Source organism: Fusarium falciforme, chromosome 13 (genome assembly GCF_026873545.1).
Source record: "Fusarium falciforme chromosome 13, complete sequence".
Taxonomy (NCBI): Eukaryota; Fungi; Ascomycota; class Sordariomycetes; order Hypocreales; family Nectriaceae; genus Fusarium; species Fusarium falciforme.
Window position 1 is genome coordinate 1 of NC_070556.1, and position 120,890 is coordinate 120,890.

The 120,890-nt window shown below is 51.8% G+C and overlaps 23 protein-coding genes and 2 pseudogenes across 25 annotated transcripts, besides 2 other annotated features; 13 read left to right on the plus strand and 12 right to left on the minus strand.

Moving 5' to 3' along the window:
- Positions 1–2,057: 2,057 nt before the first annotated feature.
- NCS54_01461600 (Hypothetical protein) lies at positions 2,058–6,571 on the minus strand (the record flags this gene model as incomplete). Its single annotated transcript, XM_053159756.1, has 3 exons — positions 2,058–2,819; positions 2,875–3,054; positions 3,212–6,571. The coding sequence occupies 3 exons, from the start codon at positions 6,569–6,571 to the stop codon at positions 2,058–2,060; spliced, it is 4,302 nt and encodes a 1,433-aa protein (XP_053015731.1).
- Positions 6,572–12,953: 6,382 nt separating this feature from the next.
- On the minus strand, positions 12,954–14,649 carry NCS54_01461700 (Hypothetical protein; the record flags this gene model as incomplete). The annotated part of the gene is made up of 2 exons (XM_053159757.1): positions 12,954–14,417; positions 14,467–14,649. 2 exons carry the CDS (start codon positions 14,647–14,649, stop codon positions 12,954–12,956), a joined length of 1,647 nt encoding a protein of 548 aa, XP_053015732.1.
- A 356-nt stretch (positions 14,650–15,005) lies between these two features.
- NCS54_01461800 (Hypothetical protein) lies at positions 15,006–16,876 on the plus strand (the record flags this gene model as incomplete). The annotated part of the gene is made up of 5 exons (XM_053159758.1): positions 15,006–15,206; positions 15,253–15,350; positions 15,407–15,607; positions 15,665–16,187; positions 16,238–16,876. The coding sequence occupies 5 exons, from the start codon at positions 15,006–15,008 to the stop codon at positions 16,874–16,876; spliced, it is 1,662 nt and encodes a 553-aa protein (XP_053015733.1).
- A 1,317-nt stretch (positions 16,877–18,193) lies between these two features.
- NCS54_01461900 (Hypothetical protein) lies at positions 18,194–19,194 on the plus strand (the record flags this gene model as incomplete). Its single annotated transcript, XM_053159759.1, has 4 exons — positions 18,194–18,249; positions 18,303–18,468; positions 18,536–18,799; positions 18,853–19,194. 4 exons carry the CDS (start codon positions 18,194–18,196, stop codon positions 19,192–19,194), a joined length of 828 nt encoding a protein of 275 aa, XP_053015734.1.
- Positions 19,195–19,503: 309 nt separating this feature from the next.
- NCS54_01462000 (Homeobox and c2h2 transcription) lies at positions 19,504–21,420 on the minus strand (the record flags this gene model as incomplete). Its single annotated transcript, XM_053159760.1, has 1 exon — positions 19,504–21,420. One exon carries the CDS (start codon positions 21,418–21,420, stop codon positions 19,504–19,506), a length of 1,917 nt encoding a protein of 638 aa, XP_053015735.1.
- A 4,823-nt stretch (positions 21,421–26,243) lies between these two features.
- NCS54_01462100 (2OG-FeII-Oxy-3 domain-containing protein) lies at positions 26,244–29,602 on the plus strand (the record flags this gene model as incomplete). Its single annotated transcript, XM_053159761.1, has 5 exons — positions 26,244–26,767; positions 26,830–27,598; positions 27,682–27,714; positions 27,774–28,486; positions 28,546–29,602. 5 exons carry the CDS (start codon positions 26,244–26,246, stop codon positions 29,600–29,602), a joined length of 3,096 nt encoding a protein of 1,031 aa, XP_053015736.1.
- Positions 29,603–31,124: 1,522 nt separating this feature from the next.
- NCS54_01462200 (Zn(2)-C6 fungal-type domain-containing protein) lies at positions 31,125–34,880 on the plus strand (the record flags this gene model as incomplete). The annotated part of the gene is made up of 7 exons (XM_053159762.1): positions 31,125–32,285; positions 32,347–33,271; positions 33,331–33,524; positions 33,568–33,809; positions 33,881–34,230; positions 34,311–34,359; positions 34,400–34,880. The coding sequence occupies exons 1-7, from the start codon at positions 31,518–31,520 to the stop codon at positions 34,878–34,880; spliced, it is 3,009 nt and encodes a 1,002-aa protein (XP_053015737.1). The 5' UTR covers positions 31,125–31,517.
- Positions 34,881–37,247: 2,367 nt separating this feature from the next.
- NCS54_01462300 (MHYT domain-containing protein) lies at positions 37,248–40,065 on the plus strand (the record flags this gene model as incomplete). The annotated part of the gene is made up of 5 exons (XM_053159763.1): positions 37,248–37,408; positions 37,479–37,533; positions 37,602–38,108; positions 38,162–38,347; positions 38,401–40,065. The coding sequence occupies 5 exons, from the start codon at positions 37,248–37,250 to the stop codon at positions 40,063–40,065; spliced, it is 2,574 nt and encodes an 857-aa protein (XP_053015738.1).
- Positions 40,066–40,265: 200 nt separating this feature from the next.
- Positions 40,266–42,026, minus strand: NCS54_01462400 (annotated as a pseudogene). The gene is made up of 3 exons: positions 41,895–42,026; positions 41,153–41,818; positions 40,266–41,081 (listed from the first exon to the last, which is right to left on the minus strand).
- Positions 40,266–42,026: a sequence feature.
- Positions 42,027–43,065: 1,039 nt separating this feature from the next.
- NCS54_01462500 (Hypothetical protein) lies at positions 43,066–44,466 on the minus strand (the record flags this gene model as incomplete). Its single annotated transcript, XM_053159764.1, has 4 exons — positions 43,066–43,603; positions 43,681–44,048; positions 44,115–44,219; positions 44,296–44,466. The coding sequence occupies 4 exons, from the start codon at positions 44,464–44,466 to the stop codon at positions 43,066–43,068; spliced, it is 1,182 nt and encodes a 393-aa protein (XP_053015739.1).
- Positions 44,467–46,248: 1,782 nt separating this feature from the next.
- Positions 46,249–47,642, plus strand: NCS54_01462600 (Glucanase; the record flags this gene model as incomplete). Its single annotated transcript, XM_053159765.1, has 2 exons — positions 46,249–46,830; positions 46,902–47,642. 2 exons carry the CDS (start codon positions 46,249–46,251, stop codon positions 47,640–47,642), a joined length of 1,323 nt encoding a protein of 440 aa, XP_053015740.1.
- A 3,869-nt stretch (positions 47,643–51,511) lies between these two features.
- Positions 51,512–53,383, plus strand: NCS54_01462700 (Hypothetical protein; the record flags this gene model as incomplete). Its single annotated transcript, XM_053159766.1, has 1 exon — positions 51,512–53,383. The coding sequence occupies one exon, from the start codon at positions 51,512–51,514 to the stop codon at positions 53,381–53,383; it is 1,872 nt and encodes a 623-aa protein (XP_053015741.1).
- A 2,507-nt stretch (positions 53,384–55,890) lies between these two features.
- On the plus strand, positions 55,891–56,637 carry NCS54_01462800 (Hypothetical protein; the record flags this gene model as incomplete). Its single annotated transcript, XM_053159767.1, has 1 exon — positions 55,891–56,637. One exon carries the CDS (start codon positions 55,891–55,893, stop codon positions 56,635–56,637), a length of 747 nt encoding a protein of 248 aa, XP_053015742.1.
- A 2,662-nt stretch (positions 56,638–59,299) lies between these two features.
- On the plus strand, positions 59,300–60,203 carry NCS54_01462900 (Opy2 domain-containing protein; the record flags this gene model as incomplete). The annotated part of the gene is made up of 2 exons (XM_053159768.1): positions 59,300–59,351; positions 59,413–60,203. The coding sequence occupies 2 exons, from the start codon at positions 59,300–59,302 to the stop codon at positions 60,201–60,203; spliced, it is 843 nt and encodes a 280-aa protein (XP_053015743.1).
- An 8,808-nt stretch (positions 60,204–69,011) lies between these two features.
- On the plus strand, positions 69,012–69,879 carry NCS54_01463000 (annotated as a pseudogene). The gene is made up of 2 exons: positions 69,012–69,524; positions 69,604–69,879.
- Positions 69,012–69,879: a sequence feature.
- A 3,304-nt stretch (positions 69,880–73,183) lies between these two features.
- NCS54_01463100 (Calpain catalytic domain-containing protein) lies at positions 73,184–74,761 on the minus strand (the record flags this gene model as incomplete). Its single annotated transcript, XM_053159769.1, has 1 exon — positions 73,184–74,761. The coding sequence occupies one exon, from the start codon at positions 74,759–74,761 to the stop codon at positions 73,184–73,186; it is 1,578 nt and encodes a 525-aa protein (XP_053015744.1).
- Positions 74,762–77,775: 3,014 nt separating this feature from the next.
- Positions 77,776–80,871, minus strand: NCS54_01463200 (Phosphoinositide phospholipase C; the record flags this gene model as incomplete). The annotated part of the gene is made up of 1 exon (XM_053159770.1): positions 77,776–80,871. One exon carries the CDS (start codon positions 80,869–80,871, stop codon positions 77,776–77,778), a length of 3,096 nt encoding a protein of 1,031 aa, XP_053015745.1.
- A 6,846-nt stretch (positions 80,872–87,717) lies between these two features.
- On the minus strand, positions 87,718–88,410 carry NCS54_01463300 (Hypothetical protein; the record flags this gene model as incomplete). The annotated part of the gene is made up of 1 exon (XM_053159771.1): positions 87,718–88,410. One exon carries the CDS (start codon positions 88,408–88,410, stop codon positions 87,718–87,720), a length of 693 nt encoding a protein of 230 aa, XP_053015746.1.
- Positions 88,411–89,160: 750 nt separating this feature from the next.
- On the minus strand, positions 89,161–91,976 carry NCS54_01463400 (Hypothetical protein; the record flags this gene model as incomplete). The annotated part of the gene is made up of 2 exons (XM_053159772.1): positions 89,161–91,465; positions 91,747–91,976. The coding sequence occupies 2 exons, from the start codon at positions 91,974–91,976 to the stop codon at positions 89,161–89,163; spliced, it is 2,535 nt and encodes an 844-aa protein (XP_053015747.1).
- Positions 91,977–99,921: 7,945 nt separating this feature from the next.
- On the minus strand, positions 99,922–100,328 carry NCS54_01463500 (Hypothetical protein; the record flags this gene model as incomplete). The annotated part of the gene is made up of 2 exons (XM_053159773.1): positions 99,922–100,132; positions 100,204–100,328. The coding sequence occupies 2 exons, from the start codon at positions 100,326–100,328 to the stop codon at positions 99,922–99,924; spliced, it is 336 nt and encodes a 111-aa protein (XP_053015748.1).
- A 700-nt stretch (positions 100,329–101,028) lies between these two features.
- NCS54_01463600 (SHSP domain-containing protein) lies at positions 101,029–101,643 on the plus strand (the record flags this gene model as incomplete). Its single annotated transcript, XM_053159774.1, has 1 exon — positions 101,029–101,643. One exon carries the CDS (start codon positions 101,029–101,031, stop codon positions 101,641–101,643), a length of 615 nt encoding a protein of 204 aa, XP_053015749.1.
- Positions 101,644–102,919: 1,276 nt separating this feature from the next.
- Positions 102,920–104,399, plus strand: NCS54_01463700 (Mitogen-activated protein kinase; the record flags this gene model as incomplete). The annotated part of the gene is made up of 7 exons (XM_053159775.1): positions 102,920–102,975; positions 103,027–103,074; positions 103,147–103,276; positions 103,502–103,522; positions 103,585–104,071; positions 104,125–104,308; positions 104,363–104,399. The coding sequence occupies 7 exons, from the start codon at positions 102,920–102,922 to the stop codon at positions 104,397–104,399; spliced, it is 963 nt and encodes a 320-aa protein (XP_053015750.1).
- A 5,691-nt stretch (positions 104,400–110,090) lies between these two features.
- NCS54_01463800 (Hypothetical protein) lies at positions 110,091–110,963 on the minus strand (the record flags this gene model as incomplete). The annotated part of the gene is made up of 1 exon (XM_053159776.1): positions 110,091–110,963. The coding sequence occupies one exon, from the start codon at positions 110,961–110,963 to the stop codon at positions 110,091–110,093; it is 873 nt and encodes a 290-aa protein (XP_053015751.1).
- A 3,654-nt stretch (positions 110,964–114,617) lies between these two features.
- Positions 114,618–115,343, plus strand: NCS54_01463900 (Hypothetical protein; the record flags this gene model as incomplete). The annotated part of the gene is made up of 2 exons (XM_053159777.1): positions 114,618–114,675; positions 114,730–115,343. The coding sequence occupies 2 exons, from the start codon at positions 114,618–114,620 to the stop codon at positions 115,341–115,343; spliced, it is 672 nt and encodes a 223-aa protein (XP_053015752.1).
- A 3,863-nt stretch (positions 115,344–119,206) lies between these two features.
- Positions 119,207–120,430, minus strand: NCS54_01464000 (APH domain-containing protein; the record flags this gene model as incomplete). The annotated part of the gene is made up of 1 exon (XM_053159778.1): positions 119,207–120,430. The coding sequence occupies one exon, from the start codon at positions 120,428–120,430 to the stop codon at positions 119,207–119,209; it is 1,224 nt and encodes a 407-aa protein (XP_053015753.1).
- Positions 120,431–120,890: the final 460 nt, after the last annotated feature.

The window sequence follows — 120,890 nt, forward strand, 5'->3', positions numbered from 1 at the left end:
CCCTAACCCTAACCCTAACCCTAACCCTAACCCTAACCCTAACCCTAACCCTAACCCTAACCCTAACCCTAACCCTAACCCTAACCCTAACCCTAACCCTAACCCTAACCCTAACCCTAACCCTAACCCTAACCCTAGCGACGCCGCCAGCGCTTGACCCCGTCAGCGTTTACCTCCAGCCCTGCTCAGCGTTTAACCCCGTCAGCGTTTAGCCCCGTCAGCGCTTACCTCCCGCACTGTTTAGCCCCTGACCCCAGTAGCGCTTGCTCTTGTCTTTCTTTCTTACTTACTTAACTAACCACTTACACTAGCGGTTCGCCTCCGCCTGCCTTACACCAACCCTTACGTCAGTGGTTAGCCCCTTCCTTCCCTCTCCCACAGCACTTTTGTCTTCACTCCTTATTTTGTCTTCACTCCTTAACTCCTCTCTTACCCCAGATCTTACCTTACTTCTCTCCCGCCCACTGGCGGTTACTTTTACCTTCCTAACCCTCGCCTCACACCCTCTGTCCTTTTCTCTCCTTACCTACTTAACTAGAACTTACTAGCACTTAGCTTTACCTCTCTAACTCTTCTCTCCTGGACAGTAGCGGTTACCTTCACCTTCCCAACTCTCCTCTCCTAGACAGCAGCGGTTAGTTTTTACTTTCCAACTCTTCCCCCCCGGACAGCAGCGGTTAGTCTTGCTTCTTTAACTCCTTTACCTCGTACCTTCTCACACCCTCTCTTTGTTTCTTTTCCTACTTGTGCTAGACGTCAGGGCCTTTACAACACTAACCTCCTTACCCGTTCTAACCCTAACTCTCCTTTTCCCCCTAACCCTAGCCCGACATTGGGGTAGGGTTAGGGTTAGGGTTAGACTTAGGGTTAAGGCTAGGGCCAAGCTTGGGGTAACGGCTAAGCAGTCCTTGTCTCTCTTTGGTCTAACCCTCTGAAACACCCGCTAGGCTCTTACCTTCCCCGATTAAATGAAAATTTAACGTTTTGCTTTAGGGTTAGGGTTAGGGTTAGGGCTAAATACCCCCTCTAGTCTCTTTCAGCCAATACTTCCTAGGGGCTACCCTAGGGTTAGGCCTAAGTTGGGGGTTTTTTTTTTTTCTTTCTTAACTAACCCCTTAAAGCCAACTTTTCTAATTACTTCCTAGCTTAAAGCAAAACTAAGGGTTAGGGTTATATACTTTTCCTTAATTTCTCTCATTTTTAACCCTAGGGTTAGGGTTATATACTCTTCCTTATTTTTCTTTTCTTTTATTCTCCGGCTAGGCCTATATACTTCCCCTTTTTTTCTTACCTTAAGGTTAGGGTTATATATATATATATCTTCTATTATCCTAGGGTTATCCTAAGAAGATTTCTTTTTTATTATTAAGACTTTTTATCTTTTTTTCCTTTCTTTTATTTAAATATCTAATACTATTTTACTAATAATAACTAACCTCTTTTTATATTACCCTCCCTTTATCTTATTCTCCCCTCGGTAGTTGCCATTATGGCTGCCTGCTGTGCCGCGTTGACCTGGTCACCTTGCCGTCGTCTTCGTGATACCCTCATGTGCCAGCCCCATCTCGACCTTAGTAACTTTGAGAGCGAAAAGGCGCTTCAGCTTAGTGGTCAGAGCGATCCCTCTGACTAAGGGACAGACCCGGGTTCGAGTCTCGGAAGCGTCTAGCCAGCCTCAAAGAGCTTTTTTTGCTGATTAGAATGATATTATTTTTGCCTACCCTGGACTACTATATCTTTCTCTTTTTCGTCTTTCTTCTACTTCTTTTATTTTTACCTCCTCTTATATTATTTATACCATCTCCTATAAGCATTCTAATTATATAGTTAAAGCCAGCTATTATCACCAAGTCCTATTCGTATGTATAGTTACCGTTAAGTATTATGTGGGTAGTATACCTACTGTGGGAGCCCCCCCTTCTCTCTCTCTCTCTCTCTCATATACTCCTTTGTTTTTTTATTTTTATTTTCCCTTCCTATTATTGCCTATCACATCACATTATATATCATTATATATAACTAGTCAAACGTATTACACTATGCGTAAAACATAGTAATTAACTAAGCTCTTGAGTTTGTCTCCACTTGAGCACTAGATCAAAGACGGCCATAGCATTGGTCATCTCTCGCCCGCATACCAACTTGCTATGCTTACGGCCCAGCCAGTCAGCATAGTCATCCCGACCTTTGAAGTCTCGACCGGCAGCCTCCTGGACTTGCGACCATATATCTGCCTCCGTCACGGCGGCCAACGCCATAGGGACTACAGCATGCTTCCACCGACATGATGCTCCTTTGGTCTCGTAACCGTCCCGACAGAGCTCCTGCGATACGTGACAGTAGAAGCAGCTCAAGAAACGTGCCTGTGGATCCTTCTTGTAGTTGACCAGACCCTGAAAGATCATGCAGCTGGAGAAGGACAGATCCTTCTCTGCTGTGGCACCACAGGTACCCCACTGGTGCCCGGCCTCCTTGACGCCATCGAACATCCAGCAGATGCGGCAGCCCATCTTGCCAAGCTCCTCTATCTCCTCCAAGGCGGCCTCGAAACGTTCTAGAGCGAGGGCATCGCGCCTGCCGCGGGCATGTGATGCTATGATACCCTGCGAGGATAGCTCACTCTTCCACAACAGCTCATCGCGGCGGCAATTATCGCATCGGACGGCATCGAGATCTCCACAGTCCCGTAGGTCACCGTCCAAGCATTGGCCAAGGAGGCGGCGACGGCAACCTTGTGTCCGGATCAGACTGCGTACCTCGCGCGTGCTCAAGTCTAGGTAGCTGTCGCGGATATGGTCCTCAACCGGCCAGTCCTTCTCCTCGACGACTATCTCTGCGGTGACGGGCTCCCCAGCTCGCCCGCCCCGCCCCCGCCTCCTGGGCGTAGTCGATGATGCTGAATGGGGCCTCGAGATGGATGACATGGACGATGCCTGCAACATCAAGGCCCGTGCCTAGAGCCGCGGTAGCCACGATGTAGGGTGTTTCGCCGTTGACCCATGCCTGGAAGCCCTGCTCGCGCTGGGCAAGGAACTGCGCATCGCTATCATCGCGCTGAGCGTGATAGTAATGGCAACCAAGCTGCCGGGCAAGCGCTCTACACTTCGCGTGGCTGGTGCAGTATATGACCCCCTTCTCCCCCGGTGCTAGACGTGGGAGCCGGGCGTCCACCAGCCTCTTCACCTCCATGACGCCCCCGTCCGTTACGGACGCGAAGGACGGAGTACCGCACGTTCAGCCGATGGCTCGAAGCCCGTATGTAGAGCGGAGCCTGGAGCTGCATGGCTTCTTCGAAGTCGCGTTGACGGAGCGGCGGCAGGGTCCCAGTGAGGAATACGAAGGGACACCCCAAGCTCCGCAGGAGAACGAGGCACCGGAGCTTCGCGCGGTAGGTTTCGGCGGCAGTGAATGACAGATGGCACTCGTCAATGACCACTCGGTCCAGCCTTCCCCTGACACTCAGATCAGCGGCCCACTGCAGGAAGTCATCGGTGACAGCCGCCTCGGCCGAGACCAGCGTAACCCTGGGCCAAGATTCACGCGCCTCGGGCCAGGACTTGCAGTCTAGGCCGGCATCGACGCAGCGTGTGACTAGCTGCCTCTTCAACTCGGCGAACGGAGCCACCACGATGGTCACGCCTGCACCTGCCAGCATAGCCGGGACCATGAAGACCAAGCTCTTCCCGCCGCCCGTTGGCAGCACGGCAACCAGCGGGCTCTGCTTCGCCGCGGCCAACCTGACGGCCTCTTCTTGCTGGGGTGACCGAAACTGGGCAGCGTCATCACGCAGGACAGCCCGGAGTGCCCGCAGGATCATGTCGTCCTTCTTCTTGTCCCCCACTGCTGCTGTCATACCTGCCCTTAGCTTCTCGAGCGAGGCGATCTTGGCCCGCTTCCGGGGAGGGTGGCACTTCTTCTCCTCGCCGCCAGACTCGGCCGCACCCTTGCGCTTCGAGGACGAAGTTGACGGCGGCGGCTCCAAGGCCGATTGCTGCTGCGCGTCGCAGCCGAGGAACTTGTGCCAACGACGGCTCACCTGCCCGAATATGTCCAGAGACTCGGCCGTCAAGCGCTTCAGCACATCGATCGTGACACCGTAGTTGGCGGCTGTCTGGCCGGTGTGACAGGCAGCCAGATCGTCCGGCGCCTCGTACTGCTCCGACTCGTCATCGTCGTCGCCGTCCTCAAAGTCTGCCCGAGCGGCCCCCCGGTCGCGAGCGTGCTTCTTGCTGATGGCGATGGCGATGTGGCGCCAGTCTTGGAGCGTGATCCTGCGGCCGATATAGTGGGAGGTCCACTTCCCCATGGCCCCAGACATACGACTGCTCTCCCATGGCCCCGTCTCGTTATGCCAGATGAAGTCGCTCGGCGGTGCCATCTTGCCATATAGCTCCCATCTGTCCGCCTCCCAGCGATCCGTCAGCGGTCGGATGTAGACCATGTACATCACGAGCAGCTGCCCGATCCTCTCCGGCAGGAAGCGGGGGATCACCTTCGGCGAGTCGAAGTGGGCCAGAGACTTGTGGTACTGGGTGACGAGCACAACATCGCCGTCGATGACAAAGACGTTGCGGTCCCTGTTGATGCCGTTGACCAGGCGCAGGCCCGTGATCTCTTCCCCTCGGCTGGGCTGGCCGCCGGTGATGTGGGAGAGGAGCAGCAGAAACTCCTCGAACTTCTTCACCAGCTTCAGGTACTTCCTGATGCCCGCCCACTTCCACTCGCCCGCTCGATCTAGGAACTCTGTCTTCCGCGAGCCCATGACGAGGTCCTCGAGCATCTCGACCTCCTTGCCAGCGAGGTCGTTGGTATGGATGAAGGACCGGCCTCGTCTTGTATGGGTGAGGTCATCCTCAATGCCGGCCAGAGGAAGGATGAAACGCTCGTCGTCGCCCTCCTTGAACATCAACTGACCCCACAGCAGGTCCTCGGCGTCTTTCGTCATCCTAGCCACCATGTGACGAATCTTCTCCATCAGGATCGGCTTGCCCATGAAGTACATCATCTCGCCGTCCTTGCTCCAGGACACCATCAGCCGGCTACCAGTCTCCTGCGCGATCTTCCTTCCGTATAACAGCAAGCTGAGCGTATAGCCCATGGGAGAGTATGTCGCCTTGCAAAGCCAGGCGTCTCGAACCTGGGCGAACCGTTGCGCGAGGTCCGTCATCCCGGCCCGCTCCCGGGTGGGTATAGCCCACTCTCCCAGCAGCGCCCGCCCCGTGAAGACGAGTCCCGCAAGCACGTAGGTGAATAGGTGGGCAGGTCGGAGCTGCCCCGTCTCGCCGTCGATTCCCAGCACCCCGACGAAGTGCCACAGCGGGCTCGCAAAAGGGTCCCCGTCGAGCCGCTGCATCCAGAAGTCCGCCAGAATCTGCAATATCTCTTCCTGCAGCCCCTCGCCCGACTGTTCCTCGTCCTGCAGATGCGCCCAGAGCAGCTCGAGGCTGGCCCTCTGTGCAGGCGTGAAGCGAAAGCCGTGTTCGGCAAACAGCGCATCCTCCTCCAGCGACAGCACGTTGAGGCAATAGCATAAGAACCGCTTCACATATACCAGGTAGCGATCCATGCTGGTCTTCTCCTGCAGCGGCCCAAACGGTCGGCTGTGGGCATCGTGAGGGTGGGGGCTGGCCAGGAGCAGGCGGGTCATCAGGGGCATGCTCTTTAACCCGCCGATGCAGCGGTCGAAGAATAGACGATCTAGAGCCGTGGCCATCCGTCGCAGCTCGTCGTCGTCACAGCCGGGCATCCTGCTGCAGGCTTGGATATCCACCAGATTCCTCCCGGCGAAGTGGGCTGACCAGCCGGTCCTCTTCAGCCAGTTCGTCGTCTCGTGCCTCAGGATCCCCTCCTCCATGACCTTCTGCATCTTCTCCTGCTCCTCCTGCTGCAGTGACCACCCTTGGGTGATGTCGGCGATCATCGTCTGATCTTCCGGGTGCGTCTGCTGCCTGTCTGCCATCGTCGCTCTTCTCCCCCTGCCGACCGGCGTCGGAGGATCTCCTGCTGCCGAGACAGCATCATCGTTACCGCTGGTCGAGATTCTTACGCAGAAGTAGTAAATCGCCCTCTTTGGACCTGTAAAGAAGGTTTGCAGATAGACGCCGGTCCAGAGGCCCGCCTGCGCCTTGGCTCCCTTTATGTTGTGCTCGCCGTTGAGGTGAACCCGCAGGCACTTCCAGCTCGGCGTGAGGTGCCTGCAACCCGGCCAGGTGCAAGCGAAGCCCCGGTGAACGACGAGACCCTTGACGGCCCGGGTCGGGTTTGACGCACCGTGCTGGACGAGCTGCTCCAATGCCGGCCCTTGCAGCTGTAGACCCTTATGGCGGTGGATGATATCGCTGCGGGCCCGATGGTCGATGTCTGGGTGACGGTCCCTCAAGTGACCCTCGAGGCTGCAGACCGCATAGCCGTGAAAGGCGCAGATCAACGACCGGTATTCGCCATTATATATAAGCCACCCTTCTCCCGGTTTGGTGGCTTCTGCATGAACACAGCTGGCGGACTCTCCTGTATCTTCTTGCCGCTCCGGTTCGTTGCCGCCGGGCGAGTCTGTGGGACGCCCTCGGGCCATGGCTGCGATCTGGACTATGTCGAGCCCTTCCCTACCTCCCTCTGGTTCCTCCTCTTAGGATACTGTACGTGCAGTCCTTGTTTCCCTTCTTTCTTTCTTTTCTTGATAGTCTCTCCCTCGAATGATTGCCGCTTGCTGGGAAACTGCTCGGTCGTCCTTAGTTGCGCTCATTTTATAGACTCATGTCCATATGAAAAGGATATCCCTCGTTCACCCGGTCGGTCGCGAGAAGGCTGGCCTTGGGAGACGCGTTCTGTTGTATTTCCCTCCTTTGCTTGCTTTTTCCTTAACCCTGAAGTTGCCCTTCCCTTTATCCTGATTGGCTGCAGCATGAAATGGTAGTTTGGGACTGGTAGTTTGGCCCCCCTGCCCGCGTCTGGGACCCACCCCCGCGTGTATCCCTGCATGCCCATTCGTCCGTGCCCCTGACCCCGAAATGGTAGTTTGGCCCAAACTACCACTGGCCTCCCGGTTAGGGGTCGGAGAGCTGGCTGCGGAATAGGGCAGGGAAGAATACCCAGATATAAGTATCCGCCAGGCCGATGATGCGCCCGAGGCAGTAATTTGGGATATTATGGAGAGGCTGTGTTATCGCGGCATCACCGTCTGGACCACCGGGAGAAGGGATTTCCATGCTGAGATGGACATTATCGACGTGATTGAGAGTGATGTGCGGTTGAGTATACCATTGGAACCCTAGCCTAGCGACGCCGAGGGACGTTGGGAAGCTGCAGAGACTATCGACATCGTATGACGATGAGATCGAGTTGCGCTCTGGTCCTTGTGACTGGTGATGATGGGAATGCATACACAGGTAAGGCGGGTTGGACTCGTCTGCCGTCAAGCCTTCCATCGCTACCTTGCAGGCGCTGCTGTACCGGGTAGGACCGTTTTCCGAACAAATCTCCCGAGGCCCGGGGCGTAATAGATCTTGTGCCGGATCAAGGATTGATGGGAGACGAGTCTCGTTCGTGTCGCCATCCGGTGGGGTCCTGCCCTCTAGCCGCCTTGCGACGTCAAGGAGTGAGGAGCAGGTCGGTGGAGCCCCTCGTTCCTCGGTTGCCTTTTCCATCTGAGCATGGTGGTCGTCTTCATGCTGCTGAGAAGTGCATCCTATCGCGCCGTTCCACTCTTGGAACAACAGCACGGCAGGGTCGGCTGGTTCCACGGTTCCATCAGCAGTACCATCAGCCGGAGTCTCGAGCCTTCCGCGTTGCGGTGCTACGTCAGCCTGCCCATCGGCCGCGGCGTTGGATGATGCCACGCCAAGGTATTGTGAAATGACCTCGATCCAGTACGATATGGCACTGACCTCTCGCAGATCTGGGTCATGTATTCCGGACAAGTACGGCTCCTGCTGCGTCCAGTCAAGCTGGTCGAACGGTGAGATCTCGTCCTCGCCCCGGCCAATGACTAGATCATCCTCTATAGCCAAGAAGCACCGGGCACACTCTATGACTATGAGCCCACAGGTCCACCCATATACTTGTCGAGTCGTCGGCACATCGTAGATCGACGCCGGTGCAGAGCCTTGATGATCCACCACAGCATCATGGACCTCTCGGAGCGCCGAACGGCAGGAGTCGTCAGGATGGAGGGAATCGAAGACGAGGAAAGACGATCGGGCTCGCTGGTAGATGGCGAGAGACCAGTGACCGATCGTATTGTCGACGCCCGGACGAAAAATGGGTATGATCGTATTATCATGCCGGCGTATGTCTTCGATCTCGGCTGGGCTCAGCTGAATAGCGCTATGTTCGCCGAGCCGGATGGTCCGTACGAGCGTGATAACGTTCTGGCGGCCACTCAGCTCAATGGCAAGCCGAATGCCGCAGAGGACGTCATCAGTAACGAGGTAGTCCTGTCGTTCAAGCCGGCGACGGAGATTCCAGGTGTAAAGCCCGTGGTAACTCCATTCGACTCCAAAGTCTCTCGGCGCTTGACGAGGACGGTCGACAAAGTCCTGATGCTCCTGTATGAACGTCTTGACGCCAGCAGCCGATGATAAGAGAAACCCGTCTTGGTCATGGGCATTGGCCTTCGTCAACCCGGGCGAGCCCTGTGGCGTGCGAGGGGAAGGCCGCAGCCAGGTATGCAGGGTGTTCTTTTGCTCCCGGGGGGTTGATCGATTCCTTGACTGGCACGGCCGTTGCGGCGTTTCGGTCTGCGGCCCATCAGAGGTGTGAGAGGCGCCAGCAGAAGCGGCAGATTGAGGGCTCCATCCCGCTGGGTCGTCCGGTAATCCCGTCGTGCTTAAGGATTGTGGTGGGTTGATCGCGTCTGGTAAACCGGGTTAGTGCGTGAATCCCGCTAATAGTGGAACGTAAGACCCTCGCTGGATCCTTCTTGCCTCTCGCTGTCTCCCGATCCGGCGTGATGAGCAGTTGCTGGACTGTGTCAACTAGGGTCTGTAATTCTTCATCCCGAGCGTCGAATTGTGACGGGCTGATTTGGCCTTCGACGAGTGCTGCGTCGGCCGCGTCGCATCCTTTTGAGACAAGCTCGAGCTGGGCCTGAGAGTCTTCGAAAAGCGGGTGGTGTTCTGGCGAATCGGCCGGGGTCGGATGGTTGGTCCGTGAGTTTTCCTCGTGGTGCCAGACTGGTGGGTTACCTGGTGCTGCTGCCGGGCCCGCTTCGGTCTCGCTTGGCTCGTCATAGTCGGGGTTGTAAGTGGACTCGGCCGGCAGTGGAACTTCAAACGGTGTGGGGATCTGGAGATGCGGCTCTAGGTGGAGGCCAACAACCGGATCCGTCGTCGACGGTATAGCGGGCGGATGAGGTTGATAATGGTAATGATGATATATGAATCTCGCTTCGTGGGACTCGGTCGGCGCGCGGTGGGGGGTGATGGCTTGCTGGTGTTGTCGTTGGTAGTATCGTTGCGATCGTGCACGCTGCAGTGCACGTTCCCGGGCCACTCGCTCCTCCTCAGACGCCGCTTTTTTGGGTCGACCACGACGTCTCGGGACTGATTGAGACATTGTCTCGCTTGATCTTAACCCATGATCGCTCCAAAAAAGGGGTTCATAATACTAAGAGACGCGGAATGCGTACCCCGGCCAGACTTGCAGATTACATAACTGAGGAAAAAGCAAAAAACCACGGCTTCCTTTCAGGATGCCTGCATTTAATAGCATTCGGCATTGTGTTTTACCTTTGTGCATTCTCGCTTAAAGTCGTTGAGTATAGAGTTTCTTTCCTCTTTCCTTCGAGTTTCCTTCCATGGAACGGGCAGTCTTAGAAACGTATTGTGCTAACCCGGTCATCATATCCGGAATCAACCGTCGTCGTCGTTGTGATAACCCCAAGCATCAACCTAGCCACCCATCAGAAAACACCTTCACCATAGGTTCTACGAAAAATGCTACTCCTAGGAGCTTCACAGCTTAGCGGAGACACTCCCCGCGCAAGATAATCCTAGGAGTCTATTCTTCCGTAATTTGACTTGGGACCTGATGGTAAAGTTTTGACCAGCTGTAGGGTAGCAGTGACGTCCCGGAGGGGGTTAAAATTGCAGTGAAATAGAAAAATAGAATGAACGGTTCTGCATATGAAATGTATGAAATGTGGAATGGCTCCGACTCGTCGACAATAGCTGCTTAGCTGCTAAGTTCCTCTGTCTCGGCGCTATACCCAATTGAATTAATCGTGAGCCAAGACTTTTAAAGTGGAACCGCGCCATACCCAATTGAATTAATCGTGAGCCAAGACTTTAATATGGGCCATCCTCCCATCCAACCTATTTCCTCTCCCTATTCTTTAAAATTCCATAACTAATTCTATAAAATAGGTAGCTAACCCGGGAAACATTTCATCATCATAAAATAATTCTCTTTAAATATTGATGCTAGCTTGGTACCATTTTCTAAGAAAAATGTACCCCGAACTACCGCGTGAACCCTAACCCCTATATTCCCATATAAGACCCCACCTTTGGCCACCACCCCCCTTTGGCCAGTGGAAATTGCCTCAACACCAAAATTCACACATCACGTAAATCAGCTATTTCTCAACGAAAAATAATGCAATTAATTCAGTTGAACCTGGAATACACTCTGTAGACCTTGCTCTTTCCTCTCTGCTGCTTTGATGGAATTCTCTTGTAATTTGGGCGCCTCACGGTCGCGGTATTTCGTAGGTGCTTTCGCCGCCTCATAATGAGCGTACGCAATTTCCTCGATGCGCGCAAACCTCTCGTTAGGGTCATAATCAACGGCCTTCTTGCCGGTGGGCTTCTGCGACTCTAGCTTGTCCTCTAGGAAGTCAATTCTCTGCTTCTGGCTGGCGATAATGCTATTTAAATGAGTGATTTGCTTGGCGTTCTGGTTGATCAGATGTCGGGCTTCACGTTTGACACCGCCATCGCTATTCCGGGCCTGATCCAGCCGTCTTTTGACATCCCTCTCGTTCTTTGGCGTACGGAGATTATCGCGAGCTAGCGACTTCTGCTTTTTTGGTGTTGATGGTGTCAAATCCGGCGGGGGAGGGCGCTTGGTATTGACAGCCTGCTTCATCGGCTTCTCAACGTCGACAGGATAAATTCCTGAGCCCCGGAATGAGTGTCGGATATTCCTCTCGTTCAGGGCTTTCTTTCGAGCTATCTCATAAGAGTGTATGAAGCGTCGTTTTTGAATGGGAGACCTGGCTGCGAAGGTGGCGTACTTCTCAGTCTCCTGGTGAAAAAATCGCTTAAGAACCGCAAAGACACCAACGTCGAGAGGTTGTGTGGCATGAGATGAGTGTGGCGGCAAGTAGAGAAGCTGTACCTTATTTAACCAAGCCAGGAACATTATCTCTACCGTCACATGAGAGCTGTGGCCGTCGAGAATAAGGAGTCGCCATTTCCCGGGAGCAGGCTCTGTTTCCGGCAGAAACACCTCGACGAACCATTTCCTGAAGATCAGGCTATTTGACCAGCCCGTAGGTGTGCAGTCGTACTTCCAATCTGGCCACGGAGGGTTAAACCACTGGCCCTGAAGGTTCTGACCGGTGAAAATCACCACCGGCGTCGTACTGGTGCCACAAGCTGAAATACACTCGATTATCGAGACCCAGGTACGAGAATCGCTCTTTGAGACGGTTGAGAAGGATGTAAAGGAGGTCCCTACAACCCTTCCAGCCTCAGTCTCCCCTTCAGCAACTCCATGTTCGTCGACATTGTGCAAGGTAGTCCAGTCGATATCTTTATCCTCAATCTGGTGCTCTAGGAGTCGAAAAAGGCGCTGTAACTGCTCCTCTGTAGTCTCATTCGCTCGTACGGCGTCTGTAGATCGTGGTGACTTCATTTTGATATCCTTATGGCGCGCAATAAAGCGGTTGACCCAGTTATGGCCGACGTGTTCGTCTCGTCCATCGTGCTTGAGTATGAGGTCCGCAAACTTGCGTATATTTGCCTTTCTTTGGCCGCGGCCAGCAGCTTCTTCGTTCAGAATCCAACTGACTAAATTCTTCTCTTGGTCCGGATTCAACTTTTGAGCCGGAATTTGAGCATCGCGAGCGTTGGTGCCGCCTTTTTTGCGGTTGCGAAGACTCCCGCGTGAGATGGCGTGCGTAGAAGCAACTTGCACGAGCGGAGCGTGTTTGAGGTCTTTGAGAGCGCAAGAAATTCGATATTCACGCTCTTTGTCCATTTCCGATTATCGTGATATATTTTTGAGCTTCATATGATATAAAATGACAATTCTGTGGCCGACTCAATTATTCGCATTGCCAAGCATGAAGTCTATGATGATGTGGCTAAAGGGGGGTGATGGCCAAAGGTGGGGTCCCTACGTTAGATTAGCCGCTCCACACTTCCGAAAATGGATGGATTTTGTCCGCGAAATTCGTGATTGGCTGAATCCTAGCCCCACTCTTCCGAAAACGGCCACATTTTGTCCGCTAAATTCTGATTGGTCACCAGACGGCAGAGCGACGACGAGGTTGGCAACTTGGAAATGCAATAATGCCACAATAAGAGCAGAAGTAAAGGTAAAAATAGCTTTCCCGATATTACAAGATCTCATTAAGTAGATTTGAGGCCCGGTGAATGGTTTTTACTAACTTCCTGCCTCTAGGCATAGTCGGGTTTTCTCTAATTGTTATGGGATTGCCATTGGAATCAGACCTGTTTTCGCCATGCAGCTGGGTTAGGTAATTTGATGAAATACAACAAGACGCGACGCGTGCACGGACGACCCAGCAACGTGCACAGACCAGTTTCTGTGTAATTGATCGAATTACCAGCACGACTGCGTACAGTAGGATGGTAAAGAGCATCACCCAAGATGCGGCTTTTGCCCATTGCGTAGTTCTTGAATGCTGCGATTTCAGGACCTTTAGAAACACCACTAATCACTATCCAGAACAGCTAGGTAGGGAAGGGTATATCGCGCTCGTATCTCTACTCTCCACCAGTTTTCTTTGCCTCGTTGGCCGCCTCGGCTGCGACTATAAAGTCCTCAACCAACGTGTCAGTGTCTTCGAGCCCAACCGAAATCCTGATCTGCGTTGGCTTCAAGCCAAACTGGGCCGCCCAATCCAGTCTCCTTTGGTAAGCACATAGAGTATAAGCAAACGCCAAGGTGAAAGGTGCACCCAGGTGCACGCTCTTGTGTACATTCAGGTTCTCATAAAAGACCTTGGTCGTGTCAATGTTGTCCAACTCAATACTGAAAACACAGCCGTATCCAGGCGTGAAATCAGGTGTTTCAGGGCGCATGAAGCGTTTGTAATTTGCTCCAGAAGGGTTGACTGAAGGGTAGTGGACTTGGCGAACTGCACTGTTTGGATCTTTGGCCTGAGCGCATAGATACTCGACAACGGCACAGGCGTTGCTGTTTAGCTTTGCCGTGCGAGCCAAGTAGTCGCGACTGTTTCGCTCAATGGCCTGCGCATCGTCGATGTAAAACTCTGGCACATAATGCGCATCGAACATCGGCTTAAGCTCCTGGTATTTGGGAGAGGCAGGGTTGAGAATGGCCGTCCCTCCGATAGCGTCGGCGTAGCCGTTGAAAGACTTGGTGATGGACGTTACCAGTATATCCGCCATCGAGATGACGTCAATGTTGGCCCAGCTCCCAATCGTGTCGTCAATTCCGAGGACGAAATCGTACTCGGTCGCCAACCTGCGCAGCTGAGCAATGTCTGGACATACAAGTAACGGATTGGCTGGGAACTCTACCCAGAGAGCTTGCACCTTTCGACCCTTGGTCCGGCTGTCTTTGAGATAGGCTTCCAGTTCGAAAATGTCCTCATCCGAGCCCAGTCCGAAAAATTTGCTTTCAGGGCCGAATTGTTCCAGTGTTGTGAGCGTATCCATAAACGCCATTCCAAAGAGAACAGATGTGCCTTGGTAACGGTCAAGCATGTACGAGTGGGGCTTGTAGATGGAAGCCATGCCTGACTGATACAAGTAGACATCGTTGGTGGTTACCGCTGGCGGGAGGTTGGGATGCAATGGCATTCGCTTCAGCAAGGACAGGATTCTTTTTCGAAGGGTCTCGTGCGCCTGGCTGTCGAACTGGGCTCTGTTTGCTTCGGTGTCTAGAAGAGAAACTTCTTTGAGCTGATCTAAACAAGCCAGGTTGGCCTCGGCAAATCGAGAGCTGATGCCAACACCAACAGTGCTCCAGAACCCGGTAACCACTGGGTACTTTTCTGCCGGGAAGATTACGGCTAGGAAACAGTCCTTTGCGGCAAAAGCACGGATCTCAAGTTCTTCAGCTACAAGTGGCTGTTTGGCAATGCCGTCATTGCGCTTGCTCGATGTAGCGTACTCGACACATTGTTTGGCAGACTGAAGCGAGGGGAACAGAAGGCACGCATTGCCAGCAGAGCCAGTGTGTTCCAACACAGCCTTTGAAAGCTAAGCAATATGCATCAGCAAAGTGTCTTCGGGGTTTTTGGCGGCTTACCTGAGAGATGTCACGATGTGGCCGTGTGCGTGGGTACGTGTTCTTGAACTTGGCAACAACAGACGCCGAATCAGCCCCGAATCGCACAGCATTTTCCCACTCTGACCCCATATGAACAGTGACAGCATGGCGAGGGGCTGGTGGAACTGCCTGGCCAAACTCGGTTGTGATTCTGGCGGACATGATGACAGGCTTAGTTGAGTGAAGGGATTACCGGGATAAGAAGCGTGGTTAGAGGTTAGACCTAACAAAGTAAGCAAGAATTCATAGAAGAAGAATATGAGAGATGCGGCGATCAAGTACAACCCACGGTTGTAGGAGAGATGAAGCTTTTAAGAGCTTCTTGCTTGTATTGAGGGTCGTCAATAGTTGTGGGGCTCAAGTGTCATTCAACGCCCTAGCCATGCTGACAAGGCGTTGGATGGCATCGACTGACGACATCTTGACAAAGCCAATATTTGATCTACCAGCGTTTTATTTAAAGAAGACGGTGGGACTTTCTTGCTTGGGCTCCCTTTAAGCTAAGAAAGCCTTTTACCATGACCAAGTGGACTACCTACGATGGCTTTGCCGAGCAGCGACAAGACTCTCACGGCACACGAGAACCTCCCGCTTCTTCTGGTCCTTTAGGCTCACCAGAATTGCAAGATGAACAAGCTCAACAAAATAAGTATCCATCCGGTTTCAAGTTTGCGGCTATCATAGTTGCCGTCTGTCTTTCCTTCATACTTATGGGCCTAGTAAGTAGAGAGAAGATAGACCTGTCCAAGGAGTGTACTGACATAGAAAACCATCCAGGATAGCAACATAATCGCAACAGCTGTTCCGGCCATAACTCATCAATTCGGCACCATCAAGGACATTGCTTGGTATACTTCCGCCTAGTGAGCAACCATGCCTCCAGAGCTGATTACTAGTTCGCTAACACAGGAATCAACAGTCGACTCATGTCAGGCTCGTTTCAGCTCATGTTCGGAAAGCTTTATACCTTGTTTCCTGCAAAGACCTTGATCCTAGAGAGTCTCTCCATCTTTGTCACGGGGACTTTGCTGTGTGCCCTTGCCCCGAGTTCACCGGTTTTTATCCTTGGGCGAGCCATAACCGGCTTAGCTACCGCCGGTGTCCTCTCAGGAGCCTTTGCGTTCGTCCCGCCCGTTTTAGTATCTACAAAAACTGGACCAGCTGACATGAGAACAAGCATGGTCATTCACATGGCGCCGCTACAAAGGCGATCGACCTATGCCGGAATCGGCGCCGCATCAGAGGCTATGGCCTCCGTCACGGCTCCTCTCTTGTGTGGCCTTCTGACTGACCAGCTGAGTTGGCGATGGTGTTTCTTCATTGAGCTACCCCTTATCGCTAGTGTATGCGCCATTGTCCTCTTCTTCCTCGACTCGACTAAGGAAAACCACGTTGATGATCAGAATTTGACGTTGATTCTGCGCAAGCTGGACGTGTTGGGCACAGCCATCTTCGTGCCAGCAATCACATCGTTACTGCTGGCTCTGCAATGGGGAGGAAACAAGTACGAATGGTCTGACTGGCGCGTCATCCTACCCTTGTGCTTTTTCATCGCCTTACTTGCCGCCTTCGTCTGGCACCAAAGTCTTCTTGGTGAACGAGCAACTCTTCCGCCTCGGATCTTGCGACAACGAAGCGCCCTTTTTGGCTTCTCGTTCAGTTGCTGCAACAACGGCTCGTTGAGCGTCGTTGAGTATTACGTATGTGTTACGAGCAAGGGCACACTCGACCGAGACTAACTTAGTCTTAGATGCCTATCTACTTTCAGACTGTGCAAGGACTTTCAGCATCCATGTCGGGTGTAATGGTTCTTCCCTTGGCGGCTGGCCTTGTGGTCTCGGTTCCTCTTGCAGGGTATCTGACTTCCTTGATCGGATATTACAGCCCGTTCATGCTTTTAAACAGCCTCATCACGCCCCCTGCCATCGGCCTGCTAACCAGGCTAGATGCTGGATCAAGGTTATGGAGCCTGATCTTCTACCAAGCCTTGCTGGGGTTCGGAGCTGGCATCGGCTTCCAAGACCCTCAAGTCGCCGTCCAGGCAGTCTTCTCAGACTCGGACTCGCAGATTGCCATTGCTATCATCCAGTTGGCCCAGGCTATTGGCTCGGCCATAGCTGTTGCCGGAGCGCAGACCATCTTCACGTCCAAATTGAGCTCTTACCTATCTAGGTTTGTTTCGGGGCTCGACCTTACTGATCTAGCTAACCAGGGTCTTGCTGTCCCCGAAGATTTGAGCCCTTGGGAGCATCAGCAAGTGGTCTCGAGTTACAGCCATGCGCTCAACGATACGTTTTATCTCCCGGTTATTCATGCTTGTTTGACCCTCATCGGCGCGCTCGGCATTGAATGGCGATCTGTAAAAAAAGAGATGAAGCCATCAAGTTAGTTAATTTTACACTCGCTTGTTTGCTGCACTCGCTGTTAGTTCAATGATTTCGTCATGGGAATGTAGTTCTTCCATGCCCATCCGATGCAGTGCTGATGGGCTTTTTTCCATGAGTGACCGCCTACAACCAAGGTTCTCTCTAAGCCCGGATAACGCACAAAGCGAAAAGACCGTCTCGATATCTTATTCTATCCTGATCGGTCAGGGCCTCGCGCCATTGGCTGAACACCAGGTGTGAGTCGCACGAGCAATCTAGGCAAACTAAAGCAGTACTGTAGTCTCGCTCGTGACTTGAGGCTTGTATCACCCTGGGGTCGTGGGTCGATGTTTCTAGTGTGTTGAGTGGCATCTCAGGGTGTTGAATGGCATGTATCAGGACACTTGATGACATCTTATAGCGTCGATCGACTCAGAAGTGTCCTCTTTTTCAGCCCTGGCCTATTCTACAGCTAGTCATAAGGCTTTTTACTTTGCTCAACAGCTCAGTAGACTGCGAAGCGTCAAAGCGATTGGGTCATCATCATCATCATCATCAACAAAGCGTCAAAACTCGCTAAACCCTACTGGAGCGCTACTATAGAGATAAACTCCATAATGGACTACTCGGGATAATTCAGCCGCAAGTGAAAGGTTGTGAGTGATAACACGGGCTTGACATGCATGGGCGGGGCTTTAGGGCGTTGGATGACACTTCGGGGGCTTAATCTCGTCGAAGATTAATGGGTCCTGTACAAGAGTACTTGGCACTACTTGTAGCTACATGACTCATCTTCCCTTGCTTAGCACGATAGGTGTCGCATATCAAGCCCTGGCCCCACTAGTGCAGCTGCCTGCAGGGCAGCTGCTACTGCCTAGAACAGGCAACGCTTTCATTTGTGTATAAAGAGCTGCACGACTCAGTGCATCTTGTCATTGAGTTCTTGCTCCTCAGATAATTCTCATCAATTGACTGGTGCCATCAATGATCCCTGTGGAGCCAATTGTCTGACAATAGGCCTAATCTATCGAGTGTTGCCGCGGAGCCGAGCGTTAGCCGCTTAACCATACCCAGGGTGCACTTTAGTAGCTTGAGTGCCGACCGTCTAGTGCCACTCTCGTCTCCTTGTAGGGCGTTGTGTGGCATGTGCCCAGGAGCCATAAGTTGCGAGAGCTCCGACGGACTGCGCGTATAAAGACACCGCTTTGGAACGCTCAGAAATGACGCATACTTTGAGGCAAGGAATCAAACAGAGACGTTTGGGTTTACGACTAAAGTTGTTATCTCCAAGACTCAGGACGCCGAGACCCCCAAACTGCCCTCGACGCCACGAAGTCACAATGGCAACACGCGGACCCGACCCGCCAGGGCGCCTGATCTCGCATTTCGCCAACAGGTTCGGGCTTTAAAGCTTCGACCCACCTATTCGCTAGCTTACACGCACCGCAGGGACAGCAAGCAACAATCATCGGGGTGGTCTGAACTCTGGGATACCGACCAGTCCGACCTGTGGGACCGTGGCAAGCCGTCCCCGGCACTAATCGAATTCGTTGAATCAAAGCCCCCGGCTCTCTCCGATATAAGTCACAAATACCGTCCTAAAGCACTCGTGCCCGTACGTATATAGATCCGAGATTATCTAGTACCTGGCCTGGGCGTACTGATAGCACCCATGTCTATAGGGCTGCGGCAAGGGCTACGACGTTGTAGCTTTGGCCCTGCATGGTTTTGACGCCTATGGACTTGAAGTCTCCGAGAAGGGGGCTTCAACGGCGCGGCAATATGCAAAGTCTGAGTTGGCTGAGCCATCCGAGTACAACTACCACAGCCTAGACACATGGCCAGCATGTGATGCCGGAGACGTCACCATCATTGCAGGTGACTTCTTCAAGAAGGGCTGGGAGCCTCATGGACACAAAGGCTTCGATCTTATATATGACTATACGGTGCATATCGAAACCAACTTCAAGCAAGCGACAGATAGCTGACTCTTTGGCAGTTCCTCTGTGCGCTACATCCCTCCTTGCGACAAGCATGGGCTCGTAGAATGTACGGGCTCTTATCCCCGGGCGGGGTTCTGATCTGCTTGGAGTTCCCCCTCTACAAGGACTTGACTCTACCGGGACCTCCGTGGGGCCTGAAGGGCGTCTATTGGGAGCTGTTGGCGGCTGGGCGAGATGGCATCATCGACAAGCCAGGCGAGGAAGCCAATACGGACGGCCCGTTTCAAAGAGTTCTCTACTTCAAGCCGCCCATATCCTATGAGAATGGCAAGGGGACCGACATGGTTAGCGTTTGGTCCCCATTACCGTGGCAGTTTCCTGATAGCACAGATGGGTGAGGCCAAGGATGGAGCTTGCTGCGTTTCACGTAAAACTGGGCAATGCAATGAATGAGGCCAGAGATCAAAAACACTTGTCTAGGAGATATGTTAGCATTCCAGTTCAGTGCAGACAAACTGTTGCCATGGTTTCTAGCTTCGTGTATGAGGTTGCTGATCTATCTTGGCGCTCGTTAGCCTGTATAAACTCTCCGTGGCCGCAAACTTTTGTGAACCGAGTTGACCAACGTATCTGCGTATGCACCTTCGAATAATAGAGTACAAAGAATGGGTCATTCTCAGATATGAAAACATCGTTTACTAGTCTCCCTAAGCTTCGCTCGAGCCCTTTCCCCAACCCTCGCCATATGGCTCAAGATCAAACAGGGCATTCTCCAGGTCAAAACCCAGATCGTCATATAGACAGGAGTCTGCGTTATCTACATCTGCTGTCGCAGAGCCGGAGCCGGTACATCCCCCCATGTCGCACGCGGACTCAGGAAGCAAGTCGGCCATCTGACTAAACTCGGCGAGGCATTCAGGTGTTTGCCACGACCAAGGCACCGAAGAGAGGAGACCCATTTCGCCGTTGGGTGCAGCCCCGAACAGGTCCAGAGGAATACTGCTAGAATCTGATATAGCAGCTTGCCTCATTCGTTCGGGCGTAAAGGGTGTGAGGCTGCATTGTGTGACCGAAAGGTCCTGGGAACTGAGTCCTGTCCGGCCCGCTAGATCCGACGGGCATGCGCTTAGGAGCGGGCAAGAATTCATGACTGAATCATCTGCTAGGCCATAACCCATCTTGAACATTCGGAGCCAGTCTGGGTTGTCCGCGGGCGTTTGGTTCCAAGGATCGTCATCATCGAAGAGGACGAGCCGTGCCTGTCTTCGCAAGGATTCGTCTGAAACGTCCCCTTGACTTGCACGCTGTGAGGTGACAAACTCGCCCAGTCTAGCCGTCAGCAGCTCGAACGAGGTTGGAGGACATGGTCGGTCCGGCGTCGAGACACGAGCTGCTTGGGCATTCTTGGTAGCGCTGAACGGCTCGAGGTCGCGAGACTGCTGCCCGATCAGGTACGGCGGTATGGCATTCTGGACGAGCAAGGCTACGGCGGGATCTAGACCTCGGCAGCCGCTCCAGTCCTTCATCAATGCCCCCGAGCGAAAGTGGTCTGCTAGATGATCATTGCGATCCGCCCACAGTTGAAATGTATCCCCGCAGAAGCCACAACGGGCGTTTACCTTCTTGATTTCTATCTTCCAAGCATCCATGGTTCGCGTTGGCACTTTGTTAACCCGATGCACGCCGCGAAGATGTTGACGCAGATGATCCTTGCGATAGAAGGTTCGGGTACCCAGGGGCTTGGAAACGCATTGCTGGATATTATGCTCCTCGAGATGTGACTCGTCAGGGTCCTTCTGGCCGCACAGGGCACATTGTATCCCGTCGGACTCATCAGAGAGTCGCGGACCGAAGGGAAGGCAGGTCCATCTCTCCAGCACGAGGTGAAGGGCTCCCTCATGCCGAGTCCAGTCGTATCTCGACTTGAACGTGTCGGTGCAGAAGGTGCATTGATATATCCGGCCAATATTGTCGGTTCTACGGCATACTTTGGCCGCTTGTCTGGCCTGTCGTTTCTGCCGTCGACGGGTTGGGCGATGACGGAGGCCGTGGACTGAACCCCAACTCCCCGAGCTGGCGATAGAACCGGCGGTGTGACTGAAGCTCGATGACGCGCTGGAGCTAGCAGACTGGCTGTGAGACGAGGTAAATTGAAGCGAGTTGCTACCCTCACTCCATCCACCCGGCCTAGATCCGAAGTCGTCCGATACCAAACTATCAGCTACTGCCTCGGTGATAGCGTTCCAGGAGCCAGGCTCGTCTTCAGGGGGGGAATGACGCCACCGATCCAATGGTGACATTGTCTCCCAAGCACCAGGTAAAGGTGCAGTCGAATTTATCGGGAGAGGTTGTGAGAGCAACGTCTCAAGACTTGCCGGGGCAGAAACCTCGGGCTTGTCGCCCCGCCGGCGACGAGCGTTGACGAACCAGTATGATACTTGGCGGACACTTAGACCCGCGCGATGGGCCAAGTCTTTCTTTTCTTCTTCCGTCGGATAGGGATGCGACGTATGTGACGCAAACCAGTCCTTGAGGATCTTTGTCGAACGCTTTTGATGACGAATGACTTTCGGCCGTGAACTTGCCGCCGATGCCTCATCCGTCGAAGCACCCCGCGATGACATGGTGGATATCGGCTTCTCTAATGGTGTATTTCCTTCCGCGTCGAGGGGATGGTTGCCAGGAGCGTTGGTATTCAATCACCATGGACCAGACTCTATCCGTGGTTGTTGCCGCCGTGGCTCGTTGAGGCAGTCTAAGAACCTACAGTGAACGATCAGGTGGGTCGGGTCACGTGCACTAGCCCATCCAATCAACACGAGGCGATCTTAGGTACTTTAGGTAGACATGACGGCGCCATCTAGGTGCACAAGTCTGTACAGTCACAGGCCGGGAGCCCATAGGTTCGCGGTACCCGCGAATTTAAAATTTCGCGGGTACCGCGAAAATGACCAAGCACAGTGTATATAAGCTAAGTTACTAGCGATCTCTCTTTTTTCACACTGTTTTCTCTCATGAGACTGGTTGCATGGTACTGCTTTACAAGTGTCTCAATCCGATACAAGACATCAGGCTCCTTTCACTCCGTCACTTCTTTTTGCTTCTTCGGATGCCCTTTTGCCATAATTTCTATTTTTAATCCGGACATTTCCAGCATCTCTTCAACCAATACTCTACAACGCAATTTAACCCCTTTGCAATACGGCGATTTTAGCTTTTGAAAGGCAGCAACTCCTGGAACCCCCACATCAGATCGATTACTCATTGCCAGTTCCAAAATTGGCTAGTAAAGCAGCAAGGGTATAAGCTACTGTCTCCGAGATGGCTATCGCTGGATAAGATACTTCTACCTATATCATGGTTGGGACTTACTATCTCTTTGAGTGCGCGAAGGCTCCCAACGCGTACCGGACAGGGGTTTGATCCAATCAAAATGGAGCTTACGAGAGGTACTTCTTTTCCCACCTAAATTCTATGGTGATATAAGTCAAAGCAGTACGATGAGTTACATAGTGCAACATTGCAAAGCTCACAGCCGTACCTTGATTTGGGCACCTTCCTTTTCCCCCTGTTCCCGTCAATCTCCCCCAACGCCTTCTCTTTTGCTTGTGACCTCACAACACCACAGCGATGGCCCTGACAGGCGTGACAGGCAGAGCGCTTGGTGCGGCCTCGATAGCTGAGCTTATGGCCCGGGTGATTGAGGTCTTCGTTGCCGGCCCTGTATCTCTTCCTTCCATGAAAATCGGGACTGAAGGTCGCGATGAGGGCATCTACAAGGCAGCCTCGCCACGCCTCTTGCGACTTGTATCTCTTCCAACTTGGGCTGCCGTGAAGTTGAAGAAGATAGCTGTTGATGAGGGCAATGTCAAATAAGAAGGTCCAGGCTAGAGCCTGCCAAGGGCCCCGACGAACGCGGTGATCATAGCCTAGCGATGCCCTCAGTTGGTCTCCTCGGTCCACATGATTCATTTCGTCGTTGTAAGTAGCAGCAATAGAAGGAATCTCGAATTGCTTCACAGCTTCCTTACCAAAAAAACGCTGTATCGGCCGTGCCCGGGCTTCCATTGTATTTGGCCTCTTCCTCTTCCGGTTGACGCGTTCATCGCCCTTGAATACAGAAGTCAGGAAGAGCACGAGGGCGTTATCCTTCCACGCGATTTGGTTGACCTGCCAAGCCAAGGGACAAATTAGTAAGGGAAATACAGCTAAATCTGTCTGAATTCCTTGCCTTGTGATCAACTGTTGGGGCCATTCGAAGCTCGCCAAACCGAAGAAGGTTACGGCCGGCAGTGTCATCGACTTTGAGCTGTACGAAGGGCTTGAAGATACCACAGTTGCGGCGGGCTGTGCCTGTGGCCCCGTGACCTAGCCGTCGAAGATGTGTGAAGAGATTCGCCGATGAGAAGAGGTTATCGATGAAGACGTGATATCTGGCTTTTGGCAGCTTATTGACTAGGGCAACGACCACGCTTTGAGTCGGATTGAGAGGCGTATATAGGTCCTTTCGTCTCTGAATGCGTAGTTGACGAGAAAACTGACTCTTCTTCCTTGGCTGCCGGCGCGGCTTCTTGGGGAGACCAACAGGTCCGTATCTCTTCTTCGGCTGGTGCCAAATCCACCGTAGGAAGAAGCCCTTCTGGGCCACAACCCAGGTCTTAAAGCCGAGGGGCGTGGGTTTATTTGGGACCTTCCTTGTCTCGTATGACCTCCCTGTGAAGCGGGTCATACACTCATCCACAGCGATATTCGTGCCCGGGCTCCATAGCTCGAGAGACGCCGCTTGTAGGTGCTCAGACCAGTCATCCACGGCCTTGAAGACCTTCGGAAGGCCTGTATCGGCGAGGTTGAACGGGTTGAAGACTCGTAGGTGCCGTTGAAGAAGCTGGAACCTGTCGAACGTCATATATCGAATAATCGAGTGGTCAGGGCCTTGATGCCCCCGATGAGAAGTCTCCCAATGGGCGCGGAGCCTTGGTTCCTTGTGAATTCCTATGTAAATCAGGATAGCAAGCCATACGTATACCTCGGCGACGGAGGTGTCATGCCAGCCTCTAAGCCGGGCTGCCGGGCGTAACTGACGGTCTCGGAGCAGGCTTGCAACCCAGCTATTGGTATATTGGACCCATCTTTTAACTAAGGAATAAGGTAGGAAGAGCTGGAAGAGCTGTAGGGGCGTATGGGGCAGTGGCTTGACCTCAAAGTCGCGTGAAGGCATCTCCATTGGAAGGAAGTAAGCCCCGCAGGTTGTGGCCGGGCTGAAGACCGGCCGGCACGTGATATCGTTGGGCTGCTCGCGGCGGCTATTTTCCTCTGTGATATAGCTACTTGAATCAGAGGCGTTAAGTGCCTCGCCGGGAATTGATTGAGAAGTCATAGGTCTCTTCAAAATGATTTCTATGGTGTTTTGGCTGTAATTCCTTTCTGAGAGACCTTCCCGTACCCCGCCCGTACCCTCGTCATTACGTGAGAAAAAGTGGGTCCGGTACGCGTTGGGAGCCTTCGCGCACTCAAAGAGATCTCCTTGACTGCGCGAAGGCATCCAACGGGTACTTGCCCCACTGCTAGAGCACTATCAAATGCCGCTGCCATCGCAGTTAGATCCTGGTTCCACCTTATTGCACTTGTAGTGAGCGAAGTGGGAAACTAGCCGTAATTGGCCAAGATCCCTGCCTGGTACGGGTTGGATGCCTTCGCGCAGTCAAGGAGATAAATAATCATATTACCGTCAAGTGCGTTATACAACTCGATCAATATACCGTATCGACTCGACAAATTGGCAAAACTTGGTGGGTCTCAGAACCCTTGCTAGCCTCTGTTTTTAGACTCTTGATTCGCTATCCCGCAGTAGAGGCTCTGACTGGCAGCTTGCGAAGCGGCAGAGGCTGGCTCTAAACTTGAACTTATGGGATAACGTACATGATAAGCATATGTCACAGACAAGTATGTGTCACACTAATACTGTGCAGCTAAAAGTAAAGAAGCTAGATTTTCTAAAAACTACAATAAAATAGCTACAAACCCAAAAGGAGCATTTTTAACCTAATTCGTAAATAGTTAGAAAGTTAGTATTTTTTGTAGAATTTTCAAAAAATTATCTAGCTTGTAAAGTAAAAAAAGACTTAAAAAAACAGTGCGAATATGTTTTTTCTTAATAACTTAATAAGAGTTTTTTTAAAAAATCTTAGAAAAATTAAGCTTACTTTATATACTATTAAGAAAGTGATTCCTAAAGTTTAGGTTATTTTTAAACTAATTTCAGTTTTTAAGAATTTTTTAAAAATCGCGATTTAAGGTGAAAATCTTACCGAGACACATACTTGTCTGTGACATATGCTTATCATGTACGTTACACGAATGCGGGGAAGCCCAGGGCGAAGGGCCCGAGGTCATGGATCATGGGTGCACATACATAAGCTCTCTCGTGCGGTGTCGTGGATGAAGGACCGGATCGGCTCCCAGTGGCAAGGGGCGGAGCTGATGAAGGGTGGCCGTGCCGAAGCAATTGGGTGCTGGGATTCGTGGGAGGAATTGGAGCTGGAGACAGCACCCCCAGCCAGTGACTGCGGCTGGTCGTGCTGTGAGGACGAGCTCAGCGTCCTCCTCCTCCAGGGAGTGAAGCCCAGTGGCGAAGACATGGCTGAATACCTAACCTGCAGGCCACAGAGCTCCTCGAGGGCGGATGCAGCCGGATGACTCTTAATGTCGCTTGAGAGCGATGAAGGGAGACGACGAGAGGCATTCCAGGCATTCGTATCATGGGGTTGAAAGTAAATAAAGAAGCGTGTTAGCTTAAGGTTTTCTTCGCAGTCTAAAATTCGGGTTTCTTCACCTATTTAGGCCAGAGTTTCAAGGTAGCCATGTCACCCAAAACAGAGATTATTTTGCTCTTGTGGAAACAAGGAAGGTTTGTTTACGTCTATTAACCAACCATCAAGGGAGCGTGCTACGAAGTACTTAATCACACCTCGGAAAATGTCGGCGGGAGCAAGCTGACGGAGTACGACTGTAGGTGTGCCTGTGCGCGAGGGTTTGAGCTAGGGATTTCCTTATCGCGCGACAACGATGCTCCTGCGATGGATTGGTGAGTCGGTGGGTTTTCCCCCGTGAGTTGGAGGACATGACGAAACAATGACTGGGCTTCTTTGTGGGGAAGGCAAGGCACAATGATGCCTTGCTCCGGTGTTTTGCATTTCGCTTTTCTGAGGGTAGCCCCAGCGTTTTTTTAGTCCAGACTAACCCAGGGAAGGCGTGCAGTGCACTTCGGGCACTCACTCCACGGTGGCCTTTCCAGTGAGCAAACGGTACTGCTCTTCGCTTCGTAACATCACCCCCCCGCTCACACCAGGTCCCAAGAGCCTTTTCGTCTCTTCGTTCCACTTCGTTCCTCAAGGCATTAACGCGCTACGAATCGCGTCTCATTAAGCCGCCTCGCGACAGCATCGTCATGACAGACGAACACGAACCAATACCCAATGCTCCCGACTCTACTACTGGGACCTTTGAGCCCGAGGATTCCCAGAGTGATGCCGAGAGCGCTGCAAGCAACCTAAGCACCAACCCCTACTGTGCTGGTCTTAAAGAAGAACTCCTCACCGCTCTCTCGAACATCCAGGCCTCAGGATCATTCGCATCGTTCGCTGGAATATCTAATACCCCGCCGGCCCTGTTTGTCGATGGAGTCGGCGACGTCACGATGCCGCTCAGCGAGTCCCAGGCGCGCCAGTTGATCGCAAGGGCACATCAGGCGGCATACGGCAAGCGAAGCGAAACTCTCGTCGACACAGCCGTCCGAAACACCTGGGAATTAGATGCAGAACAGTTCGCGTTTCGAGATCCAGCTTGGGGGGGTTTCATCAAGTCTTTGTGCGCCCATACCTCCCAGCGTTTAGGTATCAACACACCCACCAGGGCCGAGATCCATAAGATGCTTGTCTACGAAAAGGGTGCCATGTTCAAGGCGCACACGGAGTAAGTTAACCAATCGCTGAGCCTCTGAACCATGACAAGAGGTCAAGGCTCTGCTTTGCTAGTGGCTGGTCTGACTATGACCACAGCACGGAGAAGATTCCTGGCATGTTCGGCACGCTTGTAGTCAGCCTGCCGTCGGCGCACCAAGGCGGGGACTTGGTACTGAAGCACTGCGGCGAGAAGAAGGTCTTCAAGACGTCCGAATGGGCGCAAGCCTTCGCCTGTTGGTACTCGGACGTGTCGCATGAGGTTCTCCCTGTCACGTCGGGCTACCGCTGGGTCCTGACTTACAATCTCGCGCTCGATCAGACTCTGCCGCGTCCATCGGCGACGGGCCTGCAGCGGTCCCAGTTTCGGCCTCTCCGTCAAACTCTAAGGCGGTGGCTGGCCGAGGACCAAGAGTCACGCAAACAGAAGTACCTCTACCATGTGCTCGACCACGACTACACGGAAGCCAACGCCTCGCTCAATGCATTGAAGGCCCAAGATTTGGCTCGTGTCCAAGCTCTCAAGGAGGCATGCAGAAAACTCCCTGCCGACATCTTCCTCGCGCTGCTGGAGAAGCAGGAGATGGGGAGCGTTGAGGACGATTACTACGACAGGGGTTATCGCCGGCGCGGCTACTGGGACGACTACGACGACGAAGATGAGTCCGGCTTTCATACACTTGAGGAAGTTTTCGAATTGAGCTATAAAGTCAAGACTCTTGTCGACTTGGAGGGCCGTATCGTGACAAAGGATCTGCACCTCGATGAAGATGACATTCTCGAAGAAGACTGTTTCGAGGATCTCGAGGCGGAAGAAGAGTACGAAGGGTATATGGGGAACTCGGTGTGTTTCCACTAGCCATAAATCGAGGCCAAGCCTTGGATTCTGGGGGTAGGGCTGGCCGTGCTAATATCTTCATTTCCCAGGGACCAACGGCGACTCACTGGTATCGCGTGACGGTAAGATATCCCTTCTTTCTTAATTCAATCCCTCATCAGCACTGACTTGTCCGACTTAGGCCGTCGCCATTGTCCCTCGCGACTCCGCCACCTCTTACTTCGATTGTAGTAAGCAGACATATTGCTCTTTGTCACATAACTTCTACTCCCCGATCGGCTATTACGCCCGAGCCTGCTTGCTACCACAGGCCGGGGAGTCTTCGGCCACTGCGCTTCTGAAGCTCTGGGAGCAAGCGTGGGGCGAGCGGAACAAGAAGCGCTATGGCTCGCTAGATGGAGAAGCCATGCGGGACGTTCTCAAGGTCGCAGTACAGCGTGGACTATATGACTTGTTCGAAAAGGCTGCTGTCCGTCATCAGGGCCTCCTATTACCGGACTTCTTCAGCTGGGTGAGGCAGTGGTTGGGTACTGGTGATGGTGATCCCAATGAACGGTTCAATGCTATTAAAAAGGGGTATGTTGCTCAGCTGAACCGACTCGGAACATGTTGTCGCCTTCGGAAGCTTAACAATGGCAGATTGTGCTTTGCTATTTCGGGGTACCCTTATTTCGCCGACCATTTCAGGGCGATCGCGAATTTGGTGCCCATTCCCGAGGATGCTACCGCTTCGGACAACACGCACACACCCCGGCGCGTCCTCGGTTGGGTTCGTTCAACGCTCCGCTCTTGCCTGGATGGTTGTGTGGGCAGAGGCCTCGGCGGAGATGATGGAACAGCCTTGGTTGACTCTGCACTTTACTTCAGTGACCCCTCCGCTTTTCTCTCGCAGACGTACGTTGTACCGGCCTCCTTCATTGCTATCGTGCGTACGACGCTAACTGAAACTGTAGCGCAACGTCTATAGTCGATAGAAAACGAGACGCCGCGGCGTTCTGTCTAAGATTTCTGGCTCGACTGGAACAGCAAAGCACCAAAGGTACCCTGCCTGTGGAAAGCTCTATGAACCTCTATCGGACCATAACGAGCTATTTCATCCGTATGGCGGATTTTGAGCAGGTAAAAAGTGAGGTTAGAGTACGGGCAGCGGCTAAACGGGCACGCCTCAGTGGCACCGGACAAGATACAAAAGCTCAACTCCGAACAGCCATCAGCCATGAAACGCTAGCCGACTTCTTCTCTACCATCCTCAGGACAAGTGCAGAAGGAGACGGTCTCTTGGCGCAGCTCGTCTCCAAGCTCGTTGCAGAAGCTCCGGGGCTCCTTGGTCTCGAACTCCACTACTTCTGGCTGCCCTTCTTGCGGTCTCTCATCCCCATCCTCACATCCAACGCCATACCCCTTGATACGGAACGCTATCAGAAGCTCTTTTCAACCTTCTTCAAAGCTTACCTTGACAACTTCGTGGGGCTTGAGCCTGGAAACAACCAAGACCTTGTGCGGAATGGTGTGCGCTGTTCCTGCTTTGACTGCGGGGTGCTAAATGGCTTTCTTACTGATCCGGCGCGGATGATCGGCCACTTCCCGGTCAATAAACAGCGGCGTATGCACCTGCACCGGCAGCTCGACTCTTCAGGTGTCGACTGCACTCACGAGACGGAGCGGTCGGGCTCACCACAGACTCTGGTGGTGACCAAGACTTTCCGACATCAAGTGAAGAGGCATCAGGACTGGGCGTCGCGTCGAACGCTGGCCGCCACAAAGATCGGAATTTTCGAACACGATCACCTTAGACTGCTACTCGGCCCGGACTACTTTGCCATTGTCCACATGGAACGAATCTCGGCGGCGCATCAGGCTCGGGCCCCGGCCGCAGCGTCGACGACAGGCCAGCCTCGTCAGCCGTTGGCAGATACCAGCCAACAAGGCACATCGCAGCCGCCGGTTGTTGGAGAGAAGCGGAAGTTGCCGCCTGCGGAGTATGAGATCATTGATCTGACCAGCGACTAGAGCGGTCGCGGCTGGTGTTGCCCTGGACCAGATCTGGTGGGAAGGAATGAGAACCCTAATAAATTGTGTTGGAGACTACCATTTGGAGAAATGTAAGAGTATTGGACAGCGAAAATTGTCTCCAGAGCGCCATCAACCAGCACCTGTATTTATTGCGAGTCGGAGACGTAAGAGTTAGTCTTTGGAGCCTAGGTAGCTCCCATTGATCACCATGACCGTCGACATATCACAAATGTCAAGTCTTTCAACTGGCAACGTCCAGCTTGTACTTCACTTACAGAATGCCCTCATAAGCCACATTGTCGAGACACCTAGTACATACGACCATACCTACTACCCGTTGGCTCATGTGGGGCCCTAGCCCCACATGAGCCAACGGGTAGAGAACTCGGGATCCCGTCAACTTCCCGGAGGACTAACCTCATAGGACCACAACGCTAAGCTATTTACGGTTCGTTACCTTGGCGGTGAAAACATCAAAAACTGGGCCAACGCCCCCGCACGATGACGAAGCGAACAAGAACAAGATCATCGACTTCAATCAATAATACCATCAATTTCTGGTCCACAATCTACTGAATTCACCCCTACCCCATCCCGTATCCAACAATGATCAAGTCTGCAAATAGCGTTGCGATGATATGTGTGCGTGCAAAGCACGGCTTGAATCGAGGTAACACTCCATCCACTCTTTACTGCCCTGCGCACTGCATCGCACCGCACCCCCGCATCCGCTTTTCAAGGTTCCCGTGTCCGCCGCACCTTGGGCAAGGAGTCAAAAATGCGCCCTGTCTTCCCCTTGAGCAGCATACAACGCGAAATGGGGAGGGATGCGAGCGCAGGTTCTGCCTAAGCATATGCTGCTTTCTATGGAGTGTAATCCAAAGGCACTAGCTATAGAATAATCCCCACAGCCTTGAATGCAGGTTCGGGTGCATCCGTCAGCTACCGCAATCGATGGATCACCTCGGCAACCCAGCCAACCAGCCCTGGAGCCCTTGTCCAATCTCAGCGCCAGAGCCAGACCTCCCTGAACCAGGTGACTGAGGCGCTGTAAAGGGCCCCCTCCGGCGGTCTAGCGGCCTGCTCCTTAAGCCTCCTTCAGGGGACCTTTAACACTTGACCTCGAAAACTGCCTTGGACGGGACTGCCCGTGTTAAGGCAGTGAGCCCAGTTCAGCAGTGACAAAATCGCTCCCCCCCTGCCTGGCCTCCTCTTTTCCTCATGTACATCCTCTTCCCAAGTGTTACAACACCAATCATCCCAACCCAACTGCAGTCGTCTCTGGTGAGTTCCATCGCCTGTATCATCATTCGCGATCCCAATCGAGGCCCCGAATCTCCCCTCTTACGCCCTGAGCCCCCAGCTGCTTGACCGCTCTCCTCCGTCCGTTGTCCCCGTCCCAAGGAGCGCCAACCCGCCCCCCGGCGCTTTCTGCACGTTCTCTCCTTCAGGATCACCATCCATCGCCATCTCAGCTGCTTCGCCTGCCCTCGGAGGCTTCCTCAGTTGCTAATCCGCCTCAGAGTCTACAGCAGGTCGCCCATCTCGTCGCCGCTGTCGTTCCAACGAGCACCGTCCGTCCCCCGTCGTCGTCATCCGCATCGCAAGAACAAGTCCCGAGAACACCACCACACAAGACTCCCTACGCCCTGGATGGTGGTCTCCTTTGGATCTTCCATCCATAGCTCGGCATCGTCCTCATACACTCGCATCGCCTCCGCTCTCTGGCCCTCGGCTACTAAATAGATTGTCGAGCGCCCTGTTGAGGGATCCTGCCGTGAACAGGGTCTGGCCTAGTCTATCCCAGCCAAAGCCCGCGACCGCCGTCCCCCAACCACATCCCCTACCTGTTCCTCTCTATTCACCACGCCCATCTCCGTCGAAACACTCAAACATCCTCTACTTTGACGTAATGGCTTCCATGTCGCCGCTCAACACCGCTACCAGTGCCTCAGGGGCGTCCTCGAACGGTGGCAGTGTGTCACCCCAACAGACAGCGAGCTCCAAGAACGTCGCATTCGAGGTCTTGTTTCTCGATTCTCCCCAGTATCGTGCGCGCTTGCCCATGCGAGTGCAAATATACCCTCACGATACTACAGACTCGATTGTGACGACTGTCAAGAACTTTTATGGTCTGTACTCGGGTCCGACCGTGTCAAAGGGAGTCAGTTTTGAGGACGAACACGGTAACACCCTCATTGCTCGCTATGAAAACTTCCGCAATAACATGGTCGTCTACGTCAGGGTCATTGAGGAGCCCCCGGCAAATCCGGCCGCCTATTCTCTTCATCCCTATCACAGCGCCTTGATCAGCGGCCACCCCTACTATGGTGACCATGGCCATCCCGCTCATCAAGCCCAGCGCTTTGCGCAAGACATCTCCAGACCCAGCCCCCGATCATCGTGGAGACGAAGTCCTTCTCCCAACACTGCTCGTGGCCGAAGAAGCGCTTCTGTCAGGGCAAATGGCAAGAAGGGCCGCTCTCGCTCGTCCAAGAACCCGAGCTCCACCGCCCGGGGTCATACTGAACTCTACAGCAACAGCATACCGGGATACAGCAGCGCTGATGAGCATGGCTCGGCATATGGAAAGAGCAAGGAGCAGCAGCCCACTACCGACATCAGTGTCGAGAACATTGTCGAGGGTGGATGTCGAAAAAGGGCCAAGTTTGAAAGCTCGGTAAGTGGAGACCGCCATTTTGTCAAGGCGGCCTCAAAAGACTGACAACGTCGGGTCACAGGAGCTGCCCCCGTTGGCACCGCCTCAGATGCCGGTGGCGACTTCGAACCCGTCCGTCTCCCCTGCTCGCCGTGTTGAGCCTCATCGTCCAGCGATGCCCTACGTGCAGCCGCACCAAAATCCCTTCACGCACCCCCGCCCCTTGCAGTCACCGCAGGGTTATACCAATGGAGCCTCGCACTCCTACATGTACTCAACACCGGGCCCTGATGGTCGTCGCAGCCGCGGTAGCATCGGTTATGCCAGCAATGGCAGCGCAATTGGCATTCTTCCCACTCCTGACCCAACCATCGGTAGCTGCATGTCCAAGGAGGACAAGGATGTTGCCATCCAGCTGATGCGACTTGGCGAAATGTCCAACATCTCCCACGGCCGAACGTCTGCCTCGACCCTCGATGACACATTTAGCGGCAGAGCCAATGTCGCTTCATCGACTGGTGCTACTAGCGACGGTGAGAGCAAGCGCGAGCCTGAGCTCCCTCCTGCTCGTCGCCAAAAGCTCGATGCTTCCGGCGCCATCGACAAGGCCTATCAGACTACCGAGGTGCACTTCATGGCCCCTCCTGAGACCGCTGAAGCCAGTGGTAACGACGCTGACTACGAAGATGGCGCTGATGATTCTCTTCTCTCCAACGGCAAGAGCAAACTAGTCAAGACCAACAAGGCGCCCACCAAGCACAAAAGCTCTGCCTCTATCTCCGGGTCAACATCATCCAAGACGACCAAGGACCCGCGCACCTCCAACAACACCAAAGCTAAGAAGCTGCCTGCCACCGCCAACAGCCCAATGTCCCCAGCTTCTATGCCTCCGTCGCGGAAGCAGTCGGTCGCTTCTGCCGGACAGGTTGCGCCTATTCCCAGCGAAGAAGAGCTGCCCGATCTTTCTACGAAGCTACGCTGCCAGCGCTGCCGGAAGAGCAAGAAGGGTTGCGACCGACAAAGACCCTGCGGACGCTGCCGCGACGCTGGCTTGTCTGCCGACCAGTGTATCATCATCACACCTTGATCCCTACCTTTGGCCTCCGACCGCCCAACGTCGGTGGCAAGCCGGTGCTCAACGTGGACAATTTGCGTGTCACCCTGACTTTCAATATCGCCTACGATACTGGCATCTTCCCCGGCGAAAGGCATCGTATCCAGCTCGCCGGCTGCTACCAGCTCATGTGTTATACCGGACCCGTGACCTGTCGAGCTGGTAGATGGCGAGAGGCAGAAACCAAAGGATGGCCCTATCAAGGAACTCTTCGGTCAGAAGGCCGTCCAGTCATCTTCCTCTGATGCCAGCGAGGACGAGGCATTGGATGAAGACTCCGAGCAGCTCAACGGCCTTCTCTCGCAGGATCCAAAGGCTCTGTGCTATGAGGATATCCTGATGATGGTGCGACACCCTGTCACTGGACAATCCATACCAGCCATGACCATCAAATTCATCCATCGCAAGGGGGCTGATAACAAGCCCGAACCGTACGTCCCTACTGCGTCGCACGTTGAACCATCAGTCTCCAGGCGTTGCGCTTATTGACAGTCTTCTATAGGAACCTATTCTACGTCACCCCCACCAAGAAGCTGCTCTTCTGTGCCGTTCGTACGATCCTCAACATTGCACTCCGCAATCAAGCCTTCGACGTGCCGAGCGTAACAAATGCATCCCGCTTGTTTGGAACGAAGCCTCCACGATTCATACAATGCATTCCGTTCCGGTGGAAGCAATTCAAGCTGAAGATGCCGGGTTTCCGACGGTACCGTGGCGCCACCCTCTCGGAAACCGAGGCTTTCCCGTACTCCAAGCTTAGAGACGATATGGGTCAGCAGAGCCTCGGTTCAGGACATGAGAACCGCTGGACGCCCAAGTTTGCTCGGCGAGGTGCCGCAAATGCCGCCAATGGTACGTCGTTGCTCATCTTGGAGGGGCAGAGTTCAAGATGTTGCGACATTTGAAGCCTACTGACTTGGTTCATTCTTTAGGGGACGCACCAGACTCTGTCCGCGACCAAATGATACGCCATGACCCTCGGTGTGCGACATTCTGTCAAGCTTACCTGAATACCCTTGAGCGCTTTCCTCGAGGAAAAGCAGCAGAGTCAGCTGTTCCGGCTGTCCGCGCACGTCAGCCTCACGCGCGATCCTCAAGCCACGGACATGGTGCTCCAAGAGGTGTACGCAAGCTTGCCACTGGGCCCAAAGATTGTCGAGCTCGAAGAGCAATGCGCACAGCTCAAGCGGGGCAAGGACCGGATCGAGGGCCATGAGGACGAGGAAAAGATCCGGAAGCTCACCAGTGAAATCCGCACCAAGCGCGCGCAACGTGAGAAGTGGATTATCAAAGAATACCGCGAGTATTATTTTTACCGCCGTCCCATCTGGGATATTGAAAGACAGGCACGAGGGGAAGAAGAGGAGGAGAACGTGGAGCCTGTCATTGACGTCGCCTTCCCAGAACGCGATAGACTAGCGGAGATTCTCTGCCACCAGCCCCATGACTTAACTGAAGACGAGATCTTCCAACGTAGGATCGAGGCCATCGTCTCCATGTAGCTCTGTGCGACAATTCTGACTGCAAAGAGCGAAAGGTAAAACTTAAGCATCTGGACCACTTCTGGAACCATATTCTCTCAGTCCATGGTATTCCCCCGCGGCCGTAAGACCAAGTGAAAAGAGGCGACTGCCGTAAGGTGAGGCGCCGCCACATGACCAAGGCTAAGTGACGGAGCAACGGGCGGGCTGGAGGTGGTCGATGCCATCGCCGCCGCCGACGGCTGCCCGGCGCGCAGCTGAACGATTTACAGTGTACTTGTTAAGAAAATGGGTGAAGATTAGGCCACTTTCTTAACATTTGTGTGTCAAGAAAGTAAGAATACAGGGGAAGGTGACGAAGTTGTGAATCCAAACTCTAGTCTAGCTACAGGGTATTCTCACCACGCTTTTACGTTTTGGGTTACGTTGCCACGAGGGCTGCTGCCCGCGCACGGATGAGAAATGCGTACATAGGCACAAGAATATGAGCACAGGCCCCTTTGTGCGTGTTTTATCAAAATACAAGGGGGACCTGCGGGGTGGACAGTTTGCATGTACATAATCCCAAGCCGTCAAGTTTGCGACTGGCCTTGAGCTCTGGAATGTAGCCTTGGGCGGGGCCTTGAGCCGCATCCCCCTTAGGACACGGGATTTTCTAACTAATAAGATTTGTAATCATGTAGGAAGGCCCGCGTCTTATCTTGTCGCGTCTCATATCGGTTGTCTCGGCTAGATTTGTACAGTAAACACAGACACCAAGATATGCCGCTGAGAATCGAAGATGCGCCTCCTCGCCAATCAAGGACCCAGGGTATCGCGAGGCTGCAGACCTAGGTGGAAGCGCTGGGTCTCGCATAATGTGCACACAACACTGTTTTGGCAGCGCTAGAGTGCATGGATTCAGCATTTGAACGCCATGAGCCTCCCGCCTATTCCGCAAGCTTGAGCTGGGGGTGCACGGAACTTTCCATATGCACAATTTGGCCAGCAATTCATCCCACCAGGCGCTATTGAACCCTGGCGATGCGTTATTCCTGCCGGCAATGTGGTTACGCTCGGCGAGCCCTACGGCTGATATGGACGTTGCAGCCAATCCCTTTTTCCGCGGCTTAGAGAGAGCGTACTCAACTGGCCGTGATGTGTATAGAAACAGGGATCTGGCAGCATACGAGAAGGGGTGACAAGACGTGGCACGCGTAGTAAAATGCTTCGGGGGCTTGCCCTGTGAAATCCGCTAGTTCTATCTGGCGAGGCTTGCGGATGAGCTGGTACACAAACAATCCCCATGAAGAGCTTTATGAAGGGGACCGTTGCAACCGTTGCAGAGACGGCGTAGTGCCAGCTTGTATCTGGGCCTTTTCAGAGAGGGATGCCGTTCTCGTCGCGTTGGCGCCATTTCCGGTTGGCGGTTTGCTTGAGCCACTCAAACTTACCAGAAAGTTTATGGGTGAATAGTGTCGTAGAAAAGAATTGGGTGAATGTTGGCAATGGTATAAACATACGGATGCGGAAAAGCATTGGCTAGAGACAAGGGCGGAGTGCACCGAGATCGCCTCCAGGCCTTGGTTCTCTTGATGATGGTGGGAAGAGGCGGCTGCCCCTTGCAGCAGCCCCCGACCTTAGTGACGAAGGGCGCACATCATTAACTGCCAAAGCTCGGCCGTTAAGAGGCCCAGTTGCGAGCACGGTATTATTTCCGATCTAGCACAAGCGACGGGTAAAACCCTGGCGAGCACTTGACCGCGAACCGGATCCGCCACCAATTTAAGTCTGGCTCGGCGACCAGGCATGTTGACAGGCTTTCCGATGCAACCACAATGCCTACATAAAAGCATTCTGCGCCCGTTGTATGAATTCATAGCTTGACTTAACGCCGTCATCTTTGTTTCATCTGGGCAGTGCTCAAGCCACCCCTACGCAAGCCTGCTCGGTTACCATCCCCCGATCAGCTAGCTCAACACCCCAGACGGAAGAGAGATCGTAGATGGCGTTTCAGTCTCAATTCCCAATGGGTCCTCGAATCACAGCCAAGCTTTCACACCTGGCTAGTCCTTGGGTGTTAGTCCTGGTCTGATGGTGGCCGTGGTGGCCATCCTGGTATAGCGGGAAGGGCATCTTGCATCCCAAAATGGCTTCCGACTTCGTAATGAATGACCAAGCCATCTCAAGCGAATCCCAAAGCGTGGCCAGCCTGTCCTAGCAACCAAACTCAACCAGAAGCAATGCTACCGAGCTTCTAAACTCCGTAAGCCGTGCCCCCGTTTATAGGTGTCAGTTAAGAGCCGCCCGAGTCGCATTCATGTTCCACCCAGCCAAGTAAGGATCCTCGCTCTCTACTGCACGGTGTCAGCAACTTGCCGTTGCTCTTCCGCGGGCTCTAGTCTCATCATGACTTCCTACGACTTGCTTGGTGAGTATCAGAATCAAATCGTGCCCCAGAGCTACAATGCCGGCTTCGTCGCTCTCAGCTACGTTGTCAGCATTGTCGGCGCAGGCTCGAGCCTTGAGCTTATTAACAGACGAACCGGCTTCCGAGGCCTGTTCAACCAGTATGTTCACGTGTTTGTGATGCTCAAAGTCACATATTATGTCTTTGAATGATCGCACTGACCAAATCAGCCTGTTACTCGTGAGCTCGGCCGTTACCATGGGCGGAGTAGCCATCTGGTGCATGGTGAGTAACAACAATATCCATCTTCATCACGTAGTCCTCGAATGCTCACCATCTGTTCTACCAACTAGCATTTCATTGGAAACAGAGCCATCGATCTTGCCAACGGAGAACCCGAGATGCAAATAGCCTACTCGAGGGGGTTCACAGCTGTATCCTTCTTCATCCCTATCCTCGTCTTGCTGGCCGCCTTTCTCGCAATCGGCACCAATAATACCGTTTCCTGGTGGAGAGTTATTATCGGCGGTGTTCTCTGCGGCGTTGCCACCTGCAGTATGCACTATCTCGGGAACGCGTCTATCAAAAACTATACCTGTGTATATCGGCCAGTTAATATCGTCGGATCTGCCATCATCGCCGTCGTTGCCAGCAACGTTGCCCTCTTCACGTTCTTTGTCTTTAGAGCTGTGTGGACCAATTCGTGGCAGAAGCGAGCCACCTCGGCTGCGGTCCTTGCAAGTGCTGTGTCAGGGATGCATTGGTGTGCCGCTACTGGAACTCGCTATCGACTCAGAGATATCAAGTCTGAGGGTAATGAGCCCTCTAAAGGTGCAACTGTCATTGTGGTTATCTGTTTGGTCAGTAAGCAACCGCAGTTGACAATATGAAGAGTGCGGCTAATCCAGAACAGTCTCTCGGTGCCTGTTTCATCATTGCTACCTCAGCCATTATTCGCGCGAGGAACATGAGAAAGTCGGCCCTTCGAGCGCAGCAGGTCACACTGGGAGCGGCCGTCTTTGACAAGGGCGGAAGAATTCTCATTGACCCTGATGGATTCATTCCCAGTACTGTTGTCACTGACTCCTTTCTGGAAAAGGTAGACATATATACTCTGCCACGTTGTGTATGAACCTCGACTCACTTCGCTAGAATACCAAAGACGGCTTTAGCATCAGTCACCCAATCTTCCAATGGATGTTCCAGGCATCAAGAAACTGGAGTACTATCTCGAACTTTGTCGGCGGTATGAGGCGGCACATATCACAGTTGCCGCATTCTAGTACTCACAAGGACGGACGACGTGGCATTCAGCTCATTAGCGAGTATGGAGAGATAATTGAACGCTACGACGTCATTTTTAAGGAGCTTTTCTGTCTTGCCGCAGCCGAGCTTGCGGACCGGTTTCATGAGGATATGACCTCAGTAGGTGTCTTGTGGGATGAGATTATCCCTACAGGCCCGGGCGGCAAGTGGCCACGAGCCCAATCTCGAATGGGCTCTCGTCTAAGTCTCTCTTGGGGAATGGGAGACGCTCATGATGACAACCAAAGCGGCTCTGACATGGCAGAGAAGGGACTCAACGCTCGACACCAGGACTTTGGGCGCGGCTTACTGATGTTGTTAATTCGCCGCGTCGAGTCGGATCGGGACGCCGAGCGTTTTGTGTCAGCCGGTTATCGTTTCGCCGAGCTCCATCAGGTCAGCAATATCATCAGGTCGTGCATGCAGATTCAGAGTTCCGATTTTGAGACGAAACTCCGATCCATGTCGACATACACAACCAAGCACAACGAGGCACCCCCAGGTGTTCATATAGGATTCTTCTCCATCCGAGCCTGCGTCAGCTCCGGATTCGAGATTCTGGTACAGAAGGACGCCCGACATCTTCTCCCATCCACGGCTCTTCCACTTAAGACACTCGAGAACTGGCATGTACAGTTCCTCAGGCGGTTTGAAAACATGCCAGTTTCCAAAATACTTCAAAGTCTGAAGGAGGAGATCTCGGCGCGGCAAAACGCTCAGGAGATCGAGTTTGCGGGTCAGCTATCAGAGACCATCAAGACGCTGTGTGAGTGGACACAAGAGCCCCTTTTTGAAGACGCAGTCCTCACGTCTACCATGGTTCGTGTACCCTGCCGAGACGATGAAGAATGGGTGCAATTGACCATGATTGTGATGCGGCGGGTGATTCCCATTCACTCAGTGCTGTCGAGCCCCAACTGTGAATTTGTGCCTCTTAGCTTTTTCAAGATGCGCCAGTTCTCAGCACAATTTCAACAAGAATTTATACGAGGGGTACACCAAGAGTTTGGGCACGTCGTCAAGTTGGCGGATAGGCGTGAGGGATCCCCAGATAGCGAACCTGGCTTCCTATCCAAGTTCTGGCCGTTTGGGCGGTCCGATAGTTTAGTGGCCACAAGGATGAATAGCAAGACTATGGCGGCGGTGAGGGGACGACGCGCCTTGTCGCCCAACTCACGACAGGCCCGGCCGTCATGTGGAGATATCATGATGTTTCAAGACATCACGGTCGACGTTGAAGAAAGAAAGCCGAGAGCAGAGCAAGGGCCCGGATCGGAAGACTCAGACACGCTCACGATCGCACCGACTAATTCAAAGACATCACCGGTAGCAGAGATTGAACTCCAGTCGATGGGCCACTTCAGAACCAACTTGCAGGCGGACTTACGGGTGTCCAACGACATTGGGACACGTAAAAGTTCAGTGAACCATACGTTGCCGTTTGTGGATATTCTTTTTGTCGACACGATTGAGAGCCGCGAGAAAAGGACGGCGAGAGAGGCGAGCGGTTGATTGCGCAGGCGCACGAACATTGTATATCATCTAGACACATGGATAAGAATCACTGAGAGACTCTTGATTTTCCTAGCTAAATGAACATCTAATGGTCAGTCTCGTATTGTTGGTAGTTTCATCCCTGTAATTGGGCTGTGCTGATGGCTATGCTGGAAGGATCTGACCCCCTGATCTTTCTGATCCTTTGCCCTAAGCGGTTAGATTTCCACAACGGGACCATTATAGTCTTTCCTGGCCTGTACGAAGTAATAAACAACGCTAAAAATGGCAACTGAACCAGTAACCAGAACGCTGTAATTCATCATGTCGGGGGTTGGGTTCAGCACCGGAGGCCAAAAACTAAAGAAGCCAACCACCGCCAGATAGCAGATGGTGAATATGTTGTTCGCAATACCAAAAGCGCCCGGAAGATGGAAGGGACCCCAAACGAGTTCGGCGCCTGTGGTGTTAGCCAGGGCTGGGAGATCTGAAGTAGCTGGCAACGCGAAACCTTTGGTGGTACGGCGGTAGAGGAGCAGAATAGCAGCCAAGAGGTAGGAGGCGTAGAGACAGGAAATCGAAAGGGACGTAACGTTCATGAATGCAATAGGAGACCCAAGGTTGATGAGAGATAATAGTACCGAAATTGTGGTAGTGACGGCGACAGCCCAAACGGGAACAGTGGTGCGGTCGTCGACCTTGGACAAGGTGGGCCAGAAAGGGAGACCGCGGTCACGGGCGAAGGACCAGAATACTCGTGAAGTCGAGGCAAGCATGCCGACGGTAGCGCAAGCTCCAAGGATCATGATAATTGTGGCCATGACGGTAGCACCGGCCGTGGAATTGGTCGCCTGCTTGAAGATATACATATATGGAAATCCCAGCATGCCGGGACCAGAGTTGATAGCCTCGTCAAAATTACCCATGCAGAAGACCATGGCAATGATGGCGAAACCGCAAGCACCATTGATGAATAGACTCAGTAGGACGGAAGCGGGAACCACGACAGACGGGTTCACAGTTTCCTCGGACATCTGCAAAAGCGAGTAAGTAACGACCTCCACTGGGCGTATATAAGCAAACTCTCAAACAGGGTAAAACATACGTGGAAAGCGGCATCAGCACCGATAAAGGCGAAAACATTGCCCATCATACCAACCATAAAGGATAATCCCTGAGATGGCCAGCCGCCATTGTTCACGAAGGTCGTGAAGAGCTCTTCGACATCTCCGTGAGGGCCTAGAATAACGAGGGGAATAAGGATGGCGAAGAAACCCAACACGTGCAGAATCAGGATTAAGCCCTCGAATTTGGGCAGCACCGAACTGACAAGGGTGTTTATGGACACGGCGAAAGCGAATATGGCCCAGAAGAGCAGAGTGCCTTGCCACAGCTTGGGCTCAAAGCTGTCGTTGTTCAAAGATATTAAACCCAGAATCATGTTTCCAGTGAGAAGAGCGCTAGAAGCAACGGAGCCTTGCCAGCCGCCGACCGTCAGAATCCCTGTCAGGTAGCTCAAGAACTTGGCGCAGGATCGCGGTGCCATCATGGCAACCCAGTGGTATTGTCCACCGGATGTGGGAGCCATGGAGACTAGTTCGCACATTGTAGAGAAGACGCTGAAGTTGCCGACCCAGACGATAAGGAAACTGTAGATGACGCCGGCAGTGCCGCCGTTGTTGAGGCCCTGAGCGAAGAGAACAGTGACAGCTTCCCAGGTAATCAGGATGGTACAACTAAAGCCGAGAATCGACATGGAGCCAAAATTTCGCTATTCAAGCGATGTAGTTAGTAATGGAATGAGGCTAATATAATAGAGGCTGAAAGTTGATGACGCGGTAGCGTACCTTGAGAACCTGCTTCTTGCCTAGTCGCGCCAATTGATCACTATCAGCGTAGCCGTTCGAAGACCGAGCAGAAAATGGCTTGACCTCCATCGAGACGCCGGCTTCATGGGCCTCGACGGCCACCGGTTGCCCAGCTCATAGCTGGAGTTGTCGCTACCCATCATAGCGGAGCGGGAAATGGAAGCAGAAGGCGAGTTCAACAAATGATGGACTAAAGAGGAAGGACGAGAGAAGAACAGGACAGAAGAGTTTAAAATGTAGAGAAATGAAAGAGAGAAAGAAAAATGATAAAAGGAGAAGCCAAGAATTCCAGACGATTTCAGGATGACGGCAAAAGGGGGATGTTGACGCCACCACCTCCTCCCTAAGGCGAGAAGTTGGTGGTGCTATCAGATGCTTGAGGTTGAGTTTGTTCTCGCGGTTTAACCGGCAGCCTGCTCCGGTGCCCCGGTGCATGACTGTGGAGATTAGCAACCCTGGAACCTGTCCAGGGGCCTTGACACTGCATTAGTCTACCGATGACGGCGCCTTGATGTAGCAGGTGAAGAGGGTCAGTGCTACAACGTCCAGGGTTCATATTTGCTGACAGCCAGACTACCATTGCTTTTTTTACGTCTCTCGGCTGTCCAGCACAAGAATTGAGCGGCGGCGGCATACGGCATTATGAGGCGCTTTGGGAAGACGCCACATGGAAAGTTGATCGTGCTCCATTCCAGGTCAAAGCGCCCCCTTGTCCGATCTAATAGCCAATCCGCCCTTTTCTATCCAGCCACGTTGCCAAGTTGGCACCTCCTCCGTTTTCACCCTGCCCCCGTCATGTCCGTGCTACTATGTATACAAGCATTCTCTTTAAATCGCTGCCATCCCGCACTACTCCTGTGGCTAACATGCGGCAAACATGTACAAAACCTGTTCCCCTATGAATTGAATTACCCGTGCCATGGCTCATCTACATGTTGGGTCCTCGCTTTGGCCCCCTGCAGAGTGGTGCATCATCTTGATGCCTCTTCACGCCCTCAGCTTCCCGGATGATTTCGCTCTTAACAAGATTGGGGATTCAAGCTGTCCGACCCCTTGATCGATTTCCATTCACGACGCTGGGCTACAATGTTTCCCTGTGCGTGAGATCCAAAGCGCTGTGCCTCCTTCAGCGGGGAAAGAGAAATTCTCTTCAATCTTCCCCAAGGGCTCTTTCGTGCATGCTCCGCATTTCCACTTGCCATGTCTGGAGGATGAGGATTGACTGACTTGAGTGGCTCGTGCGGCGGCTTTGCCCCTCCGAAGCAGCACCCTGCTGCTCCGTCGTTGTTTTTACAGCCCCTCGTGAGTTTGGCTTAGAGAAGTCAGCCAACTCGAATACTTGGCTATGCTGTGATTCAGTCGTAATAGCCTCCTCGATCAACCTGAACGGTCGTGACCTAGTGCCTAGAGGGGTGCTCCCGCTTGACTTGTTTCCACTGCACCCCGGCCTCCCACTCGGGTAGCCGTTGGTGCTAGTCTTGCCCTGTCGCCGAAGGTCATCCATACGGATCTGGCCGGATTCCACGCTGTCGAGAAAGGGCTTGAAGCTGGGAATGCAAACGGTGAGGATGGAGAGACACTGGACTAGCTGTAAAGCGATAGCGGCTTTCCAGATCGAGAAAGTGAAATCGGTGGCACCAAAGGCCTTGTTGGAAAAATAGATTTGAACCGCAATTGCGGGCGTAACACTTTTCCGTCTTTGTTAGCGTTTTTCTATTGCACAAATTCTAGATAGATTAATCGCAACTGCGTGATTGAAACGTACAGGATACGGCTGCCAAAAACACCCATCACCAAAGCCTTCTTGGACCATGATGTTTGGATTTTCAGAACGCTTTCGCACATGATGACAACAATAGCAATGTCCGAGGCAATATTTGTGAGGGAATAGTAAGTCCAGAAAGCAGTTCGGTTGATGCAGTCTTTGTCGTCAGCGTACCTCCACGGCGTAGGTAGTCGGCACTGGAAGAGGTTGACAACGAGCGCAGTGAATCCCCACCCGCCGACGACAGCCTCACAGCCAAAAATGATCCATTTCTGGCCTTCCCGGCTCATAATCCGGAGACCGACGATGCCTGATAGCTTGCAACAGAAAAGAGAGGTAATGAACATGATGTTGGCCGCGTATTGGCTCTACAATCGGAATACTCGATCAGTCCTTCTGTCCATGATTCTGCGGGTTGCGGTCAACGCATCTACCTTGAAGAATGTGTCGATTTCGCGGGAGTTCAACGTGTTGAAATGCCGCCCCAGTCCATTATCACATCCCGCGAACACAGCGATGGACTGGCCGATTGCAAGGACCTGCGGGTACGGGCGTGAGCACACAGCGGTTGGATGTTTCGCTAGGTGAATCGCGTTGACAGGTCTATCTACTTACACTTGCAACAATGGTGAGGATATCATCGGCCCTCAGGGTTTTGATCATGCGGATCTTGGTTCCCGTGCGGACAGAGCATGCGAGAAGAGCGATGACGAGGAACATCAAGGTTAAGACCTGGACTAGCGGAGACTTGTTGGTGTCGGTGATAACCTTTTGTGTAGGATTCATGTCAGGCGAAGCAGCGGTTGTTACGGTTACAATGGTGGGAGTAACGGAAGAATCGAGTGAAAAGGATGGAGGGGAACCATGACGATTGAGGAAAAGCACGACGGTTGGGGGAGAACAAATAGAAACAATAGCTGCCCGCAGGAAAGGTGAGGAAGAAAGTCAAGTGCCTCAAGACCCGAGGTTGGGGAACGTTGATTGCGTGAAAAATCCCAGAGCCGCTTCTTGGAAGCGGCGCGGGAAGAGGGCAGGGCGGCATTGTTGACCTAGATAGCAGTTGAGATTGCCAGGATCGCCTTCACTTACTTGGCTTGGCACAGTTTGTCGATAGTGTCTGGGCTGAGCCTTGTGGGTGCAAACGAGAGTTGGCTAGATTCAATCACTGCTCCTCCCCAGCCCAAAACACGAAACAGGGGCACGGTCCGCCGACGACGGAACACCTTCGGCACGCGGCCGTGGTCTGGAACAGCCCCCTGGAAAGGACGTAGCTAAGTGGTTCCATGATGCACCGTGATGAATTGAAAAACCTGCCCGTGACTTGCTGGTCTTTTAATTACTCAGGACCAGTTCATAAGGGTGTAATGTTGATGGATGTCTAAGCTTCCAGTTCGAATTAAGGTATCTTGGCATAGAAAGTGTGCGGAGAAGATACTACGCCACCAATCTGTCAGCTTGGCCGAAAACAGGCAAGCTTCACCAAGACTGAGTTCAGGCACAGTGATAAGAGCCACATTTCAAGGGGTTCATATCCTTATGACATATGCATTGACACTCCATTCGACCAGGATGTGAGATATGAGATATGATATCACCAAATTGCCCCGTGCGCGCCTTTGCGGCTGTCGATCAATCGGTCCGCGGAGAACTATCCGGGAGGGCCCGCGCACCATGTAACCTTCATGATTGGTCCTAAACCCCCGGCCCTCAAGTCGGGTAGCTTACCCTGGCCATCCACAAGACGGGTGTTCACCCGTTATCTCGGCGTCCATGTCCGCAATTAGCCGCCTCCCCAAGTCGTTGATGTGGGGCATGGAGCGTTGTGGATCCGCTGCTAATTCAAGAGGTCGGGCAGGATCGAGGCAGACCACAGAGAAAGCGTGAAGCTGTTGTTGGGGCAAAAATTATGGACAAGAGCTGGTTGACGGGAGATAATGATGCAAAATAATTGGCCTACACGCGTCATCGGAAGGGCAGATGGCGCGCTGGTCTCTGAGACCAGAACGACGCGTGTCTTCCGAGGCTGCAAGACACCAATGTGCAAGTTTCCTTCAAACGTATGTCCGGGCGGTTTTACCAAGACCTAGCATTGTGTGGTTGTACAGGATCGTGGTTGGTGGAAGCTTTAAGATTTAATTACCTGTGAAAGGAGCATGAAACAGCGGAGGGTAACACTTCGAAACTCTCTTGGGAAACCTTTTTCATGTATATTACAGATACAACCATATAAACGGGTTGTCGGGCCGCATGCAATTCCGTGCTCTCCACAACTGCCGCCTTTCCATGCTTCCTTCGGATCATCTTGAAGCTTTATTCGCCTCTTCCGTATCCCAACGGGGGAAGCAGAGCCATTTTAACTTTTTACCGGCCTGTCAACTCCTGAAAGCTTGCCTAAATCGGTAAGCCGACGGGGTTTTGAAACGACTTTTGATGGCTTGTTTGGTTGCATTGCTTGTGTAGCACGAGGACAGAGCACATAACCTGACAACATCTACCGACTACAGTGCTATCTTCGCAACTATCTTGTGCGTATAGTTTTATTGTCAAGTTCAAGTTCAACGGCTCAACATGGCTTCTCTTGCACTTCTCTTCTTTGGCGTGGTCGTCCAACTGGCTGCTGGTCAGACGCCCGGCAACACAACCGAGGTGCATCCCAGGCTTGACACGTTCCGATGCACAGTCCTCGGCGGCTGCAAGAAGCATACAAACTACATCGTCGTCGAGTCGAGCCAGCACCCCATTCGCCAAGCCTCCAACGGCTTCCACTGCGGCAACTGGGGCGAGCGGCCAAACAGCACGGCATGTCCCGATGCTGCGTCTTGCGCCAAAAACTGCATCATCGAGAGCGTCCCCGACTACCAAGTCCAGGGAATCAGCACATCCGGCAGCGAGCTCCGCCTCCGGCAGATGCACAAAAACGTCACAGTCTCTCCTCGGGTTTACCTGCTGGACGAGAACGAGCAAGAATACGACATGATGTATCTTACAGGTTCCGAGCTGGCGTTTGACGTCGAAATGTCAAAGCTGCCTTGCGGCATGAACAGCGCTCTCTACCTTTCCGAGATGCTAGTGGATGGTGGCAAGAGCCTGAGTCCTCATAACAAGGCCGGGGCGTACTACGGTACTGGATATTGCGACGCCCAGTGTTTCGTGATCCCGTTCATTCAACGGAGTGGTAAGTGTACTATCCCCGCTGTTCGATCATGACTAACATGACAAAGGGCAACATTGCTGGTCGAGGTTCATGCTGCAACGAGCTTGACATCTGGGAGGCAAACTCTCGAGCTACCCACATTGCACCTCACCCTTGCAGCGAACCCGGCCTCTACGAATGCACCGGTGCGGAGTGCGGCTCCGAGGGTGTATGCGATAAGTCGGGCTGCGGATGGAACCCCAACCGCCACCGCAACACCGACTACTATGGACGCGGCGGCTCTTTCAAGGTCGACAGCACACGAAAGTTCACCGTGGTGACCCAGTTCCTAGCCGATAAGAATGGTGCCCTCAAAGAGTTGCACCGACACTACGTGCAGGACAACAAGATCATCGAGAGCGCAACCGTGACTCTCCCCGGCGTCCCCAAAGTCAACTTTATGAACGACGAATACTGCTCAGCCACGGGCGCCGGCGCATTCACAAGACTCGGCGGCATGAAGGGCATGGGCGAGTCCATGACCCGCGGCATGGTCCTCGTCATGAGTCTCTGGTGGGACGAAGGCGGCTTCATGAACTGGCTTGACCAAGGCGAGGCCGGACCTTGCAACGCCACCGAGGGCAGTCCCGCCTCGATTCTCAAGATTGAGCCAAACCCAGAGGTGACTTTCAGCAACATTAGGATCGGCGAGATCAACTCGACCTTCTCCTTGGGCTCTCATTGTAGGCGGGATAGCGTTCTGAGGGCGGTAGAGAAGCCTCATGTACGGCATCATCTTCACCAGCACCAGCGTCGACACAGCCTCTAGGTGTTTAAGCGTTTGCTACAAGGCGGAGTTTATAGTCGAACATTGTTTATATTGAAGAAGTGTATGGTTGAATAGTGCTTGAGTGTACCAGTGGTGTAAGACCATCTGCTTTTACGAGAAGAGGCTATTTCATCCACATTTCCACGCCACGCCTCCTGAGTTTAGTCAAGTCACGAGCGAGCTCGATATTGTTATAAAGCACCTTGATATTGTTTGATTCTATGCTCTCACTATATGTTCGGTAGTTACTTGCAACCCACACAGGAGTCCAACCACCCGCCAAAAAGAACCTAATGCCTCTTGACTGAATAGCTCGAGGGAGCAAAAAACATACAACAGCGAGGATTCGCTGGTCGTCACCGACCCAACTACTAATCCGCCCCTCACCGGCTTGTCTATGGGAGAGCGGACGGGATCCCGAATTCTCCGGTGGGTATGGTCGTATGTGCTAGAGGGAGGCGAGGAAGCAGCATTTCACTGTGAGGCGAGAGTGCGAGGAGCATGGTGTCACCAGGGCCTTTCTCTGCTGTAGGGCGAGCTACAGTACGAGTAGGAAAGTGCCTGTTGGTTGGGGGATCGAGCATGTATAGGGCTCCCCGTTGATCTATATGTATGTATGTATGTATATTGTTCGTTCCCCGTTGATCTAAGGGGTCTTTGCGGGTAGTCTAGGCGAGGTCAAATGCGGTAGCAATTACCGGTACTTTTCTAGTGGATGGGCAGTAAAGGAACTGAGACATAGCCTCCATGACCGGAATGACCGACATGGTCCACTGAACGCCACCATGCTCATGGGTGCACACAGCCAAGGCGTGTCAGACTCACGGGAGCAATCAAAGAACCTTGGACGGATCTCAGGATCAATTTTTGCCTGGTCCATCATCGAAACTCTCACATCAACAACAAGTCCGCTCCTTGAAAACGACATGGACAGCTCGCGGGAACACTCTGTACGGCCTGAAGAACACCCCTACAGACCGAGGAACCGACTCCACAACAGACGGAGACATACAACGCTTTTTGCAGAACAATCGTTGATGTCTGCAAGGATCGTGTCACTCGCCTCTGGCGTTACCAGACTTTCACTTTCAGCGCACAAGACGATCAGTGGGGATATTCTTGGACTGGTCGTACAGGAATCCCCTTGAATCATTTCGCAAGACGATGGCATGGTCTGGAGGTTGTTCCATACACCAGGTCTGCTGAGGATACGATGAACATGAATACCGATCCCAGCAATCCCTCTTTTCCAGGAACTGCTGGACAGTCAGCGACAGGTGCAGATGCAACAGTTGACGAGATGACAAGAAACATCTGTCAGAACCGCGTGGCTCACATGGCAGAATTGTTTCTACAGACCTGCCCTGGGGACTGGAACTCTGGTTTTGGTCCACTGGCTTACGGCACCATTTCACGTGCTTTGAAAAGAGATCTGCCAATGGAAGAACTCGATGAAATTGCTGCCACCATCGCATTCCGGTGGGAAATGGCATTATATGCCGACCACCTTGTTGAGGCGTTCGACCTTGCAATGCCTGGTGGGAAAACCTGCATCTTGTGGGACAGGCAAAATGGAAACTTGGAAGCTGGGCGCTTTCACCAGTATTCTGTGATCTATTACTTGTTGGTCAATGCAGAATTTGATCCAGTCCCAGCTGACAATCAAGGACCCCCGTTCATCAGATTCTTATATTATATGGCCGCCGCGATTGCAATCACGAACCTGCCTGAGGATGCGACCACAGCACTGATAAAAGAACTGATCAGCTACACGGACAGCATGAAGAGGTTTCACCAAGACCGTGTCAGTTCGGAGTATACCACCTTACAACGTGCTCAAGACTGGTTCAAAGAGATTGGGAGAAGGATGAGGGTTGCCCAGCGCGTTTAGTTGTGGCGTTGAGGTTGCGATATGTCTACTCCGTAGACGGCCTTGGGATAAAAGGGAGAAGACGGGCTGGGATGTTGGATCTGTGTTAGTGTACACCAGCTCTTGGTGTCTTGTTCGGAAGATTTCCTGACCAGGGGTTGAAAACCCTCTGGTCCCTTATCTGGCATGGGCCAAGCCTCACCGTTCACATGGCGCGGCGCTATCGACTACCGCCGTAAACTATTAATTGATGCATCGATTGGCGCTGTGCTAGTGATTGGCTAATTGAGGTTTATCCTATCACGGTGAGAGGTAAACTAATGTACCGTCCATCATTTGACCCAGAAGTGCCGAAATGGGCGCAATGTCTTGCCACTCCAATTGCCGTCCCTGAAACCTCCTCCAATAGGACTACAGGGAGTGACGTGCGCCTGGACAAGCGCCAACGCAGGTGGCTGTCAACTGAACTTCGGCCCCTCGCTGCGGGCATTGACGGGGCCGTTGCATTCGCACGTTGATCAAAGCAAGCGCGCTACCAGATGCCGAGACGGATCTGGCAACGTCGGTGATTGGTCATATGTTGGCAGTCTCGAACGACATATAACCGGTGCCCTGGACTGTCTGTTCTCAGCTGAACCACAACAGGCGTTGTGGCGTTGATATTCAACGAATTATCAGAGTACACGCTGCGGGGAGACATGCTAATTCTCAAGTTAGAGGATAGCCACAGCTGAGAATAAGGTGATTTTCTTTCTCTTCCATTCGGAATTGATCGCAATTACGTCACAATGAGACGAATCAAGTGCCACTGTGGTCGAGATGCCCCTTGCGTAGTATGTCCCCGGCGTTATGGTTCTGCAACTGTGGGGGGACGGGATGGTGAGCAGGTGCCTGCATCAACACAGTGGGCAATTCCGCGAAATATTGGGCTTTCAAGTCTGAGTGCGGGTGCCCAGTTGAATTTGTCTATGACCCAAACCTACTCTACGATAAGTGAGAAGCCTTGGGCTAAGTTTCCCGTAAGCGAGCAACCTAACTGACGGAGCTTCTAGACCCAATATTCCATTGTGTTATTGAGGCCGTAATCGCAACCGCTTCCGAATGTAAAGACAAACAGCTCACTATCAGTTGTGGCCCTCCACCAACCTGGAACCAGATGCCCCACGCAGCGTGTGCACTGATAATTCGTAGACTCTTCACGCCACGGCCATTGTGGTTCAGCTGAGGAACCCAGGCGGCCGGTAATATTGTGCCATGTGAGCAACCATCGACGTTGCCGGACCCGGTCTCGGCGTCTTGGCATCGGGCACTCGCTCTGGGGAAACGGTGGACCCGGTGGGCTAATGCAACGACCCTGGAGCGAGGAGCCGAGAGACCTGGTCCAGACCCCAGCGGTTCAGCTTGAATGGGATGAGTTGTTGGTTGTTTCGCCCCCATGATGGACCGGAAAGGTCGCCGAACTCCCTGTTTGGAGGTGACAACTATCAAGCAAACATGCGCCTAGCAGACAATAGTGTCCCGGGCGCTTCCCCGCGGCGAATGACGAGGCTGGGAGTGAGACCGTTCGCCCTATCTCCTCGAGCTCACAAAAAATCTCACTCAACGCAAGTCGCCAAAGAGAGGTTTGGATCACTTCTGATTTCCAATAGTCGCAGTTCTCGTCAAGCCTGAGTACTCTCCAAAGGTCTAGACTGACTCTGGCCTCCCAATCATAGCTCATGCTTATTGTTGCTTACCAAGTGGTGGCGAACACATGGCATACAATCTCACAGACCACGGTCCGGAGATGCCCAACCCGACATTGTCCTGTCTCCTACTTATAGGTTTCGGGCCCTCGCCCCAGCTCAAGCCGGAGAGGAAACGCAACCTCAGCCTCGAACTACCAGCAGGTCTGGGCTGGACTCCTAACACATCCCCTTCAACCAGAGTCCTTGCTTCCAACTGATCTTCTTTCACCTTTCCTCGTCGACGGCTGACGTACCCAACGACAGTCATCAACATGAAGTCTCGCCTCTCGGGCTTGGGCTTGGGCTTGACAGCCCTTGCCTCCTTTCTGAGCACGGCTTCGGCTGCGGCCTGTAGCAACTCAGCCACCGCCTTCGACCAAGAAACTTTGAAATCTGGCTGCTGTACCTCATGGATCACTAAGCGCGATGTTGGCGCGATGCCAGTGCCATCCCTCATGGAACGAGACGACTGCCCCACTGCTACGTGTTGCGAAAAGAAGAAGACCTTGTACAGCCTTACCCCCAAGGGATCTGATATCCAATGCGGCAGCAAATTCGCCACCAGCGACCAAGACGGAGACACTACCGGCGGGATCCAATACACTTTCGGACCCTGCTCAGGCGCGTCCACAAAGACTTGCTTGATCATCACTGTCACGCCCGTGAAGAGTGATGGTGACTGCTACACACTGGCCAGCGGAATCTCCGTCTTCATCGACGATCAAAGCGTGGCACCAACCACCAACGCCGGTGGTTGGAACTTTGGCAACGCCGCACAGGGCACCACGCCGTATTGCACTAAAAAGACGGGCTCATCTGCTTGCCAGTACTGGAGCTGCGAGTTCGAGCAGTCCCTCTGGGAGAGCAAAGTCAAGAACCAGGGCGACGACGGGCTCTGCGGCAACACCATCTCGGTTGGTGTCCACTTCGGCATTGGCTCGGCCACCTGCACCCAAGGAAACACAGGGCTGAAATACGGCAGCAACTTCTTCCAGTATGAGAAGGTCAAGTTCACCTGCTCCGAGGTATGCGATACCTCGTCCCTCTGCTGCTGCCCCTGCAACTCGGATACCCATTGCTGTCCGGGTGATACCTACTGCGGTGGGGACGGGAAACCAGCAAATCCCCTATGCGAGCCGGAGTGCTGTCCAGGCCAGACGAGATGCGATACCCCCTTGTGTAAAAACGACCCGACTCCGAACTGTTGCCCCAAGACGGAGAACTACTGCGGTACCGATGACCACGTGGAAAATCACGAATGCCCAGCGGAATGTTGTCCGGGCCAAACGAGGTGTGACAACCCCTTGTGTAAGAACGACCCAACTCCAAACTGTTGCCCTAGCACGGAGAACTACTGCGGCACCGATGACCACGTGGAAAATCACGAATGCCCGGCAGAGTGCTGCTCAGGCCAGACGAGATGCGATAACCCCGAATGCAAAAACGACCCAACCCCGAACTGTTGTCCAGACACGGAGAACTACTGCGGCAACGATGGCCACACCCTCAACACACAGTGTCCGCCAACATGCTGCGGAGGACAGTGCTGCGACGACAAGCTCTGCTGCGACCCCCCAAGCGATTACAGCTTCTGTCCCCAGCCGCAATGCCAGTACGGCACAGGATGGGGCTGGATGCTGCCGGATGTCGATGATGTGAGCCACTTTGTCAACAAGCTCAAGTTGTGCAGCGCAAATCGCTGGGGCGAGTGGTTCGACATCGCCAGTCTCCCATACACAGGCGACCTGGTTGTCGGGCGAGGAGCCAACCAAGTCGCCAATGGAGACGTTGTTGGCACCGTCTCGCTCAGCACTGACACCGCTACGACGGTCAAGGCCTGCTTCGACCTCACCAAGGCGAGCGCGCACATCACCAGCGTGCACGCCGAAGTGTCCTGCGACCCCTTCGACAGCACCAAGTACATCAACAGCAAGAAGAAGTCGTTCAACATTTGCGCGCCTGGCCAGTGGACTTACAAGTTCCCGCCGTCTGGCTGCCTTGACTGGGTACACTCGCAGCACGATATCTGCATCATGGGTATCCCGAAGTGCTCTGGTCATTACTACGCCATCTTTCATGCTTCTGTGACGAAGAACTCGGATGGGTCCTGCAGCACGCTCTCATCTTGCTGGACAGATACTTGAAGGCGGTCTAATCATTTGCAGAGGGTTTCAGGGAATTTCTCATTCTTTGCTCTTGCATTCTTTGTTTGTGGTTGGGTTGACGCTTCGCCGCTCACACGCAGCCGGATGACACAGAGGATTGTCTCATCAAGTTGAGGGAAAAGGATATACTCAGAGGATTAGGTAAACGATCTACGCAACCCGGCGACTGATAGGTGGTAGTAATAGTAGTAGGTTTTATTACGCCCGGGAGAACTAGTCTCATAGGGCCGTTAGATACGCTTTGTGTCGCACTGAGCGTGCTAAAAAGATCAAGGGTCAGGTAAACGATAATGAGCAGCAGTAGTGTGTTGATTGATTGTTGTCTGAGGTTATCTCTTGTGCGGGGTATTCCATCCCGCAGAGTTACTTAAAGCATACGGCTAGATTACTAACGCAGTTGTTTCATGAGGCCGTGAAGATCATGCCTACCCTGCGACACTTTGCCATTTACACTTCCGCCATCTTGATCCTGACCACAAAAGAAAATCCCACTTCTCTCTCCGATTCTTTTTGTTCCAGCCTCGCTTGACTCTGTTTGACAGACCTGCTTGGAGGCCAATTTCTCCAAGTGTTCAGCATCCTATCTTCAGCAGCTGAAGCATGGACTGTCCACCTGAGGCTGTTGGATGTTAGCATTCCCTAGGTTCAGTTGTTAATGTGTCATATCTCCCGGTTCGCCCCCAGTCTCCCCGTCTCTATTGCAAACTTGACCGCCGTTCGCACCGCCTGTAAATTAGGCGTCCACTTCTGTCCATCCGACGTCGATTTGCCTCCCAGAAAAAACGAGAGATTTCCCATCATGTTTTGTCCAACTTGTCTCATGCCTTCGCGCTGTGTCTCCCATTTTGTGCATCGAAACAGGAAATGTTCCATCGTCTCGGCTGCTTGCCCACAATCACACATGTCCGACTCCACCGCGCCTACCTTGCACAGGTAACTGTTGACCCTCGCCATTCCCGTACGGAGCTGCGAGAGCACGTCTGCTTCTCTTCTCTTTAGTCCATCGTATAGCACTTCCGTGTGTTTGCCTGGCAAAGCTTTGTCGATCCTCTTGGAGTAGCCGCCTACTCTGTCGGGCAGTGTCCGTTGCTGCCGCAGTTGCAACCTCGCCAATCTGGTCGGGATGGAGCGAGCCTGGTATGGTAACGACTCCGGTGTGCGCTCTGCCGCGGTTGCTCTTCGAGCTTGCCTCTTTGCTATGTGGCCCATGGTAAAGTCATCGCTTCGAGATGGTATCCACATCATCTTGACCCTGTTGTTTGCTTTTCCTAGTCGTTTGATGTGATCATAGATCTGTCGAATGGTGCCCTGACCCGACTGCTGTCGTGGTCGTGCAATCGCCTTTAGGGATGACTGGCTGCTCGATAATACCGTAAGCTCTCGGCATCGAAGTCCGTCGGGCATACATCGAAGTGCCATCGCTATCGCCTCTAGCTCGGCCGTGTATGGGTTCTGGTCGTCTCGCGAACCGAGAGTGACCGAGTACCTGGCGACTACCCTATCTGTCCGGCCAGGCGATTTGTGGCAGATGACGCCTCCCATGCCTACTAGTCTTCCCCTGTCGGAAGCACTAGTCGCGATGACAATATCGTCGGCACTCTCGGCCGCTGCCACCGCCGCTTCCCGATCAGCCTCGCACACCAGCGACATGCGGCCGTGCCGCGGTGGTACCGCATGGGCTTGGATCGTTTCCATTCGCTCGATTCCGCTCTCGGTACGTGCAAGTGCCAGTCTCTTCATCGGCGATATGTATCTTCGGCTTACTGACACTTTTAATGTTGCCAGCGTGTGATTGGGAAGATGATGGCAGGCCCTCTAACCCATTTTGGGTGCATTAGTGAGCAGAAGCGTGCATAACTCCACTTTGCCAAGAGGGCCAATTTCTCAAGTTTCCACGGTAGTTCCGTCAGCAGTCGACTTGGATGACCTTCGGGGCGGAGTTGTGGCTTATTGAGCCGTGTGTCAAGCCCAGCAATAATTGCTAGTCTCGCCACTCATTTCCACCCGCTCTGCTACGACGAATAGCGTCGCGTGGATGACGGGCACGCTGAGCTAGGAGACCTTCGGGAGATGCGCGCACACGGGTTGGGGAGGCTATCTCCTTGCTTGCGCGAAGACTACCGGACCGTACTTGCCCCACTGCTAGGGCACTATCTGAGACTGCCGAGGTCTTAGTGAGCGTCTGTTATCAGTCTATTGCAATCAGAGTGAGCTAAGTGATATACTAACCGTAATTGGTTTAGATCCTTACTCAGTACATGATGGTAGTCTTCGCGCAAGCAAGGAGATGAAAGAGAGAATCGCTTACCGAGTAGGCGGTTTTGAAGTGGGACGGCTGTTCTGCATGCTGAATTCTCTGGTTATATAAACCACCCAGGTCGTCTCTTGTCAACTTTTCTTGGATCCCAACCCAGTCCTTCGCTTATCCAGCTACAGTTGTCGTCTTTTGTTGCCTTTGTTCGTTCCCGCACCGCCTCACCTCCAAGATGAAGTTTGCAAGCTTGTCTGGCCTTGCGTGGTTTATGCTGGCGCATCGCGGCCTTGCGACGGTTACCTTTGACACGTGCTCTGCTGACGAAGCCACCTCGTGCCAGTGTCCTCCCATCAGAAGGTGTGCGCCCCTGTCCTACAACTACCAAGAGGAGCATTTCCCCAGGGACGGCGACACATGCCCAGACACGTCGCCACCTTGCTGCGCCGAGAGCACCACAGGAGGGCTGCAAGTCTCTCCCTCGACGACCAACCTCCAGTGCGGCAAGAACTATGGAGACGATCAGCACGATGTTCAGGATGGAGTCTCGTACACGATCGAAGACTGCCCGGCTGGTCCGTACTTTGGACAGCAGTGCCTCCACATTGACATCACCACGGCCGCGGGCGTCGACGTTCACGACATCCATCTGCAGGTCGACGATGCCCCCATCACGAAAAACAACGCGCTTGGAACTTGGGCCTTCAACAAGTACTGCACTACCGACCCGACCGAGTGCTTGGTGCCCGTCAGCAAAATCATTGACGAGTTCAATGACCCGAAGCCGGCTTCACTCTGCGACAAGACCATCTACGTTGCGGCGGGCATCTCCATCGCAGGCAGCGGCGACGATGCCACTTGTTTCAACGAAGGCGAAACCATTGGCACCGGCAACTGGTTCATGTACGTCTCTCTGGGCCTCACGTGTTCGGGAGAGACCTGCCAACGCAAGTGCTGCTGTCCAACTCTGGCGACTCCATGAGAGGTTGGTTGGGATATCGAGGACCTGTGTATAAACATCCTGAGGAATGGGGCAGGGCTGTCTTGTGCGGATTACTTTTCGGGGAAATATTCACTTTAGCTCGATAGCATCGATGCAGTTTGTTGACCAGCAGTCTGTAGTATTGGGCACCCTGACTCGCTATCAGTATCAATTGTAAGATGCATCTGTCAGCCAGATCGGCTGCCTGACATTAAATTTTAGTGGGAACAGTCGGGCACCTACCCGCAGCGTTTGAACTTTAAAGGCACATTCGAACTGGCAGCTGATTTGTCATGGGCCGACCAAATCCAACGTTCGAAAACCTGTCACGTCTGAACGATTCAAGTTTGGAACGCGCTACCCAATCCTTTCCCAGACGACTCGGGTCGGCTATCCGAGACTTCACAATCAATGAGTCCCTGGCAAATATCCAATCGTCCATCCCGACTTTCTGCTACATAACATCCTGCTAAACGACGAGTTCGAAGTGGTTGGCGCCATTGATTGGGAGCACGCACATTCTGCTCCAGCCGGCGTGTTTGCAGCGCGGACAAACATTTTCGCACGGTTTGATCCTACCAACACGTCATTGAAGTGGGATAATGAAGGAGCAAGATGTATAGCTGACATTGAAGCGATCGATAACCCAGACCTAGATGACAGACTATCCACGGCGCTCACAAGCCCTCTGGCTGTCTTGGGATTGTGCATGCAATTGTATGGAGGAAGAGCGATACCCTTCGACAAAGTTTTGGATAGAATTGAAGGGCTTGAGTGAATGATAATTTCCCCTTGCCATTCTTGCCGCAACAAAGCATGTACCGAGCATAAACTCAATTGCCTACTTTCATTTTAGATTACGTCCAAAGTCTACCGAATTCTCACAGACGACTTCCCTTCCAATATGCTAGAGGAGATGGCCGCCACAGGCATGGGTGCTTCGGAAATCGTTATACAAACGAGCGGCAAACGATGTGCACGGAACTTATCCCTTCATGTTGAGACCGTATGGCTAAGATGGTCTGATCTGCTGATGGCTGGGATGTGGTCAAGGACAACACATCATCGTCCACTCCCGCAATATTGCTTTATCACTCTAAGCCTCTATCAATTGTTTAGTCAATAGCGCTGCGCCATGTGAACGGTGAGGCTTGGGCTATGCCGGATATGGGACTAGAGCGATTTTCAACCTCTCATCCTGAACCCGTTTCCGCCGACGTGGGTCACCGTTAACACATCGGCGGTATACAGTTTAAATTAAAGTCTCAGCCCCTAACGTTCTATTTGCCATTAAGAATCGTGTTCATAGCGACTAACTCCTAAGAACTTCTTACCTCTATGAGCTGATCCCAGACAGGGTGTGGGCTTTATAGCCCAAAGCCTTCTTTAAATAACAGATGAATTGAGCTCTCTAAGCTGTGGTTCCTGGTTCCGTAGCGTGATGTAAGCAGAAAGTTTGGAACGTCCTAGCGCGGTCTCGACCACGCTTCTACTCGCCAACAGATGTAGGCGGCCTCTGCCGGATGGTAGCACGTGGCGTAACACCATGGGACGGTCGTGGCCAGGTTGCAATCCTCAACTGAAGGTTGGGAAAATTCTGGCCAACGAGTATGCGTGTCAGGCCAGCACGTCCGCATCCAGACGCGGCGTATCGTACAATGGGCTCATAATCGTTCTAGACCGCTTATCAGACGGTCTGGATCCCGAGGAAGAGTAGAAGAGGGGGGGGCTTATTTCGAATCGTCTTTTGGGAACAGCCACGTTAGGAACTGCGGCAGCGCGGATCAACGGCATCGCAATCCACTCAGCCTGCGACTTTTCGAAGGACCAGTTGTCGCGCACAGACTTGGAGAGGTGCATTGACGGGGTCAGATCGTCGAATCTAGCGGAGCGTTCCATCAACTGCCAGTCTCGAATGGACTGGCAGGAGAAGTACCTGCTTATCATCGACGAGGTGGAGTGCGGATGCTGCATGCGTGAATGAGCGACCCTGCACGCTACGCGGCTGCCAAAAGGGGTTTAGAAGGATTCCAATCATTCTGTTCTGCGGAGACTTCGACTAATTCCGACCTGTGCAAGAGAGCTCGATTCCTTGAATCCGGCAAGCGCGCACGGGCGAAAAGCGTGTATTTTGACAAAAGACCGGCAAGTCCCTCCGGCATACCAAAAACGGAGAATGCTTGGGCACAGACGTGTGCACGGATGCGTTTGGATATATTTTCATCGAAAAGCGAGCTGTACTCAGCACAGTAGGTAATTTAAAATGATTAATTGGATGGGTTGCCAAGAAACCTTTGAGAGGCCGCTTACAGTTCGTTTACAGAGGAAGGTAACCGACTCGTGAAAACAGACTAGTTGATGTATTTCCCAGCGAAGCAGGGGGCACTTCGGGTCTACCCAAAATCTAGCTCCTGGCAGGTCTGTCCTGTAGATGTTCCTCACTTCATCTTTGTCCGACGAATCGTTCGATCGATCGTTTTTCTTTCTCACCTGTCGAATTCTATCGCAATTCGCTATCGAAACCCAGCCATTGCCAAGCCTGCGCTGATTACCCACCCAACTTAAGCTTGGCTTTATCAGCCCAAATGATCGACATTTGCCAAACTTCGAGCGCCGATGTTATCTCTATTTCTTGTCGGCCCCTCACAGTTGAGACATCAACATGGGCGGGCCTCGATACTTAGTTGCCAGAAACTTGGATGAGTTAGGACGTGGTCAGTGGCTATGGTCCCCTTATCCTCATGCCTATCGACAGCCGCTGATGGCGGTTCATAGCACTTCAGCTCGTCCCTCGAGACAACGACTGTATCGAGTGTGACGATAGCACAGGACTCCAATGTCCTAAGTGCTCTGATGGTGAGAGCTGCCAATTTACCGTTCCTCTCGACTGCGCCCAATGTGCTACATCCAGCTGCATGAAGGATGAAGAGGCCGAATCTGACAAAGGCGGCGGCGGCCTAAACATTGGCAGCATCATTGGCGGTATCATCGGTAGCATCGTAGTGATTGCCGTCGCTACATATTTTGCCTGGAGGTTCTATATTAAGCCTAAGAGGTCACAGACTCCCACATCTATCAATGTCGAAGACATGGACCCTGTGCAAAGCCCCGAGAAGAATACCGCCTTGGGGGGGACTCGTCCCCTATCAACACATACCGTTCATTCTATCGCTCCCACCGTCCTCACTCGAGCCTCCAATATTATCCAGATCGCCTACATCCCCGGCGTTACCAACCGAGCGACTCCGACGTCACCAAACCTTCCTGCTCCTCTCGTCTTGCTGATCCCCGTGCGTAGCGACGAGGACAACCGAAGCCGTGGGAACGACGACCAACACTTTTTTGTCCCTAGCGACCTTCAAAACTCGACCTACTCGAGTCTATCTGGCTCCTCAGACCGAGCCTTATACGCCCGCACCCCTTACGCACCTCGGTCTAATGTTACTTTCCTTCCGAGGTTTTACCCTGATCAAGAGGCCGGCATTCTTAGCAAAGTATTGCGTCTTGAACAGGAGGCTACCATATCAATGCAGTCTCCAGCGACAGTAGAATCGAGGTCATTCTGAACTCTCATACTCAGATTGGTAACGGCCCTTGAAGACATAAGTTTATGAGGGGTACCTTTGGCACCTGTCGCGGACCCCCCTAGTCCGAATCATCTCAACGTCTTCGCCAGTTTTATCATTTCAGAGAGGGCAGTATGTATTTTGGGAGATTAGGTGGAGCCTAAGTGAGGCCATAGGCAGCTGTTGCACGAAGTGGAAACCGTTTAGAACGGGTTCATCCTTCGGGACCGATAGCGACCCCCTCGCGCAACCGGTTTGATGGGTAGAACCGGATACCATCGCCAGCAACATCTCCACCGCTCAGCAGCGTATTTACGAGTCTGTTCGACGTTATCATCGTGAACACCAAACGGATTGAGGCCTGCATGATCAGTCAAGACCTCAGAATGTACCGTGCACAGTTGATGGATGGCGAAGTGTGGAGATGACTGGATAGTGGAGGGTGGATGGAGCATTAGGAAACCAGTTCTGACTTCGAGCGAGCCAGGTGAGCTGGGCATCTTGGCAGTCGGTCTTGACAGCGCTCTGTGTCGCAAGTGGTGGGATGGAGAGCCGTTGGGACCTAAAGGCTTCGAACCACAAGGCTTCGAACCACAGGGCTGCCGTCAGATCAATCAAATCAGATCAGGACCCAAATCTGATCTGAACTGATAATTTAACCTCCATATCTGATCTGATTGATTGATAGATAGATATCTGATATATCATAGGTCACGTAAAGCTATCACCAGCTTCGGGATCCTGCCCTAGGTTCTAACTGGCCTTGTTGCTCAAGCATAGCCCCCCTAGAGTAACACGCCCTCCCCTGACCCAGTTCTTCAGTAATTAGGCCGACTCAATGCTCGATCCAAGCAGGGAATGCCGCTATGAGGTGACTATAAGATTCACAAGACTGAATGCTCCCTCAAAGTCAGTTGCCATAGCCGGAATAGCAAGAACGTCCAATGCAAATCTAAAACGCGGGAAAGCGTTCCTATGATAAATCCACCACTGGATCGGGGCATACATGGGCAACCTGTCTAACATGTTAATAAATTCCTTAACATGTTAAACAGAACAAGATAAGAAAAAAAATACAGATTACAGGATAACAGGATAAGGAACACGATAATAAGCCAATGCGGCGATGAAATCAAACAATTAATTTAACGGCTCTATTCTATGTCAATCAATATCCTCTCTGTCTTCTAAATTGTCATCAGAATCAGTAAGATCATCTTTTAATTCGGAAACCATCATCGGTAACCCAAATCCACCGCGGGATGTAGGTATGATATGACCTTCGCGCAGCCAGCCGCCTATACCTACACTCTACCCTCTCAATGTTTGCACGTTTAATCCGCAGCCTATCCCATGAGCATGTCCTGCGGGCCCCAGAGAAGGCTCTCTCTGGCTCGGATGACTCTGGTGAGATGGAGAGTATCGCGATGGCCATGCGGCTAAGTCGTGGATATCTTCTCCACTGCTCAGATGCGCACCACCATTGAAGTGGCGTAGAATCGATCTCTATCGGCTGAGCGGTAATAAAGGTCATGAAATCATCCTCAGAACGCAACACGGCGGTCTTTACCTTCATATTCCTCGCCAACTGAGCTAGTTTATTACTCTCGTGTTCCACAATGTCCGCGACAGCGCTCGGAGCGGCCGGAGGCTTAGTAGGGATCTCAATATTGTATTCTTCCTTCCATATCGCTTGTGCTCCGCCAATTGCGTTGGCGTACCACTCATCCGGCCAGTTCTGCTAAATGTAGGCGTCTCGTTTCGAAGGGTCGAGAAGGAGAGCGGCGGAATAAACGGGAACGTCCTCGGTTATGCTATAGTATTTATCCATAATGAACCAGCCCATATCGATGGCATGTAGCATGCGTTCATCGCGTGTCTCGGGTGCGCTGTAGTGCCGCTATAATCGTATTAGCATCTATCTTAGCTGTTGAGACCAGCGATGAGATGTCCACACAGGTCCCGGTCGCACAACGCATGCGACAGAGATCTCAGATGTGGGATTAACGCTGAGATGTCCTCGCTACCTCGCAATAAATGACTCACTTTCTCGTTTTCATAATGAGAAAGAAGGCAGTCCATTAGAAATAATGACAGTGAAAGAGATGCTTTATTGCCCTCGGCGCACAATGTGGCCCCATCAAAGGGTTGGAGAAATAGGTACGCTTTCTGAAGCAAATCCCAATCAGCCGCCGTCAATCGATTGTCTCCGAGTGTCTTCTCGTGTTCATGCATGAATTGAACGATATGCGCCTTCTTTTTGAAAAGCTTATCGAGGACATGGTACCATGAAGACCACCGCGTCTCATTATCCATCCCTAGTCGCAAACCGACTTCATCGTCCCACAGCTGGCTATTAAGCGATGAGCAGGGTGTCCAAACAGCCAGACCGTGCAGTTTACGTAGCGCAGGTATGCCCTCAATGCCTAGATAGTCCTCATCAACGTCCGATCTCGAGAGACGTCTACGTCCTCTACGTCTTCTGGTGGTGAGGGCCTGAGAGAAGCGAATTAACAAGTCTTCACTAGTGGCTTCAGATGCGGCTTCAAGTGCGGCGATGAGGGCTTCATTCGATGACCCGAGAAGAAAGGCTTGAAGGGAGAGATTGATGATGTGGCCGATGCAGCGGATGCGGCGTTTTTGGGGTCATAGTCGATCTACCGCTCATCATTAGATTAGTCCATCAAAAACGGCCTCCAACTTACATTAAGGTTCTCTTTCAATCGACGTGCTATGGACTCCAGACATGTGTCTTTTGACGTAGCATTATCCCCGGTGTGATAGCCGAGTTTCGACATGATGCCGAAGGTCTCGAGAATACTCATAATGAGATCAGCTTGCCGCTCTCCAGAGTGATTGTCGCGACATTCCGGTAGTCCTAGAAGTGCCTTCTGCAGCTGATAATCCTGATCAACCCATTGAGCACAAACAGCCAGTAGAGTATGACGATGTGGTGATGTCCAGAGATCGGTGGAGATGTGAATAGGTGAAGACGCGATTGAGAGTTTGTCTTTGATCTGATCTCTATAGAATACGTGATTTTCCGCAATGTGACGCATGGCCTGACGTCTGGACGTGATTAATTGATCACCGATGGTCGGATTGCATGCCAAAGCGAGATCCTTCAACTCGTTCCATTCAACAGCTGAAAAAGGAGCTCTCCGCTGTGTGAGCAGTCCTATAACAGCTTCATTATATGCCTGCCGATTGAAAACCTGCCGAAGACTATCAGGTGTAGGGATAGATGCAAACATGGCGGGTAATGAGCGTTGATTCGATGATATCGGCGAAGGCGGCGGCGGCGGTCGAGGCTGCGCAGCATGGCGGTTTTTGATATGATGTTGTTGGAGATCACAAGTGTGAGGCGACCAAGTCGGTGGCAAGGTGTGGAAGAAGGAGGAACATTCGACAAGAAATCGTACCTGTAGATAAATAGTGGTTCCCCTACTTCACTTTGAGATAGAATTAAGCAATCAGTATCTTCTCATTTCAACAGATGTACAGCTGTTGTTCGATGCCCATGGCTCCATTTAGGGCATAATCGGCACACATAAAGCACAGTGCCTTTGGTCTTTCGTTTGCGGCCGGCGGCAAGCGGTTTATTCTTATCTGGATACTGCCGATCCATAATAGAGAAGAAGTTTGAAGGTAATTGATCAGATGTTTGAGAATTAGAGTCGCTGATCGACGATAAAACATCGCTTTCTGAAGCCATAATGATGGGTATGAGATGATAACTATCTTAATGTGAAGATTTTCCGGTATTTGTGATGTCTGCGGTGATAAAAAGCTGTCACATTCAGCGATGAATTGATTGTCATAGAAGCTCTTGGTTCTCTATCTAATGAGTGGAAAATAGGTCGGTTTCTTATACCTAGGGTGAAGGGCCTCCGGAGCCGTTGTGTTGAAGAACTTGCTTTTTGGGAAACATCGATGACACCAACTGCTAACCGGAAGTTCGGACTTCCGACCTGCCAGTCAGCAGCCTTTCTGAACGGCTGAGAGACCTTCCTTCCGGTCTGATCAATGTATGGCCTTTTGGTTCGTTTGATGTGACAAAAGCAATGAAAAAAGCTTATTTCAGTTATCCTGTTTATTCTGTTATTCCGTTATAACAGATTAGTGTGAGAGCCTTAACGTGATAACAGAACAACAGAATAAAAAAATATTAACATGTTATACAGAACAAGTTGCCCATGTATGTTGTTGGTGCCGTCGGTGACACAGACAAATCCGCCGTTGGCGACGTAACTGGCGGTCTGGGTCTCGGAGGCAAGTCGGACAAGACGCCCGAAACCCAACCAGACCGAGGAAGCCAAGGACCAGGTGGCCGAGGTCAAGACCGAGAACCAGGAGGGCACTAGTATCAGCCTCGAGGGCCGCGATGGGCCCACAGGCAACAAGGAGGCAGCCTAGACGCAGGACAAGCTCAAAAAAGTTCCCCCTGAGGAGGCAAAGGACTAGACCTCCAAGGCGAAAGATGTCGCCAAAGAAGTCCAACCTGAAGAGGAAAAACCCGAAGACTTGCCAAAAAAGCAGCCTAATGACGTGACGGAGCAGAAGCCCGAAGATATCACTTCCAAGGTCGACGAGAAGGTCGACGAGCAAGATGTACTAAGGTTGCTCGAGGGTGCTCGAGGGTGCCCCTCAGGATAATCCCGCACGTCGGAGATTCCCGAAGGCGAGATTCCCAAGTCCGAAGCCCCCCAGTCTAAGACTCCTGGCGAGGGAGTTCCTAGTGGTGAGGCTGCTGGTGACGAAGAAGCAGTGTCGAAGGCTCCTGACACCGAGGCCCTTAAGTCGATGGCTCCTGGTGAGGAGGCTGCCGGCGAGTTGGCTGAACAGGCAAAAGAGAAGGTTGCCGAAGGGGAGCCTCTTCATTATCGCCAATTCGAATTATTCGCTCGGAACTCAAACCCTCTGACCAATACCCTCCCACTTCAATATTGATCTCAGGAGTCTGATGATGGGCTATGAGGAGCCAAGCACCAAAGACTGGCTTCGTCAATACATCTAGAACGGCGTAGGCGATAATTGCTGAGTCCACGGATATCTTCTTTGCGCCGTCTGCGATACCCCAGACACTGGTGACAGGTCAAATCAGCCAGTTATAAACTAGAAATAGAGCACCTACATTGGGTAAATTATCCAGAGAATCAGAATGAAGGTGACCATAGAACTAAAAAGCTTGGTGACCTTAGCACCCCTGGCGTCCACCGTTTTGGAACCATATACTGCAACATACCAGATGACAAGCAGATAAGAAACGCATGCAATCGCAAACCACCCCCATGTCTGCGCGGTATTATCACGGCCGAAGGCCGCAAAGAGCCCCGACAAGACCATAACAAGAACAGCCACAATAGCCATTAAAGTGCGAGCGCCATCAATCCCAGCGAGAAGGCAGAGCTCCAGCAACAAGAGGGGAATTGACAAGCTCCAATCAACAAAACGAGCCCAAAATACCTCACGACAAACATGACGATGTATATCGGGTACATGCTTATGACCTTCTCTTATCATTTGGCAGTTGAAGGCTGCAGCATGGCCTGACGCCATGGCGAAGTAAGAAAGGGCAGAAATAATGGTGGTCAAGGTAGTAATAACATGGTACAATCGGCGAGAGATAATAATGGTAGAGGACCGTAGAGCGAAGACAGTGGACGCGATGACCATAATCCCGAAGACGATCCAGAGAGCACGCAGTCCGCCATGGCCGACGACTTGGTAAGTGGTTGACATGGCTAACTCTGATTAGCACTGATAGTTCCAAGTTAACAGTTATATCCCGGACGTACGGACGACGGCTGGAATGGGATAAACCCCTGTGTGGATTGCATGCGCGTTTACAATCATTTTGCTGGCCTTCAGTGGCAGCACTGAAAGAAAAGCATGCATACGAGCAATGAGCGAAAGTTGGAATCGAGCTTCACCTCCGTGAAGAACGGTTAAATGAGCAAATGAGGCCCTCGTGATTCAGCACCATTTTTCGTAACAGACGCCATGCATTACATATTGATGATGCTCAAAGCTAAGCGGTGATGCGGGGCGTGTATGAAGGAGGAGCGTTTCCTGGTGTCACGTCAATTTACCGTCATGACCTCACCTCATTGCCTTGTTCACACCATCAGGACTGGCGTGGGACCTTGTTACATAGAATTGGAACGAGGTCAACCTCATCGGTAACCTAAACTAATAGGTAAACCATATGCCATCATGCGATCGCGCATAAACTATCCCATCGAATGCCGAAAAGTTCCGCTACGTACCTCGCCTCACATGACATCTATTATCACGACCGTAGGTATGTAAGAACCCAAATATGCTACGAGGTATTTGCTGCTAAAACTACACACGAATCATTTTGAGAATACCTATAAGTTCCCAATCACTTCCTGGCAAAGTGCTTAATGCTTGATGAGGATAGTAGTTTTTAAGAGAAGACAATAACTACTGTGAATAAGGGGGCTAATAACATGTAGCTGCCCGGCTTTTCTCTCGCTAAAGGTTGAGGATTTAATTTCAAGCTTTCAATATAAAAGCTCACACCCTTGAAGTTAACTAACTGCTCTAAAAGTGATTACGGCACTTTTATTACTTGATATCTCTTTTCCAAGTCAACAGCTAGGTCAAATGCACCAATAACTAGATCAGCAGCTTATTATGAACAAGGCATTGTTAATGCTAGAACCACGAATTAAAAAACAGGCCAAGGCTACAGTATCCCTTCGATTGTCAGGAGGCTCCAGTAGGTAGCCCACCCCACATTACCCCTGTCACATCAGCAGTACACGCGGGGAACCTAAAGATGCATCATTAATCATTCCCACCTAAAACATTATACAAATTACTTTGAAGTTATCTATGAGTTCTCAATCAATCCCTGCTGATGCCCTCAATGCCTGTGACGACTAGAGCTTTATAGGAACATCTGCTTGCGTTGCTTGTAAGGGCCAACAGATTGGAAAGCCTTGGTCAATGTGACGGTCAAGGTTCCCAACGTAGTAAACCGTAACCTGATTTGGTTTATGTTGGCAGTTGTGACGGGGCGTAGAGTACTGAGCGTAGGGTGGCGAATCACGTCTGATAATGTCAAGAAGTATTCTTGAGTAATCAAGTTGTATTGAAAGCTGGAGAGCTATCTAGACAGGGAAGTGGGAATGAGCGAAGCTATATATACTATTCTGATTTGCTTGGTCGATTCATGGTCGAACGCGCTCTCGTTCGACCTGTTCTACCATTCAAGGTTAGGTTTCACTTTTGATCGAACGTGGTCGAACTCGTTCCCGTTCGACCCGTTCGACCACACACCACTTCCACCGGGGTCTGTGTGTTCCGTTCCGAGCTCCGACGTTTTCCGTTCGTATCCTGGTTGATCTTCCTACTCGTAACAGTCAAGGACCTCAAGGAAGCCTTTAGGGGGTGGTTAGCAGCAATACAAGAAGGCATCAATCAGGGGAGAGTGTAAGCAGCGTGATGTCGCGATTTGTAACTCAAAATATTTTTGGGACTTCTATCACAGGCTAATTTAGGTGGAGAATAATGTAGCTTTCATGCTCTCATATTTGATTGGTTAGACACCTCTGTAGTGATCTAACTGGAGCCTCCTGACAGTCAGATTGGCTCAAGAGATACGCTCAATCGGAGGGTATCATCTTAGCTGACTGGCCTCCTTACTCTCCTGACCTTAACCTTATCGAAAGCCTCTGGTCAATTCTCAAAGAGCGGATTTGCGAGCGATATCCTGAACTTGGGGAAATTCCGAAGAATACAGCCTCTTTGGATCGCCTGATTGAAGCTGAGAGAGAGGTTTGGGCCGATATCAAAGATGAGGTGTTTGAAAATGTGATAAATTCGATGCCGAAGAGAATACAGGCTGTTATTGATAACGACGGATGGTATACGAAATATTGATATATACCATGAGGAACTACATTCTTTGAGCTTCAAATTGATATAGCTTATGGCCTCATACGATTTAAATTGACTGCGCAATAACTCGTCAAAGTCAGAGGGCGTGATGAGGCCAGTTGGGGTGGACCGGGTTAGTGTCGGAACTTTTGCACACCTACTGTAATACTGCCAGTTACCATTTGTATATAGCTCTCAGTTCGCAACAGTCCCTCTTTAGAGGACGATTGCCACTCATTCAGTGACATAGGAGATGAAGTTATGTCCCATAGAATAAGCAAGTCGTGCCGCCCAGGCCTCAATCCAGTCCATCATCGCCCCAAAAATCAGATGGGAGAATTGGGTGTTTCACGAGGATGCGACGATGGCTGACTGTGCGACGGGCACGGACGAGGTTTGCGTAATTGATGGAAATGTGTGCGGGCGTGGAAGATCTTGCTATGTGCACGGACGCAAAACATGTAAATTGACAAAAGCTGGAGAGGACATTGAAGTGTGCACGGGCCCATCTGGTCGTATTTTTGCCAAATTAAACGTAACCCTTAGTAAAGTAACCTCAAAACCGACCACCACACTTATGAGTTAACGAGCAATAAACCCGCTTTAAATTGCCCTCCACCTAGGGTTCTCCCTGTCACTCTTATTGCTGCTGTCAAAACCTCCCATTCTAGCACTACATTTTCCATTGCTTATCTGACACTGCTAGCCCGAAGCACGTTTCTCTGTTTGAGGCCCACTGTTCCGCCTTACCACACCAAATCGCCCTTACACCCCAACTTGCCGCCTCATCTTCGATCAAATATTTTGAACGAATCTGGCTAGCCAGATACCTATCATGCAGCGTAATAAGTTCGTCTCTCATCTTGATCGGTTTCTCCAGGACCGTAGCACTGAGTTCATGGTTGTAGCCACACTTTCCTCGCTGGCCTTTGTGGACAGGCTGAGCGCTACGAGGATATGGTCCCCCACCTGAAGGCAGTGGTCAATATAGGTGGTGAGCTCAGTGTCAATGAGCGGAACCTCCTCGCCATTGCTTATAAGAACGTGGTCGACACCCGCCGTGCCAGCTGGCGCATTATATACTCGATCGAGCAAAAGCAGTCAAGGGGTAATGAGAAATATATTGCTACTATCCGTGGATACCGCATTAAGATCGAGAATGAGCTCGAGACGGTTTGCCAGGACGTCTTGGATCTGCTAGACAGGAGCTTGATCCCCAATACCGGTAGTGACGAGTCGAAGGCGTTCTATTACAAGATGTCAGCCTACTTTACTGGCCTCCCGTTCCCAAAAGCACCTGGGCTGACTCGTCATCTTTTTAGGAAGGGCGACTATAGCCGTTACCTGGCCGAGTTCGCGTCGGGTGAAAAGCGCAATTTTGCAATTACCTCTGCCTATAAGGCCTACAAGGTGGGTTCCATATCTATTGGTTCAGAATTCAATCACCCAAATAAGTAATACTGATCGGAGATTATGGTTTGCTTCTTAGATTGCTGTCGATATTGCTCAGACCGAGCTCACGGCCACTCACCCGTTGCGGCTGGGCTTGGCTCTCAACTTCTCAGTCTTCTACTACGAAATTCTGAACTCATGGGATGGTGCCCGGTATCTTGCGAAGCATGCTTTGGATAATGGCATTGCCGAGCTCGACGCCCTGACCGAGGAGTCTAATAGTGGCAGCATCCTGATTATGCACCTCCTATGTGCTAACTTGACTTTTTGGATGTCTTCAGACAGTGGAAAGCTGGAGCCCCCCTCAAGCTGAAGAACTTTCCCTCAGCAACACCAAGGACATTCATCATGAACACTCTTCAAAATCAGCAAAGTCAAGGCCATTCAGACCTTTTTTTTTCTTTCTCATTTTCCAGAGTCTCTAGCTGCCAAATAATCCCTGATACTTTTCACCCTTTCATTTCGACTTTGTTGACGTGCCTTTTAAGCCCAGAACTCTCAACATCTACTCCCGAGATTTCACAATCTAGTTTCCCATATAACCGGCTATGCCAATTCTAATATCCCCTCGATTGTGTTAAGGCTCCAGAAGGTATTCCGCCCCACATCACCCCTGTTACATGATAGGTACATCCGGGTAACCTGATGACAATAAAAAAAGGCATCAATCAAGGTGGGGATGTAAGCAGTGTGATGTCGCGATTTGTAACTCAAAATAATGTTGGGACTTCTATCACAGGCTAATTTAGGTGGGAAATAATGTACCATTCATATTGTGCAATTTCATTGGTCAGACGTCCCTGTAGTGACCCCACTGGAGCCTTAACACAGTCGAGGGGATACGTATTCAATTGACGATGGCTTCAATATGCGGTTACTGGGGGTAGCCGACTAGTGGGGTGGCCACCTTTGCAACTAATACGCCCTAGGCAGCTACAACCTATGACCGATTCCCGGTCCCCGCACCTTACGTACTCCATTACGGGCCGCCTTCTAACCAAAAAGCTGTTTAGGCTAAGGATAGGGTCTATTAGTACAGTAGATACCTGAGAGAGCGCGGTACCTGGTTGTGTCATAAGCAGGAGCATAGAATCATAAGACTATTCGAAGCTATGGGTTACGATGGGAGTTATCTCAATCTGCTGGAACAGTCTGGATAGGGGCAGGATCTGCTCGGCTCCATCGCATCGAAACACAGGATGATACCTCCTGCCAGGTTATACTTTTGCCGCTCGCGAAACTCGTCCGAGTATCGGCCAAGAAGCTCAGGTCGTCGCCGCGCCTTCGTCTAAAACGCGCGGAGCTTCTTCTAGTCAGACAGCTGGGTGTTGAGCACCAGGTTGACAGTTCTAGGGAATGATTACCAAATGAGATATTCTTGCTTGGTACTCCTCGGGGACGGTTTGGCAATTGACGGGACATCGAAGTCCAAATGCACGGCAACTGGGTCAATATCTAATCATGCAACACTCTTTCTGAGTCTGAAACGTAACGCATCAACCCCAAGCTGGCTCGAACCTAGTGACGTCCAGGGTTCTTAGGATAAGAAAGCCTTCTCGGCGGCATCGCGAAAAGAAGGACCTTATCCGTCACAAAGCATGTCAGAAGACCAATGATAAAAGGTCGACACCATGATGACAGTACTGTTTCCCTCAACATCATTGTATTACTTGGGCTTCGCGATATTCCCTAATAACCATTTTGCATTATTATGCCACGATAATTGCCTTTAGAATTTTCATGTGATATCGTTAGAGGTTTGGCATTGAACGTGGTTGTAGCTCGTCGTCGAAACCTCCTCTTGTAGGGGCGCTCGCCATTGGCAGTGGGCAATATTGTCGGGTCCGTGATCTCGAACATACCCGATGCTTTTTTACTTTGGCCTCCTATTCCGCGAGAAGGAGAAGCTGGCTATACCTTCGAGACTGATTACCGCCCATGTTTCGATAAAATATGCCCAAACCCGTCCGTGCACACGTCTGTGTCCTAAGCATTCTCGTTGTTTTTTGTACGCGGGAGGGTCTTACTGGTCCTTCGTCAGAATACAGGTGTTCGCCTGTGCACGTTTATAGGGCTCTTCCCCTGGCTAGCACTGCGCCGTCGTCAGTCGCCCCAGGCAACCCAAGCGATCCTAAAAAGACGAGTCCTCCGCCCACGCGTAGCCAATGTCCATAGCTACTGCCGCATAAGTATTGGCTATGTTTGGAGACTGTCCTATTTCTGGGACGATTCATAGGAAGCCATGAGAAGAAAGTGGGATTAAGAGGATGCTGAAGTGTGAACGCTACTCTGTTGAAATATTAAACGCAGTAGGAGGAAGCGAAAGCAAGAATGAATAAGCTTCTGAAACAAAAATAAATCAACTATACCTAGGTGAGGGCCAAGCAGGTCTAGCTCAAATGTGCTGGAGGCGCCACGGCCCTAAACTAGCAAGGTGGCGGTCATAATAATCTTAGACTCTAGTTTCCTACTTATTATCGCCCCTCGGGATATGAGGTTAACTTTAAGTTGAGCATTTAGCTCGAAGCTCCGCGGCATGACGTCGCAGTGAACCACGTCAGCAACGTGGAGTACCCCGGCACTTTGGTCGTCTGCGTTTCCCCAACATTGTCGGATCTCGGGGGGACATGCTCCTCCTGTTGGAGAAGTGGCTTGCACGATGGTGTTACACAGGCATGCCACCTCAAGGAAGATGACCTCACGATGATACCAGAATTGTCAGAACAGCAGGTCTAGTATCTTGGCCTGGTCTCTTTAGATAAAAAGACGAAGAAGGACAGAGATCAGCATAATTAAGAGATGATCCTTGGGTCTCCATCTTCTGATCACTTACTCCATCATTATACGAGCACGCGTGTCTGACACCTCCCTCACGTACATCTCCAGGCCCCCCTTTTCGAGATACTTTAGCATCAGGTAGCTTAATTTCGGGCCTCAATCTAGCTTGGGGATATACAGGCTGCCGCCAGTTCGCTGACAGGCCTCGGTCTCAATCTGCATATCCCAGTGATGGCCCAGAATAACTGGTAAACCGTGCCTGCTGCAGTGTTCCGCCATCAGGTTTGGATGATCCATACAGCAATCAATCCATGGTTTGTGAGCTCTCTCTGCTCAAAAAAGATGGTCTTGGCAATAGCACATCTTCAAGACTCGTATGTTCCGAATCAAACTGCTGTCATATTGATCAACTTCTCACCTAACCTATCTGAAGCATCTTGATTTTGCTGGAGAGTAGCGTCTAAGAACGATTCAAGACTGTTGACCCCTCACCACCCACCAACTATCCGTCGGGTAGGGCAATACTCTTTCCCTTGCTTTGACCACCGCTCTCACTTTTTTTTCCTTCCCTTTTCCCTTCCTTCGTATCCGCCCAGGTACAGCCCCCCTCGCATTGACAAAGAATAACACGTTCATTGTTCTCGACTGCAAATTCCGGTTCTCATTCTCTTTGCTTGCCGTTATCTCGTGTCTCCCTCTCCCACCCTGCACCGGCTACCTCTAGGAATGAGTATCGCTGAAGGAGAGACACCGTTATACCACGGGAATAGCGAGTAAATATGGGGAAAGGTCGGTAAAGCCATTCAATCCGAAATGTGCGGCACTTACGCTTCAGCGACTTATTTCGCAACACCAACATAGGCGAAGCAATGTTTAAATGCCTCTGTCTCCATAGCGAACAGGCCTCCGTGGTCAAGCAGGGAAGCTGGGTGCCACAAGTTGGGGTCGAGGCGCTCAAGAAGCCCTGGGTAGCTGTTCAATCCGATGGGCTCGGTAACACCCCATGGGTTGCGGAGAACAAGGTATTGCTTGTCACCAAGGATAGTGTAGCCGAGAATAGAGTAGGCATGGTTGGCAACGACGTTGCTGCCTCTGTACATGTTGCCAGTGGCGTAGGTCCAGGCAGTCATGGGGTTAATGGTCTTGAAGTTGACGCAGTTGGAGCGGACAAGTCCTAACATGTCATTGGCAGAATGGTTCTCGGCCCTGTAGTAGTGGGGTTCCCGGCCGTTGATCTGTGCCATGGCCTTCACAGGGTCGCCGCAATGCGTCTGGGTGATGTCGGGTTGCTCCGATGAGCTACCGGTGATCCATTTGGCAAATGCCTTCTCATATAACGATGGCCATATGTCAGCACCGTCGCTGGAGCGGCAGTACAGAGGCCCATTGTTCGAGTTGTTGATGGGGATTTCGTAATTAACCTCCACAGTCTCGGTTTTGCCGTTATTATCGCCGCCCTTGTCGTGAAACTTGATGGCGAGGCGCTTCTTCTCATTCTTGTCGTAGTGGACTCGAGTAGCGCGGTTAATGGCAACAGGGTCGGACCAGAAGACCGAAAACAGGGCGGCAATCAGCCAGCTGTTGCCGGCGCAACCCTGTGTGGGATCATCAAAGTTGCGCATGGTCTCTCTTTTCTCGCCAATTTCAAACATGGTAAGATCGCCAATGAGACGCTTGTTGACACTCTGGAAGAAATAGTCGTACATGTCGCGCCACGAGCTGTTAGGCGGTGTCCAGTGACCCTTTTGCATCCTGAATGGACTGACTAGCTCGTTGACGGACATTGTCACGTCACGGTTGGAGATCGTCTTTCCCAAGGAGTGAGCGTGGAGCATCAAGTGCAGCTTGCCATTCTGCATGCGAGCCACCTTAACCCGCGTCTTACCCAGATCCTTCAGTCCGATCTTCTCAAGGTCGTCCAGCTTCTGAACCTCTGACAGATCAGGAGTCATGAGGTCCCGCTCGTTTAAGATCTTCATGTCTTTCTCAGACAACTTCTCTGCCTTCCTCTCCTTCTCGTTGAGCTTTAGCCCGGCGAATAGCACGGAGCAATGCTTCATGTCGAAGAGTTCATCGTAATCCGTCTGCAGGACGTTGGAGATGATCTTTGCCGAGTTTATCGAAAACTTGTCAATATTTCGACCGAGGAGGGCTTCCACGAGTGAGTACGGATTGACAGCACCGACTCTGACATCCTTAGGCGGCGAATCGGGGCGCATGTTCCCCTCCCTGGAGAGTCTAGCCTCAATTTTCATGTCAAGGTCATCGTAGCCCGACTGAAGGCCGTTGGAGCCAACAGATGCTGGCTTGTTAACTTTCTGGCCAAGAAGAGCTTCGACTAAGGCATATGGGTCGATAGAAAGAACATTGGAGTCTTGGGATGCGGAATCCGGGACAAGAAATCGGATGTCACCCATGTTATTTGACGGTAGAAAGAGTAATATAAGATGATTGGAGTATTGAAGAAATTTAGCAAGTGGCCAGGCGAAGAACACGTTACTGTCTGTCGTGAACAAAATGTCAAGAAGTGTCATTGCAAAGGGTTTTATACCTTTCATCCACATGCGACTTGCAATATTACTTGGTTTTTGCCCGTTCTCGCACTTCTGGGGATGATTCACGACTGCGTCAACATCAACCTAAACCTGCACACTTCTACCACCGTCGTCAAGTTCCGTAACGCTCTCGCATCATCGACTGCAGATGCCCTTTGCGGGGGATCTTCTTTCAAATCGTGGCATACATTTCCGGTCAAGGAGGTAAACTTTGCTTGTGCTGAAGTCAGGGTCCAAATATGTTACCTTGAGAACAATGTCATCGTTACGACGTGTGCTTCCACAAGATGAAACCATCCTATCGGTGTTGACGCAGAGCTGATGCTAGATGAAGGCTTGATATTCAGCCCAATGCTGGGAGTGGCATAATTAACTTTAGATGTTGCGCGCAGCATGTGGACCTAACCTTGGTAGTCTAAAAAGTTTCGTAGCAGACCCGGCGGATAGCAGCGGATATGTGCTCCCCACAAATTCGGTTTTGTATTTGCGAAGCTTATTGCAGAGTATCATCAGTAAACTACAACATCAGACAGAAGTTGAATTAACTAGCCCAGTTTCAAAGTGCGCATTGGTTCTGACCCAATAAGGCCTTAGAGCGTCAGATCTATGACGTGCTTTTACACTTCAGAACCCTGAGGGGACGTTGACAAGTTGGTCAGTCAAGAGATGGTAAAGGGCACTTTGTGTAAATTGGCTTCTAGCGTCAAGCTCAGGCGGGATAGCCGAAGCAAAGCATGAGATCCCTCACAGAACTATTGGAGTGTGGATTGCGACAGGGCGGGTAATGTTGGAGGCAGTGGAGATAAAATGTACCAATGAGGCTTTTCTCGAGCGTCTCGAGCGAGCGACGTGGCGCTTTTGACTGCGTTGAGGCGTGATAAATACTTCCGTAAGAAGTGACGCAGAACCGCATCAGCGCCGTTACAGGGATTGTTTACTCCGCATAGAATGCCTTTATGGACACGGTAGAAGCCGACTGGTTGCGCCAGGCAGATGCTAAACTCATCAGAGAATACATTCAACCCATGCGATGGCTAGATAGATCCCCTTGAGATGCGTAAGGTGCTTTTTGCGTACTGGGGGGGTGAGGATCCAATCAAAATGGCTGAAATGCGCGGTACGTGATATCCCACCTTTTTTAACCGAGAGTCAAAGTCCTCAAGTTACAAGTCTTTCTAAGGCGATTCCTAGTTACCGTCTTGTACTGGGAGGAAGGTGGGGAAAAGGGTCCACAAATACCTAAAACGCACCTTACGCATCTCAAGGGGATAGGGTACGTTGGTCTAGAGCGACTTCTTCCTAATAGTGCCCCACTCTCCTTCATACAGATAGAGAACCCAGGTACGGCAAATGGCAAGCTTACGGGCATAAGGGAGGACGCTAATCCCCAGAAAGCTCATCAAGGACTAAGCCATTTTTAGCGACACCATCATGGTGTCGTAATGAGACATTCTTTGACAGCGACATGTCGACGAGTGGATTTGATCCCCGCTTTCTCGCTACTGCAGTAATTGTAGTTTACCATGTCCTGGAACTGGAGTCTATCCCTTCAATTGTGGAAAGCCTCCAGGAGGGTCACTATGGGGTGACTTCCCACCTAACGTATCTTGCAATGGAAGTCCTCACGGCCTCACAAGCTATGGATTAAGACTTTACGTTACTTTTATTCTCTCGCTAATTGCCACACCGATATAGTTACTCACGTATAATTGAAGTACGTGGGGTAATGTCGAGCGCTATACCTAATAAAGGCTCGCCACAATGAAAGGGATAGGGCATCATTTGTTGGTTGCATGATTCCTCCGTATACTTCCGTCGTGATCTCCTTCAAACCCTTACAAAGATATCGTCCCTGGTTTTGTATTTTGCCCCGTGCCCTATGACTGTCCTGCGAGGCTCGTGCGGTTTGCAGCAAGCCAACTTGGTGGCCAATTTCTCCAATTGTTCAGTATCCTAGCTTCAACGGCAGAGGCAAATTCTAGCTGCCAGTGGCGGCAAGAGAGTCGGTCTTGTGAGTAGGTCAAGGGTTATTGGATTGATAACTGGATCCATGATATCTGTCTCCTCGCTATCTTGCTTCTGCTTAAAGACGTCCTGTTGCGGGCGAACGTCACCATCGCTTCGAGCGCGTCCATGTTAGTATCCAATTTTCAGGGTCTGATATACAGGTCCACTTCGTCAGCGGGCATATCCTCTGGAAGTTTCACAAAACCGGCCCTTGGGGTTTGTGGCTAGACAAATACCTGTAGGATGGAAACCGCTTAAATATCAGAGATTTCATGGGAAAATAACTTCATCATGTAGTGGTGACGGACTACAACAGAGATGATAAGGTGAGTGCGTTGGTAGAGGCGGGAACAGATGTAGCCATGAAAGATGTTTATGGGGCGGACGCCCGTCGATCTTGCGAGAGACACGAATAAACAGATCTTCATATTTCTGTTAAAGGCTTGGCAGAAATCGGCTGTGGCAGAGCAGTAGAACCAGGATAGGAAATAGAATTGATAGTCCTCGTAAATCCCAAGAGGAGGAAATTAGAGAGAAGGAATACATGAGCTGGCCCAGCAGTCTTGGCACTGGTTTGCCAGTATCTATATGCTGGTAGAGAGCGCGCGCTTACATAGGTGCTCGAGTACTTGTTCAGTGCTAGCACGCACGTCTTAGCATGAATAGCGAATCGCGTCTGGTATCAAGGTGTTGTTGCTCAAGACAAGATAGAACGAACAAGTCAAAAGACGGCCACTTCGGGAAAAAAAATACGTCCAGGGGAGAAACATAGTATCAGGTGAAGCCGCAAAAATAGATCATAGATAGCTATCAAAGCTGATCTTCTCTGTGCTGAGCTTTTCCATCGTGCTTCTGGGGCGGGTGCTGATTCAACTAAAAGCCTCTCCACCCAGGCCCTTAATCCTGCTACCATCTAGAACGCAACAGGGTGCGTCGATCATCATCTTCTTAATCGAATCAACCTTGATCTTGCAGAAGAGCTTTGAGAAAAGGTACTGGTCACCAGCATCGTTGAGAAGAGGTAAGGTGCGGTAGCCTTGCTTGAGGTTGCTAAGCTTAGCAGTGTAGGTGGCCACTGCCGGTCTGTCATTATAGTTCTCGCCATCGTTGGAGAGTTTGACAGACCATCGAACAAAGACCAGATCGGGTTGTTTCTTCGTGACTTTGAACTTGAAGTGACCATCAAACATTGGGTTGAAGCCGTTCTCTCGTACGATATTCGTCCGGAACTTTTGCGGCGGGTCAAAATCTCTAGGCAAGGCTGACTCATTCCTCTTCTCCCGTTTATCACTGGCGTGGAAGACCTCGACCTCGACGTACGGGTTCATCGCCTTGTTGGCAGGAAGGCTGGCCGGTCGCATAAGCCGTTGTGCCGAGATGACATCGATGGTGAATGAAACAACCCTGCGCTCCTTCTTGCCCCCAGGAAGTTCGGGGTTGTATGGGAGCATTTGGATGTCCCGTAGCTCCGCAGGTTTAAGCACGTAGCCCGAGAAGTCCTGGCCACCGTCAAACATAGCGCGGTTGATCTGCATACCCAAGTCGAAGGTCTGCCAGTTGAGCGCAACCATCTGGATTCCGCGGCGCCAGTACAGAAGGGGATCAAAGTTGTTAGAGGTGATTCGGGTGCGATCAGGGTAAACTCGCATCATGAAGCGCAGGTTGTGGAGGTCGACTGCTATCTTCTGTTCCTTGGCGCGAAAGTGCTTGGCAAAGCTCGACTCCATGAAGGAGAAGATGTGGTTGTATTGCTTCGCCTCGGCAGCGTCAAAGCCAGCAAAATTGACACCGGCACAGTAGACGCCAAGATCACCAAGCTCTTTAACAATCTGGGTAGACGTCTTTCGTGAGTTTCGCTCTCCGCCGCTGTCATTGTCGCTGGCGCTTCTACTCGCCCTACCTTGCACCCCGCCTTCAGTAATTGTGTTGACACGAGTCTTTCTGACCGGTCGACGACAAGAAGGGCTAGGGCTACGCATGAAGCTCTGAGGAAGCGACTGCGAAGGCATCAACATGGCGGCATCAGTCACGGAACGAGTCAGTGGTGAGTTGAGGCTGTTGCCTCGTCGGCGGCCGCGGAAATTGCTGGCAGGAGGCTCCTGCTTGCTCTGCGGCATCTTGACCTTGATAAGGATGCGTTCCATGAGCTCAGAGGGCGAAGGAAACTTGTCATAGCAGTCTTCCAACGTCTCGGTGACCAGTCGAGAGCCGAAGGCCTCCTTCATAATGTTGACCATGATGGCTTGCTGATTAGGGTTGCAATGAACCTCGAGGGAGATCCAGAGAGGGAACCTCGACTTAACAAAGGCGTACTTATTGATCGTGGCTATGACCTCACGGAAACTAATCGAGGTCGTAAGGGTGCGACCGTGGTTGACCTCGGGCTGCCCAGAGTTGCCATCCCAGCAGTCAACCTCGACACAGCGGCAGCCTCGAATAAGAACCGAGATGTAGCCCTCGACGCTGGACTGACCGGCTACCTGTCGACCAAGGAGGTAGGTGTTGTGGGAGCTAGAGATGATATATTCGTTCATGAGGCGGTCAAGTGTGTAGTTTTGAGGCTCCGGTATAATCGCTGAGTTTATCTCAGATGTTAGGTACCTCACAAAGGCGGCTTCGGACATGATCAGCATGTCATCAGCCGCATCGGTGGTCTCGACTGCATCAGGTCGGTATCGGTGGCCGAGGTAGGCAAATTGCTTCTCCCACATAGAAAGGTTAGAATCCACGTCCTCCCCTTGGATATCGCGGAGGAAAGCCAGAAACTCTGGAAAGGTCATGCCAGTCTCAGGTTTAGCGGCAATGCTGCGAATGATTCGCTGAACATCGTGCCTCTGCTTCATTAGGCGGATGAAACCCCTGAACTCGGTAAAGTTGAGCTTCTCACGTCGTCGGACATCGGATAGGCGGAAGTTGGTCTGCAGGGTCCACTGAGAGCTGTAAATATGAAGGTTCTGGCAAACACGCTTGACTCCGGCTATGTCCAGTTCCTCCTGCTCAGGATCACGGGGCTGGTTACCGAACTCCCTGGTCATCTCAGTCTGCCAATACTGGGCCATGGCTCCATCGTCGAAGGCCATGAGAGAGGTCATTGACCCCTGTCGGTAAGTCAATGTAGCCTCGAGGAACCCAGTCCAGCGGTTCAAGACTTCCTCATTATCGGTGACAATGTGCAGAAGCTTGGTCCTCGAGTTGCCTTGGACGGTATAGATGATGGTGAACCAGGTATCCGCGCACGATTCGGACATTCCAAAGTCAAGGCAGTATTGTTGAGTATCAGGACCAGTTCGGATCTCTTTGATCTCATCGACGTGTAAGGACTTATGTGGGCGAGCAGGGTCCCACGAGAGCTTGTTAGATTCGGTCTCATACATAAGATTAACCCGTCTCGTGCGACTTCTCCTGGACACCTTGAGAACTTCACAACCATTCCGAAGCTCGGCCGGCAACACGGGTCCGGCCTTGGCACTGCCACTTCCATTAGTTGAACCGGCAGCGTCATTGTTGCTTGATGAGTGAATGGCTCCATCGAGGCCAAAGAGAGATATGTTGCCATCCGGAACCGGGTCAGCCTCCTCGTCCGTGTCAGTCGCGGCGTTATACTCTGGCGGCCGTGGCGGGGCAGTGGCGTTGCTGTCACTCCGACAGCGCAAGATGCTGGGACCGATACTACCGTTCCGGCTGGCAGGGGCTGCCGAAGATTGTTGTCTGCTGCTGGCAAACCGATGGGCGCGATTCGAGAAGCGGCGAATCAACTTGCTACTCTTAGGCGAGGCCTCGGGCATTGCGCTGGGGTTGCAGCTAGCCAAGCTTCGATCTAGTGAGTCGTTGCTCGTCTTGCGAGATAGGATAGACTCCGGTAGCTGAAAGTTGTAGGGGTACGGGTCCTCATTCCTACCGTGCATGGGTTTAGGCGACGGTTGGACTGAGGAACTCGTAGTCAGAACGACGGTATCGGGTGACATTATGGGCGATCCTTCTTGTGAGTGGGAGGCTGCTTTGGAGGCGCTGATAGCCGATACCGGGACCTTCGAGGGCTGAATGGATGAGCGGGTCGTTAAAACCCGGCCAGGGTAAGAGCTTGGCAACTGGGCCGATAGAGAGATCATGTCTATACGTAGTTAAGGTGAAGGGGGGAGCAGGATGTGATATGGCTCGGGGTCTGGGTTGGAAGGAGTCATGGCTGTGTGCTTGTGGTGGTGGCCGCACTATGTGAGTAAAACCAGGGCGCATCTGCAGGTTGCGTCGATATATACAGGAGATTAGTAAGTGGGATGAGCCATGGTGGAACGCGCCGGAGAGAAAGGGGGGGAGGGGCCGCAATTGCAGGGGGAAGATACAGTTGCAGAGGCTGATCTCTTCGTGGAGTAGCCGTTGTCGACCTTCTGGGGCCGACGCTAAACGGAACGCCGCGGGAGTAGGGTTGGAGTCCGGGAAAGGGCGTGAGCGTAGGCATGGTGGATGGACGGACGAAGGTATCACCATCTCCTTGACTGCGCGAAGGCATCCAACGGGTACTTGCCCCACTGCTAGAGCACTATCAAATGCCGCTGATATCGCAGTTAGATCCTGTTTCCACCTTATTGCACTTGTAGTGAGCGAAGTGGGAAACTAGCCGTGATTGGCCAAGATCCCTGCCTAGTACGGGTTGGATGCCTTCGCGCAGTCAAGGAGATACATGCAAAGACGGCTGCAGCACGAGATCGCCGTGAAGTGGGCCGCAGATCCCGGCTGGTCAAACCGCCACCATAAATCCCCTGTCCTACTCGTCCATAATCAAATAAAACCCACCGTCCTGATCACTAGGGCCATCAACCCCGCATACTGAAAACGACGCCGTCGTCGCAGGTAGAAGGTATCAATTCGCCCAGAAGTGCTGGATACCCTCGCGATCGCACGTGGCAAACGTCGACCCGGATCGGGAATCGCACAACGGCTCGAGTGAACACAGACGTGCATGGGCCATGGGCCTAGGACAACCCTCCAGAGGATTTTGAAATTACGTTGCACTCTATTTCAGACAATGAATGGTCATCGCCAACCAACTCCTCTGCGTACGAACCTACTATGTACAAGGGCCAGGGTTGCAAATAAATCCACTGAATGCAGGGTCTGTCGGAATCTACCCGCTGTACCAAAGTACAAAGTTAGGGGGCCCCCATACCTAGATGCAGAGACAATTGGGCCTAACTATATCCATCCATGTTACATCTGAGACGGTCCCTTCCACGAGGCTGGTCGGCTAGTGGATTATTCATCCATCAATTCCCTTCGAAGCGGGAGTGGAGTGGATGGAGTGGAGTTGAAAGTGGAGCAGTTAAGTGCTCCCCCCAAGTTAGATGTGCGAGCTTAACTCTGGCTGACAGCTATGATCGTGAACAGTCTTGGCAACGCAGCTTTTACTGGCATTTAACGAAAGCAGTGCCGTTAGAACCGTTGAATGTTCCTCACTGGAGCTATATAAGCCACAATATGCCGAGTAACCTTTGCATGACAAACAGCAAATTGAAGAAAAAAAGTAGGGAACCATGCATTCACCTTTCCATGACAGCGTGGGCTGAGCCAGAGGTCTCGAAGTGCTCTCGTGACGAACCAACTGGTGCAGTCCCAAAGACCCACGCAAGGTTGATTGCTGCAGGAAGCTCCCTTTGTTCCTCCTTCTTCCTCTGTTCATCGCTTTCTTCCTTAGCTATAGTATACTTGCTGTAGCCGACCAGCCAGGGTGTTGGCAATAACTTCAGTTTTGATGAACCGCTAACCACTGGCGTAATAGACTGCCCCACTAATTCATCCACTATATCCATTCCACTCTACGATAGCTTCAAATGGGTCCACTACACTGGCGGGCGCCGTGGATTAAGGTCCATCCACTCTACTGGGACGGCCAGTGAAGCGGATGGATTGATTTGCAACCCTGACAGGGGCGTAGGCCAGTCACCGTACCGCCTCCGTACCGCCTCCGTCCGAAGAGACGTCACTCAGCGGCACTCCGAGAAGCTTGCACATCGGATATGAATTGTCTCGACCTCTTCCTCATATACAGGTGACCAACATGTCCTCAAAGGATTAGAATGACAGGTCGTCCGCTTAGCACTACGCAGCAGTCGCTGCTTTCTTGGTTTCCTCGCCCGCTTCTTGGATATCCTGCGCGATGACCCTCTTCGCCGCTTTTAAGATATAATCGACGTTCCCGTACTCTTCCCTTCCTGGCTATCAAGCTTTTGGAGTGATGAAAGGCCCCAACAGCTGTATTTTAGTAAACCAATAATGTAAGGACAGACAGCAAGGGTCCTCTATGAGGCCTGAAAGGGGACCCTGACTTTAAACTCCTATACTTGGGAAAAGTATAGTCATAATAGCCAGGATTGATGTTCCGGGAACGAAATATTTCTAAACTTTACCAATTTTAACATCGTTTAACTGCGACACTGAACCAAATGGCTCCCGCTGATTAGGCTATCCTCAATATCGTCCTCAGCTGCAGTCCGGAACATAAATCCTTCGAATGGTTGTTTCCAATGCATCCAAAGAATCTAGGCGAGGGTAGACGCCATAAATTGTCCAAGTAAACCTGCAGTTGACTCGATATCTGGTTCTTCTCAGATGCGGCTAAACGGCTAAACGGGATCCAGATGGCGTCAAACCTCTCACCCATAATATTTTCCATGATGATGTACTCGGGGTGGCGTATCTATCATTATCAATCATTATAAGAAGAGCAATGAAATGAAATGATTGCTGGATAAGCAAGACTATGATGATACTGATCATTGAGGGGGAAGGAATGAAATGATAATGATTAAAATGATTCGATGAACGGAGTATCCCGGCGGACCTTAGATACCCTATACTACGCAGCATAAACTGCTTCTTCCGCCACTGGTTCCTTTAGTAATCCGTCATAATCGTCCAGCAAGTCTATCTTTAACTAGGATCTCACTCCATCGGTTTCCGCCTGCAGACGACGGCGTTTCGCTGACACCATGTGTGAATACTTTCTCGCATTCGCATTGGAGGCACAGAGAGGATGTCTGTGACAATCAGCTTAAGGCGTGGGTATTCATACCTCTTATTGAACTAGTAGAAGAACGGGTCGCAGACCTTCTCCAGGGGATTGGCGAGGCGTAGCCAGGGTAACATCTGGCTCTTCAATCGAAACGAGCCTAAATCGGCTATTTCGATATCGCAACAATGGGGTGACGAATTGAGGCTTGCCAGAAACGAGTAGATAGCCGCAGCCCCAGTCTCCGAGTACTAATACCTCAGTAAGGTTTGTTTTTCCGGAATCCTAGGTACTTATACCTAGCAGGGATGCACCCGCCTGTTCATTTCATTTTCGTCCTTCTAATGCAATGATCGTTATGTCAGGCAGGGCATCAATAAAGTGATTGACAGTGATTATTATTGATCATTCGTTAATAAGCCAATCATTATTAATGAATGATGCGCTAGCCTGGATGTACTTGATACTTCGTCCCTCAGCATTCACTTCAAGACTAGAGTGCGAACACCTCTGGTACGGAAGCTGTGCCTGTTTCCCGGACAAAGAGCACATTCTCGCTGTCTATGAGGTTGACGTTTAGCCCGTACTTAATAATGTAGTAGTTGCTAAAACGAACGATGCGCTGACCCCTATGCTCTTGAAGAACCTCTCCATTGAAAGAGGCATACTCAGACCTACCTCACCCTATAATCAACGTCACGATGGAATGTGTAAAGAAGAGCTGCAGTATGAAAATGAGGAATGGGATGTAATTAGAAATTAATAAACGCTTCTATAATATAGAGTAATTACTCCTTGCTGCTGCTGTATCTCCTTCTACACGATTCCGTTGCCAGTGTGGTTGCTTAGAACACAACCTTCGGCAGTTTTCTCGGAATAAATATGATCCTGCCCATAGGTTAGACTGGGAAGGCGTAGGGGGAGATGGTCGTACTCCTCATGCCAAAAGCGCAAGCTAGAGACGAGAGCTGAACGACTCGCGGCTCTCATCCTCTCGTCCCCCCGGGGCGCCTAGAGCCAGCCCTCACCACGGTCACTGAAGGCTCCGGACACGATTTCCTCGGAGGATCCTTTTGGAAGATGCCCGGCCTGGTCTTTCTTATCATCCCGATAAGTCTTGAGGGCGAAGTGTATAGTCTGGAAGAGCTGAGACGTCTGTCGAGTCTGCTCGTCCATCCGTTGACGATATTGAGAATTCAGTTTCTGGAGCATCTCGATTTTTGTTTCTTTCTTGACCATGGAGCGCCGCAGTGCATCATTCTCCCTGCGTAGCTTGAGAATCTCTTGTCTGAGGGACGTAAGGATGTCACCTCCTGGCTGAGCCTGCTGACTGATATGGCCGAGTGGGTTCCTCTGAGAGGGCGGTTGGGATGGGGCGACTACTGCCCGGAGAGACACCTGGTCCTGAGGGGACTGAGGAGGCAAGGGTGGTAGCTGCTTCTCGTGCATAGCCAGGAAGAATGTAGTGTAGGTAACTAAGTTCGTTTGGGTTTGGAAGGCCACACTTTATATGTGTATAAGGTGAAAGGTTTGAATAAGTTATAACAAGCAAAGCGGTCGGAGGTTTTAGAAATCAGACTGGCGACGAGGAGACTGGTGGAGTTTTCCTTAGACAGTGTGCCCTGCCTGTCTAGACTGGAGCAACGTGAGGAGGGTTCCTATGGGGCTTGTACTCCTGGGCGAAATAAATTTCCATTGCATGGGCCGGCTGCGCTGCCAAATCATGCCAGGATGTCCTCAGGATGCCCGCCCCCCGGTACCCCTGCGGATCTGCGCATCAGTTCGAGGACCAGGGAGTGGGGGGGAAGATGGCAACCGGTTGGCAAGAGGTTCACTGGCCCGTGCTCGGCATTGGTTTTGCTAGTTATTTATCAACTTGGATGATGAAAAAAGTAGAATATTTGTGATGCCTTTCTGATATATAGAAAGCTGGTGGCATTTGTCTCTCGCAGGTGTGGCTGTTTAATGAAACGTGCACGGACAGGCTGCCAGTTTCGCTGATTGGTCTCGCGACTTGGTGGTTTCGTCTCTTGGTTCAACGGTGCGCACGGCCTCAACGACCTCCTCGGCCTCCTCGGCAGCAAGCGCGCCCCGCTCCGCCTTGCCGATTCGACCCTTGTCAGCACGACAGATGTCTCCACGTCTCCATTTCTCCGCGGCCCCCACCAAGGGAGGCCGCTGACTCAGAGTCTAGCCTGCTCAATACTTGCCACACACCCCCGAGCAACGATGATCGAGCTTACCTCTTCGTGTCAGACAATTGGCTCCACAGAGATCATTGATGGCACCAGTCAATTGATGAGAATTATCTAAAGAATAAGAACTCAATGGCAAGACGCGTTGAGTCGTGCAGCTCTTTATACACAAATGAAAGTGTTGCCTGTTTAGGCAGTAGCAGCTGCCCTGCAGGCAGCTGCACTAGTGGGGCCAGGGCTTGATATGCGACACTTCGCCTAGGAACGTGATAGAACGAATGATAATTGCGCGAGGGCGACCCAACGCCTTATGCGAAGACGTAACCAAGTGACCGCTACGACGCCGATATCGACATTGTAAATCGCCGAAGCCATCGGCACTATGGCTACAACTCCACTGACGACGCTTCATTTCCAACTCCTGCTGCTGAGCTGCCCCTTTTGACTTTGCTTTTGGCTGATGGTTGATAGCCCTCAGATAAAACACTAGCTGAACGCTAGTACAGGCTAGCCGCATCGGGCCTCTCTAGTTTTCACTCGCACGCGGCCTGGTAAGACTCGTTATCTGCGAACGATTCATCCTTGTGACGCCAGACGCTTGCCTGCTGCTCCTCGTCCAGCCTTCAGCTCTCACCGCCCTCATCCAGCTGCCTTTTTTGCTTGCCCCTGTGTTATCAGCTGCAGCAGCAGCAGCAGCAGAAGCAGTAGTAGTAATATTAACATTACATGGCCTTCGACTGCAGGTATACCGGTCTATCCAAGGTTTTAAATACAGGGGGAAACCGTGCGCGTGGCCCTGGATGAAAAACCTGTACTCCAACGCCTTCCCGCTGCTCGCGATACCTTCATACACCCAGCTTAGCCTCTCCGCTAAGCGCCGATTGCCATGGGTAGACCATATGAGCTGCCATTTAACTCTCTTTCCTCCTCCTCAATTTCCCATTTATCAACTAGCCGCACCGCCAGCCAGTACATATGCTGCATGATCGACACGATCATGACGCTTGGGGTGTCAACTTTACCGCAATGACCCCACCACACTTTGTTCTGGTCAACCAATCATGCTTTGGGACTGACAGAAGCCCTAGGGCAGGAGCCAGTGTGACTTTACCACTTGACCCTCGCGTGGGCCGACGACGTGGCGCTAAACTTTTGTGTTTATCTAAGTACGCATGCCGAATACACACTGGGTAAAGGGGACTTACCATGGCGTGAGGTTCTAGGTTTATAACCTGCGCGCGATCATCAGTCTCATGTGTCCTCCTATCCTTCACCACGGCCGTGTAAATAGAGAGATATGATCCAAAATCAAGCCATTGGTGAACTCATAAAGGCAGCGGGTAGAGAGAACAATCAGTAGGTAACGATTGGATTGACCACATGTCTAATGCAAGCTCTTGCTTCCTGTCGCTCATCCAAGAGCGGACGTAGCTAATGAGGAGCCTGTGGGTCTCAACACATCCAGGATGGGGCGCGTTACCTTTGCTGCTTGAGATTCGCATCTGTCATGCCCCTGGTCTCATTGGTCCGGAATCGTTGCTCTGTCCCTTTGACGATTGTTGGGCAACACCACCGTTGCAAAATCAACCCATTGTACCGGTAGTATCAGAGACTCACTGTCTCTTGGTCTTGGTCGAAGCGGAAGGCGTTCCGGGTCGGTTTGAGCTGCTGCCGGCTTGCGATATTGGCGGTTGCCAGTTATAAAAGGTTATCGACGAACTTGGTTGAGACTCTTGTTGGGACGATTGGACCTGCTGTATTTGTGGATGTGATGCCATCGCCGGGGCTGCTGCTTGGGTAGGCTGCGATATGTCCCTTTGGCCTTTCGGATGAGCATGTTGGGGAGACAGAAGCTGGAGGTGATAAGCCTGCGAGACAGACGTGAGCTGCTGCGACCCAGCCATCTGTGGGCGCACGCCTCCGCTACCCATGCGGACGAAGACTAGAGGAATCATGGCGGGTGGGATACCGCCTTGCAGAGATGTGCACAGCATGTCCATCTCGACCTTCCTCTGCTCAAGGCGCAAACTCTCCTGCCTCGTCCTCTCCTCTTCTTGTCTTCTCTTGTCCTCCTCGACCTTGGCTTGCAGCCAATTCCTCATGTATTCCTCAGCTCCTTGCCATTGCTGGGGCGGGCTGGAGAGCTGTGGCCAGGAATCTCTCTGCTGATGACTCTGGGTTAATGAAGGTGGCGGCAGACGTGGAGGAGGCGCATGATGCACAGGCGGAGAAATGGTGGTTAGAGGCTGCTGGGGAGGAAGGGTCATGGCCGCCGGAGGAGGCAGGCCACATTGAGGAGCCGGCATGGCTGGGTTGGCGGGCTGTGGCCCAGATGGATGGCCGGCAACGACTTGTTGGCAAACTCTTCGATCAGGAAACCCCCTCAAAACCCGAATTTTGGGATCTAGCTGACCTTAAACCATCCGATATGGAGTATTTTGAAAAGAAGCGACAGCCTGGGGGAGTGAGTCGGTTCAGAGCGCGGGGCTAGGGGGTGCAGCTCCTATATCGGGCGCTCCCGGTATCATTAGTTCGGATGGAAATGAGATAGTGGTATAGACGACTCTCTGCTGGCGGTGTCACGGGGATGTAGTAACACACTTATTGCTCTCCGTAAACAGCCAAACAAACGAAAAGGGTTATCAAGTCATATTACAATCCCACATCCCATGACTTTTATACTATTTAATTGAGGTTCTGGCCTTGCGGCCCCTGCTTCGACTTCTCTCTGTCTTCTGCTATAACCCCCCTGCCTTTTCCTTCTTTCCCCCTCCCCGCCCTTCTCTCTTCTAGGCTGCTCCACTTGTACTCTAGGAAGTTACATCTAACAGAAGACGGTGGTATTATAAGGACACAACGATCAATCGGAAATAACCAGTTCCGGGCTCGCGTCTAGTAAAAAGACAAAGGTAAAAAATAAGATGGATATGAGACGAATTAGGTCGAGAGTGTGTGTGAGGGAGTGCTGTGCTGGTATGCGCTATTATTTTTTGGGGGGGGGGTTTTATTTGGTGGCTCGTCAAAAGTCCGTGCAAAAAGTCGAGGCTGCGGCTAATTCACTCTCGTGACCGGTCACCGAGATTCAGCCAGCTCATATCCGACGACATTGAGGCCATTGCAAGCTGAGGTTGGCTGCTCACACCTGTAGGGGGGTTCCACGGGCCCGGGACGCTTGGAGAGAGCGGCGTTCTGAAGCAGGAGTTTGGGTTGCAGGCGATTTTGGGCGCACGGTCAGGACTCCAGGGCTTCGAGTTAAGGGTAGGGTCCCAGGCTTCATTGATGCTCCCCGGGATGCCACTGGAATAACCCGACGATGACGTCCTCGAGGGGGTGCGTTCAATCTTGCTGGCTACTCCATCCTTGAATGGAATCTTGCTGCACTCGGCCACAGCAAGGCTGCCGGAATTGACCCGATTTATCTCGGGGCAAAAGCCAAAGATCAGCGATGGTATAGTTGACGAGTCTTGCGTGGCCCTCATACTACGATAGTGCATGGCCTCAGAGTAGCGGGAGCTCTGCTCGGACCCAGCGGTTATCCTCTTGGGACCACCAAAGCCGAGGATCTGTAATGCGCTGCCGCCGGACCAGTATCGGTTCCAGCCAGAGCTCCTCCGCATGCCGTCCTGGGCTTCCATGGGTCCCGCAAGGGGTCGGTGCTCTGCGACGGTTCGGTCGAAAGCAATGCCCATGGTGTCGTATCCCTGCAGAGCAGGGTACAGCATCTCCTGCAGAATCGGCTTGCTGATGGTGGCTTTGATCTGCTTGTGCAAAGAGCTGCCGGAGCTTCGAGTCGTATCGTTGGCAGGCTTCCGGGTTAGACTGGTCTTTTGCTTCCCGGTGCGATCTATCAAAATAGCCATGGATGAGTAGGATTCCTGAGACAGCGTGGCGTTGTGGTCACGGGTTTGACCGCGCGAGAGTAGCTGGCGTGAGCCGTTGCCAAAGTGCCTGGTGCTGCTAGCCTCCATACCGTTTCTCCTGGCCTTGCGTCGCCGCGCCAAGAGCAACAACAGCAGACCAAACAAGGTCAAGAATCCGAGGATCGATCCAAGTGTGATACCCAAGATGACGTTGGAGCTGAGACCGGAATCATCGTCACTGCTGCCAGCGGCCGCAACTGCAGCGTCCGTCGTGGCCGAGGCGCTGGCCTCCGATATTGTCAGAGAAGCGCTTAAGCTCCCTGTTGACAAGATAGTCGAGATAGCCATGGTTGACGAGATGTCCGAGCTCTCCAAGGTTGACGGCCTCGTCTTAGTGGAAGTTGGCTTGGTCGATTTGGTCGAACCAGCTGTCTCGGTAGTTGAGAAAGCTGAAGAGGTCAACGTGCTGTCGGACAGAACCTTTTGATTCTCGGCATCGAACACCTGAGCAGTATCGAGCCACGAGTTCTCGGTAGCATCGAAGATGGCAAGAGGCACTTCGGAATTACCACCAGAGAAGACAACCTTGCCGTCTGCGCCTTGGGCAACGGCAAAATTCCGCCGCGTAGCGGTTGGCGCAAGCGTCGAGTTGTACTCTGGCCAGTCGTCTAAGGACAGATTGCGCTTCTTCTTGGTGACGGCGACCGAGTTGGAAAGGGGCGCGCCGGAGGCATCCTGGAGAACAAATCGGCGGACCAGGTTCGGAGATTGCGAGAGATCGAAGGTGTAGAGGCTCTTGGAGCCATCATCCCCTGGCATCACAAGGGCCTGAATAGAACCCGAGTCCTTCGACAGGGGTTCTGCCATGCTGGCTCCCGATTCAGTCCAGCCTGTAGTCGGGTTGAACAAGGCAACGGCGATATTTCTAGTATCGTCGCCGACCAAGCAAGCATCGGCATCAGACCAGTTGAGAAGAATAGGCTTGACGCCGGGGCTAGAGCCAGGGCCATAGGAGTTAACGCGATAGGGCTCGGATGCCTGGATGGTGAAGGTTTCGCCCGAGAGGGCCGTGACTCCGTCTCGGCTACCGGCGTAGATAAGGATGGTATCACTGGCCTTGATGTACGTCGAGCCATGCCACAGACGATCTTTCGTGATCAACTCGGAGGGGGTGATGGTAGTCCACTTGCCGGTCGAGTAGATGTACTTTTGCAGCCCAGTATAGCCAACCGAGCCGCCGGTTCCACCGACAACGAAGAGGCCAGCCTCAGCGTCATCCCCGGGGGTCGTCCCAACGCAGACGGCCCCCGAAACCTTCTCTCCCATCTCCAGCTTCTTCCATTTTGCACCTTCCTCCAAAGGCAGGGACAAGAAGGCCTCGGGCGTGAAAGAGTAAAGGATGTTCTCGTAGATGACGGAGCACGAGTCGTCCAGCGACGTCGGCGGCTTGGGCAAACTCATTGCAGCAGAAGTTCCCAGAAACCAAAAAAGACCTCGAAAACTACATCAGTAGACTGACAAGGGCATGGCGATCATGGTTGGCAGTCGGGTGGAGTTTGCGTTGTGGATGATGTTGCGTCATACGACCACGACCCAGTAGCGCTGATGTCGTCGGGATCGAGAATCGAGAATGGCAAGGGGGTACCATGGAGTATTGAATAAAGGAGGAAGCGAGATCGAAGAGGACGCGTTCTGGGCAGATATAAACAAGGGGCGGATAACACAGCGGCAAGCAAGTAATCCAGCTGGGCGAGTGTAGTGAGCACTGGACGACTGACCGACAGGCAGCTGGCAGGCAGCTGGCGTCGCAGGAGGGATATTCGCAGCACGCGTCCTCCTCCTTTCGAATCTTTGGAATCATCGGGGAGGGAAGCCATCCATGTAAGTTGGCACCACCTCAACCACAGATCAACTTGAATCGACCGTACGACAGGACCTGCACCCTGTTGCTCTTGGCGAAGGAGGATCTGCGAGGAGCCAGGTACTGAATCATTCCCCGGAATGTCTGCCATTGGTGACCCGGTGAGCCCAACCCAACCCCAAAAAGGAAAAAAAAAAAAAAAAAAAAGGAGGCGGCGGTCTCACCATCTGGAGGAGTGAGGCCGTGGGGGAATCAGCATCAAGGGCACAAGGCATGACGCTCGGGTCCTCGGCACATCCAAGTTCCAGACAAGAGTTGGCCCAAGCGCTCAGGCGACAGGGCGCTAGCGGAGCCGTTTCTTGGCTCATTTCGCCAACGCCACCAACCTGGATAACGAGACTGTGTGGGGCCAGACTACTGCAGGTCGTTGCAAAATTAATTCCGACAGGTTCATGGTTTGGGAGATGAGTGTCATCGTTCGTATTGCGTGGAATGAACCCAGTGTGGAAGGTCATTCCTCTCCCAAACCCATGCCCCATGGTCCATCAGAACACGAATTAGTTGTATGTTCACCTCGCTAGGCCGCTCTCTCCCTAATGCGAAACTATGGAATTGTCCGGTCGGTTTCAGCTGCGGAGAGCCCTAGTCCAGCCAATTAAGAGGCATAGTCCAAGATGATGGAACGCGCACACGGCGATAACAAAGACCATCTGGGCTGTTATGTCATAGGCTAATAGGCAATATGGAGCATGGGTTGGGGGTCTTTATCCAGAACAATGTGTTAAGCTGCCAGAACCCTTGACCCGAAGGGCCCCTCATCCGCCCGAGATGCGACACATCAGCTCATGTTCCATTGAAGCTTGAATTCCCGGCCTCTCCAATTCTCCATCGTAGCGACAATGGGTGGTTTCAGGTGCTGCAGCTATCCCGCCGGCATGTGTGTCTGCGGGATGCGATATCAAAGGATGAGCCGCCTGGTGAATCGAGAGTCACGCTGGCTTGGATTCATCATAACAGGGGAGACTGTCTAGAGGGAGCTATGCTACATCAAGGAGGGGAGTGACGTAGCCTATCTGAACAGAGAAGAGGACGAGACTCCCCTGCTGAACCTTTGATGGCTATCCTTGTAAGGTAATTTTTTCCAGAAGATTCCCTTGCTAGGGCCTTGAGAGTGGTCTGATTTTGCTACTTAGTGTCTAGGTCGAGTCCTGTTTTATCCTCTTAATCCCGCAAACCAACGGTAGAACCCCACTAAGCTAATGGGCAAACTCACTTGGGGACCCAACCATCACTTGTCAATGACCGCTCCGTCCATTGCTTCCAGTGGATCGATGCCACCCCACCATCATCAAAGCCCCCTCAGGCACCGGTCCTGCAGACGCCCAGGGCCAGTAGGCTTGGCTCCGAGGTGCCGCGCCCTTGACGGAACAGACAGAACATACCGGGCGTTCCTTGTCATCGAGCTCGTCATCTCAGCAACACTCACAAAGTTGTTGGTCGCCTCAAGGTCTAGACAGTCAGCGGTGACGCCTTGGCAGGTCACCATAGGCTCCATTGCCGGTCCTGTTCCTTGCCTGGGGTGGACCTCAAGAATGAGAAACCGAGCGGACTAATGTCTTATTTCTCTGAACCCGTGATATTTTCAAGCACAGAAACACGATATAACACCCATGCTATCAGGCCCACCCATCCGTCCTCCCCCACAAATCATATGGATACTTGCTTTGATCCACCACGCCCGTGAACCCGTCTGCCTCATCCTCGCTTGGGTCTGTGTCATCTTCCCCAATACTTCGTAGTAGCATACTCTGTATAACTCACATGCCCTCAGTCCCGCATCACCTGCTCCCGCTATTTGTAAGAATGTGGTCGAGGGAGTCCTTCATGCACTCTCCCTGTTCTTCGAGGCTCTTTCTCATGGCCTCTATTCTTTGTTCGATGCCAATGTATTTCTCGAGTAACTTGATTTGGTTGTCATAGATCCATTTGAGCATGGTCTCAATCTTGATGAGGCGGGTGATTGTATCCTGTCTTTGCCTTGTCAAAATATGGCACGGACAAGCAATTCTAAACTCACTCGTCGCCTGGCTGACCTCGCAACGCCTGTCCTTGTCCTTGGTTGGAGTCCAAGGTCGTGGGTAGGGCGCTACCGATCACTCCAGCATTTGTTGTACTGTCGAAGTTAGGCAACCCGAGCCATGAGTCCGCAGGCACACTGTTGAATTGCCTAGCCATGATGTAGTAGGACGCTGGGAGAAAACGCCTTTGATCTGCGGGAGAACAAGGAGAGTGTGATTACTGAGCGGGTTCAAGGAGCTTTTTTTATACCTGGGTGTAACGTAAGGGTGGTGTATCTTCCTGAAACTTGGTTTGTATCACCCATGGTATGGTCGTATATGCGTATGAAAGTGATATTCCCTAGCGTCTGCGCAATGCTGATACTGTGTCTCTACTAAATAGACTGGTTTTGGTGCTCTTTCACTGAGGGAAGACTATCATATTGCTTCCACTTTACTGTAAATTTTATGTGCAGTTGATCTTGTACCCTTTTGTGCTTCCGTTCTTCGGCTTTTGCCCTGACCTCACTCGAGTTTGGCAATTCCATCTCTGACCAAAACGAGAGTTCTGCCTCTGTAATGATGACGAAGCCACCAAGTATACTGAAGCCGAGTCGAATATCCAAAATAGCTCCATGAAAATGTAAGATTCTATCATAACAACTGTTTTCGGCAATCCGACAGCGAGCCCTCTTCCATCCTGACGGCAGTCTCATAATCCCATCTATTCCCAGATGCGTATGATGCAATGCCGGCATACCCCATTTCTTCGACATCTTCAACTCTTCCTCATCAACTTGATTGGCGGCATGTAGGTGCGACTCACCCTACCGCAGCATCTTCCTTGATAAAGAGTCCCTTGCGTTGGATGAAGCCTTGCACATCCTCGGCTGAGAATGAACATCTTAGCGGCTACCGACATCTTTGAGCCCAAGACCTTCACACATTCTCATCGTCTATGCACGCTTCGAGAACTTAGCCTGCGGCGAAGCGAGAACCTGCTCATGGCTGACATGTGGGAGCCTTCGTCAATTGAGCACAGTAATGCCGCTGTCCTTACCTGGTTGCAATACGATATCCTTCTCCATGACCCTGATCGTGTGTATATAATCACCCAGAGTGGGTTTAATCGTATCCAACCGCGTAATCTCCGACGCAATTAACTCTCGCTTTGGCTCATCTGTCGTTAACTCGAGAAATAGTTGCCCAACCGCCGCTAGGGTCGGTTGCCATCGACTTGAGTCCCCAGAATCCATGGCCCCTCGCAATCCCATGCATTTTCAAGAAAGCGAGCACGTCTGATCCGCGCTCATCGATCCAGTACGGCCAGGCCTGAGCCGTCCCGAGAGAAAAGGAGGAGCCCTTCCAGCTGTCCACTTGCAAATATCGGCCCGGCTATGGCAAAGACCTCATCAACCGGTGTCCTTGGTGTCAAATACTGACGGATTGCGAGCACCAACTCAAACAAAACCATCTCTACCTTAGAGCTAGTACCCGGGCGCATGCCCTTGTAGATATAATAGCGATTTTATGTATTCGATAAGGGCTTTTTATGTTGACTGGATAAATAAATTTTGATTACAATAGGCGCTGCTAGCCAGAACGTTCGGCATGTAGGCCAGCCTTGCTATGTATCGAACTTCATCTCCGAAATGCACGAACGCGGCTTTGCCTTCGATTCTCAGCGCAGCGGGAGTCTAAGCTACAACTCGGCCGCGCTGCCAATTGCTCAAACCTCGTTATCACTCGCCCTAGTAGTCTCTACAGATCCCCTCCATCATCCACACAAGTTCATCTCAAGCTGTTAAGCCGCAAGCTAGACTCCCTCAAAACCTGCAGCCCCCATCTAGAACAGCATCGCTTGCCATGGCTGAGGCGGTCGGACTGGCCGTGCCTTTTTTCTGTCTCCCCATCTCGTCGTTTTGGCCCGAATCATGTCTTGATACTGGTTCGCCTAGCTCGATCGCGGTACTCCCGGCCAGCGGGACTTCTACCTCGTGGGGTTCCCTCAGCGTCGACGACAGCCTGGCGCCCCTTGCCATCAACCGTCGCAGAGCCGCACCCTTGAGCCAGTCCAGTCTGTGCTGCAACAAGTGTATTAAAGACATAATGTAGATGTGGGTTGATGACGTTGAAAGGTATGAGTTGTGTGTGAAGGAGCAGAATGATGCAATCTAGTCTCATAGTATCCACATCCCAGCCACCAGCAGACCGGACCTCTTTGCCATCCAGCTCCAATACACCAGAGCTACTGCTTTATATATATCCCACCATCTTGGCGCAGCGCTCGCAGTAGTAGAGATTGTGGGCGATGCGAACCATGCCCATGGCGCCGATGTCGTCGGTGGAGGTGGCCTCGACGGAGCGGGCGCATCGCATGCAGCGAAGCACCTCGACGGAGGCTATGGGGAGTTGGATGGAGTCCATTGCCGAGTCCGTAGGCAACGGCAGAGGCGGACTCAGCTGCGATGTCTGAATCGGAGGAAGCGGAATTTGAAAAAGAAGAATAGCAGTAGTGCTGGTTAAATGGTTGGCTGGAGGAGGGCATGGCGAATGTAGCTATCTTCTACATTAGGGGATGAGGGATGCGTTGGCTGACTTTGACTTGGTTATGAGTGACTAGGGGCTGTGGTGTTTGGTGTTAAAGCCGGGTCACCTGTGGGCCATCGGACTGATCGTCCGGTCGTCTGGGATGGATCGTCCCCTGGCCTGAGCTGGTGGCACCGACTGGACAGGGTGAGCTGTGGGGTTTTCTAGGGACCTGATTGACAACCATGACAGACGGCCTTGTTTGATCTTCGTCTCGTCTAGTGTCTCGGTTGCCAGCTCGATCCATCCTTGATTTTACTACCTCTCGCTACCGTTTAAACTAATGCACGTCTAATGCACGCTAACGTCTAGTAATACAGATGGACAACCCACTCGTCTCCACTTCACATACTCATCCACTCACACACCACCACTGCTATCGGCTGATGATAATGAATTCTCCCTTCTCATCTCTACGGCTCCGGCTTTCCCTTCCCCCCTGCCCGAGTTAATAGGCTGAAAAGTGTACCGCGTCAAGCGACGGGTCGAGAGCAAGCGCATGCAAAGCGCACAAACAACAAACATGCCCAGCACCATGCTCGTTAGGCAGAGCGTCTCAAGAGCTAAGGGGAGTGGTCCCGGCATTTGGTATTATATCGTGTCAAACTCGTTAGCTTCGTCCATAACGACCCCAGAAAGGGGTTCTCCGAGGGCAACTTAGCTTTATACTGTGGCGGCAGCATACATGCCGATCTACGAGTCTGCGACTCTATGCTACATATGTCTACCACAGAAGGCCTCCATGACAGTTACCTCTTTTGTAGGGTAAACGACGCCGCCCTCCCCGAGGCTGAAAGTATCACTGCCCTCGCTATCCAATCAGCGCTAGCGGCAGTTATCGCACTTGATGCTGCTCTCGCCGAGGACGTAGAATAATTTGGACTAGGTATTCGTACGTGCCCTCTCGACCTAGGCCTCCTTGGTTACTCTCTTATCCGAGCCTTACCCTGGGATCCTAGCTTCTCAATCTCCAAAGACGTCCAAATAGTCAGATTCCCAAGGAAGAGATATATGATGAATATTCAGTCGCCAAAAGGTTCTTTAGACAGGGAGTCGAGCTCGGCAAGGGCATCATAAACGGCCAGCTTGGCAAGGTGGTAGGCACGATTATGCGAGTTCTGGATTTCGTCGTAAAAGTCAGAGAAGTTCAGAGCCATGCCTAGGCGCAAAGGTTGGGTGGCGGCGAGCTCGATCTGAGCAATATTAGTATCGGCCTGAAGACACTAGAAGAAAGTTACCTCGATGAGGCTCTCCACACTCGACGGGATACGTTAGTGTTGAGGCCGTATGACTAAGATGGTCCGATCTGCTGGTGGCTGGGATGTGGATACTATGTAAGGAGCTGTGCTCCTCTCAGACATACGCAACTTAGACCTTTTAACTTAACCTGCAACCCATTTTTGTTTCATCAGTTAGGCCACTACAAGGCATCCTACTTTGCAAATCTGCTGCCGAGAAGGCCCAGTTGCGTGTCCTTCACCGCAAGCAACTGTAGTGTGATGGCGTTCCCGTCCCCCAATCCCCGCAGACCGGTGACCAAGGAATGCAGGGATCGACCAGTACGACAGACGCAGCGACAATCCGGGGGGCAGGTTTCCGTGACAAGGAGCTGGTGCTGATGGAGGTAACACTTGGACAGCTAAATCCCACGATTGGTTCCACTCCTGCCGATGCTTTCCATTAACCTTCGGACCAGTTCTACCGGTAGTAGCGGGTGGACTTTAATGCGACTTCAAGTATTCAGCGTCATATCTTCGGCGGCTGAAGAGGAAGTGTTCTACTGTTTCCTTCGCTTGTCCACACGGGCATTGGTCCGAGTACCGCTCCAACCTGATGAAGGCACCCCATTCAACCGTGCCATGCCGGTTCGTAGCTGAGCCAGCACGCAAAGCTTCCTTCCAGGAGAGTAGGTCATATTGCTTGCGTGTGTGTTTCCCTGGTAGCACAGAATCGACTTTCTTAGAGTACTTTCCCGCTCCTTCTGGCAACCTTTCGGCATTCCGTTGCTCCGCTTTCGCAATGCTAAATGTGGTAAATATGGCCTTGAATGAATGCTTCTTGGGAAGGGAGTCGTGTGCCGTACTTCGACGTGCTGCTTCCTTAGCCACTCGTGCCAGTTCGAAGTCCTCGCCCGACGGAATCCAGGCGATTGAGACTTTATATTGCCGTTCTCCCTCAGAGTCTCCACAGCATGGTAGATATGGAGGGTTTCTCCCTGTCCTGATTGCTGCCGGGGTTGACAGACTGCCAACGCTGCGGCCTTGTTGCTGGTGAAGACTGATGATTTGATTGTGGAGTTGCGCTGGCACAAAACGCCTTTGCGGAGCGCGCCTTGGATGGGCCAATGGGCGCAGGGCTATTTGGTAGCGGCGCGCCCGGGCGCCCATGTGTTGTTGGCCGCCCAATCACGGGGTGGCCTGATTGGATGTCGGATAAATGCCACTCATACAATGGGGGTAAACGACTACCATTTAGGGCAAGTAACGGCACACAAAAGTGAATTTTGAGAACTTACACAATACAAACACACCCAATTTTGCACAATTTATTCCCATACAACGTGACTGTCAAACGCTGGAGGGTGTATAAAAGGAGTGTCTGAATCAAAAGGATTTGCACGGTTAGAAGGTTGATGCAATGATGTGAGGGATAAGGGCATAGACGAGCCACGCCCTACTCAAGGCACAAAAAGGGGCCAGAGCAAGAATAATAACAACACAATCATCGAAGGAACCAATAATGGAGTTCCGGATCAATGGACCACCTTCACAACTACACTTGTGCGTGCACTAATCGTCATACGGCTAACGCTCTTCGCGTACCCGAAGATAGGCCACTTGGCGCTTTTCATGCCAGGTGAAACCGACTTGCCGTTGACATCAGAAACGGGAGTGCCCGGCGATGCCTCCTGGATATAGGGATTTATGATGGATCAAATTTGAGTTTATATGCCTCACAGAGGTGAAACGGACTTCGGCCGCTCTAAGAGACATCGTGATGGTGGATAACCGATGCGAGGGGCCTTTAGCAATCTCAATGCGATACGCGTCTATGGCGGGGTGGCCGTACGGACCGGGGGTTGGCCGTTACAACCCACACGAACTTTAATCGTTCAAAACGTCGTCACGTAGACCCGACTATGCGCTGAGAAAGTGCATCCAGGGACGCATATAAATTCTATTGCTCCTGTACCTGGACCGAATCGATTTCGCGAATGTATGACCGTGAACTCGCTGTCGCATCTGGGATGTAGCGCGACATACACAGAGGACAAGTGTAATGGTGCCTCAGATACCATGAAACAATGCAACCCGAATGAAAGCTATGCCCACACGATAAGCGGCGGACGGTATCGCTGTCCCGCATCCCCTCCAAGCATATCGCACTGTGCATAATAACGGGAGAGGTTAGTTCGAGATCACGAATCCATCATCTCGTTTGTTGAGTAACCTACCAGGTGACTAACGAGTCTGGCCAGGCCAAATGCCCTCCTGTGCCTTGTTGAAGTTTTATCTCCATTTTCATTTGCTTATACGTCCTCTGCGGAGCTATGGAGTCCAGCCGCTGCAGATCGCTAGTCTCGGCGTTTATGCTGCTTGACGACTGTGCGCCCTCGGGATCCTCTGGGCTCGCGAGCTGGTTGCTTCTGGCGATTTTGTATCTGTATCAATGCCATCGTTAGTACCATGAATAGGGAGCGGTAGTCGTCGGTTTGGGGACGAATGTACTTACATGGCAGGCATAATAAAAAGGACAAACATAATACCGAACAAGATAAGTGTGGTGAGCCATCCCTCGATTGGCCGCACCGGCGTTTGGTCGTCGGGGCTAGTTGAGGAATTATTTGATATCGTCATGATTAGTTGGCGATCGATCAGTAACATCACGTCGTTCCAGCTTACCGAAATGCACGTGGAGTGGGGATTTATATGCTCTGCGGTTTGGTGTGGATGCCAGGTGCAAGTGCCCGAACCATCTGCTTAATATGGTTCTAATCAACCCAATCGATTTCGAAGTGATGCGAACGTCGTTGCGAATGATGCGACAAGTGTTTCTCGGTCTTCCGTGTGATTGGGCACATTGCAACCATTTTTGGCCCGAAGTTGCAGGCAAGGTCGGGTACTCGAAATCCTGTTCGCATTGGTGGCGAATCTTCGGCAGCTGTCTGGCGGTTTCTCGCAACCACCAGCAGGAAACTCGAGACCCATTCGTCAGTGCAAACATCATTATGACAAAATACCTCGATATATGTTTTTTTTCCTGCGTCATTTTGCCTGACCTTGGTTATTCAAGTGCATTTAGAAACGCGATTGGTAGGTCTGATGGGCCTTCGCGAAGATGTAGGAACCTCCGATCACGATCTCCCTCCACCGATTGAGTATAAAGCAATGCTTTCACCCTTGTCAACTCGGATCTTATCATCAGAACACACATAGAACAAGAAACAACAATCAAACCTGACAAGCATTTTTGCACGCCTGCAGGTCGACTCTCGAACACTTCCGCGAAACGTGAAGCACCTAACTCTCAGTCCTACTATCAAGTAAACACAGCATAATGGCTTTCTTCCCGCGAAACGTTTACAGCACCGACGTCTCTTTCACTCCCCTCTTCCGTCTCCTTGACGACTTCGACAACTACTCTCGTCAGGGAATGAGTGGCCGTCGCACTAGTATGCCCAGCTGGCAGCCCAAGTTCGACATCCGCGAGACCGGGGAAGCATATGAGCTCCATGGCGAGCTCCCTGGCATAAACAAGGAGGATGTCCACATCGAGTTCACCGAGCCCCAGACTATGCTCATCCGCGGCAAGGCTGAGCGCACCTACACTGCTGGTACCCCCCCTGCAGGCCTCGTTGAGGGCGCTACCATGAGCGGTGCCATTACTGAGGGTGACGAGGAGAGCAAGAAGCCCACTAAGGAGGAATATGAGTCTGTCTCACACGAGACCGGCACCGAGGCTACTGAGAAGCAAAAGCCCAAGGCCAAGGAGCCCGTCGAAAAGGCCAGGTACTGGCTCACCGAGCGCAGCGTCGGCGAGTTCTCTCGCAGCTTCAACTTCCCTACTCAGGTCGATCAGGAATCTGTAACCGCAAACTTCAAGGATGGCATCCTCAACATTGTGGTCCCCAAGGCTAAGAAGCACGAGTCAAGACGCATTGCTATCAGTTAAGCGATCAACGGCAGCTTCCGAATAATGACAGCTTTGCGCTGTTTTCTAGTCTTCTCATGATCAAGACCGTTGAATAATTGGTCTGCTACTATTGGTCAGCGGATGGAATATTGAAGACTTGCCTTGCTTTCCTAGCCTGGTGCTTGCGCTCTTTTGTTGTAAATACCAGAATAATAATCAACGAAAACAACTAAATGAATCAAGTTCGGCAGCCCGAAGCATTTGACATCGGCATCCAACGCTCATACCGTCGAAATTTTGGAACCCGTTAACGGACGCTCGAGCGCAAAGATTCGGTTCAACGATCACACATTCCTTTCTTGCAATGCCCTATCTCACTTGGTTCGCCGCTGCGCCGGTTCAGGGCAATAGCATTAGCTCCTAAGAAACATCACGAGCACAAGTAGGTCAAACCAGCTTGTGTTGCCTGAACGTCGGAAATATTTAGGAATCCGAGTGAAAATTGATGCTGATGGGGATGGCGAAACTGGGGGTGGCGAACCTCTGGTGCTGGGCGGGAAGGGTATGAAGTGGACCTGAGCTGTGTCATGCGATTTGAAGTGCTGAGGCACCCACCGATGTACCCTTCTCTCGTAACCGTTGGGTACAATGGTTGACTTATAGCCAGTAAGAAGCAACCCCGTCGACAGCGGCGGTAGTTGATCAGCAAACAAGTGACAGCGATCAGCGCTCACTGGCTGAGCGCTCCATAATGACGACCGGTGACGTTTGACTGAGCTGTTCTGCCGTATTGAAAACCATGATTGCAGTGGGTGCAGAAGTGATAAACCATTTCCCGATGCTCCTCTAACTCGCCACTGATTAAAAGGGTCGTCATCGATTGAGCAGTCGAGACAGATGTGGTGACACTCGGAGTCCCGCATGTGCTGCTGCAGGCTGCCAAATGGCCTTCACACCTTGTGCAATAGCCATGGTGGCTTGAATTGTGTGTGTTGCTCAAAGGCCGCATATACGAAACCCTACCATAACTTTCACAGTACCATCACGCGCAGTAAAAGCAAATAGCAAATGTAACCGTTCGCAAATGCACACGGATTGATGGGTGAACGCTATGACATATGCCTGTGTATACAAATACTCTGCCTTCGCTTTCAATCTGTTTTCACAAAATCCAACCCAACCAGCCACCTCCGTCGAGGACCAATATCGCAACCGCCCCAGCCACACCCTTAATCTTTCCCGCATCTTCGGGCTCGTCCTCTTTTCCCGCCTCTTCTTCTTCCTCCACGGATACAACGACAATTTTATTATCGCCATGGTCGAGTTCGTCCACACCCAGATCCTGGGCACGACATTTGAGATAACGTCGAGGTAGCGAGTCTGAGAAATGACACGTTGTTGCGGTGGCTAATTGGACCCTAGATATTCGGAACCTCAACCTGTGGGATTGGGAGCATTTGGGCTTGTCTGGTACGTGACTGATTTATTGATTGCGAACAGCGACTTCTGGGGAGTGTGATAATGGTTTAAACCCTCACTTAGCTCCGCGCGAGACCAGCTCACGAATCAAAACGTCGCCATCAAGAAGGTCACGAAGCCTTTCAGCACGCCCGTCTTGGCTAAGCGAACATACCGAGAACTGAAGTTGCTGAAGCACCTCAAGCACGAAAATGTACGCTCTAGTTTCCTACCAACCGCTGGCGTTTGCTGCTGATTCCCCCCTGGGTGATCTCTCTCAGCGACTTTTTCATCTCCCCAGTCGAGGATATGTATGTCCAGCGGCGGCATTGCTTGGCCAGCCTACTAATTGTTCAATAGCTACTTTGTTACAGAGCTTCTCGCTACGGATTTGCATCGGTTATTAACATCAAAACCGCTCGAGAAACCGTACATCCAGTACTTCCTCTACCAGATCATGGTATGCATGCCTTGCAGAGGCTTATCCAACCAATCGTGCAATCTCACTGATAATGGCGGCAGCGGGGCCTGAAGTATGTGCACTCCGCTGGCGTTGTCCATCGAGATCTCAAACCCAGCAATATCCTCATCAACGAGAACTGTGATTTGAGAATCTGTGATTTTGGGTCTGCGCGAACAGAGGATCCCCTGATGACCGGCTACGTCTCGACGCGATATTATCGGGCCCCGGAGGTCATGCTTACATGGCGAAGGTATAACGCAGAGATCGACATTTGGAGCGCGGGATGCATCTTTGCCGAAATGCTCGAGGGGAAGCCCCTCTTCCCCGGCAAGGACCACTTGCACCAGTACTCAATTATCACAGAGCTTCTGGGAACTCCTCCTAAAGATGTCATCAGCACCATCGCAACCGAGTCTGTAGGTATTCCCAAGAACCAGAGCAGCGGTATAGTATTCAGGTTGAGGCAGACGCTGCGGTTTGTCGAGTCCTTGCCGAAGCGCGAGCGACACCCCCTCAAGAACAAATTCAAGAACGCCGAATTTTCGGGTGAGATTCAGGAGTTATCCATCCTCTCTCCAGCGTCTGACTGAACATTCCAGCCCTGGAACTCCTTGATAAGATGCTCGTCTTCGACCCCAAAAAGCGAATAACAGCCACCGAAGCTCTAGCCCACCAATACCTCGTCTCCTACTACGATCCCACCGACGAGCCTGTTGCGCACGCGAAGTTCGACTGGAGCTTTAACGAGGCTGGCCTGCCTGTGGATACATGGAAGATTATGATGTGACCCTAGCCACCACACTCGCCGACACCCTAGTTGACTGACGGGATTCATAGATACTCGGAGATGCTTGATTCTCGCAATGTCACATGACATTCGGAGACCAAGGGCATAACTTTCCGAAATTGAGGGAATTCGCCAGCTGGTTCTGAGTATGTCTCAACATCAGTAAAGGAAACCCAATCCACGACTTCAACGTAATTGATCAATATATTGACCTCAATCAATCTGCATCTCGATCCACGAGCGCTTCGATTATATAATCCATCAATCCACAGAGCCCGCCCCTTGATTGAGAATCTGCCTACCAGTTCACACATCGACCAACGACCCTACGAAGCCTATTCCCACTCCATGTACTATTAAACGGACTGTTGACCCCTTTCGGCATTATTGTCAAGGTCTCTACATGCTGTGATCGAAAAGGCAAAGGCAGCTATGGGTAAAGTCAACTTCCTAGTTCGCCAACTCGCAACTGTTTCCCCAATTAGGCGTTCAGGGTCTTGGTACGTATTCGCTTGAGGACCTACGGAGACATAGGCATGAAGCAAGATACGCCACATCGCTGCCGCGTGTCAGAATAGCACGGGTTGGGGAAAATAAACATGGACAAAAAAGCGAACGAAAGGTAACCGGGCTATCAACGCAGTCCTATATTTTGTGCTGTAGCCCTGATACCTCGCTGTCGGACTATCCCTACATTTGATTCTCCAGTCGAACGTTCACATCTTGTTAGACAATTGGCTCCACAGGGATCATTGATGGCACCAGTCAATTGATGAGAATTATCTAAAGAACAAAAGAAATCGAACAGCCATGTGTTCGGGCACAGCTATTTAAGCTCATGTCGTTAGGATTATGCGACAGGCCAGATGTGAAACCGGATAGTTACATCCGGTCACACGAATGTTATGCGACACATCTCCATAGAGTAGCCACTGTATTTATTTGCCATTCACTACTTGATATCTAGCCAACTGTGGTGCCCGTAGTTTACCGCTCCCTGCATCTGGTGGCACGGACCTCCAAAGTCTAATGCTCTGGTTTAACGTCTATATGACGTGATGATACAGCAAGGTTCGTGGTATTAGGTGGCGACTAAACTTTCGCATTTTGCTGGCTGCTGGTGACTGCTAACCGCATTTCTCGTGCAATTGGACATACACTGGGCCCTTTTAATTGACAAGGTCAATATGGTATATATTGGGGGGGATCATACTTGAAGGGTGGCGATCTCGAACTCCGCCCGTCCACCACGACTTCGTTGCTATATATTATCCCGATATCCGGTACTTGCCACCAGTTCTATATCTTATGGGCGTTGACCAAATGCGTAATTTTGCATATTCGTCCGCATAAGAGTCTGCTTCAACCTACTTGTCACGATGTCTGCCTTCAAGCCGGACACATTTGGACGTTCTGGCCGGCAACAACAGCAGCAACAACCAGCAGGCTTTGGCAGGTTTGGCTTTAACAACCCGAACTCGAATCGTACGTAAGCTCATCAATCCTCCTTGTTTCAGAGCACCGTCATCGCTGACCCTCCAACCTTATACTTGCCTTAGGCATTGGTGGTGCACAATTCAGTTCGAACGCTCCATCAGATACTGGTTTCTCTAGAACATCGCCATGGTCAGCGCCTGGAAGCTCTGGCGGTAAGATCCCAGTCATAGATTTGTAATGCCCTTCGTTTCGCCCCGCTGTACTAACACTTAAGTTCCCATCGTTTAGGAGCATTTGGTTCATTCAGACCGGAATCGTCCAACTGGCTTCCCGCTTTCCAGCCCTCGCCGACGAGCGCTGGATTGTTTGGGCAGCAAAACGCCACGCCGGGGACGACTGGACTCAGCAGTTATGGTAGCAGTAATGCCGCGACAGCCTCAGCTCCGACCGCTTTTGGAGGCCCGTCTTTCGGTCCAAATGATAGCAAGACGGGCTTCGGTACAGGAGCAAGCTCTACTGCGAGCAATTCGGCTCAAGTGGGAGGACTGGATTCGGAACTACCGCTCCCTCCGGCTTCGGGGCTCCAAGAAGACCGTTTTGGGGTCGGTCTTGGACAGCCCCTGCTATCGATACTTCGAAGCATCCATTTAATCCATTTGTCGAACAGGAGCTGGGCAGCAGAGAAAAGAGCTCGCATCAAAATATTGTTGCTCAAGGTCCATACAGGAGTTCGTCACAGGAAGAGCTCAGGCTTGCGGACTATGCCCAGGGTCACCGGTATGGGTTCTCATTTGGGCCTGATGGCTTCGGCTTTGGATCTGGTTCTGGTACAGCGATGCAGAAAAGTAGTTCTGCTCCAGGTCAAGGCTTTGGGATCCAGACTCAGCTTGCCGGGCCTGGCGGGGGTTTTGGGGCGCCGACAGCGGGTACAACTGGGTTCGGAGCACCTACTCCTTCGCCGTTCGGCCAAGCTAAGACTGGAGCTACTTCTTCACCATTCGGTCGGGCTAAGACTACTGGAGCATCTCCGTTCTCTTGTGGCCAACAAAGCCAGCGTCCTGGTCTCTTCGGGCCCCAGTCAGGTTCTTTTGGGGACACGGGAATCGGCCAGAGCACTTTTGGAACCCCGGGGGCACAGGTGGTGGGTTCTTTAAACAGCCATTTTCTGGTGGTGCCCAGCAAGGTGGTGATGTCTCGCGGCCTGTCACTTTCAGCTTTGGTCTGCAGGACCAGCAGCAAGCGGGAGAATTGATGTCCCCTGTTGGAGCTCAGAAACCAGCAACTAGCGGAATATCCACAACGTTTCAATTTGGGGCGGATGCACCGCCCGGGCCAAATACGAGCAACAGTCCTAGCCTCTTTGACCGGAAACCTACTATATTCCCTGGGTCCTCAAGCACAAGTCAACCATCGTCCACTGGAGGATTATTCAGCAAGGCGGGTGGAAGTGCCCAGATGGGCCAGCAGGCAACGCAGTTGCCAAGCACGAAGGGCTCGCTCGGTGAGACTCGACAAGCCCCATGGTCGCTTGGCAAGCAGAACCAAGCTGGTGGAGAGACCGGTCCGGTTGGTGCTGGGGGTTTCGGAAGGTCCGGTTTAGCATCTGGCACTTCTATGGCAGTTCAACAACCACAGCAAGCCACGGTTCTGGCAACGTCACAGCCGCATCTGACTACTAGGATCGACGATGTTACGGCCTATGGGGCACCGTGGCTATTCCCAAGCGCACAGGGAAGCCTGGAGATCCAAGATCCAGGTCCGATGGCAGTCCGACTGTCCGGCGAGGGCAAACCTAGGAGTAGGTCCATGTCACCTGGATTCAAGTATGGCCACCATAGGTTCGCCTCTGCCAGAACATCTCCTAATTTTCCTGGCATTGGGTTATCGTCGGGGTCAGATATGCCGGTCAGCCAGATCGAGAGTCGACCCAAAAGCTCCTACTCGCTGCTTCCCCCAAGTACTAGACGTCGGCCGATAAAGGGCGCCTCAACGAGTGGATTCAGCCAACACACCACTCTTGAAGAAACAGCGTCGCCTAATACTACAACAGAGAGTTGGAAAACTGGCGACCGCACGCTCTCTGAGATCTCCCGAGAGCCGAAGAAGCTTGACATAAAAAAGGGACCATCAAGAAACCTCTTTTTGGTTCCAACTAAGCATAAGGCTTGGGGGAAGGATATCAAGACCACGCCGTTGATCGCCAGAGTGGGCCGTGACGACGCTCAACTTCAAACACCCGCCTCTAATGTAGAGAGTAGAGCAAAGAACCGGTCTGTGGATACTTGTGACGAAGGTGCGAGCGGCCACATCAGTCAGCATAGCCCGACCATTCGGCCGAAAGACGACGAGAGCTTGGATCAAAGCAGAGCGATCACATCTCAGCAGCCAATCCCCATCGGGGGATACTGGATGCGACCTACTAAGGAAGAAATTCTGGCTATGGACAAAAGCCAACGCATAAAGGTGACAGGTTTGACTATTGGGCGCAAGAATATTGGCTTCATTCGTTTCAAACTCCCAGTCGATCTCACAGACATTGACCTTGACGATCTGCTCGGTGGTCTCGTCATACTTGAAAGTCGATCAGCCACGGTATACCCCGCTTCTGCTGTGAACAAGCCTCCTATTGGGAAGGGCTTGAATGTTCCCGCGTTGATATCATTGGAACATTCATGGCCACGAAGGGGGATGGGGAGGAGTCAGCAAGAGGCAGAGACGGGGGAGCAAGTGACGAGGCATATAGAACGTCTGAAGAACGTTGAGGGAACCCGGTTTGAAAGCTACAGCGAGGAACATGGCGTCTGGACTTTTTCGGTGGACCACTTCTCGACTTACAATGAATTCATGTATGAGGACAAGGAATAAACTCTAGCGCTCACTTGATAGGAGTGTTGGAAACCACATCATATTACTCAGGCCGGTCTGACACACGGGCTGTAGTAACTACGGTATCAGACTTGGATGAAACAGATCGTGAGGAACATTCCGTCACAGCTGACGAATACGATCCTATTCAAGGAAGGATAAAAGAGGCCAACTTCAGTCATTCATTGAGTGAAAAAAGAAGAAGCTTCAATTTAATCTCTTCTGGCTACAACCAATGTTGCACGCTCTCAACCTTCGAGAAGGAGAATTCAGTAACGCTAACTTAGTAAGTTGAAACATCAATATTTATAGCAGCATGTTACATGGGCACAGAATAACCGCCAAATTCAGCGAGACCGCTCCCTAATGGACCTTATGGTTTGTCTAACCACTATTTGGTTAGAAGGGCCCATAATGAAGAGTGAGGTGCGGAGGATGAACCCGAAAACCGGCCATAGGCGGTGGCTGTCTCAGCCATTCCACTTAAGACGTGATACTTATCAACAGCCTGATTAAAAAGTTGCCCTCCATCAGTAGAAAGTCCCCCCTTGTGGCTGAACTGTGGCCAACTACTCCGACTCCGCTTTGCGCACCTAAATATCGTGTCATGCAGAGAACGCGACCTAGCTTATCCGACCCGTGTTAATGCATCACTCATCACTATCACAACCTCTTGATTTGGCGTTTTCATAAGAATATCGCCATTGAAGCTATTCAATATTGCCATCGCCATCGCCGAAATCATCATGCCCTAAGGCGCGTTCCATACTGTTGATCAATCGAGGCATCCGGTCTAACTATTGACTAAGGAATTCCACTCCGCGATAGCTTCAAATGGATGCACTACACTGACGGGCTCTGTGGATTAAAGTCCACCCACTCTGTTGGGACGGCCAGTGGAGCGGATGGATTGATTTGCAATCCTGATGGGTGCGGATCTTCCTCGATTCTCGGAAGTCCCACTCGAGTATTGGATCTGCGACGCACAGCTTGCGCCGGTGACTGAAAATTTGTCCCAGGGCTGGCTCCGGAGATGTGTTGTACATGAGATGACTTTTGTAACTTATAACTGGAACATTAATGTCACGAGTGGAGGTCACCTTTCTCGAAGCCATGTACGCCAGCATATCCGGACCAAAGGAACAAACCCCCCGGTGCTCGCTAGAATCTTCTTCATGTCTGTCATATTATTAAGACGACCTGCATCCTCCTCCGCTCAAGTATTCTAGGTAAGCCCAGCGAAATCGCTGTGAACTCCAAAATGCAGTAAAGCCAGTTTATCAGCAGAGACGCCCTTAACATGGACAATTTGGAGAGGGAAAGAACAGATGAAAAGAAGATTACGCAGCTCAAGCCAAAGACAAAGAACATGAGGGCTTGTATTAGGTTTGTCTTACAGAGATGGGACAGTCGTCATCGTAATTGTTCATCAATATCATAATCGTGAAAGCTGGAATTGCGCGATGCCATGACTGCTCAGTCCATATAGAAATCTCCCTTGAGAATTCTCTCCTGGAAGGTATCGGGCTTCTGACGTTCCTGCTGCTTAGGTCTCTCAATCGCAGCCTGTGATGGAGGCTGGGGCAGGTCGGAGACGGATGTGGCTCGATCGTGGATGGAGCTCCTGCGAGGAGGGGAGCCAGAGGTAAGGGAGAAGGAGGGTCGAGCCCCAGTAACGGCACTCTCGGCGCGAGACCTAAGCTGCTCGGACCAGTTGAAACCTTGCTGGTCTTGGTGAGATGGATAGCTCTCAAAAGGGGCTCTTGGGATTTTGGTGTTGCTTGCCTGTGAAAGAGAAGAAACGGGAAGGGTGAAGCTGGCGCGGCGTCCAGCTGCTGACAGAGCGGCCGAGATACTGGATTCCTGCGACGGCGCACCCACGCGCGACGAGTTCTGTCCACTCTGCATCGGGTGAGAGAAGGTAGAAGAGGTTGGAGTAACACGGATTCCGGCGCTGCCGCTGGGGCGGACGGGTCGCATGGTGGAGCCGTCGAGGCTCATCCGCCGGGCGAAGGGCGTACTGGGAGCGGTTCTAGCAGTGCCAAAGTCATCGTCCTCGATGGCGTTCTCGTCCATGGACTCGGAGTTATTGGAATTGGTTGAGACACTGCCTCGGCGGATATTGAAGGGCTGGGCGCTAGTGGGAGAGGTACCAGAAAGGCCCAGGGTGGTGACGGAGGGACGTCGGCGGTTGCTGTCTAGAGGCGAGTTGACCTGGCTGGGGAAGCCGGAGCCGTTGGGTCCAGAGTTGTCCCTCTGGAAGAGATTTGTGAGGGCAGCCTGGGAGATGGAACCTCGCCGATCGCGGGCATGCAACTCGGAGTTGTTGGAAGTGCTATCGGCAGACATTGTGGAGAAATAATTGACTACCGAGATGTTGAGAGCAGTGGTGCGAGAGTGGTTCGACACACGCAAACCCAATGTGGCACGTATGTCTTGGATGGAAGTAGTGTCGAGAGAAGTTGTGGGCTGAGGGATGACGGAATTGTGTGAAGAAAAAGGGAATTGATTTAAGTGAAAGAAGTTTGATCGAGGGAAAGGGCGAGAAAGGTCGGTGCCGGCAATAGCGGTGGCGACAGGGGTAACAGTGACAGTGATAGTGGCAGTGGCGACAATGGTAATGACACGGCACCGAGCAAATCCCACCACCTGGATCCATGGCAATGATAGTGACGTTCATGGTGACAGTGATTGTGACGGTGATAGGGGCTTTGAAAGGAGTGGCCTATTCGGACTAGGCCATCTTGGCCGGTACGTTGTTTTTGGATTCAAAACTTTTTGTACCCTACTGTAACATCTGGATGGTGCTGTGAAGTGCGCTAAGTTGGTAGGAGCCAACGTTCCAAATTTTTTTTTTAGAGCATATGCCGTATAGCGACGCTAAGCCAGTAGCCCCTTCATTCCAACATAAATGCCCAAGAAAACAATTCAAACAGCTTCCAAACTAACTCAACCTCCGGGGCTCTCCTAGGCTTCTCAGACATGGCCGAAAAGACGTATGTCCGGTCATATCGATGACAAGTGTGGACGGTCCGTGGCTAAGGACGTGCGGCCCATCTCGACCGTTATTCTCGACGATCGGATCAGTGTTGTAATGAGCATGTTGAGTTGATTAGAAGATAAAGAGACTAGCGCTAACCAGCGGAAGCTATTGACAAGATGACATCCACATCCCAGCCACCAATGGATCGAAATAGTCATTGATCCGTTAAACCACGGATCTCAACACAAAGAACGGGCAAGTACAAGATGTCCGCAACTTCCTTGACCCAGCTGCTCAAGAACGGTACCGCGTCATGCCGTACCAACGAGGCCACCTATCCACAGACCCGCCAGAACTGGGAAGATACTGTTGACTCTGTCCATCGCAGGGTGTTTTGGTTTGAACAACTACGCCGTTACTCTTTCTGTTAGCGACGGCTGCCTGAAGACCTTGTTCGCTGAGCTTCCTAGGCTCCGCATTATTCTTTTGGAAGACGTCGACGTTGTCAAGTCAAAGTCGCCCGAGGGCATGCCCTCTCTGTCTACACTTCTCGACAGAGTTCCGCCGTCAAGCAAGTCAAGCTGGCTTCCCCTAACTTGACTTGCTCGATTCCTCACGAGCCCCAACTTATTTAAACTTGACATGCTTGATTCAACTTTACAACTTGACCTAGTGTGATAGTAAGAGGCGTTCGATGATGTCTCCAATTCCCTCGCTAAAATAGGAGAAAGCTGCGGCACCAGTGGTGTCCCCTCCCGGGCACCAGAGAAGGATTTGACCGTAACTCTTGAGGATTCTCATCCCGCAGATCCGATGAGATCTTCGGACACTCCGATTAAGAACATGTCCGTCATCATCTCGAAGGCAGTCTCAGACTGCGAACGCGTAGCCCAGGAGATGCAAAGGGAAAGGTTCAACCGCGTCATAGAAAAGAAGATTGCTGCTGGTCGCCAGAGAGTCAAAATAGAGGAGCAGAGGGAGTCCGAGCTATCGGAAGAGGTGAAGAAGACGACGAACGAGGTAGCTGCGTTACAACGCGTTATCAAAGTAGCGGAGGGGCGATTGGAGCTCGAGAACGAGGAATCTCGTTCCTATCTTGAACATTTTTATACTAGCATGTAGTGTTCTGGCTGAAGATTATTCGACCGCTGTTATGGTTGCATAAAACAAATATTTTTTTTTGTGAGCACGGCCAGTTCCTGTCAGACAGTACGTGTATTCGGTCCATTGGTTGAATCAGTGTATTCCTGTTGTGTTCGTGTTCTCGATAAGTGTCTGCCCCTGAAGGACCTGCTTTTAATCTTAAGATCGTTGACCCACACGTGACACCCCACATATTCAACAGTTCCTTCGTCTGATGTTGGCGGGCATCGTTGTCAATGGTTAATCTATATAGTACCAGATGGATAGGAATATGAATACTCCTTCCGCTCTTAGGAGTAACCGTGTTACACGTTACGAAAAGTTTGCACCATTAAAGTCCACTCCCATTAACTAGGTTGGTAAGGTTGTTTATCCTAACTTACCGCCGACATTCCAGGTAGACGAGTACATGATCGGCGAAACCGGTCTCAGATCTTCATTTGCTTGTTGTCAAGACGCTTCTCCTAACACTCAACCAAGGTCGATAAATCCATGGGCTACCATCTAAACATCTCAATCACCCATTGATGGCACTCAATGCCGCGACGATATCAGCATGTGGACCTACATACTGTGCGGCAATATTTGTCGGCGAGTGAGAGCCGAGACGGGAGAAAACGCCAAGGGCAAAATATCAGACAGAGAGAATTCTCTGGACGCCGAACCGATCATTGGAAACCGACGGAGTAAGGATGCAAGCGACGAAATTATCCCCTTAATTGTGCGAAGCCTCCCTAATGTAACTTGCCCCAGTGTTACTGCGCTAGCAGGGACCTGGTTATATCGCCGCGATAGCGTCTTATCCGTTATAACCTTACGCGTAGTCGACTTAGGGTGTTATTAAAGATCAGTGCTGATCGGTATCTCCTAAGTGCGTGTAAACCTCCGCAAAGTAACTTGTTGGAGAAGTGGCATGCATGATGATGTTACACAGGCAGCCACCTCAAGGGAAGATGTCACCCCATGATACCTTAATTGTCAGAACAGCGTTACAGACCTGCTGCAGGATCAGCAGATCTAGTATCTTGGCCTCGCCTCTTCAGATATAGAGACGAGGAGGGAGAACGAAGAACAAGAAGGAGACAACACATCTACAGATCAGTCACAGACATGATCATCATCCTAAAACAATCATTCTCACTTCTCCATCTTCTGACCATCTGTCCCCATCATTATACGAACACGCGTGTCTGGCACCTATATAGAGCTTATAGTGCTGTTATGGGGGACCAAGCTGTAACAGGGCAGCTACATGTTATTAGCTCCTCTACTCACAGTAGCTATTATCTCCTCTTAGAAACTACCATTCTCATAAGTATTAAGCACTTTGCCAAGAAGTGATTGGGAACTTATAGGTATTCTAAAAATAATTCGTATGTAGTTTTAGCAGCAAATACCTTGTGGCATATTTGGGTTCTTACATACCTACGGTCGTGATAATAGAGGTCATGTGGGGCGAGGTACGTAGCGGAACTTTTCAACATTCGATGGGATAGTTTATGCACGATCACATGATGGCATATGGTTTACCTATTAGTTTAAGTTACCGATGAGGTTGACCTCGTTCCAATTCTATGTGACAAGGTCCCACGCTAGTCCTGATGGTGTGAACGAGGCAATGAGGTGAGGTCATGACGGTAAATTGACGTGACACCAGGAAGCGCCCCTCCTTCATACATACCCCGCATCACCGCTTAGCTTTGAGCATCATCAATATGTAATACATGATGGCGTCTGTTACGAAAAATGGTGCTGAATTACGAGGGCTTCATTTGCTCATTTTAACCGTTCTTCACGAAGGTGAAGCTCGGTTCCAACTTTCGCTCATTGCTTGTACCCGTGCTCTTCTTACAGTGCTGCCACTGAGGGCCTGCAAAATGAATGTAAACGCACATAAAACCCACACGGGGGTTGGTCCCATTCCAACCGTCGTCCGTACGTTCGGGGTATGACTGTTAACTTGGAACTGTCCGTGCTAATCAGACTTAGCCACATCAACCACTTACCAAGTCGTCGGCCATGGCGGACTGCGTGCTCTCTGGGTCGTCTTCGGGATTATGGTCATCGCGTCCGCTATCTTCGCTCTACGGTCCTCTAACATTATCATCTCCCGCCGATTGTACCATGTTATTACTACCTTGACCACCATTATTTCCGCTCTTTCATACTTCGCCATGGCATCAGGCCATGCCACGGCCTTCAACTGCCAAACGATAAGAGAAGGTCATAAGCATGTACCTGATATCCGTCGCCATGTTTGTCGCGAGGTATTTTGGGCTCGTTTTGTTGATTGGAGCTTGTCAATTCCCCTCTTGTTGCTGGAGCTCTGCCTTCTCGCTGGGATTGATGGCGCTCGCACTTTAATGGCTATTGTGGCTGTTCTTGTTATGGTCTTGTCGGGGCTCTTTGCGGCCTTCGGCCGTGATAATACCGCGCAGACATGGGGGTGGTTCGCGATTGCATGCGTTTCTTATATGTTTGTCATCTGGTATGTCGCAGTTCATGGTTCTAAGACGGTGGACGCCAAGGGTGCCAAGGTCACCAAGCTTTTTAGTTCCATGGCCACCTTTATTCTGATCCTCTGGACGATTTACCCAATGTAGGTGCTCTATTTCTAGTTTATAACTGGCTGATTTGACCTGTCACTAGTGTCTGGGGTATCGCAGACGGCGCAAAGAAGATATCTGTGGACTCGGCAATTATCGCCTACGCCGTTCTAGATGTATTGACGAAACCAGTCTTCGGCGCTTGGCTCCTTATAGCCCATCACCAGATTCCGGAGATCAATTTCGAAGTAGGAGGGTATTGGTCAGAGGGTTTGAGTTCCGAGCGAATAATTCGAATTGGCGATAATGAAGAGGCTCCCCTTCGGCAACCTTCTCCTTTGCCTGTTCAGCCAACTCGCCGGCAGCCTCCTCACCAGGAGCCATCGACTTAAGGATCCCGGTGCCAGGAGCCTTCGACACTGCTTCTTCGTCACCAGCAGCCTCACCACTAGGAACCTCCTCGCCAGGAGTCTTAGAGTTGGGGGCCTCGGAATTGGGAATCTCGCTTTCGGGAATCTCCGACTTGGGGGATTATGCTGAGGGGCATCCTCGAGCACCCTTGGTACGTTTTGCTCGTCGACCTTCTCGTCGGCCTTGGAAGTGATGTCTTCGGGCTTCTACTCCATCACGTCCTCAGGCTGCTATTTTGCCAAGCCTTGTGGTTTTTCCTCTTCAGGTTGGATTTGGCGGCACCTTTCGCCTTGGAGGTCTCGTCCTTTGCCTCTTCAAAAGGGGGAGGGGTTTAAGCTTGTCCTGCATCTCGGCCGCCTCCTTGTTGCCTGTGGGCACATCGTGGGCCTCGAGACTAATACCAATGCCCCCCTGGTCCTCGGTGCCGATCTCGGGCATCTCGTTCTGTACTTCCTCGGCTTGCTTGGGGGTTTGGGGTGTCTCGGCCGACTTGCCTCCTATACCCAGACCGCTGGTCACGGCGCCAACGGTGGACTTACCTGTGTCATCGGCAGCGCCAACAGTCGACAGCCCCAGTAAGCCCACCAACGGCGCCCTTTAGGCTGCTAAGGCTTAGGCCGCCAGACTTCTTCTTCACTGGCTGGGTTGTGTATTCGCTACGCTCCTCATCGTGCGAATCGTGTTCTTCCGACTGTCCTTCTTGCTTCTCGTCGCCCTGCTTCTCCTGCCCTACTGGCAAGGTCTCGCCCAGGACATCACCGGTAGAGCCCACAACATCACCCGCTGTTAACGGTGTCATGTACAAGGTTCTTGAGGCTGTCAGTGTCTGCGGTCTTGCCCACGATGTTGCCGTTGTCATCTAGGACATCTCCAGCATCGTTCACGACGCCAACGGCGCTCCGGGGAACTGACTAAAGATCGACTGTAATGGGGACGATAAGCGCCAAGCTCGGTTGTAGGACTATGAACGCACCAGGATTCTGCTGCTGTAGCAAAACAGTGTCTTTTGTCGTGCCTTTGACCTGGCCTTCGGGGATGGAGGTAGGTTCCCCAGTTTCCGACATCGTTTCAAGTGCTTCAGGATCATGGCATTGTTGTGTTATCTGGGGATTTTCGCGGTATCGTTGTGTTAGTTCCAAATTGCTACTGTCTCTGTTGCCGCTGCATAGGCTAGCCAGGCATACCTAGAGGCGACGGCAGGGAAGTTCTCGAAATGTATGTAAGCTGATCGAGCCGAGTCGACGGACGAAAGAATAAACGCAATGGGATTGGTCCCGCAATAAAAGCGCCTTTTTCCCTCTTCGTCCATGTGTCCCTTCAAAATCGAAGTCCGGATGAAAACCAAACCATAGTCACGGTGGGTAGGCAATGCATGCAAGGTTAATGACCACCTTCGCATATGACACATCGCTTCTTGCAAAGACATAGAGCGAGGTTATGCGCGTTGACTCTTGATGTCGCGAACTGACGTAGGGGAAGGGAAGGTGCATGCTGCCGTAGCCCTGCAGTGGCCTTGTTGCTCCCGTCGCTCAGCCTCTCAGCGCAATGTTGTTTTTGGACTTGCGAAGCACCAACGTCCGTTATATCTGGCCCTTTCAAAGCCCTGGAAGACCCCGTTCTTCACTTTATAAACCCTTTTTAATGTGAACCACAAAAAATTACCACAACATTAGGGACCCTGTTCCCAACCGCAGCCATAGTTCTGGAAGTGACGAAGACCCTGAATCAGGAAGAGGCTGCAGAGCTCTGCGAATCTTTTCCCCACCATATAGCGACTTGACAAGGCGGAGCCGTCAGAACTCACCCTTCTCAACATTACCTAAAGTCGCGGCACGCATTACTAGGGTGGGCCAGCTTCAAGACCGGGTTTGGTGATTAAGACGTGATTGGTCCGTGCCCGAAGCCTCAACTGAAAAACTCGGGCCCCTTCCTTCTGAGCTCGGATGAGATTTCGCTTCCTCGTTATCGTCATCCACCTACATCATTATCGCGGGGTATCAACGCGCTGTCACCGCTCAATAGTATCCTTTGACTAGTGAGAAAGGGCCGAGCTGCTCGATTTAGGTTGTATCAAAGCTTCGCTGAAGAGCCTTAGTCTGGACGCTGAAGCTCCGGCGGAGCTAAGCCGGCGCAACAAGAAAGGACTGCTTTCAGGTCCATGGTTAAACATGAACATCTAGATGCTGTCACATGATTAACGCTCTTAGCCTTACCTACATGTTACCATCGGAGACGGCAAGCCGGGAGGGTACCCATGGGTATTACTCATCAGTTGATCATGGGAGGTTAGGGTTTCATCGATCAGCTGGGTAGCTTCTATCAAACCTGAGACTTTAGCCCGACGCCGCAGGATACCGCTTAGCAATGGAGTCAAAACATAGCCAGAGATGCTACAGGTCAACCGTCCCTACTGCACGCAACCAATGATATCCGTGTTGTGAGGGGACCTATTATTTTGCACACATGACAGGGGGCCTTTTCTTCAACAGGAGAGGCAAACCGGTCGCGGTTTGCGCAAAAGAGCCTTGAGGAACGAAGATGGCTATGGCGGGTTTCAAGGTGCTTTTATTTACAGCATTTATTGCCAAGAGCCTGCTAAGAAGATTTTCATAAGTGTTATTCGCAAGCTTGCGTGGGGCGGTCTTTGGTGGCTTACATGATGAATGTATCTAGGGTATCCTGGCGGCATAATGCCCTGCATCGTCATAATAAAAGTAAAGACGGCATGATTACCTTATTCTTAGATAAATGCAGATGCAACTGTATTGCACCTGCGCCGGAACACTGCTGAGACAAAACGCCTTCTGCAACAGTTATGGAACGTTGGTGCTACACATACACAAGAGGATGCGTACAATGGAGAAAAGGCATAAAGGGGGTAGTGTTATTGGGATCGCCTCATGTGACGACCACACTGCAGAATAGGCTTCCCCGCCTCGGACGGCTGACTGAGGGGTTCTTCCCTCCTGCAATTGCCTCACGGGAGTCAATTTCTCGCCTCTGCAAGTAGCTCGTCATCTCTTCCGCAGTCAAGACTCGATTTTCCCCCCACCTTCCCTCTGTATATAGAACCACTGCAATATACAGACACTTGCCTCCCTACAGGGGAGCGCGGACGTGGCCCTCTCTGACGCTACGGTCTAACGTGTTTACGTATAAGACCGCAGTGACAGGTGACCCGTTGCAGCCAAACCATACACACTCTGTCCCCCTTGACTGCGTGAGGTCACCAATGAAAGGCAGAAATAAGGCAGACAGCAAGAACAACCCGACATCGTGCACCCCTTAACCATCATCTTCGTGATCTATATCATTTGGCCGCATTTTCCCTCCGTTTTATCCAATAGGTAGCGCCGGCTGTGGGCGGCTGGGAAAGCACTGAGTCTGAAATGTATTTCAAGGCCTCTACGGCGTCTCATCGTCGCGTCACTGAATTGCCCGTTCCCGATATTTGTCATGATCCCTAATAAGCCTCTTCAACATCTCCCTCGCATTAGCCTCTGCCTCTCTCAGCTTGGCCTGCAACTCCTCCCCTTCCAGCCGCCGGGCAAGTACCACGGCGCAATGCTCCCTACAAGCGTCTCAAGCCAGCAATTGCGGTTCCATACATCTGGGTCGAACCCCCGTACCGGTGTCGCGACCCCCTTCTCGTGGAGGCGCGCCAGGTATGCCTCGTAAAATTCGCGCGGCCACTCCCCACTATTGTTGACGACGTCGTTCAGGAACTCGTCGACGGGCGGGAAGAAGCCCGCAAACTCAAAGTCGACGAGGCCGGTGATGCGGGGCGGCTGGCCCGAGACGAGGACGTTGCGCGGAGAGAGGTCGTAGTGTGTCAGAACGAACTCGCCGGAGGGGATGCCGTCGCCGTCGGTAAGCTCGAGGTGTGGGAGCTGCTCGGATATGAAAGCACGGAGAGTCTCTGCGAGGGATCTATTTGGGGCGTAGGTATTAGAGGTTTCGAGCTCTCGTAGCTTATCCGTCAGCCTAAGCCGGTAGTACTCGTTTGCAGTGGTGATAGGATCGTTGACCTTAATGCCCTCTTGGATGATATCACGGATGGTTAGAGCTGTGCCATCTACTACGGGCACATATTGCTCTCCGAGTTTTCTAGGTGGGAGACGAATGTTTCCGCAGCGCTTTTGAGGAGGAATATTTCGCCTCAAGCGCACGATAATATCACCGAGCTGCTTGGCTAGATCTGTGAGAATCGCGTCGCTCAGGTCGGCGGTTGGCATTGGGCTTCTAGGAACGTATGACATTAATATCCACCCGCCATGCTCAGGCTTTTCCACGCTGGGCGGCATATCAAGGGAATATGTCCTTGTCTGACATGAGGTCGCACAAGTCGCGACACGTCCATCCTCGGACCAGGCCAGGGCACGCGGCGACGGGATATCAGGGCAGTATCTCTGGAGAAGTTGAAAGCAGGACACTTCGTTTTGAACCTTATTTGCCCCAAAGAAGCGGCCGTTGACCTTTAAGACGACTTGCTCTGGCTGCGACAGGGTGCCTGGTAGTAACAAGGCCTTGCTCGCAGAATGTTTTAGCTTGAGGAAGTAGATACGATTATTGAAGGACTTTCCAGGTGGAACCTGCGTGATCGATACCAGGTTATAGTCTGGGAGCCCAAAGGAAACAATGGCTTTAATTTCCTGATGGAGCAAGCGAACACCTGCGGTAGGATGATGGGAAGGCGTCGGTGGTCGGCCGTGGTCAAGCTCTTCAATGTCCATTTTGCAAGCTCGTGTCAATATTGAAGGTTGGTAATTTATAGCTTCCGCTGCTATTCAGTCAGTATCCCTCTCCTCAGCTTATATCTGCCCCCGCTACTTTGATAATGTTCCGTGCTGATCGATATCTAGGAAAAGTGGGACGGGGCCGGCCGGAGTGACTCATACGGCGTGGGGGGTATCAATGAACTGATGGTGGCGGCCCGGCAATCTGCGTTGCCGACTCCATCCTGCTTACTCTGTGCCCATCAAGGCTCACCTACATGGTTGCGGGGCTGGCTGAGTTTAGAGCGGCAGGGAGGGAACGGCATGCCAGGCACGGTATCGCCGGCTCGCAATTTCTCTAAGGACGCATCACGCATGAATGCTAATAGAGACAAAGGTGCCAATGGGATTGGGTCCTCCCACTCGTCCGATCGTTACATCAACGGACCGTCACAGATGGACTGGCAGGAAAAGTATC